The sequence below is a fragment of the Equus przewalskii genome, chromosome 14 (assembly GCF_037783145.1).
Source record: "Equus przewalskii isolate Varuska chromosome 14, EquPr2, whole genome shotgun sequence".
Lineage (NCBI taxonomy): Eukaryota > Metazoa > Chordata > Mammalia > Perissodactyla > Equidae > Equus > Equus przewalskii.
In genome coordinates, this window is record NC_091844.1 from 51,830,029 (window position 1) to 51,973,116 (window position 143,088).

At 44.1% G+C, this 143,088-nt stretch overlaps 5 protein-coding genes and 2 long non-coding RNA genes across 9 annotated transcripts; 4 read left to right on the forward strand and 3 right to left on the reverse strand.

The window, feature by feature from the left end:
- Positions 1–3,545: 3,545 nt before the first annotated feature.
- On the reverse strand, positions 3,546–13,697 carry CRIPT (CXXC repeat containing interactor of PDZ3 domain). The gene is made up of 5 exons (XM_070573982.1): positions 13,306–13,697; positions 11,227–11,292; positions 10,423–10,477; positions 6,627–6,730; positions 3,546–5,774 (listed from the first exon to the last, which is right to left on the reverse strand). Exons 1-5 carry the CDS (start codon positions 13,319–13,321, stop codon positions 5,710–5,712), a joined length of 306 nt encoding a protein of 101 aa, XP_070430083.1. The 5' UTR covers positions 13,322–13,697; the 3' UTR covers positions 3,546–5,709.
- PIGF (phosphatidylinositol glycan anchor biosynthesis class F) lies at positions 13,534–46,000 on the forward strand. Of its 2 annotated transcripts, none has more exons than XM_070573980.1 (6): positions 13,534–13,659; positions 15,388–15,636; positions 16,399–16,490; positions 17,557–17,673; positions 32,727–32,835; positions 45,691–46,000. In XM_070573980.1, exons 2-6 carry the CDS (start codon positions 15,409–15,411, stop codon positions 45,802–45,804), a joined length of 660 nt encoding a protein of 219 aa, XP_070430081.1. In that variant the 5' UTR covers positions 13,534–13,659; positions 15,388–15,408; the 3' UTR covers positions 45,805–46,000. The 2 variants fall into 2 exon arrangements, with proteins under 2 accessions (XP_070430081.1, XP_070430082.1); XM_070573981.1 differs by having other exon boundaries at positions 13,581–14,177.
- Positions 22,201–29,349, forward strand: LOC139075770 (uncharacterized). The gene is made up of 4 exons (XR_011526549.1): positions 22,201–22,369; positions 23,096–23,150; positions 26,898–27,019; positions 29,308–29,349. It is a non-coding gene; the product is annotated as an uncharacterized lncRNA (long non-coding RNA).
- On the reverse strand, positions 43,065–81,933 carry RHOQ (ras homolog family member Q). Of its 2 annotated transcripts, none has more exons than XM_008541481.2 (5): positions 81,364–81,933; positions 80,729–80,787; positions 50,162–50,326; positions 49,751–49,846; positions 43,065–46,361 (listed from the first exon to the last, which is right to left on the reverse strand). In XM_008541481.2, the coding sequence occupies exons 1-5, from the start codon at positions 81,503–81,505 to the stop codon at positions 46,206–46,208; spliced, it is 618 nt and encodes a 205-aa protein (XP_008539703.1). In that variant the 5' UTR covers positions 81,506–81,933; the 3' UTR covers positions 43,065–46,205. The 2 variants fall into 2 exon arrangements, with proteins under 2 accessions (XP_008539703.1, XP_070430079.1); XM_070573978.1 differs by lacking the exon at positions 43,065–46,361 and adding an exon at positions 46,576–46,723 and having other exon boundaries at positions 81,364–81,904.
- Positions 81,934–94,256: 12,323 nt separating this feature from the next.
- ATP6V1E2 (ATPase H+ transporting V1 subunit E2) lies at positions 94,257–100,574 on the forward strand. The gene is made up of 3 exons (XM_008541485.2): positions 94,257–94,406; positions 95,883–96,065; positions 99,608–100,574. The coding sequence occupies exon 3, from the start codon at positions 99,711–99,713 to the stop codon at positions 100,389–100,391; it is 681 nt and encodes a 226-aa protein (XP_008539707.1). The 5' UTR covers positions 94,257–94,406; positions 95,883–96,065; positions 99,608–99,710; the 3' UTR covers positions 100,392–100,574.
- Positions 100,575–107,446: 6,872 nt separating this feature from the next.
- LOC139075771 (uncharacterized) lies at positions 107,447–108,774 on the forward strand. Its single transcript, XR_011526550.1, has 3 exons — positions 107,447–107,510; positions 107,789–107,952; positions 108,551–108,774. It is a non-coding gene; the product is annotated as an uncharacterized lncRNA (long non-coding RNA).
- A 16,229-nt stretch (positions 108,775–125,003) lies between these two features.
- TMEM247 (transmembrane protein 247) lies at positions 125,004–129,862 on the reverse strand. Its single transcript, XM_070571906.1, has 3 exons — positions 129,539–129,862; positions 128,478–128,810; positions 125,004–125,414 (listed from the first exon to the last, which is right to left on the reverse strand). Exons 1-3 carry the CDS (start codon positions 129,653–129,655, stop codon positions 125,004–125,006), a joined length of 861 nt encoding a protein of 286 aa, XP_070428007.1. The 5' UTR covers positions 129,656–129,862.
- Positions 129,863–143,088: the final 13,226 nt, after the last annotated feature.

Sequence of the window (143,088 nt, forward strand, 5' to 3'; positions counted from 1 at the left end):
AAAGTATCTCCACTGCCCTTCTCTGTGGATATGTGGGGGGATTCTAGCAAACCCACTGAAACCGTCACCTTGCAGGGCTCCATGCTTTATGCACATACCTCTCTTCTAACCTCCCCACTTTTCTCACGTCCTGGGCTTTGTCTTCCACGCATTCGATGTCTTTTACAATACAGGCTTTAGACTCTTGCAAGATTGGCAAATACTCCTTAAGACAAGCACTGGATTTGGTGCTAGTTTACCCTTTGAATTTATACTTTCCCTTTGTTTCTGGTCTCTGAGGATCATCATTACTTTCTTGCGAGTTTAACTATATCCATATTTTAAAACTACATACATATATCAGTTTTGTATACTTACATGAGATGTACATATGTAAATAAATATTTTCTAGGATTTTTATTGTAGGCTAAGTTTCTCTGGCTATCTTGTTCATAATGTTGTTGGAAACTTAAGTCCATCTATTTGATCTTTAAGTTGCTAAAATTGCAAATCTTTTAGCATGACGGAAAATTAAAAACCAAGAAAGAACACTATCGCCATCTGGTGGAGAAACCTACATCTAAATGAGACCCACGGTGACTCACCTCCTTCCCCTTGCCCCCCATATTTAGTCAACAAGTCCTGTCAAGTCTTCTTTTATCAGATCTTTCAAATTTGTCCCTTCATTTCCATTCTTCTAGTACCATCTTAGTCTACTTCCTAGGTTTTTTTTGCCAGAATCTTTGCTTTTGAACCAGCCTCTCTTTAGTCAATATTCTTTTAGTTTTTGCCTTGTTCCTATTGTCACACCTTACTTTTACAGTTTACAGTAATTTGATGGGTTGTGTATCAGGTTCTTGTTTATCAGCAAAGATTTTGGAACCAATAACAGCAGTATGACTAGAGATGAGAAAGAAGAGTTCCAATAAATGTTAGCTGAATTGAAAGAAGTATTTAGTACTATTTGCTCATTTGCAAAATTTATCTGGGAGGCAGCAGATACACAGAAGTTTCCAAGCTTTTTTATTCTGTAATAACAGACTGATGGATGACATTTATATGTGTAATTCTTCTGTGGACTAACCTAGATTTTTTTTAAAACTTAGAATTATTTTTAATTACAAAATACATGACCAATATTTAAAAAATGCAGAGTTTTGCAAATGAGTAATTATACTGATGATGTTAGGAGCCAGAGTTTTCACTGTGGAAGATCCAAATATGGAATGGGGAGAGGCAAGGAAGAACCCTGCAGGGTCGGACTGTAATTGGAGATATCAATAAACTTGTGATTTCTAAGATATATGTTTCCTACCTCTTTCTGTTAAAGGGGCCTAGAGGCAATGACAACCCAGCAGCCCTGGATCTTAGTATCTAAACACTGCTCTCCACTAAAAGAAACTAGAGATCTTTGGAGAAATGGCTGATTCAAGGGCTGGGTGGGGAAAAAAAAGAAACCCACGAGATAAACCAGAAACATCTTGTGCTAGAAAGTAAGGAATTTCTTAAAGAATGGTAATAACACGTCAAAAAGACCCAAGAGCCAGCTTGAAAGGTCTCCCACTGGCCAAATATGGGACAATTTGACATCAAAACAAGTGAGAGTAAAAGACTGAATAAAATAGGAATCCATGAGTTCACACTAAGATAAGCTGAAAAAAGAGAAAGCTTTTCCTTAAGGTAGAATGCCAATTAATAAATGTAAAAGGAATGACAGAATTGGAAAACCACCATCTGGTAACCATCAAAGTAACAATTAATTCAGTCAAGAAACATCACTGGATGCTAAAGTGACTGTGTGAAAGTTTGCTGAGAAACAGTGTATTTATAGTCTCAAAGTATCTCCCTACAAAATGCTTAATAGAAAAAAACTGAAACCACAGTGGAGAAATCTAGCAGAACCACCTAAAACAAGCGATCAAAACTAACATCTTGTAATGGGACAACCGACATCGTATGACACACTGAAAAGGACACAGCATCTCTTCTACCTGCCAAAAATGCTTAAATTCAATCTAATCATGAAGAAACACCAGAAAAACTCAGATTAGGAGATATTCTATAAAATAACCAACCTATGTGTTTCATGACCTTGACATTTTTGAAAGACAGATTTAAGAATTGTTCTAGATTAAAGGAGACTAGACACATGACAACTAAATGCAACGGGTTATTCTGGATTGGATCCTAGACCAGTCTTTTTTTTTTTTTTTAAAACAAATGGCATTACTCGAAAAATTAGTGAAATATGTGAAAGGTTAGATAATAGTATCGTACTAACGTTAATTTTCTGGTTTTGATAATTACGCTGCAGTTACTTAAGAAAATACCTTTGTTTTGCGGAAATACACACAAGTATTTGGAGTAAAGAGGCATCATATCTCTAACTAACCCTCAAATGGTCAGAAAAAAAAGCATTTATTCTATACTGGTAAGTAGATAGAGAAACCTCTTACACAGATTAGAATGACAATTAATACAGAAAGAATGATCTAGTTAGAAACTTATAATTTTGCAAACATCAAAGCATGCTAAATCAAGGAGGGGCAGGTTTGATGAGGAATAGAATATCAACATAGTCTCAAAATTTCTCCTCACAAATTATCCACTAATCACAAAAGGAAAAACAGTAACTATACAGTGGAGAAATTGGACAAGATCTGACCCAAGCAATCAAAAGAACATCATCAATGAGAGGCAAAGGGACATTCTGTAAGTCTGGATTTGACACCAGGGCACACATCACTCATAGTATCTCAGCCCACAATGTATAACCCAAATCTAACCATAAGGAAACACTGGAAAAACCTAAACTGAGGAATATTCCTTAATTTAATTGCCCTATATTCTTTAAATATATCAATACTACAAAACACAAAGAAAGGCTGAAAAACTGTTCCAGATTAAAGTGTCATGCTAATGAAACATGTGAGCCTGGACTGGATCCTGTAGCTGAAAAAAACATTACCAATGGAGCAACAAATGAAATCGAAATAGGGACTATAAATTAGATGAAAGTATTGTACCAATGTTAAATTCCTGAATCTGATAACTCTATTTAGTATGCCTGAGCTTATGAAGTACATATATAGCATTAAAGGGTAAAGTGTATGTCTGCAACGTACTTGCAAATGGGACAAGGAAAAAATATATAACACGAGACAGAAAATGGTAAAGCAAATATGAGAAACATTTAAAAAGTCAAAGTGCAGAAAAATGTACGTATTTCTTCTGCTTAAAATTCTCAAAACAAATATATACACTTAAGTGAAAGTAACTATACATTTCTAGGATACTAAAATTATCAGTATTCCTGCTCCCCCAGATAAGGGAACTTGAAGCTAAAAAGTATTATGTGGCTGGCATAGGCTTTAAAGAGTTAAGTCTCTTTTCTCAACCCTCAGTTCCATTCCACAGAAAAAGACTACTAATAGCTTTCAGATGCTTTCTATATGTATATACATATATAATTCTTACTTCATTTTGATGGGTGCATATTCAAATGAATGCACTTAAGAAGCATTTTATTGGTATTTGTTTCTAACATACATATTTTATAAACACAGTTTGAGATTTAAAAAAGTTTATTTCATCACTTATACATTTAGTTTGATAAAAGCTGTTTGGCCTTAATTCTGTCATCTTTTGTTAGTTTGTTTTTATGCCTTCTTTTAAAAAATATGTTATGTTCATGTTTGTTTTGGGATTTTCTTTCTCATCTAATAACTTCCACTCAATTTATGGCAGTCATATCATTATTTCAACAATATGAAGATTTACAATAATTATATTCTGTTCTGAGGTGTAATACTAACAAAAATCTCCCCAGGAGAACTTGAGTCTGGCCACTGGATCACTTATGGAAGGAAGCTACTTAAGGCATGAACATGAAATATAAGCCAGGGAAGTCCAGGTCCCAGTTGATATCGAAGAAATGTACTCTTCCAAAGTTGACCAACCCAACTTTTACTGGTTCTGGGCCACTCTCTGACTGGGCCCTATTATAGGTCGTCCCCTGTGTTGATTTTAATTTAAAATCCCAAACTGATTAAAGCATGAGAAGATACTTCTTGCCCTTGGAGCTATTGTTGTTTATTATATTTTGTATTATCCTTGTGATCTTTCTGGATATGAATAACAATGTAACCTAGAAAAACACTATTTAAAAAACCTTATAAATGAAACTTGAAACTTTACTTTCATACTTTTAAAACAAATAAAAATCAATATCTATACTATGTATATCATCATGTTATCTACTCTATACGTTTTATTTGTTGTTAGTGCCGTCAAGTCATTTCCGACTCCTAGTGACCCTGTGTACAGGAGACCTGAACCCTGCCTGGTCTTTTTGTGCCATCCTCTCATCTTCCTGCGCTGTATCAGACAATGCTCCCCTGCTATTCATAGGGTTTTCATGGCCAATTTTTTTGGAAGAGGCTGGCCAGGTCCTTCTTCCTAGCCTTAGTCTGGAAGCTCTGTTGAAACCTGTCCACCATGGGTGACCCTGCTGGCATGTGAAATACCAGAAGCATAGCATTTAGCATCACAGCAACATGGAGCTACCACAGTATGGCAACCAACAGACGAGTGGTGTGGTTCCCTGACTAGGAAACAACCGGGGCCGCAGCAATGAGAGCACTGAATCTTAACCCCCAGACCACCAGGGCTGGCGCACATTTTATAGTGATATGTGTTTATACATACTGCACTTGGCAATAGGGAATACTTTTTTGGTCTCCCATAGTAGGATACAGGTTTCAAAAGCCCTGAACCTCTGAAGGCAGCACAAAGCACAAGGAGAATCTTTGAAACCTCAAGCAGTCTTTCAACAGTCTATATTACATTTATATATATATTTTAAAAAAAGTCAAAATGTTTGCTTTGTTCTATTTATTTCTTTTTTTTGGCAGGGGCAAGGGAAAAGGTAAAAAAAAAAGTTTGGTTTCTGCTTCAAAGAGCTTTCCCAAAGAGTGATGATTCATTTTCATTATACATCATCGTGGAGGAACAGTTCCCCTGGCTTTCATGACAGTTTGGACTCAAAGAAATGTGTGTAATATGTGTCTTTCTGAAATCCAGTGTATTCTTTTGGGCATATATGGGGTGTCCCTTGTGTTCTTGTCCTCATATGAAAGATACTGGCAATTTGGCTTCAAGAACAAATTTAAAAAAATCATAAATACAACTTGTGTTTGATTTGGGTCTGGGCTAATAACGAAGGAACAATTCAGTAACAATGGCCTCAGATATTTAAGTACTCAGTTAAACTGCAATTAATTAAGGGACTGCTGATTCTAAGAACTGTACAACCAACAAGGGAATGAAGGAAAAATTAAAAGTCTTGATGCCAAGATCAGAGTAAAATATCAATAATCTCCCTTTTGCAATATCTATAAAGTAGAAGAAGAGAATAATAAGAATCATATGAACAATAATAAATAAAAAGTGCATACAGTACTGGGAAAACATTTTTTTTGTTAAATTTGCCACTTATTCCAATTTGATAAGATGCTTGTAAGGAAAATAACAACTTATGGCAGAAAACTAATTATATTGTTGCTGTTCAGAACTTCTTGAGAGCAAAAGAATAATACCAATTAACTTCCGTGGTTTAAAGTTAATTGTCTTAAAACATGTTATTTTGTAACCTGAACAACTATGCTATGCCTTAAAAATTCAAAACAAAAAGTAAAATCATATAGAAAGGCAAAAACTTCATTAATACATCTAGACAGATGTTTGCTTATAGTTTTTGGTATCCAAAACTTTTTTTCCACACATCGCACAGATACCTAAAACAAAGAAACAAAAAAAAAAATGTGAGCAATCAAATCGTAATACCAACTAATAATACCAATCAAACATCTAATACCAATGGTTTGATTTACTTAAAGCACTCCTGAAGCTTAAAACATAATTTAACAGCATCAGAAAAGAGAAAAAGAAAACAAATATATAAACATATTTTTGTGTGTGAGGAAGATTCACCCTGAGCTAACAACTGTTGCCAATCCTCCTCTTCTTTCGCTTGAGGAAGATTAGCTCTGAGCTAACATCTGTGCCAGTCTTCCTCCACTTTGTATGTGGGATGCCTCCACAGCATGGCTGATGAGTGGAGTAGGTCTGCACTTGGGATCCAAACCTGTGAACCCTGGACCGTTGAAACGGAGCACATGGAACTTTACCCACTTGGCCACAGGGCCGGCCTCCAAAAACATATACTTTTTTTTTTTTTTTTTGAGGAAGATTAGCCCTCAGCTAACTACTGCCAGTCCTCCTCTTTTTTTTGCTGAGGAAGCCTGGATCTGAGCTAACATCTGTGCCCATCTTCCTCTAGTTTATACGTGGGACGCCGACCACAGCATGGCTGCCAAGCAGTGCCATGTCTGCACCCGGGATCCGAACCAGCGAACCCTGGGCCGCCGAGAAGCGGAACGTGCGAACTTAACCGCTGCGCTACCAGGCCGGCCCCAAAAACATATACTTTTAACTATGAACAAATTCTAAGTTTTATTTTGCCTTACAAAAAAGAACGTTTGACTAACAGGACTTATGAAAGGCTACTCCTTTTCTATGTTATCCAAATCAGTACCAAAAGAAGTAGGTTTGAAATAAATAGAAAAATGGTATTAAAGGAAACTTACCCTTTTTGTAGGCACAGCCCTGGCAGTAATGAGAACCCGGTTGGTGCACAGAACTTTTACAAATTCTGCAAGTGGAGAACTTATTCTTTCCATATGGATCAAATCTAGAGATTTTTTTAAAGGAAGAAAAATGTATAATACGATAGAAACATTCTTAAATAATCTTTTAAGGAACAATAATAATAATAATAATTTATAATTATTTTATATATAAAAATATATAAAATATATATATTTATTATTATTAAAATATATAATCTTAAATAATAAACTTAAGCAACAAATGGGATTAATCCACGCTCTCTGTTCCCACTATCAAACTCTACAATTGATAGGCAGGGCATTCGTCTAGCTGGCTACTCTCTTAACATGCCTGCACACCTCTGCCCCTTCCACGTAAGCTGTATGTTTATAAAGAGTCAGTTGTACTTAATCCCCAACCTGTTTATATCAGTTGTATTTGGCATCTATTTGTGTGATAAATTAAATATCAAGGAAAGTGAAGAAATGTGGGTGCAAAAAGAGTGATTGATTCTATTAAAAACTAAGTGAATGCTTTAGGATGACTAGATAAGTATGAATCATTAAAATTGCTATTGAAATAGGTATGGGTAAGACAATTGTTAAAAATGGGGGGAAAATCCTAAGTGGAAACACTTGGCCCTTTGCAGCATCAGTTCTTGTTCCACTTTAAAGATACCGGAAATGTATATTCTGGTTATGATTTATGTGAGAAAATGATAACTCTTATCAGTAGGCTCATACTCAAAAGCCCTGTCTCAATGCCGAATGACCGATAAATGCATGAGCAGTTATGTGCTTTAACTCAAAATAAGGTATGAGTATCTTTCAATGATTGCCTACTTTCACTGACATTTTCAAATAGCTGATCCAATCCCTTTGGATAAAAGGGCTTCTACTACAAAACAATGCCAGCTTACAGTAACTGGAGGGCAAAATAACTTTAGCGGAAATACTTCCCCCTAAATTGGCAAGAAGTTTTTGTCATGATACTCACGTACTGAATACCAACACTATCCTACACCTGATTTCTTCTCTTGGGGTACGACAGCTCATTTTCAAAAGTTAACTTTTCTAAACCCAAAAGAATGTCACTTTACTCCCCACAAAAGAAGACAGACACTACTCTTCCTTTTAATAAGCTAATTTGTTTGGACCTGTATGTCTGGAGATTACTTTTTCTTAAAACCATATTTTATTCTAAGATGCACATCTTAATATCTCTGAACTCTTACAATTAATTGGCAGAGCTTTTTCTTTCTTAAAGTAATAATGCATCTTATAAATTTTGGTCTCTTAGATTCAACGCAATACAGTAGTACATTTTCCAAAGTGAGATATTTAGACTACTCAAAAGTAATAGCTACTTATTAATGATACCTGAATAAGTTTGAGAGCATAAAGGAACTGGAAGTATCTAAAACTGTACAATCTGTAAAAATAACTACTTAGTCAATAATAACTGAATGGTCTTAGAAGACATCAATAAATCAGTCAACAATACACAGTGTGATGCTGCACTGAAGATTAAGTCTACTGTGCTGTTTTATGTAACTATTTAACAAGCACCTTTATGTGCCAGGCACTGTATGTAGTAAAAGCTTTATCATTATTATTACTATTTCCAATCCTTGGGGTGATGTCATGAAACAGGTATTTATTTATTCAGCAAATACATACTGAGTGCCCACTCTGTGCTGGTTACTGTTCTAAATACCAAAGGTGAACGGGACAGACAGAGCCTCTGCTCTCATCAAGCTGACATTCTAGCCTGAGGAAACTGAGAATAAGAGGAAACAAGTACGCTTTTCAGATAGTAGTATGTGTTGTAGCGAAACTTTAAACAGGATACTGTGGCAGACATGAGGGGAAGGAAGAAAGACATTAGTTTAGATGCTGGTTAGGGACCCTCGCTGAGCAGGTGACATTTCAGTTGAGATCCAAGTAAGAAGAAGGAGCCAGCTACGTAAGCTCTGAGGGATGAGCTCCAGGAGGAGGGAGCAGCAAGCACAGACCTCTTCCAGTGGGAGTGGGTTTGGCATATCTGATGCAGGAGTTGGTATAATAGGAAGTCAGAGAGGTGGGAGGGGCCAGATCACAGAGGACCCTGTAAGAACATGCTAAGGGGCTTAGATTTTATACTATGTAAAAAAGAAAACCAGCGGAGGCTTTTGAGTAAAGAAGTTACATGTCATTTAAAAGACCACTCTGCTTACTATGAGATTGAACTACAAGGAACTAAAGAGGAAGCAAGGAGAGACAAAGTTATGACAGTATCCAAGTAAGAAATAACAGTGGTTTGGAATAGGTAATAGCGGCGAGATGGACAGAAGCAGGTGGATTCAGGTTATATTTTGGTGTTAGAGCCAAAGAACTTGCCGATGGAACGGGAACTGAGGGAGAGGGAGGAAGCAGTGAGGGATTCTAGCTTTTGGGCTCACACAACTGGACTGGACAGTGGAGCAATGATGAGAAGACTGTGATTAGACGACTGCAAGAAAAGGAGGCTGCCTGTTCAACATCAGATCGGAAAAGTCAGGTAGGTAGCTGCACATACGTTCGGAGCTCAGAGAAGTCAGGACTGGAGATATACATTTGGGAGTCATTAACATACTGTTTGAATTTAAAGCCAGTGGACTAAAGTCACTGGAGGAGAGATTATAAATGTATAAAGAGCAAAAAAAATGTCTAGGATTGAGTCCAGAGGCACTTGATTGAGAAGCAACCACCAGTGAGAAAGGAGAGTGTGGTGTCCTAGAGCCAAGAGAATAAAAGGGTGTAAAAAGAGTCGTGTTAAAAGGTTAAGTAAGGTAAGAATAGAGAAGTGGCCATCAGTTTTAAAGGTCGCACGTGATCTTGACAAGAGCAGTTTCAGGGTGTGGTGGGGATAAAGGCCTGACAGGAGTGGCTGAAGGAAAGAATGGGACTTAAGGACAGTAAGAATGTATGTAGATAAGGCTTTTGAAAACTTTTGCTGTGAAGGGAAGCAAGGAAATGGGGTGGCAGCTGGAAGGGTCCATGGAATCTTTACAACAGGATATAATAAAGCATAGTGTCAAAAATTATTTTTAAGGTGGGAAACATTTTTTTTGTTATTTTTTTTTGCTGAGGAAGATTAGTCCTGAGCTAAGATCTGTTGCCAATCTTCATCTTTTTTTGCTTGAGGAAGATTAGCCCTGGGCTAACATCTGCGCCAGTCTTCCTCCACTTTATATGTGGGTCACTGGCACAAGACAGCCGATGAGTGGTATAGGTCCACGCCTGGGATCCGAACCCATGAACCCAGGCCGCAGAAGTGGAGCTCGTCAAATTCAACCACTATGCCACAGGGCCGGCCCCAGGAAACATTTTTACTCCCATTCTCACATGAAAAAGTAAAGTTCAGAAAAGCTAAGAAACGGGCTTAACTTGCTTAAGGTCACAGAGCTAGACAGTGACTGAGTCTAGATTCAAATTTAGGTCTGATTCCAGAGCTTATGATCTTTCCACATTTCTCTCTGCCTCTGATTTATAGGATAATTAAGAACTAGAAAAATATAAGTCATGTTTTCTGGTGAAATTATAAAAAGAATAACACTAATATCCTCATATATTAATACAGTAAAGAGGAACAGGGTGAAACCAGCAGGTTATGACAGATACCCTGGTTTTGCTAACTAGGAACTACCTAATTCGGTTTCATCACAGTAGAATGATGCATGGCAAATTCACGCCAGTACGCTTAATATTAAAGAGTGGAAATTTATGACTGCTCTATAGATGCTCCTTTACCTACCTTGCTTTTTTTGAGGTCAAAGCTTTATTTTCGTTCAGCTTTCTTCCACCACTTTCTATATCAAAATACAATGTATTTTAGTAGGCTATTTCCACACATTTCACACATAATATATGCATATAACATTTATCAATTAGTTAAAAATGTAATTTTTTGACCTCCTACCAATAGACCAGCCTATATCAAAATTATCAAAGATCCTATTTAGCAGCCAGGTTCTTAAAACATTACTTAAGAAGAAAAGAATTATTTATTAGGAAAACAATAAAAAAATTGGATAAAATGCAATCATGTTATTTCCCAGACTCAAAGTAGGACTTTAGGAATGGATCTACATTTAATCTATCTAATGAAAATCTGGAGGCCACTACTTTGGTGCCATACACCTTGAAAAAGTATTTTTTTTCCTTCCCTTTGAAAACATCTTCACTGTATTTAATGATTATGAAGGTGAAAACATTTAAACAATTTCTTCAAGAATATAAAAATCAGGTGAGAAGAGGGGGAATTAAATACCAACTCCAATTAAGCTGAATCAAATTAATTACTATGATATACTCATTGCTTGAAAATCATTTAATTACTTTGCTGTCTCCCATCTACCAAATTAGGAACCCCAACATGTAACTGAGAGAACTAAACAGAAGATACTAAATTGTTGGGGGAATCCAGTATTCTTTAATGCTTAATAGATGAAATAGTTTGTACATATAACAACGTTTCATTTTACAAATAACATAAAAGCTAAAACATTTTCCCAAGAAGTATTTGATTCAATTTCTGTGTTCCAAAAGGAAAAAATACCTGTGGTATTCCTTGCACCATCTTTCCAGGTATCTGGAGTGATAACAGTACCAAGTTTCTTTTCACCTGTTACAATAAGACAGTAAAAGCAAAGGGAATTAGTATTTACTGTCTAATAAATACACTACATTGTGCTTAAAATTCACAATGGTAGCAGCAATCACATTACAGTAGGAGCCTGTTAACGCTGGGGTCAGGGCCAGTGAACCGAGACTTAAGATTAACTGTGGGCAATGGATGACTGACTCAGGAAAATTTGTAGGATAACAGTATGGTTTATAATAGGCTTCCATGTACATGCATACTTTAAACAAATCTGATAAATCTATTCATTCCATAAATATTTACTAAGCATCTATGATCTATAAACCATTGTGCAAAGTACAGAGAAAAGTAAAGTGATAAATCAGACAAAGCTCTAGACTTCAAGGAGTTTACAGTACACTGATATCTCTAACAGTAGTCCTGAGGAGGGACGTGAACAAGATGAAACTGCACACAAACCTTCTGTATATCCACTTTTTTACAGACTCTGGTAAGAGTCTACAGCTTTCATCAGATTCTCAAAGGGCTCAGAGAACCAAAAAACGTTAAGAACCGTTCAACTAAAACATAAGCTAGAAAATAAACAGTATAATTGAGAGCTGAAATAAACTGAGAGCTAAAGAGCTAGGAGAAATTCCAGGGAGGAAGAAATAACCTTGGCTAGGGAAATCTAGGAAAGCTTTGTGGAAAAGGCAAAAGAGAGGGTTTGTGGCAAGGGGACTGTGAAGAAAGAGGAGGAAAGAGGATGAAGACAAACTAGATAAAGGACACAGGCTGGGGAAAGGCATGGGAAGCTCAGGGTACACACGGGCATGCAAGATAGTTTGGTTTGGCTGAAGTGCGAAGAGGGTAAGGGTTAGCGACAATCAAGTTGGAAAGATAAATTGAGGCCTTATTGTGGAGGGTCATCCTGAATGCCAGTCTCCAAATACAGAAACCCCAAATTATTCCCTGCACACTGAGAATTTATTAAAGTAATTCAACCACGGTCATTTTTTTACCTAATATAAGAACTGTTATTCAAACTCATGGGTGTCTGTGTTCAAAGTTTTATCTAGTAGGGGGATAGAAACAAAATGGATCATGTTAATTAGACAGTAATTGGATCATGTTAATTAGACAGTAATCAGCATAAGAGTTCTTGAAACCTTGTCACAGAAGAGCCAGATATGTCTAGTCTGAGGAAAAAGAGACATGGGGACGTGACAGCTATTTTTAAACATATAAACGGTTTGTGAGATCAAAAAAATCATCAGATATTTTTCTAGAAATCTCAAGGGTTGGCGCTAGAATCACTGAATGGCAATCATAGGGAAGAAAGACTTTTCTAAAAGATAGTTAAGTCTACACAGACTCCCTTGAAGGTGGTGACTCTCCTGCCCTCACCTCCATAAGGTTGGTATTCATGCAAAAGGCATTTAAGCAAATGGATGGAATATTGACTTAGAGCTGTTCGATAAAGTACAAGATGACCAGTTAAACTCAAATTTCAGATTGAAAAATGATTTTTTTTTTTTAAGTAATGAATATCCTAAAAGTCCTCTGGGACAAAGTACTTTCGGTAGTAAGGAGCGGCAAACAGCCAAGTCTCAAATACTGCATGGGACATCCTTACACTAAAAGTTATTCGTTGTTTACCTGAAATCCAAATTTAACTGGGCGCCCGGTATCTTTGTCTGCTAAACCTGGCTACTCTAGATGCTGTAGAAGTGACGGTTCAGACCCATTCCCACCTAAGGGTCTGTGAGGCAAGGGAGCCAGTCAGAAGCTGTTTGGGATGAGATCCGGGGTTGGGGGAAAGCAAGGGAAATAGACAAAGAGGTACAAACTGAGACCAACCTGAATGCAAAACATACACGACTATATGGTCGTTGGGGAGGGGTAAGGATGGTCAAAGGGCAGAGTAGGAAGACAGACAGGCTAGAATCAGAGCACTGAGGCCGCAGGCAAAACAAACAACGGGCAAAGTTCCCGGAGAACTCTAGTTAGGTTCGTCTAGCCTCCTTCTCCCGCAGAAGCAGCCTATTAACTCACATTTTTCGCACACCATCCTTCCGCGACGCTTCCCTTAGCCACAGAAGGAGCAGCAGCTAGAAAACATCAAGAGGACAGCCAGAGAAGGAACCCCCTTCCGGGTTACGAGAACCCACTTCCGGTCCCTCCGCCCTCCGCCCCGCCTATCCTACACCTGGAAAGCCGCGGGAGGAATAAACAGGAGCGGGAAGGCGGGGCTGCTTCCTTTGCCCGCCCCTCCACTTCTGCGATTGGCTGTGCGGCCTTGGGTCTCCGCCCCACAGGGCTGCGCCTGCGCGAGTCTCAGGGCGGAGAGTCGCACCTAATGGTGGGAGGTAGTATCCCCCGTTTCCCTTCCGCGGGCGGGAGAGTTAGGTAAGCTCGGGCGAACGCTCCCTGCTCGCGAGCCTCCCGGGGGTACGAGCAATCCCTGCCAACTGCCCTAGTAGCCGCGAGCCTCTGTGCCCTGGCCCGCCGGCGCCCCCGGCCGCCACTCTTCCGGCGTGTCCCAGCGGCTGCCCTGATGGACCGGCTCTCTTTGGGATCGGACTTTCTGTGTCTGTCCCTCCGTTTCTGCTGGGCTCCATGCCTGTGCTCTTTGATTATGCCTCTCAGCTCGTCCCCTGCTGTCCCCACGCCCGCAGGCTGAGGCTGGGGTAGAGAGTCTCGAGCGGCCCAGTTTGGGGTGGGGCTGCAGGTCCAGGTCCCGCCATTCCCGCGACGGCTCCTCTGGGAGCCGCTCAGAAGGGCCTCCTCTCCCGCGGAATGCCTGTGGACCCGGGCCGGGTCAGACCGCGGATGCCGAGGCCGGGGCCGTCTCGCCGGGCGTCCTCGCGGGCTCGCCAGGGCCTGACCTGCTGGTTGCTCAGGATTCAACAGACATTTAAGTTTGGGTACGCTCACTCTGCTAAGTCCAGATCCGCTGATGTCAATTGGGATTCTGAGGATGGCCCAGAAAAATGTCCAGAGGGGTGTCTGTTGAGACGATGTACTCTGGATCCCCCTCCCCACCCCTCAGTCAGCCAAGGATAGGACCTGTGAAGAACTTTGCCTTTCTCCCTTGCCATTCATTCTCTTCTCCACCCTTTGTGTTTATCTTTACGTCAAAGAGACTGGGTTTTGAAATGGCTTTGGCACTCGGGAGCTTGGAACGTTTTACTTGTTTCCTAACCTGTTAGCCTCTTAGCCTGTTTCCTTATCAGTAAAATATTTGCGTTTGAAGATTGTGGTGTGAATTAAACGAGAGCTGTTAGGATAAGGTCTGGGCTTGCCCTTTGGCGTTAGTGGGCGCCCCCTCTCTGTGTGTGTAAAATATATGCTTTTTTTTTTTCTGGAGTATTCACCAGAATGTGAACTATAACTTTAATAAGGTCCTTAACACTACTCAGTACTATGTATGAGCTCTCTGTTTGGTAATTTATAATTAAATATATATAGAAAATATGTGTTTTGTCTATAGAGAGAAAGTTTTCTTCATTCTTCCATTCGTGCTTTACTTTTGATTGGAATATAGCACTTGTAACAGACATTGCCATTTTGGTATTTTTCTGGCACTGGGAAGCCTTAGTTTAGCATAATGTTCTTTGAACTCTGTTGATTACACCACCCATCATTTGAGTATTCAAGTGTGCACTTGGTGTCGCTTGACATTTGCTAGATGTGAACTACTGTGATGTTGGACAGGGGTCCACAATGGTAAGAGATGCCAACAGTTTAGCCATTCATGGGGTTTTTAGAATGCAGAGGTTATATTTCCAGCTGGGGGAGATCATTAATCCAGGCAGTTTGTTTTCACCTCTGTGATTTTGGCCACAAAAAGGAAATTGAATTCCTTAATTGGTCGTAGCACATGACCCTGTTGCAGAAATGAGTCACAGGTATTTAAGAAATTAGTAAGTTTGTGTTTTTTAGGCTCCAAGAGCTATTTGTACCATATTAGTCTACATGCACATTTACACATATGCATCTTATTCTGAAACTAATACATTATTGCCCATAGAAAATTGACTTTGGTTCATGGCTTGTTTTTAGACGTTAGAGCATTTAGGATAATGGAAAAAGTCATTATTGCGTATCCTCTTTTCTTAATTTGTTTTTCATTAGATAGCCACTCAAGAAAACACCATGAAAGATACTGATATCAAGAGACTACTGTATACCCATTCTTTATGCATATTTTCAATTATCCTAAGCATCTTCATTCCATCATTCTTCTTGGAGAACTTCTCAATATTGGAAACACACTTGACATGGTTGTGCATCTGTTCTGTTTTTGTAACTGCCGTCAATCTAGTATTATATTTAGTAGTGAAACCAAATGCGTCCTCTAAAAGAAGTTCATTGTCATTCAAGGTAAGGCTTATTTCTTGATAATTGATTTTTAGATGGAGGTAGTGTTTCTTTTAATGGAAGAATATTAGTCAAGTAGTCGTTGGGTTATTTACAGTGAGTAAAGAGAACCTGTTTGTTTGTTTTTTTCTCCCAATCAATAGCCTTATATTTGCTGGAAGGCTGCCCACCACGTTCAATAGATCCTTGCCATGCATTAATTCTGGAATTAGGACGTCTTAAGTGGATGTTATAGTGTTGTGAACCCATATAGTCAAATTTTATATCTAACATACTACGACTTGGGGAATTATTTAGTAGTATACTTTTTTTGGTGCAGTTTTCCTAGAAATTTTGTCCTAAAATGAAAAAAATTATTGTAGTCATTATTTTCTGCAAATATTTCATGTATCACCACATAATAAGGACTGTGTTTGTGTGTTTTGTATCCTAGCACTCTGTTACTGGTAAATATTTTATAAATACTGATTAACAACGTAGCTCAATACATACCACACAACAGGGATGCTTTTTGACTCCAGTGTTGCTTGGGTGGGTGGATTATGGGAGTGATGCTTGCCTTGTAGGCCTTTTTACAGGGCTGTGTTGAGGGCTGTGTGTCTGACTGTGCACAGGACATGTGATCTGACTTCAGGATACCCAAATCCAGAGAACATGGGACTGTGTCACACATTGTGGGAATAAGTTGTGTTTGTAGGTAAAATGGAAGCATTTGCTGTTCTTTAGGCATTCTCTTGAGTCTTTAAATATTCATTTCTTTTTTAGGTAACCAGATTTGTGAAATGCTGTGTCTATTTTCTTATGTCTTGTTTCACCTTTCATGTAATTTTTGTTCTATATGGAGCACCACTAATAGAGTAAGTCTGAAATTTTTATCTTAAGGCAATTATATTTTAAAACACTCGTTTACTAAATGTGCTAATTCTGTGGGTGATTAGACAAAAAACCATGGTGTGTTTAATTAATGGGTCAAGTAAGGATACTGACACATTACCCTTCCTTAGCAGTGTTATTTTTTTAAAAAACAGTGGAATAATTAATCCATTAAATGCTCCTATTACCTAGCCTTCTGTTACCCAATCACATGCGGGGAGGAGGTAGATGAGCAACTGTACTATACCAGTAAATGTGAGGCCTTGGAACCTCTAAGGGAACTTATGTAGTGATATGTATTTAATTATAAGTAACATATCAGTTCTTAGTAAATATGATTCTGAAGTGCTTGAAAAGAGTTTGTTTTCTTAAGAAAAGTCTGTAGGCTCCTATATTTAATTACTCAATAAGCTAATATCTATAGTTTAAAGGTAAAATACAGTTTTATATGTATATATTTGTACATAGTTATATATATATATATATATATATAACACACTAATGTAACGGTTGTTCTTTTCTAGAGAGGGCAGGACAAGACCTTTGTAATGGGAAATGGTAGTTTCTGTTTAATTCATTTTAGAGTAGAATGAATCACTGGAGCAGTGGTCTTCCAAGTGTGGTTCTAAGACCAGCAGCATCAGCATTTTATCAAAATGCAAATTCTTCAGGCCTCACTCAGAAACTCTTGGGGTGGGACCCCACAATCTTCAGTTTATTCAGCTCTCCAAGTGATTCTGATATAAGCTAAAGTTGAACCACTGGTGTGTAAAGAAAGTTCCAGAGACTATTGTAGAAGAAGGTTAATTATCTAGAAATGGGGTTTCTTGCAATGGACAGTCTCAGTGTGCATCATAGGGTATTTAGCACTTCTGAAATCTATCATTAAAGCCAGATATTCGCTAGGTGGTTTTTTATAGCTTGCATTTCAGTAGTAAGATTATTTGTAGTCATCATTGTGGTAGGACTCAGGTTGCCTTTCAAAGTGAAGTATAAGAAAATATTTTTACATTTTTACTTTTTAAAAAATTAATAAGTTTTTTTTCCTAGGTTGGTGTTGGAAACATTTTTATTTGCAGTTACTTTGTCTACTTTTACTACTGTACCTTGTTTGTGTTTGTTGGGACCAAACATCAAAGCGTGGCTAAGAGTTTTCAGTAGAAATGGGTAAGTTTTAATTTTATATTCTAGTGATGTTTGAAATTTTAAAAACTTAATGAGGTATTTTTCTGTTCACACAGCTTGCTCATTGTTCCATGCGTGTTTCTCAGCCCTGTGTGGTTCTCGGAGGTGCCTTAAGTCCTCATTGCAATTGGGGTTTGGGGACAGGGACAATGGTGGTGTGTATCTGAGGGGGATTTAAGCGAGCAGGACTACAGGCACCTCCCTCTAGCAAGATCAGCTCTGCCTTTTGTTTGAAAAAAGGTTTCTGCTACCAAAAGAAAGCTTTGAAAACTACTCCTCGGGGTAATTTGTCACTGTGATAAAATTGCTCCCATACATCTTATAATGTAGAATTAGGGTCCACAATCTAAAAATGTTTAGTGTGACAACTATAATTTCTTGTTTAGCCTCTTTTGTGGTTAAAACAGCTGAATGCAGGCTTTACAGGATTTTATTTCCTTAGCAGTCATACGTATTTTCAGCTCAGCTAAGTTAAAATTTTAGCTTCTTGAAAGCTGTTGAAATGATTTGTGTCAGCAAACGTTGAGTCGTAACTAAGAAAACTAGAAGGTTATTTAGTGCTCATGATTTAGTACTATTTATCACCCAGCAGCAAAAACTTCTTGAGCATTACTCTATGCTCCGTGTTGTGCAAGATCTGTGTGGATTCTGAAGTGTTAGCCATGATTCTCTCCCTGAGGATTTTGCATGTTCAAGGGACAGGAATGAAATGAGTAAACAATATGAGACTAAAATTGTGTAAATCAAACAATAGGTGCTGTAGAACTCAGAAGGGTAGGAGACCACTGAAGCAATGGTGCTGGAGGGGGCATAATTTACAAAGGACTTGGATCAGGAGTATGAGATCTGTGAGACTAAGGGGAAAGGGAAAGACACCTTGTGCTGGGGGATGAATGAAAGCATAGAAGCTGAAATGAATGTGGTATTTTTGTTTGATCTGGAAGGGAACAGCCACAGTAGAGCAGAGGATGCATGCTGGGAGCTAGGCTCCATAAATTACTTTTTCTTTTTGAAAAGAGTACTGTTGGTTCCCCTTCAGAACCACCTTTGGATATTCATAAAGTCTCTAGAAAACAAAAGTATGATAATCATTGAAAGCTTTTTCCCACATTGTTACCGTGGTGTCCAAAATGGAATTATTTCTTTCAGCATTTTAGTTTGAAGAGTTTAAACAGTGAAAACTAGTTGATTTATCCAGCTTTGAATTCAGTTTCTGATAATAGCATTAATGGTATATTTGGGGGAGACACTGTCGTCTGATTCTACAGTTCTACTATTATATGGCATATTCATTCCTAAAAATCTCTGGAATATGCAAAATTGGGCAATAAAAACCATAGAGCCTATGGGAAAGATGGGATTGGGGCATAACACTCAAAAACTTCATCATTAGCACATAGAAAAGATAGGAACTCAATAAAAATGGTAGGACAGTTTTTATACATGTTAAATGGTTAAGGAATATATAAATATTGTAATACACATGGCACTTTTCCTTGGAAAAAACCTGAAATTTGCTTTTGGAAGCAGATGTGGGAAGGGTTACCTGTTGTGAGTTATTATGAAGTGGTAAAGGAGGGGTGTCTGAAATCTGATGGAAAGGTAAGGCCAAATGTGGAGGCTGTGGTTCATACACATGAGGGCAACTACGGCAGCTGGGAGATGGGTTTTTTAAATAGCATTGAGATATAATTCAAATACCGTACACTTCACATGTTTAAAGTGTACAATTCAGTGGTTTTTAGTATATTCACAGATATGTGCAACAATCACTACAGTCAGTGTTAGAACATTTTCATCACCTCAAAAAGGTATGGCCTCCTTCTCCTCCTTCCCCCAGCCCTAAGCAACTGCTAATCTACTCACTGTCTCTGTAGATTTGCCTGTTGTGGACGTTTCGTAAAAATGGAATCAGATAATAGGTGATCTTTTGTGATTGATTTCTTTCTCTTGGCATAATGTTTCCAAGGTTCATCCATGTTATGTGTATCGGTACTTCATTCCTTTTTATGGCTGAATAACATTTCATTATATGGTTGTATACCACATTTTGTTTATCCGTTTCTCAATTGATGGACTTCTGGGTGGTTTTCACTTTCTGCTGTTATGAATAAACTGCTATAAACATTTGTGTGCAGGTTTTTGTGTGGATATATGTTTTCATTTCTCTTGGTTATATGCCTAGGAGTGGAATTGCTGGGTTGTAATAACTCCATGTTTAATCTTTTGAGGAACTGCCAGACTATTTTCTAAAGTGGTTGTACCATTTTACATTCCCTCAGTAGTGTATGAGGGCTCCAGTTCCCCCACATCCTGGCCAACAGTTGTTATCTGAGTTTTTATCCTAGTGGGTGTGAAGTGTTATCTCATTGTGTTTTTTATTTGTGTTTTCCTGCCAACAAATGATGTCAAGCATCTTTTCATGTGCCTTTTGGCCATTGCATATCTTCCTTGGAGGAATATCTCTTCAGATTCTTGGTTCGTTTTTTAATTGGGTTGTCTTTTTATTATTAAGTTGTAAGAGTTCTTTATATGTACTTGACAGAAGTCCCTTACCAGATACATCATTTGCAAATATCTTTTCCTTCTTTGTGGGTTGTCCTTTCACTTTCTTGATAGTGCCCTTTGAAGCACAAAAGATTTTAATTTTGATAAAATCCAATTTATCTATTTTTTTGTTGTTGTTGCTTCTGCTTTTAGGGTCATGTCTAAGAATCAATTGCCAAATTCAAGGTCATGAAGATTTATTCCTATGTTTTCCTCGAAGAGTTTTATAATTTTAGCACTTACATTTGGGTCTTTATCTGTTTTGTGTTAGCTTTTGTCTATAGTGTGAGGTAAGGGTCCAACTTCACTGGATAGCATGTGGCTATCCAGTTGTCCCAGCACCGTTTGCTGAAAAGGTAATTTTTTTCCTTTGAGTGATCTTGGCACCCTTGTTGAAAATCAGTTGATCTTAAAGACGTGATTTTATTTTTGGACTCTCAATTCTTGTGCCGTTGACGTATATGTCCATCCTTATGCCAGTACCACACTGTCTTGATTAGCTGGTAGATGTTTAAGGGGTGTGCATGTTTTGTGCATTCCTTGCCTGGTAGGTGCAACTGGATGTATTTTTTGTGTGTTCACTTAATGTTTCTCACAGAAGAAATCATTCATATTGTTCCCTAAAATACAAATCAAATTGGAACAAATTTGAATATTCAAAACAAGCCTTATAGCAGAACTGTGTATATAAATTCCTAATATTTTAAAATTAAAAATAATAAAACTTTAAAACTTAAGGGAAACAGAGAAACTATTCCTAGTTTCTCTTAGTAACTTACATGAATTTAATATGTATGCATTTTTCTGGGCCTATGTTAACCCTGTTTCTAATTTAAGCCTGAACTATATCTGACAGTAATGCCTGTTAATTTCTGCTGGGTAAAAAAGAAAAATTTCATTTATTATAAAATTTGCCTTCTGAATCTTCTGAGATATGCAGAATAAATCTGTTGTCATCTTTTTTTCATACCTATCAGCATGTTATCCCTTCTCAGAAGGATCTATAACAAAAGTGAAACTAAAAATTATAGGAAGAAGAATACCAAATTCCAGCTAGCAGGCTGACGAAGATCCATTAGTTTGATAATACGTAGTGTAAAGGGTTTGGGTATCTAAGTGCTAATGGGAATGCAAACTGGTTGAAACTCTATGAAGGGCAGTTTGCTAGTTATAAAAATTACAAATAGTCATCTTTGATCCAATGATCCTGCTTCTGGGATTTTATCTAAAAGATATACTTGCACACCTATAAAATGTTGAATACATAAGATTACTTGTTGAAGCATTGAAAATAGGCTAAATGTCGTTTAATAAAGGATGGATTAAGTTAACTTAATCCGCACTATAGTATACTATGCAGCTGTTTAAAAAAAAAACCAACTCTTTGTTTACTGATACGTTATTAAATGGAAGAAAGAAAAGTGAAGAAATGTGTATAGATGCAACCGTTTCTGTAAAAAGTTGGCCGGGGAGACTAGATATACCTGTATATCTTTGGAAAGATACATAAGAAACTGATAAAATATTGGTTGTCTCTGGAGAGGGGATCTGAGAAGCTAGGAGACAAGGTAAGGAGACTTTCCACTGACTACCCTTTGGTGTCTTTTGAAATGCAGACCGAATTAATGTACTACCTAGTCAAAATGAAAATTATAATGAGTTGGATTTGGCCAATACTTAACTTACTTTCTGGCTTTTGAAAGTAAGGCCTGTGTTAAGAAGCTGTTAGATTTCTTTGGTCCTACCTAAAGTTCAGTAGACTGCAAAAATTATTCTAAAATTTCCAGCATACAACCAGAGAACAGTTCAGTTCCTAGAGGACTATGGCTAAAAATAGTCAATTTGTAATACAAAACATTTTATTTATACACACAGAGCACGGCATGAAATAGTAATAATGCAATAATATTTTAATAACTTTTAAAGCATTTTCCTATATGTTATAGCATTTAATTCTCACAGTAATCTGCTGCAATACTCCTATTTTCACCATTTTCAAGATGGAGATACTGGAAAGCTGACTGGTTAAGTGATTTGCCCTCTATACCCAGTAAGAGGTAGCGCTGGGACTTGAATCCAGGTCATCTGATGGTATAAAAGTTAGAAGACTCTAGTAATTGAGGATCAGAAAGTAAGTTATTGCCCTGTCTTCATTACTTAGTGGCCAAGTGATCTTAGACAAGCTATTTAACTTCACACATCCTCACATGTACAGTTGTCCCTTGGTATCCACAAGGGATTGGTTCTATGACCCCCTTTTCTCCCTAGATAGCAAAATCTGCTCAAGTCCCTTATATAAAATGGCATCGTATTTGCATATCACCTATGCACATTCCTCCCCATACTTTAAATCATCTCCAGATTACTTATAATACCTAATACAATGTAAATGCTTGTAAATAGTTGTTATACTGTATTGTTTAGGGAATCATGACAAGAAAAAAGTCTGTACGTGTTCAGTACAGATGCAACCACATAGGCCTTTTGATCTATTGTTGGTTGAATCCGGCGGTGCAGAACCCACAGATACAGAGTTTGCATGGTTATTGTCAGAACTGAGTAGGCTGATGAGTGAAATCAAATAGTAACTGCTCAAGAAACGTTTGTCAAATGGATTAGCAAATGTCAGGCAGCGTTTTCATATTTTATACTTCCAACCCTGACTGATGTTTGTCTTAGTACTTTTTCCTGGTTTCAGTAACAGACCAAGGAGTGTAGGGCATAGAGAGCCAAGGAGAAGGAGGACCAGTTTTTTCAGTTCATTTAGTGTAAAGTTAGCTTAAACTTTGTCATGAGAGGGGAACTTAAGTCTTCATATCTCCGCCATACATTAGTGATGTTTCGCTTTCTTCCCCAGCACTTTATCACACTTGAAGGATTTAGCATCTAAATCATGTCAAATTTTGAATGAGGTAAGAAATGATTAATTTGATAGATTAGCCTGTTTAATGTTAGGGTTGACCTTCTTAAATGTTCACTTTTATGGAATACTTGTTTAAAAACTCAAAGATCTGGTGGTTCTGCAGTGATAATATGAAATACGCACAAAAAAATAATTACTTGTATATTATTTCTGAAATTGTCCCAGTATACAGTTAGCATTATTTATATTGAGTCACAACTTTAATTTCATAGAATTCTATTATTATTATTTAAGGAGGTTGTACAAAACATGAATAATTTTAGGTTTTTTCCTATTCAATAATAATTTACAACAGAAATTGAAGTGCTTATGCTATGGTTCTAATCCACTAAAAGTGATTAAAATACCTTAAAAGTACTGATTGAAGATTTTAGAGCTTTAAATATTTTTATCATTCATCCTGTGTTTTAGTATATAAAGCACTGTAGAATTTTTTTGTTTTATTTATTTAAAGCTGGCCCTTTTAGTATTATGGAACTGTGACTAATTCAAATGTTTAGTGTGAATAAGCTAATTTTAAGTTGGGCTGACATCTTGCTCAGTGTTGAATCAATATAAATGTTTTATACTATAACAAAAATAAAGTGAAAAAATTATTATATCCTGATTTATAATGTATTTATTTGCATTTTTAATGTTGAGTAGATGATAATCAGATGAAGATTGAAAAACACAAAAGCTTTGATCTTGAGACTGTGTAGGAATAACAGCCAAGAGTAAAGGACCAATTCTGATGCTGAGATTTAATGTATACTTAAAAGACACTATTTAAACAAGAATTCTCCTCAAAGTAAATGTAAAGTTATTCCAGATAAAAAAGCAAAACAAAAGAATGCTATTTTGAAGAAAAACTTGAAGATAGAAAAGTCATTCAGTTTCTTGGAAAATTCTGCCATCTTCTTTTTGGTATACTTATTACTGAATATACTCAATTCGTACTAGTTTAATTCTATTTGTTGCCTTATAAGTATTATTATAATTATAATTATTGTGAAGTTTTTTTAATTTGTAGACTTTGTTATAAAGAAAAGTAATAATCTATATTTTTCACTCAAGTTTGCTTTGTGATTTTTATCAGTTCTTTTTTCTTTCTTTGGGCGGGGATGGGAGGAAGATTAGCCCTGAGCTAACTGCTGCCAATCCTCCTCTTTTTGCTGAGGAAGACTGGCCCAGAGCTAACATCCCTGCCCACCTTCCTCTACTTTATACGTGGGACGCCTACCACAGCATGGCGTGCCAAGTGGTGCCATGTCTGCACCCGGTATCCAAACCACGAACCCCGGGCTGCCAAAGCGGAACATGTGAACTTAACTGCTGCGCCATGGGGCCGGCCCGATTTATCCGTTCTTTTATGCCGTTATTTGAATGTTTAAGTCAGAACCTGATCACTTTTAATGAACTAAAAAATTGAATTTCTGAATAAGTTCCTGAATCTGTGGTTATCTTGGTAAAGACAGTCAGTAAGACCAGTTTGTGTAGACAAAGACAAAGGCTGCTTTTTCTCATCTTTGTACTGAAATGGATTTTATATTGAAAAAGACGCTGTGGACATAAAGAGGGAAAAGATAGTGAATAACCAAAACTTTATACATATGAAAAATAGGTAATTTAGCTTTAATGTGGGTGCAAAAATTTAGTGGCAAAGAAGCATTGATTTTAATATTCAGTGGGGAAGGGGGAAGTTTATATAAGAATTCTGTAAAATATCTTTAGCCACTAGGAGGAGTGATGTGGTGTCTTTTAGATGAAGAGATCAACGGCTAAAAAGATCAACTCCATTTTAACAAGCAGTGTTTTGATGACAGCCCATCTACCTCAGGTGCCTGATACAGGGTCTGACCCATAGTAGCCATTCAGAATGGCCTATTTCTCTCCATTAATATTTGATATAATGAATTTCAGTGGAGTCAAATAATATAGACATTTACTTTCGGCTCATTGTCATGAAGATTGATCTGTAATATTGCTTTAGTCACTTTTTAAGATTGTTCACAGAACAGTGAGCCACTTATTCTGTTCTCAGCCCTACTGCCTGTGTTTATACATTCCTTAACTATGAAAAATTAGCCAATAATCATAGAATTCAGATGACTTTATTATGAGAATAAACCAATGTCAGTGCTGCTATAAATTAATAGGGAGGAATTTATGTTTTATTTCCTTTCTATCTTAATTGTTTATTACAAAAGAATACATATTGTAAAAATTCAAATAATAGACAAGTATAGAAAAGTTAAAGATCCTAGTAATTCTATCAAAGAATCAGTCATTTCTAACAGATTTTATATATTTTATTTTGACTATGCATATAACATATATGTAATTTTAAAACAAAAATAGTTATACTAGTCACTGCCAGTAACTTGCTTGTTTTTCACTTATTAAGAATGTCTTAAGCAGGGCTGGCCAAGTGGTGTAGTGGTTAAGCTCACGTGCTCTGCTTCAGCAGCCTGGAGTCACCGGTTTGGATCCCAGGCACAGACCCATGCACCGCTCATCAAGCCATGCTGTGGCGCATGCCACATACAAAGTAGGGAAAGATTGCCACAGATGTTAGCTCAGCAACAGTCTTCCTCGAGCAAAAAGAGGAAGACTGGCAACAGATGTTAGCTCAGGGCCAATCTTCCTCACCAAAAAAAAATAAAAAAGAATGTCTTTCGGGGCTGGCCCTGTTGCCTAGTGGTTAAGTACTCCACTTCAGCAGCCTCGGTTTGGTTCCCTAGGCTTGGACCTGCATCACTTGGCACATGTGTTGTGGCTGTGGCCCACGTACAAAATAGAGGAAGATTGGAACAACAGAAGTTAGCTCAGGGCAAATCTTCCTCACCAAAAAAAAAAAAAAAAAAAAAGGAATGTCTTTGTATTTACCTCTTCTTGCATAGTATCCTTAGTATATCTTCATCTATAAGGAATAGAAAACTTCAGCTTATATTGGTTTGAACAATAAGGAAACATTCTTTCGCATAACAAAGGTTGTGTGGTTCTAGATATAGATGGTCAAAGTGTGGCTGTGCTTCTTCTTGATTCTCCTGGTTCTTATCCTTGGGCTGGTAGTGAGAAGGCAGCAGCTTTTCCTTGAGTCTTCTAAACTAATCATCGGGAAAGAGAATGGAATCGCCATGATTCAATTAGTCTAATCATCAGTGATGAGGTGAATGTGGGGCAATTAATCATCATTACAAGTATACCATGTACCATGATTTATTTAACTAATTTCCTATTGAAGGTTATTATCAAATTTTCATAATTATAAATAATGTTGTTATGAATGTCTTTGTACCATGTAAAATCTTGTATACTTGTGCAAGGGTTTCTGTAAACTAGATTCCTGGTGTAGAATTCCTCGCTCACAAGTTGATAGACATTGCCTAACTAAAGTTCTAGTTTGAAGAATATGTATACACCTACATACTTAGAGGTTCATTTCTATCTGTAACTCTATATCTATATCTGTGTCTATCTCCCAGCAGAGTGCTGGTTTCCCTGAAGCCCCATCAGGGCTGTTTAGTTGTTATCAATCTACCAGGGCTGCTGCCTGCTGGGCTCTGCCAACGAGGCTGACTGCCACAGTAGCTTCATCCAATTTCTGATGGGACACATAAGCCCTGGTCAAACATTTTTAAAAGTTTGATTTATGGAACCACCATTTATTAAATTTAAGCTGAATATCACTGATTAAATCGCAGAGAGAGCATTTCTGTTACCCTGCCTCCGTTCTCTCCTGCCTCATTTTCAGAAAACTGGATGGAAAATAATATACAGTCCTCAAAATGCAGCTTCAAGACAGGAAAAATTGGTGCCAGTTAAGATGGGAAGACAGCTTCAAAGATAATTCACTCTTTGTCTCTGAGCAAACAGGTAGTCTGGGCAGCCTGCCTACGTGAAGTGTGGGCAAGATGAAAAGAAACGGCATGGCAGTCCTAAAAACACACTGGGGGTGGGGGGTGGGCGGGAGGAGAAATGCAGAAGACAGCCTGGGAGGAAATACCACCCAAGGAACAAAAACAAACTCCACAGTTTACCACAGAAAAATGTTATTAAGGTTATGAATTTAATAAAGTAAGAGCTCAAAGATAAGGAAGCAAAATGAGGTGGAGAAGGAGATTGCAGAATTAATGAAATAAATTGAGACTCCAGACCACACCATTACAGATCATAAATTAGAAACATAGACAAGTTGGAAAATCAATTTCTAACCTGGAGGAAAGGTTTGAGCTAATCAAAATGAATTAGGGGTAGAGGAGGGATTGGGAAGTATCAAACAATTAGGGAAGAAATGATAAATATAGAGAACAAAGGAGATCAACTTAAGACTAGTTAGCACCCCTAAAATACAAAACAAAACTAATTCAGAGATGTGTTAGAAGACAGTTTCCCCAAATAAAGGAATTACTCAGTTTATATATTAAGGAGGTTCACTATATCAAGAAAATAATTGAATGAATTAGGGTTTCAGAACAGAATATAAATACTATAAAAAATAAGCAATAGAAGTTACACAGTAGGGAAAGGGAAGATGGAGAAAATGTAATTGTATCCCCAGCTACTCTGGCTGTCCCCAGGTCCTGAGCCTAATTGGTACAGCCTCTTCGGGGAACAGGGATTAATGGAGGTCTGTGTGCTGAACAGTGAGTACGCCTAGTCCTTTTCACCCGCCGGCCCAGAATACTGACAGCTAGGCTTATACCATTTAGGCAAAATATTGAAACCTAGGGAAAATGATACAAAAGAAAAACCTACAGATACAGACATTTGGGGGTTCTCCAAAAGGCAGGGTTCCTACCCAATCCCTGGTACCGTGAAGCCCACCAGTTGAATTGTGCTTCTGCACAGTGAACATCCAGTCAGCTGTTTAGTGTTTCAGTTTTTTAAAAAATAGCTTTATTGAGATAAACTTCATATCATAAAACTCACCCATTTAAAGTGTACAATTTAATGGTTTTTAGTAGGGACACAGTTTTGTAACCATCTCCACAATCTAGTTTTAGAACATTTCCTCACCCCCAAAAGAAACTATGCCTATTGGCATCATCCTCCATTCCCACCCTTCTCTCCTGCCCCCATCCTCCCATCCCAGGCAACTACTAAAATACTTTCTGTCTCTCTAGATTTGACTGTTCCGGATATTTCATATATAGTGTTTTAAGTAGAATGAGAAATAAACACTTAGACAGTTGAGAAACATCTCCAAAATGAAAACAACAAAAAAACTCAGTGGAAACAAAAGCAATATAAAAACCAGAAGATAACTTTAAAAAATGTCTACTTTTTACATCCATAAAACATGAACAGGAAGCTATCAAAAAGAATATTCACAGAACAAAAAAGCTCTTGGGAATTAAAAATATGATGAAAAAAAAATTCAACACAAGTAGAGACAAAGTTGAAAAGATCCCTTAGTCAAAAAGGCAAAGATATGGGGGCTGGCCCCGTGGCCGAGTGGTTAAGTTTGCGTGCTCTGCTGCAGGCAGCCCAGTGTTTCGTTAGTTTGAATCCTGGGCGCGGACATGGCACTGCTCATCAGACCACGCTGAGGCAGCGTCCCACATGCCACAACTAGAAGAACCCACAACGAAGAATACACAACTATGTACCGAGGGGCTTTGGGGAGAAAAAGGAAAAAATAAAATCTTTAAAAAAAAAAGAAAAAAAGAAAAAAGACAAAGATATGGAAAATGAGTTAAAAGGTAAGAAAATCAGAGACTAATTCATAATGATAGTATTCCAAGCCAAAGAGTAAGAAAAGTGGAAAATTCTTAAGGGATCTGGACAGAGAAAGTCTTTAAATAAAAGAAAATTTCAAGAACCAAAGACTTGAGATTCTAGATTAAGAGGCCCGTGTATCTCCAGCATGATGCATGAAAAGTCGTCCACTCCAGGGTGCGTTATTGTGACATTTTAGAGAGCCAGGAATAAAGAGGTGATTCTAAAGGCTCCCAGAGAGGGCGGGGGTGGGGTGGGGGTAGGGATGTGCTGCCTACAGAGCACTGGGGGCCAGAATGGCTCTAAACTTCTCAGCTGGGAGTCACAGAACAAAGGAGCAGTGCCTTCAAAATTCAGAGGCAAAATGATGTCCAACAATTATAGTAAAGTCATTTTCGGACTTTAAACATCGCTGAAATCTGTTTTCCATGTACCCTTTTCAGGATTCTGTTGCAGGAGGTGCTTTAAAAAAAAAGAAAAGAAAATAGAAGGAGGAAGTCTCGGAATGTAGGAAATGAGACCCCAAAGCAACGAGAGAGGCAGAGGGAGTTCCCGAGGCGATGGTGTAGGGAACTCGGTACAGCTGTGCCGTAGGCTTAGCGAGCGCCCAGCCCAGCCTGGAGCAGGTGAGGTGTCTCCAAGAAGAGAGAGAGCGCAGACAAGAGCTGATGTTTAGTTTCTTTGGAATACTTGAGGATGATTTAGTGACAGGTAGGTTCGCAAATGGGGGGTAAAAAAAGAGGAAGTTCTTAACATCCAAAGAAAATTAAAAATTTACTCGAAGAAGGGAAAGGTAATTGTGGTTTACTGTGTGGTTCAGCTGGGATGAATATTTTCATAATCATAATGTAGACACTGCTATTGATTCAGCTGAGAGGACATGTCACTGTGAAAGAGGATGATGAGTCAGAAATGTGTATGGAGATGGGAGCCTTGTGGCTAGAGCACCAAATCCTCCTCCATTGTAGAAAGCAGAAAGTAACTAAATCTTGAAAATTCTGTACATAATGTATGCTCTTTTAAATTAGCGGTATATAGAAGAAACAGTGAAGATTTGAAAGTGTCTGCCTCAGGAGCAGAAATCAGGAATGGGGAGGACTGCAGGGAGGAATTATTATTGTTGTGATCTTTGAGTTTAAAGATACTTATATGTGTTATTTTGATCAAATTTTAATTTTAAAGGGGCTAGAGAGTTTTTCTATTTTTTAAATTAGGTCTTGGTTCCATTTTCTCTACATTTATTATATGTAAGATCTAAACACTCTTGGATACATCAGAGGATACAAATAGAGGACCTCCTCTTGGATGTTAGCACTTTTTATTACAACAAATATGAGATGGCCACAAGTGTGCTGTAATGATAGAAAATATGAAGACATGGATCTTGCCCCTTAGCCTGAGGAACTTGGAGCTTAGAAGTTAGATAAGACATGTACATGAATCTCACTGAAACATAGCTCTGATCATAGCTGCCTTGATTTAAAACCTTCAGTGGCTCCTTTAGTCTGACTTTTAAGGCTGTTCTAAAATCCTAACCCTAAATCTACCACGATGAGATAACACTTGGTACCCACTACAGTGGCTATAATCAATAATAACAAGTGTTAGCAAGGATGTGGAAAAATGGAAACCACCAAACACTGCTGGGGGAATATAAAATGGCTTAGCTCTTTGACAAACTGTCTTGCAATTCCTCAAAAGGTTAAACATAGAGTTGCCATATGACCCAGCAATTCTATTCCTTAGTATACCCCCAAGAAAAATGGAAACATATCCACACAAAACTTGTTCATTAATGTTTATAGTAGCATTATGCACAATTGCCAGAAAGTCCAGACAACTCAAATGTCCATCAACTCATGCGTGGAAAAAATAAAATGTGGTATACCCATACAACAAAATATTATTTGGCAATAAAAAAGAATTTTTACATGGTACAAAATGGATGAATCTTGAAACATTATGCTAAGTGAAAGAAGCCAGTCACAAAAGACCACACAATATATGATTCCATTTATATGAAATGTTCAGAATAGGTAAACCCATAGAAACAAAAAGCAGATTAGTGGTTGCCTAGGGCTGGGCGGGGAGGGGAAATGGGGAGTGACTGCTAATGCGTAAAGGGTTTCATTTTGGGGTGATGGTTGCACAACTTTGTAAATATACTAAGAAACATTGAACTGTGCACTTTAAATGAGTGAATTGTATGGCTCGAAAAAGATTTTCTGGGGCAAGTTTTTACTATACTCAATAAAGTAATTTTTAGAAATCCTAACTCTGACCTACTTTTCTAGTTGTCCACTTGGCCTCAACCAGTTTTACTGATGTCCCTTTTACCTGCAGTCCAGCTCTTTTTCCAGTTCTTCACGACCAAATGCTACCCATTCTTCCAAATCCAGCTGAACTTCCTGCTCATCCATAAAATGGAAAAAGTAAACTCTTTCCAGCAGAAAGTAAACTCTGCTCTCGGCCTCTACCAGACTTGGTGTCTCTGGGCACATCACTTTCCGTATCGCAACATAGAGGAGTTGCATGTTGAGTGAAAGCTAGTCAACATTTGTCAGCCACATATAGTCAAAAATTACCCTGGAAAATCCTTTAAATTGCCCAACGGCACAGTTCTCTCTTTGCATTCAACTTGCCAGTTTTTTCCTAAGGTTGGAACGGAACACTGTTCTGTTAAATGCTGGTTGAAGACATTGACTTGCATTTATAGGTGTTATGTAAAATAAAAAAAGATAAAACCCAGCAAATAACAGAAATTTGGATATATGGTGATTGGCTCCAACCTTCTTCCAGCCTCCATTTTCAGTAGAAACAAGTCAAAGCTCTTACCTTGTGTGGGTGGTGGAGGGGGAATAATGAGAAGGTGATAGAGGGGTTGATTTATGACTGACTGGTCATCTGGGACTTCTTTAATTCAGTGTACATTTTGTGTGTAATAATTGGCCTACTTCTAATGAAAGAAATCTTCTAACAAAGCAAATGTTTTCCCCTTTTTCCACACCAGCTGGAAGGAACTGCTTTTCATAAAACTTCATAATAACTCAACCTTGTATTTTAAACAATTGAATATTTGGAGCCTCCCCTTACTGTGTTGTGGTGGGATTTTGCTCTACTGTAACCAAACTCACGTTCTACACGGCTAAGTGGTCACACTATGAGGGGCGGCCTGAAACCAAGATTTACTGAAAGAATGGCAGAATTAGGTCTTTACACTGTAAGATGTGCACTTAAATAAGAATGGTGGGCAAAATCACTGGATCTTTTGAAATACTTTGTTTTCAGTCTCTACTCCTTCCCCACCAAATAGAGTTGATTTGTTTTAGTGAAATGTGCCATACGAAGGACTAGTGGAGTAAATGATGCTCCCTCCGTACGATGGAATCTAGTATAACCGTTAAAGGAAAACACAGCAGCAAAACTGGGCTTATAACATGATGCATTAGAGTTTTGTTTTGAAGGATATATAAATATATGTGTGCATATATGCAAATATGCTTATAATATTCTAAACAAAATTGTATGTGTATTTGTGCATGCATAAAATATTTCTGCAAGGATATGTATTAAATTGGTAGTAGCACTTGCTTCTGGGGAAAGGGTGAGAGGAAGACTTAACTTTCATTGCATATGCTCTTTTGTATTGTTTGACTTTCACCATGTGTATATGTTACCTTTCCAACTGAAAATTGGAATTAATTGTTAATAGTTCATGATAAATTTTTATATGTCACTTTGAGATGCTAAATTTAAATGAACAGAACATAGATATATAGTGTTAATTTGTGCTACTGTTTTGTTTGATTCTCCAGCAGCTAAGATAGATACCAACAGTGATTTACGTATTTGTGTTTTACAGAGTTACGTCTGTTTGGGAGAACAGCCTCCAGATCACTACAATTTCTAGTTTCGTAGGAGCATGGCTTGGAGCCTTTCCTATTCCACTCGATTGGGAAAGACCGTGGCAGGTTGGTTTCAGCTATTTAAAGCAACAAAATAAATGTTTGTACAATGAGAGTAAAACTGGTGAAGTTAACTAGTATGTATATGTAAATTGTTTTGTTGTTCAGTTAACTAGGGAAGTTATCTAGGCCACTTCTTCTTGGGACCTGTCTCAGTGCCACAGGCATCCAGATCAGTCTGGTTCTATCTTCCATCACTACTTTTTCTACTTATATAAGCTTAGTTTGCGAATATGTATAGGGGTTTTTTAAAAATAGGCTAGAAGTTGCAGGAATTTCCTGTTTTCCATTTTGGTATTCATTGCCTTTGTGGTCTTAGATTCATGTTTTCTTAACTTGATTGACAGCCAAATTGAATGTTGATCTTGCAATATTTTTTAAAAGCATATAGCAAAGTAGGTTTTGAAATGGGGTATGTGATATTGAAGGAAGCTCATAAACTCAGGTTTTTCATTTCCTATCACAATAGGGCATAGCTAAGAAGTTAGGTAAAGCACTATGAGATAAGTGTTCTTTTTATCACCATTTTACAGGTAAGAAAACTGATACCTAGAGGGTATGTAATATTTCCAAAGTAACTGAGCTAGTAATGGATATATCTTTGTCTTAATTTTTAATGGCTTCATAGTATGCCACTCTATAGCTATTCCAAAGTTTATTTAACAAATTCACTATTGATATTTAGGTTATTGCCAATATTTTACTGTTAAAAACAGTGCTGTGATAAACATCTTAGAATCTATATCTTTCTGGATTTTCCCAATTATTTTCTTGAGGTCATTTCTCCCAAATGGAATTGTGGTATTAAAAATAAATATACTTTTCTTTTTCCAACATGAAGAGAATTTTTTTCTGATTACAAAGACAGTATACATTTATTTAGAAAATTTAAGCTACATTAATAATTATAAAGAAGGAAAAATTATCAAATATCCAACTACCCAGAGGCAACCTCCATTTGCATTTTGATGATAATTTTTGCAGTTCTCGCTCCATGTGTGTAACTATTCATAATAGATGTTATTTTTAATCTTTTTTCCCCTTCAACAGCATATTATGGAGCTCATTCCATGTCAGTGAGAATTTACTTATATGTATATTCCATTATTTGGGTAAATCATATGCCAATTTCTTATTAATGAACATTTAAATTGTTTACACTTTTAACTAATATTAATTTATTATTATTATCAATTATAGTGATTATCATACTTAAACATACATCTTTGCATATTTGTCCAGTTTGCTCTTTAGTGTAAATTCCTAGGTAATGAATGACTGGGTTAAATCTTTGATACATATCTCACTTTCCAAAGGCCCTTGAGGGATCCAGATTGTATGTCTTGCACTTAACTGCCTACTTTTAAGTCTGTTCTTTGTGCTTTCTGTTAGATGTTGTGTCTCCCAAACAGACGAGTTGCTCGTTTACTTTCACTAAGGATGGTGGGTTTGCCTTTTCCTATTGGTTCTTCATCTACTGTATGTTATAGATATCCCTGGGCCTGGGATGTGTGGTGTCACTGATACCCTTCCCGAGGTTTTAGTGCTAATAAAGGTTTTCTTTCTATTTCCTTGGCCATCTCAGTGATCATTGGGAGGTGGGGATTCATTTGTACTCAAGTTACCATCTTATGGAACTGAATTTCATGCAGTGGTGTCAGTGATATCTAAATTGGAGCACAACCAAAATCATTGAAACATATACATAGAAAATTGTGTTTTCCTCTGTAGTGGATTACTTTCAGATGTATGCAATTAAATCTAAATACAAAGTATTGATATGTAAAAGCACCATGAGCCATCAGCTTTAATGAGTTGGTAAGGTAATATGTAATTAACATGTCAGTTTGCATATAGATGGAATTTGATATCTTGTTAAAATCTTCTGTTTACAAGACCATGTGGAAGTAGAAACTGAATCATGGGGCGTAGATGTGCCTTTGTAAAATCTGGGATTAGTCTTTCATAGAAGGTGTGTATGTTAATTACTTACAATCCAGTTATCCATTTTGGATTGTTCTTTTCTACCTCTTGTTTACAGTAAGAGGTGAGCTGGATCTAAATTGATGGTATCAGACTTTTAAAATCAACATAAAGTTTCCATTTGAATTACTGACTTTTAAAAAATATTTTCTAGCTGGCTAATTTAAATATATAACAAGTGTCGGTCTTCATTAAGAGTGTTTCATTTGATTGGAATATTACTGGTTGTTTAATTATCTTTACTCTTGTGTTGTTTTTATACTGTCCCAAGGTAATGACCCACTTCTTCACTATAATCTTTTAAAATTATGATATATACTGTTGGTGGCATGATAGAATGATGTATAGTTAATCATCTTTTATTCACATAATAATAACCTGCCTCTCTCCCTTTTAGCAGTTTTTTTTAAATGCAGGTTTTTATTTATTTATTTTTTTATTTTGAGGAAGATTAGCCGTGAGCTAACTACTGCCAATCCTCCTCTTTTTGCTGAGGAAGACTAGCCCTGAGCTAACATCCATGCCCATCTTCCTCTACTTTATATGTGGGACACCTACCACAGCATGGCTTTTGCCAAGCGGTGCCACGTCCGCACCCGGGACCCAAACTGGCGAACCCCGGGCCACCGAGAAGCGAAACGTGCAAACTTAAACACTGCACCACCAGGCCGGCCCCCAGCTTTTAGCAGTTATTTACTGATAAACTAGAGAAATGATGAGGTTTCATTTTTTATTTCACTTTTTATTTTCAGCAAACAAGGTTTTTCGTTTTGTTCTGTTTTTTTTTTTATAAGTCTACACAGAATAAGTACTCAGTGTGGCTCATGATGCTGACAGAATCTGCCAGAAAAACAATAAATCAAATAAAGGAATATGGAGATTTTTCTAGAGCAAAATTTCATGAGAAGATACTACTGTATACACTTTATTATCTAAAATATAACATGTAGTAAGAAGAGATTTTAGTTCTTTGTTCCTTGTAGCCCGATACAGATTTGATAGGTTTGTGGTAAAACAAGTTTTTCTGGATCATGATCTGGTTTTATTTATATTCTAGTCAGAGAAACAAGAGTATCTGGCTAAGCAATTATACCTTCGTTAAAAATGCACACACACAAACAACCCCTCAAAAACTTTTACGTGTTTTAGTTCAATTTTCTCTACTTTGAACTCAAATCTGACTTTGTATAAAGTTCCAGAGGCCAAACATAAGATTATAATGATGTAAGTTCTGTATTGAGCAATTTCAAACATATTTATATTTTTTTAATTGTTTCATCACTAAATGACTGGAAAGGCCCATTGAAAATATGTAATCTCAACAGAAGAGTTTTTCACGTACTAATATGAATTTTAAATAATTTTAAGTAGTGACAAGTGCTGAAAGGTGTGCCGGGGCATCTTTACAGTTGGAGGAAGCCTTCCCACTGTAGGAGCAGCAAGAGGATTTGGCAGGGTGGCCACCTACTACATTGCTGGTCATCTTTGCTGTTGTTTAAGAAATGATTTGAAAGTCATCTTACTTCTCTTCCCTGCCTAATTATTTGCCTTTAAATATCAGCAAGAAAATAAATACTTGAATTGCCCATAACCCAGACAGCTTTCTTCACTCCCAGAGAAAGCCTACAGTCACTGACAAAATAAAGACTTTGGGGAAAAACTTTGTACATTATTATTTGATCCTTTATCTGCTGTAACTAAATAGCTAGTCAGTAAGTATTTGTTGAATTCTTACTGTGTACAAAGCATATAGTCTACGTAAGTGTAACAGATAATTAAATATTACACAGGACTGGAATTTAATGATTTGGTAACATTAATTTAGATTCAGATTGTGATTTAGATTCAGATTCAGATTTAATATGCTCTAATATTTTGTAGAATAGATAGTTATGAGCTTTTCATCTGGAAAATGTCTTAATTCTTTCCTTTATCAAAAATGGGCATTTCATGTTACAAAAAAAATTTCATGGGAGGTTAAGTAAATGTTGGTTATTCTCAGCAGAGGAAATCTGCCACGTTTCATTACTACGTAGACAGATAACACGATTATTAAGAGCTTTGGCATCAGATTACTGAGTTCAAATCCTGGCTCTGTCACTTGGTAGTGAGGATTAAATAATATAATTCTTCTAAAGTACTTAGTTCAGAACCCGTCACATAGTTACTGCTTAATTAACATTGTAGGCATTTGTGATCTATAATGACTATATTTTTAGCCTTACAAAAAAATGCAAATTCCATTATTTGAGTTCTCAGAGTGTTAGAGAGTGCGTTAATTGTCTCAGTTGGTTATTTTATTCATTCTGCCCAGCAGTGCTTCAGTTGGTCATGTGGGTTGTTAATTCATCTTTTTGTTTCTCTGGTATTTAGATATTTAGGGTAATTGGAGTTCACATAATTTTCAATCCTGTCTGACAGGCAATAGAAAGAAAACATAACATTTCTGATCTATGTATGTACCAGGCAGGGGGCTTGGCACTATCACAGAAGTAACTTAATCCTGACAATCATGGTGCAAAGTGTGTTTCATTCCCATTTCTACACAGAAGAAAGTCAGTGTGGGGAGAGGAGGACACATCTTGCTCAACATTACCTGGCTGATGAGAGGAGGACTTACTATCCAAACCAGAGCCCCAGGACACGATTCTCCTCATTGCTGGAGACTCTGAAACGTGGCTTTTCTTTTTCAAAAATGGCTGTAGCTTGGATCTCTTTGGGAAAGCTTGAGTAGTTAATTATATCGCATTTCTTTCCCACATAAGACTTTCACTTAAAAGACACTTCACTTAAATACACCACACTCTGCTGGTGTATTTTAGACCATAACATTTAATACCTTCGTAGGAGAGTGTTTGAAGCTAATATGCAAAGCTTTTGTGCCTAGAAAACCCACAAATGCCTTTAAATTCTGGACCTCAATGCTACTCTCCCAAAATGGAATGCAACCAAATAATGACATCTCTTCGGAGCATACTTACTTCTTACAAAGTTAAAAAGCAAAATTGATTGAGATTGTCTTTAAAACAATTTAAAATCTTTAAAAAATATTAGTGTTTATTCCCATCAGAGACCAGATAAATGAGGCATTGTTATATTTAAAAATCCTTTTTTGTTTTCTCTAGTTGTATCAGGTTAAAAATTTAATATTTGTGAAACATATATTGATTTTCTAAAGTCACAGATGGCACAGCTAATTCCTTCATAAATCAAAGCTAGAGATCATAAGGATTATAACTAAATGGATTACTGCAAATAGTGCTAGAGTGAGGGATAAAACTACAATTATGGATTTAATTATTGAAGAGTTTATGTTTTTAGGTTAACTGGTGTTTCTGTTACCACAGGTATTATACTGTTTTACATGGACCAAAATAAAATATTAATTTATATGATTTATATGGTTCAAGCATGGAAAAAAAACGATAATACTTAACTGACAGAAAATGGTTTTGATTTGAAAGGTGGGCTCACTCTAGGGTGATCGTGTTGCTAATGCTCAGCTAGCAGGACTTTCGTGTGGGAGAGAAAGTGCTGGCCAAGTTACCTCATTTGCATGATCTTGGCAAGGACCATTTAGTGTTTTGACAAGAAGTTCCAGACCAGGGACTACACACAAGAGCTGTTCCTAAATCTGTGCTCTCAGTCATAGCAGAGTGGTGGAATATACAGGGATCAGTGCAGATTTACAACCCGAGAAATGTATCCAGATGAGTGGATTCATCTGTCCCTGTATCAGACAATGGCATTTGCTGTAAGAACATCTGGAAAACACATCACTTACAACCAAATTCAGAGGAAAATATAAATGATCATTTAAAACCAGTAGAAGTGTCAGCAGGCTTTGAAAGATGAATTCTGTCAGTCATGCAAATTTGTGATAAGCACAATAAACAAAACAAACATATTAAAAAGTAGCTTGTGAGAAATTTAGAACTAGCTGCCTGGGTTTTATCTTCCCTTATTTATCTGAAAGAGCCAGTAATCCTAAATGGTTCTGAGTTGTTCTGAGAGTTTCTGGGTGTTCTGATCTGCAGATATGTCAGTGTCCCCATGGTATCTGGGACAGCATATACCTCTCCAAAATTATAACTAGATTCCAACACATTTTTTAAGAATTTATGTTATTAAAATGTTTCCAAAATTAAGTAATCTTAGTTTGCTCCTTAATTGCTTGGTTCATGTAGGAACTCAATGGATAGTTTTGAATGATTAGAATCATTCAAATGGAGACTAATTGTACAAATGTCTACCAGTGGTAGGTTTTAGCAATTTCTGTACTTATGCTTCTTAAAATTTATGAAAAACAACAGCTAAGAGCAGGAATCACCCTTCTATTTCTGAGATGAGGCTACATATGGTTAATATAATGCAGTCTGTTGTATAGCTCTTGAGCATTTTCTCTTGTGAGCTTTATACTCCCCAGACATTCATGCAAAGAATAGCATGTATTAAACATGATTATATTACAAGGGCAAGGGAATAGTGCCTATAGCTCAGTATAACATTGCTCATGAACTGTTTTATTTGTTCTTAACTGCTGGTTCTAATTATTACCTAGCAGGTAATACCTAGCAGTTATTACCTAGCTTATACTTATGTAAGTATTTGCTTACATAAGTGATCATGTAAGTTTAAGGTTTTTTTTTTTGAGGAAGATTAGCCCTGAGCTAACATCTGCCGCCAATCCTCCTCCTTTTGCTGAGGAAGGCTGGCCCTGAGCTAACATCCGTGCCCATCTTCCTCTACTTTATATGTGGGACGCCTACCACAGCATGGCTTGACAAGTGGTGCCATGTCTGCACCCGGGATCTGAACCGGTGAACCCTGGGCCGCCGAAGTGGAATGTGCGCACTTAACCGCTGCGCCACTGGGCCAGCCCCAAAGTTTAATTTTTAAGTTATATCATGTAATATACAAAATGATACTGATGGGTGGTACTATACAGCTTTTGTGACAGAATTTAAAATATTACTTCGTTTAGTACAGTAGCTCCATGTTTTAAGTACCAGAGGTACATTATCCCTGTTTTGCACATTGGGAAACTGAGGCTCAGATGTTAAGTGACCTGGCCAAGGTCATACGGCCAGTAAGTGACTGACCTGGCCCTGCAGCTCAGATTGTTCTCCCTCCACTGTCCCATGCTGCTTCTCAGAAAAGCAAAGTAAAGCTCCCAAGGAAAATATGATGTATTTTTTAAAGTCGCCTAATGTTTTTACATAATTTTAAGCTTTTTGTTGGATATTTTAAACTAATTTTCAAAAAAATCATCATCATTAATTATTTGGGAAAACCTGCAGCAGCTCATAAACTGCTACAGTCAGTAACATAACCAAACTAGCTGTTATAGGAGTATCAAAAACTTGCGGATATCGTTTTTTTTTTTAAAGATTGGCACATGGCCTAACATCTGTTGCCAATCTTCTTTTTCTTTTCTTTTTTTTTCTTCTTCTCCCCAAAGCCCCCCAGTACATAGTTGTATATTCTAGTTGTGAGTGCCTCTGGTTGTACTGTGTGGGATGCCACCTCATCATGGCCTGACCAGCGGTGCTGAGTCCACGCCCAGGATCCGAACCCGTGAAACCCTGGGCTGCCGAAGCAGAGCGCACCAACTTAACCACTTGGCCACGGGGCCAGGCCCTGCGGATGTCATTTTAATGACATTACAAGGTTACAAATCTATTTGCACTTAATATATATTAAAGGAACCTAAATAATATTGTACATATTATAATTAAGTAAAATGTATTTAAACTGTTTATTCTCAAATCACATAACAACAAACAAATGCCATCTACCTCATTGAAATTGATCCTTAAAACTCTGAAACCAAAATGTAAAGGGTCACTGTATGTCTTTGGCCGACTAGAGCTGTTAGTAAAAATACTTGTTAGGGTACAGTGATAAAGAGTACAGGGATTCTTAACCAGGACTCCATCGATGGACTTCAGAGCTCTGTGAACCCCTGAAATTATATGAAATATATATGGATCATGTTTGACAAGAAGGAAACATGAATTCTGTTGGATGTAGTTTTTTAAAAATATTTTTAAAGTTCTTAAAGAAAATTTGGGCAGGATTTTAATAGCAGCTTTAGATGTGGTGTATTTGGGGAATGATAATATTCTAGATTATAACAACTTCTATGTGCTTATTAGGAATATGAACTAAAAGATTATCATCAGTTATAGCTCACATGGATTGGTCACTTGTACTGCGTACCAGATACTATTATAGGTATGGTTATAAGTACATGGTACATTATATCACTTAATCATTACAGCATCCCCATGAGGTGAGTTTTATGATGATCCTCATTTTGCAGATGAGAAACCAGGGCACAGAAAGGTTAGGTGACTTGCCCAGAGTCATATATTAATAAATGGCAGAGCTAAGACTCAAATCCAGTCTAATACAAAAATCAGTGGTCTTAATCACTATTCTGTACTATTTAAAACATGCTTTGAAAAATATCAAACACTCCATACGTCTATGAGTGCATTTTCCTTTCCTAAAGTGTAAGCAGAGTTCTGTAGTAACGCCTGATCAGGAGAGAGCAGTATGGGCTTCAGGTGCAAATAAGCTTGAATAATTTTGAAATGTCTTTCAACCAGCAATAATACTGATTTTTTTAACAGAGAAAAAAGTACAGTTATGTCTATATTATTAAGGTTTTTATTTTTGAGGAAGATTAGCCCTGAGCTAACATCCATGCTCATCTCCCTCTACTTTCTATGCGGGATGCCTGCTACAGCATGGCTTGATAAGCAGTGCATAGGTCCGCACCCGGGATCCGAACCAGTGAACCCTGGGCCGCTGAAGCTGAACATGCAAAGTTAAACCACTACGCCACTGGGCCGGCCCCTGAAATGTTTTTATTTCTGAGAGAAAAATAACTTATTGCTGGTACCACATACCCAGACCCTATATTAGGCCTTCGTTAATGCTGATTATTTTACGAGAACACTGACCCTTTTTTTGGTTTAAGTGATGAAAAATACATTAAAAGGAGTCATTTGATTTAGAGAAAGAATAATAGTACTTTAAGCAAGATAGTTTCTTCACATTTAGCTACTCATTTTTTAAAATAGGTTTTTCCTTTTAACAGTAATCTTAATAATTTTACCCACCTGCACTGTATTCTTTATTTATACAACAGGGTTTTGTTTCTTCTGTTTAGTGATTTTTAAAAAATTTAAATTTATAAAAAGCTGGATAGAAAGATTGTCATTTTGGTGCAAATGCTTGTGAAGGACCTCCTGTACACGAATGTGTATTTTGAGTTTTCTATTTTCCTAAAACAAAATAAGATGATTATATATAGCCATCTCAGATTACCATAATTTGGAGAAATGTTTAGAGTGATGCAGTTGTTCAATAGATGATACCATGTGGGTTGTTTTTAATCCTATTTGTGGCATAAAGAATGTTAAATAGAAACATCTCTGTATGTGAGACAATAGTTTTGAATGGAAAACTGTAAAATCTAATTATGAAAATACATAATTAAGCTAGGATTGGTTGACAAGTCAGTATGAATTCTGTTGCCATAGTATAGTTTTAAATTTTTTTAAGCAATTATAAGGTTAGTAGGAAATTGCTTGAGGAAAGTTATTAGTGGGCACCCTCCCCCAGCTCCCTTCAGCTGCTCCTTTGCCGTTTCCTATCTGGGTCTACAAAAATGAGGAAAGTTGCCCTATATAAAGAAATTCTTTTAAAAAAAAATGACTGTGTTACATTTAAGGACAACTTATTTCAGGAAAGTCAAGCAGGAAACCCCGAGCCATCACTAGCAAACAGTCTTCAAAGCCAGTCCAACATTTTAATTTGCTGATGACATGGATTTCTTGAGACGCTGATAACAGCAAGTGTTCCAAGCCTTAACCCCTTGTTAGACAAAACTTGTGAATGAATATTTACTTCATTTTTGTTGGAGGTGAAGTATGGCAGCTATTTAAAGAATGTGTGTGTGAATGTGTATGTGTGTGTTTGGAAACAAAGAGCCAGACTGAAATTAGAAGTGCTTAAAATAGAATTTAGTAACCCAATTTGGGATTTGGCTGGGATTCCCGAGGGATTATTATTCTCCTACACTTTGACAATGTGCTCTTTAACAAAGTGCAGGTGCTCACAGGTGGCCAGTGATGAGTAGACTCAGCATGAGAAACAGAGGAAAGAGTATCACCCCGAATGTTCACATAGGTATTAAATAAAAACTACTACGGTAAGAAGTTCACTGCTTTACATAGATAGTAAACTATGCATATTATTTTATTTGTAACCCCACGTGTTAAAATGGGACACTGTTAAAGTAACAATCACTTAAAAAGCAACAACCAACAAACCAGTATTTAATTTGGTACTTAATAATTAAAAATAAAATGGAAGCAGTGCCTAAAGTAACTAAGCTAATTCACAATAAAAACCATTAATTCAGGCTCTCCTTATGGAAATATGGTAATTCAATATGGGCTAACCTAAAATGTACCTTTAGAGATAGAATAAGGGTATAAGTTAGCAAAGTATTGAATAAGATTTCAGGGAGCCCCTAAAATTATTTTTAAGAACTTTAGAACTGATTATATGCAAAAAAAAAAAAAAAAAAAAGAACTTTCTTTTAAGTTTATTCATACATGACCTTATTTGAAGCAATGTATTTGCATTCACTAGCAAAATTCACATCAGTAAGGTATTTTTGAAATATTTTATTTCCCAGATATTTCACTACTTTGAATTAGTCGTTCCAGTGATTAGTCTGAATTTCTACTGAAACCTAAGTCTTTAATGAAGACGTGCTTCTGAAAATAAGGCAATTTTTCTACAATCTGCTTATGAATAGAAAACAAATCTTTGGTTTTAGTTAAAGTGGCAGGAAGGATTTTGCAAAAAGAAATACTAAAAAACCAAAGCAATGAAAAGGCTCTTAATAAGCAATGGGAAACTCCAAACCCCATCAAGGTCAATAGAGTACCTAAGGCACCTCAGGTTCAGATGATACAATCATCTCTGCTTAGAGTTCTAATAATCTATATACAGGATTCTTACCATCTTAAGAATGTGAAGCCGAAAGATAATGTCCAACAATGATTACTGTGACCAAGAAAGAAAAGAATTGTAAGAATTGATAAATGGGAGAGAGATTGGAGATCATCTGTTCTACCTCCCATGTTTATGGATGAGGATCTGAGGCTCAATCAAGAAACAGGTGACACTAGAGTTTGTGTTTCCAGATTCCTAGGCCATTTCTCTTAGGGCAGGACAAAATCTAGATACTAACTTTCATTGGCTAGTAAACCAAGCATGAAGAGTTTCAGAGATGTGAATTTGAGAGAAAAAGAATCCCCATCAAATCCCCAAAGGCAAGTTGGAAATGTGTAATACTTTACTGTCTTAATTCCTTTATACCATGTGTTGGACAATTTAGCTAATATACTAACTGACTTATACAATTCCTTTCAATTCTATCTAAAAATAGCAGACCAAAATTAAATGAGAAAGTTACATAAGATTCCACTTGAGCACACATGAGGCCATGATTACTTCATGTGATCACCACTTCTTGGGAGAAGGAAGACATCCACTGTCCAGTTCAGAGAGGAAGCTCCTGACTAGTTATCCAGTAGACTCTCCACTCTTCAATGGGGAAGATGATGCTTACACTTTAAAAAATCTCTACAAAGCTCACATACAAGACAGTACATCCTAGATTTGTGACTGATATGAGCATTTAAGGCTGTCATTTTCAAGTATAAAAGTTTAGTGTTCCATTACCCAATCTGTGCAATAGACATAGGTATAAGCTCAAGTCATGGAAATTAACAGAAACTCACCAAAGACATAAAGAAATCATAATTTAGGCAACAGCAAGTTTAAATGTAGGAAAGGCTGGAAAAAAAATTATGGATTAGATTATGCTTCTCTGAACAGCATTAGTTTGTGCACAATGAAACTCTGTCTAACGCTATTGTTTGTTGCATGGCATTTGGAATAAGGCAGATCCACAGCAGACCAAACAAGGAAGCTTGAGTAGGTAATAGAACTAGTAATTAAGATGGTTCACCTCTAACATGGTTCTGTGGCCTGATCCCCCAGAGAAAGATTAGAAATGGCTCCAGTATACCAAATAAGCTTCACAGATGAACATGAAAATTTTTTTTAAAGCAAGGCCTTTCACCTAGGGACCAACATGCACTGCTTGTGGATGAAATTATATCAACATTATTTACTTCTGGCTTGATATAATATTGTGAAACGTAATATGGCTGGAGAAAATGGGTATTTGGAAGCCAGGATTTCGTTTAACTTACACCCTAGGTGTGTACTTAAGTTGTAGCTCTATAATTTCTGCTATGGTTCCAATATCTATATCTGAAAGGTGGCATCAGTTTTATTATGGAAGCAGTTGCTTTGTTATGAATTCCATAACATGCTTGAATTCTAGGTCTTTCTCTTTAACATAATTTAAAGTTTCTTATGGTTTGGTCAGCGTACACACTTCTCATTTCATTTGATATACAAGCCAATGTGGAAATTAAAAAACAAAATTACCAACTAGTTGAGAGAGCTAAACTGAGTCCAGGATTATGGCAAAGTCTGACCCAAAATTTTAATCAGTAACTTCAGCATGTATCTCATGCAGTTTGGGGAGCATCAAACTAAGTCTGCAGTCGCCAGAAGCCTTGTTACAGCTGAATGCACAGTAACTCAAACGTGTCCACTCTTAGTGTTCATGATAAACGCGGTTACGACCTTCGTACACTTTTGGCATTAAGAAAGCACATTAAGCTTTAATATAGAAATATTTAGGTTACACTTAACTTGTGCTCAAGTAATAATAAAATGTCTCTTCTTTTTTGATATCATACATTCTCTCCTCAGGTCTGGCCCATCTCCTGTACTCTTGGAGCGACCTTTGGCTATGTGGCTGGCCTTTTTATCTCACCACTCTGGATATACTGGAATAGAAAGCAACTTACATACAAGAACAATTAATTGGAGCAAAGGGAGAAGATACTTCTTTGTGCAGATTCCATAAAGACTGTGCAGAAATGTATACGGTCTAAGCCAGGCAGTTCCATTTACAGCACTGTTTTTTATGTAGTTACAACATGATGTGATTGTAGCTTTTTAAACTATGAAACCCCTGAGAGATTGTACCTTCTAGTTGAAATAAAGTATTTATATTAGATTGTGGCTTCAGATGCTTTTTGCTGCTTCTTGGACCTTTAAGAAACATTCTTAATGAACTTTATAGAATTCTGAGGACAGGGTTGGGTTTTTTTCCTTTCAAGTTTTAAACTGCTTCCTTATTTCTAAGAGGTCTGGGTATAGCTGTAGCATTTCATATGCTTTCTGACAGAAATGGACAGTTTCCTTGGCCACTGAAGATGTTTTCACGTAATCAAACAACAGTTTATACATCTCGATCCTATTCTTTTTTTTACTGTGTGTTTCTTTGGAGTTAAAATGGCTATGATAGCCTCATCAAAAACAGTCTTCAGTCCCTTCTGGGTTAAAGCTGAACATTCCACATAGCAGCACGCTCCTATCTGGGAGGGAGAAAAAAAAAGTCACAAATATATAAAATCTCTTTTATACAATTGGTATCACACAACCCAACTTTATAAGGAAAATTATAAGATATAGCTATGCAAAAAGAATGAAATCATCCATATTCATAATACCCAGAGATAGCTAACTTAAAATACTAGTGTATATCCTTCCAGACTTTTTCTATGAAAAACTCTTTCATTCATCAAATACTTACTGGGTACCTGCTATATGCCAAGCACTGTTTTAGGTGCTGGGGATAATGTCGATGAACTGAACAAAAGAGCCAAGTCTCTGCTGTGTGACGCTTACACTTGCTGAAGCTCTACTGGGGGAGAGAACACTGAGCAGATGGTGGTCCCTGCCATGAGAAAACGACAGCAGAGTGAGGGAGATGGGGCGTGCAGAGGACAGCGGTGGTGGTCAGGGAAGGCTGCTCAACGAGGTGAAGTTGAGCAGTGAGAGACACCTAGGGGCAGACAGAGCCACAGACGCAAAGACCCTGATGCAGCAGCATGTGTGGAGCGGTCAGGGCACGATAAAGAAGCCAGAGTGGCAGGAGAGAGCGAGCAAGGGGGAAAGGGCAAGAGACGAGGTCAGTGAGGTAGCCTCGAGGCCACTCTAAGGACTTTGGCTTCTACTCTGAGAGGGGACCTATTTGTTCATTCACTGAAAATTTACTGAGCACTCTTATTGCCAAATGCGAGAATACAGCAAGGAACAAAATTAAGTTCCTACCTTACTCTCCATAAAGCTTACATTTTAGAGGGAGAAGACCAAGAACTAATAAACACAGAGGTAGAATGTCAACAGGTAACATGTGGGAAGGGAGACAAGTAGGGAGTGGGGACAAGATCAGGCAAGGTCTCATTGAGAAAGTGATACTTGAGCAGACCTGAAAGGAGTAAAAGAACGAATCATGTCTACCTAGGGAAGAACATTCCAGGCAGAGGGGGCAGCAAAAGTACAAAGGCCCCAAGGTAGAGGACTTTGAGGAAACAGCAAGGAGGCTGCGTGCCTGGAGTACGATGAGTGGGGCGGAGAGGTAGCAGGGGCCTGTGGGCCACGGGAAAGACCGTGGCTTCTATTTACTCTGACTGAGCTGGGAGCCACTGGAGGATTCTGAGCAGAGCGGCGGCCTGATGGAGCTTATATTTTAAAAGACTCCCTCCGGCTGCTGTATTGAGAACAGATGAACATGAGACACAGACAGAAGCAGAAAGGCAAATTAGAAGCTGTTCCTGTAATCCAAGCCAGAGAGGGAGGGGGCCTGAGCCAGGCTGGCAGAGGAGGGGCTAGTGAGGAGTGGCTCGATTCTGGATATATTCTGAAGGTAGAACAATGCGTTTCTGCTGAAGGGTTGGCTGTATGGTATGAGAGAAAGAGCAAGATCAAGTGTGACTTAAAGGTTTTTGACTCGAGTAACTGGGAGGACAGGCTTGAAGTGTCAAATCAGGAATTCTGTTGTGGACATGTTAATTTTGAGATGCTTCGCCACCCAGATAGACTTGTTGCATGAACAGTTGGATGACCAAGTCTAGAGTTTATGAAAGAGGTCAAGCCTGGAGATAGAAATTTGGGAATCTTCAGTAGTAGATCGTTCAAACCATAAGACTGATAGAAGCTCACCTAAGCCTAGAGAGTTGTGTGTGGATATAGAGGAAAAGATGTCCAAGAAGCTGCGTGCTGATCCCTGGGCCCCCCAACATTCACAGACAGGGAGATGAGGAGATGGAGGAGAGGCCAACAAGAGGGGAGAAGACCTGAGAGAGGGCGTTCAGGGACGCCAAGTGAGAGTGTTTCAAGGAGCCAGCTGTGCCAGATGCTGCTGACAGGTCTAGAAATGGGATCATATTGTTTTGCAACCACTTTTTTCCCTTAAACTATATAATAAAGATGAACATCTCAATAGATAAATTAGTATAAAGTCTTAATAGATGCAGGGGCTTTCTTTGCCATTATAAACAATGTAGCAACTTTGTGGCCATCTCTTAAAGCACATCCCTAATAATTTTCTTAGGATGAATTCCTACATATGGAATTCCTTGAACAAAAGTGTGCATGACTTCAAGCCTTTTGCATATTATCAAGATTACTTTTACTCAATGAGTAACAGTATAACAGAGTGCCCATTCCCGTATACCCCTGGAACAGTGGCTACTATAATTAGTTTCTCATTTTTTGGCCAATCTTATGGAAGGAAATTGAACTTAGATTTGACGACTAAGGAGTCTGAATATATTTCCTATTTTCAAAGGCAATCTGCATTTTTTGGTGAATTTGCAATTGATGTTCTTAGCCCATTTTTCTCTTGGGGTTATATGTTTTTTTCTGATTAATTCCTATGCAAGGGATTCCTGTATACTAAGGATATTAACCCATTTTTCTGCCATACATGTCAAGTTTGTTATATGACTTTTAATTTTATTTCCGGCAGTTGATGTGGTGTTAAATTTTTATATAGTTAAATCATCAGTATTTTCACTTATGACTTATACCTTTATGACATTTAGAAATTCCTTCTCTCCCAAGATTACAAAATTTAATACATGGAATTTCTAAAGTGATTTGTTAGTGGTGCCATTTATCTTTTGCTATAGGAAAAAAACTGTGCTCTCAAAAGTTTTCTTGCTTTCTTCTGCCTCCTAATAGTACATTTAAAAAGACCTTATTGGGTTCTGTTTCCACAAAAGTCCTATTAAAGTCACAACATCTAAAAAATAGGAATCCAATAATATTAGAGCCAAATGGAGAAAAAAGTAAGCCTAGCTTTGGGGTGAGGGAGAATATAAGTTAAAAGGTATTATGTGCACCACAGTTATATATTTTTTAGAATGCTAACATTTTCTATCTTTCATAAAAAGATTGGAAGAATATTCAACACAGTTCTTTTCAAACTTAGCTGTAATTTTTTGTTTTTAAATTCATATTTAAACTGTTATCCTATGCCACTCCACTACCTACCCCATGAGTCTTAAGTGAAGACAGAGCGCCTGTTTTGACACAGGACAAATGGTTAAGTGATTGAGAAGGGCTTAAAGACCAGCACCTTCTTCTGATGCCTCTCATCAGCAGCATCCTGCTGGCAGTGCAGCAAGGTGTAAGAGCCTGGGCTCAGAGTCAGGCCTGACCGAAACCCAGCTCTGCCATTGACTACCTGCAGGACCTTACAAGTTACCTGACATCTCTAAGCCTCTGTTTTCTCTTCCGTAAAACAGGGGAACTAGTCAGACCACCTCAGTGAGTTGTGCAAGGATTAAATGCGATAATGCATGTACAGCACTCAGCACAGTGCCTGGCATACAGAAAAGGCATGACCAATGTTAGCTTCTGTTAGTACCTTGGCTACTTTTACATTTATTTTCAAATTCTGTAAGTGTTCCATTACCTCTTTTGCTAGTTTCTGTCCTTGTTCCACACATATAGGTTTTTCTTTCATATCATTCAGTCTTGCTAAAGTTTTGGGGTCGTCTCGGAGATCAATCTAATTAAGAAAGGTCAATAATGTCCCATAATATTATAAGTCTTTAAAGAGAAATCAGAGCATGTAGTCCCATTTAATCCCCACATATCAAAAAAAAAAGATTAAACAAAAGAACTTAACTTTTAAACCAACTAATATAATTGCTTTCTTTTGACACTACTTTTTCCAAAAAACGTGACAAAATTTATGTTAACTAACAACTGAGATGAAACACATATATCATTTGCTAAACCTTAGGACCATCTGTCTGAAAGGAACACCACACAAGATAAGCCAGAGATTATTCTTAAATGAGTAAAATCAAAGCAGACATACCTGAGTTCCTATTAGTAAAAAGGGTACATTTGGTGCGTATTCCTTAAGTTCTGGTACCCACTCCTCTTTCACATTTTGAAACGAGGCTGGATTTACCACAGAGAAGCATATAAGGAAGACGTCAGTCATTGGATAAGATAAAGGCCTCAGACGATCATAGTCTTCCTAAGGAAGAAACAAAAACTTCATTGTTTCTCTTTCCATTTCTATGGTTTACTAATAATATGTACATTAAATTACACGGTCAGAGAAGCAAAGTCAGGACTATTCGACAAATGGAATCTATGGCATTCTACATAAAACAAGATAATTCCATTTGTTTTTGTGTGTTCTTCCTTTTGAAGTTCTGTGCACCAGTGGGGTTAAAATATGAGACAATATCATTAACAACTACAATGCAACTTTGAGAAAATGCATTGTGATTATGAAAGCTGTCACTGGAAACATTTTTGCCTGAAACTTTGCACAGAGAATTGATTATAGCTAGTTGTTGTCTGAGTGTTATCATTTATAGTAACTAATATATACTGAGTGTTTCCTGTCTGTCAGTCACGTCCTGATCCATGTGTTCCCCCAGGTGTTACTTATTTAGTCCTCCTAACAATATATGACATAAGTAGCATTATCCCTGTCTTCCAATTGAATAAACTGAGGCACAGAAGTTGACTAACTTGTGTTAGGATGTGTAGCCAGTAAACAAAGGAGATGGGATTCAAACCCTGGCAGTTTTATTCCAGAAGCTACACCTTCACCACTATACATCTTCACTGAGACCTGAAACCTTTGCTTTCCCTGTTTATATGGTTTTCTTAATTAACGTGTGTCTGAAAATTTAAAGATAGAAACATATAGAGTAAATCCACAAAAATCTCCCTTTCCTCCCCAATTTCCATTCCCTTCCCAAAATGGAGATGTTTTCATATGTATCTTTCCAGTTCTTTTTCTATGCATGTACATACCTACAACCGTACACAGTCAAACACCTGTAAATAAAAGAGATTGTGCTCTCTTATGTACATAAAAGAGATCTTGGAGATCTTTCCAGACCAATACATAAGATTACCATATAATTTTAATCTGCTGCCTCATATTCCAGAGAAGGGCTGTGCTCTCTATGGATGGCTGTTGTAGCATCTCTCCCTATCACAAAAGGCAGTGAAGATCCTGTTCTGCTTAGATCATTTTCTATGACACAAAATTTCGCTTATTTACATTCTAGTGAGTGAACGGTGTCAGGATTCCATTTATGATGGGGCTTGCCTCTCATCTGGTTTCAAGGAAACTTTATTTTTGGCCTCGGCCACCACTCCTCTTAAATGACCCGTTTCCCTACCAGAACTGCATGAATGTAGAACTAAGGGAGTATTAAAAGCATCTTCCACTCGGAGTTTTAGCACTAGCATTTCTCTCATGGAAAAATTTTCTTTTCATGTCTTCTTCTGATATTTTTCTTAATATAATGTTCAATTCAAGCATATTAACGTCTCAAACTCGTGACTTTGGAGTTAACCCTTCTCTTTTTCCTCGATGCTTTCAAAGGGCAAATCTACAGGCTGGGGGGGGGGGGGGGGGTGGGGTGCCTGAAGGATTTCTCAGGTGTTGGCTATTACAGGACATTCCCAATCTTCTTTACCCTTTAATTTTAAATGTGGAGGCCCCTAAATGGTTTTGAATAAAGCAGTACTCTAGTGTTAAGAAATTATTAATGAAGAAATCAAGTAGACTGGGCATGAGACAAGTTGCACCCCAGCCAGTTACTATAAGAGGACTACTATCAAAAATATAACATGTTTTTAAAAATCAGTTTGAGCGTTAAATAGCACGCCTGGGTGCATTAAATATACTTCCTGTACTCTACTGCCTATTTCAAACTGCATGTCCATACAGGGAAAAAAGGGACAATATTAATCTTAGCATTCCACCCAGCAACTCCATGTTCCCGAGCCAAACGACACGTGCTACGGTCAGGGAAAGGGATGTCTTGTTAAAAACCTCTCTTCATCCATAGTTAGATGTCCAATTTTCACAGAATTAGAAATGAGGATACCGTCTCATAGGATTAAGAGGAATAAATGAAATAATGCAACTAAGACATCCAGCATAGTGCCAGGCACACAAAGGAACTCTTCCAACACTTGCACGCAAATTCCTCAACCCATGGGAAACTGATTTTCCCATCTCTTTGCAAAAACACAGGGTCCCATGAGCCCCACAGCAGTCCTGGCTTTGCATCTCTCTCCAATCACAGAGAAGAAACTCCTTCAGTGAAAAGTAAAATTTTCTACACTGGCATGAAAACACACAAATCAAACTGAGGTCTCTGGAGGACAGTATAATTTTCAGATTAATAAAAGAGAATGATAGATTATTACTGTACTAATTAGTCATTTGGGGACTCAAGAACCTTATGACTATTTAAAATGTAACCAGAAAAAAGATTTATATTGTTTTAAGAAAATCAAATTAGATTTTTTAATAAAAATTTTACTTTTCAAGCAAGTTTACCTCATCAGGGAAATAGAATGTGCACTCTTCTCTAGAATCATATTACGAGGAATAAAAAGTAAGGGAATGCAAACTTCTCTAGAAATGCTTAATAACATTAATCTAAATATTCTACAGAGCCTAAGTCTGTTGTACAGGTTCCTTTCATCACCATAGTGAATACGGACTTTCCTCAATGAACATATGGGCACAAAGGATGGAAATTAGACTAATCATTTCCAGATACTTGTTAAATTGCAGATTTTGTTGGCATAAGTAAAATGTGAAGGATTGGGGTTATGAAAAAACAAAACAAAGACAAGTATGTTCAGAATTCCTTGGAAAGAAACGTTACCTCTTAAGTCTGAACTATCTAAAATGAACGCCTTCTGCCTGTAATCTCCAGCTAAATAATTGGCAGTTATTATAAGAATGAGACCTTTCTGCCTCCATCCAGCCTAAGTAATTAGAAGTCTAATAATAGATCGCAAATTAAAAAAATAAATGATCTCCTATACGTACCATAGCCTGCATCATATAAAATTGTTTATATACACCGTGCAGAGTCTTGAGTGAACTCAATGTGAAATTTTAGATTTCGAGATAAATAAATTGAAACATGCAGAATCTTTCATCTTCAACTATATATTTTAAATTTGACAACACAAAGAAAGTTAAATGTGGAACAACTGCTGTTACTTTTATTTTTTTTCTGTTTTCTTTTTTCTTTTGAGGAAGCTTAGCCCTGAGCTAACTGCTGCCAATCCTCCTCTTTTTGCTGAGGAAGACTGGCCTGAGCTACCATCCGTGCCCATCTTCCTCTACTTTGTATGTGGGATGCCTACCACAGCATGGCTTGCCAAGCGGTGCCATGTCCGCACCCGGGATCTGAACCAGTGAACCCTGGGCCGCCGAAGTGGAACATGCACACTTAACCACTGTGCCACCAGGCCAGCCCCAACTGCTGTTACGTTTAAACGGCCACTTATCAAAGTCAGAAATTCTCAAAGCCAACTCTCTAGTGTCCTTCTAATTAACAAATAAATTTTATTTTAGTTCAAATATTTTAATACCTATTTTATTTAATACTATTTAATACCTATTTTCAATAGGTATTTACACATTTCACCCTGGTAACTGGAACGTTCTCAGGAGTAGAGAAAAATGTATTAAAGATAACTGACATTAAAAGCATGAAAAACAATGGTGAGTTAAGTCAATAGGATTGTTGGACTGCTTAGTAAAGTCTTTAGCTTCTTACCAACCAGCTAAGTACTAGGGGTATCAACAACTTCTTCTTCTTCTTCTTCTTTTTGCTGAGGAAGATTGGCCCTGAGCTAACATCTGTTGCCAATCTTCCTCTGTTTTGCATGTGGGTTGGCACCACAGTATGGCAACCCGTGAATAGTGTAGGTCCACACCCAGGAACCAAACCCAGGTCGCTGAAGCAGGGTGCACCGAACTTAACCACTAGGCCACGTGGCCAGCCCAAGGAGTATCAACTTTATAAAAGTGTGTTCCGGTAGCCTGGTGATTAGATTCTCCAGTCTTGTCAAGAGTCCTTGATCTGTGATGATGACAACCTTAACCCTTGAAAGATATCACACATTTATAACCTGACAAGAATCTGCAGACAGTAAGAGACCAAAGAAATGGGCTCTGAGAGGAAACAAAGGAACTTTAGGTGCAAGGGAGAGCTGCTGCAAATGAGGATCAACTGGGAGACCCCTGTTTACCACAGCTCAGCCAGAAGCGTCCAGGAGCATCCCGACCTACTTCTGCACTAAAATACATTTGTCCCCTTCATGGGGACCTGGGTGCTCCCTCCTACTTTGGTGAGTTCTGTTTAAAATACATGTTTTTAGGATGTGCATGCCTATTTTAAAAATATATCCAAAACATGTATTTTAAGCAAAACCACTCACATGGGACAGTATAGGCCTTGCCATGCTTTGTGAGCTGGGATGCTATCACACACTGGTCATTTAAAACCAGTCAGCAGGGAAGACGTTCTAAGGATACATACACATGAATACAAGAGATGTGTCCCCTCTGGAGCTCAGAGTTCAATTGGAAAGTAAGACATATATATGTCAAAAGATAGTCACATACGACAACAACAGGAGAAAGAAAAGTGTAAACTGGAGCAGGTGAATATATAAATGCTTAATCCAACAAACCTTACTAAGCACCCACTCTGCCCAGAACGGCACGAAGTGCAATAGCAGGATGACCTTCAGATCAAATCTGATTTGTAAAACATCTTACAAACATTTGCAAAGCTCACTCATAAGATATCTGTATGCTAAAAATAAGGCAACAAGCTCAAATGAGCAGCAGCACCCACAATGCGCCCGAGCACCTCACCAGGACTTTGCAGAACTGAAAGCCACACCTAGAAGAGAGGAAAGTGCAGTGCTGGTGTGCGAACACACGTCAGGTTAGCACCCAGGAGGACGAACCTGATGGACGGGGAGAGACACAAACATTGCCAACAGTCTCTGCTCTCAGGGAGCCCACGGTAAGGGAGACACGTGCATGCAAACACTGTAACGTAAGTCAGAACGTGGGAAATACCCAGAGTGGAAATTAGGGGATGCTAAGAAAAGACTTCTTAGAAGAGGTGGCATTTAGGCCTTACAGAATGGAGGGCACTGGCACACAGATGACCTAGTAGCAATGTGGCTTTGGTCAAGTCACTTATTTCTTAGAGGCTTAGTTTCTCTGTCTGTAAAATGGGAGAACGTCAGTGACAGATGCTTTGAAGACTATAAAGTGCCATAAGGATGTATTACACCACCAAAGAATCCAGGATGTTACTTTGATTTAGGAAATAGTTATTTATCAAAACCGACAAGAGTTTTCCTCTGCAACAACCTAGAAAGAGAAAAAGTGAGACTACAATTGACTAATTTTTTAACAGACAAGCCCCAGACTTGTAAAGTCCGAAACAGCTTCTGACCACTTTAAGAGACATATAAAATGTAAGACAAGTAAGAATGCCCCTGACAACGGGTGGCTTGTGGTCTAAGAAGGAGCAACTCTGTCACTTTCAGCGCGCACAGCAGTAATCTTCCCCAAAACATCTGTTTCTAGTAAGAAGCCCAAAATAGGTCCAGGCATCGTTCCTGAAACACGTGAACTCCCAAAGGGTGCCATGCTGCAGTCAAGAGGACACACAGGCTGCACAAGCTTCTGAAGACGATGAGCATTTTGTCATAAATCGAACTGGTAAACATTTCTACAGTAACTCTTGCTAAGAGGAGTCTATGAAACCTCATTTCCTTTGTGAAGTCCTTTTGTCACTTTTGAGTTCATTTTGCATTTAACTTTGTGACACGAAAATATCACTTTTCACCCTCTTAAAAATAACCGTTTCTCAAGGAAGCTGGATTGGGTTCCTTTTGGTTGCATTTTGGTAAGTTTGGTTCCAAATGCCTCGGTGAGGAGTTTATTGAATTTGCCCATCACCTCCCACTACTGTTGGACTAAAGAAAATTTGAGGAAGAGAAAGAATTTTTTAAAAGTGCTACAAATTCCTACAAGTTATTGTTTTTTCAGAAACTTTCCAAATAATTGGCTTTTTCTTTTCTTTTTTTTTTTATTTTCAGTTCGGTTGTGAAATGGTATTTACATATCCCTGGCCTGATTAGCTCGTTGCAAAAGATTTCTTGAAACTGAAGGTTTAGTTTTTAACTTTCAGCAACCGTCATCTGCATATATTCTGATATATAAGTCTGTCTCCCAATTAATTTAGCAATTATTGAGGTGCTGGTGAACCAGATCTTTGGCTTCTTTTCCATTACTCTCTTCCTTTTGGCTGCCTGACTGTTCACAACTCCTGCTTAGGTTAGTGGGAGAAAAAGGAGAGAAACTGTAAACATGGTGAGCAGAAAGCAACCAGCCAGAGAAGGGGCTCCGCTGTTATCTAACCATGTCGTTAAGACCCAGCACTTCCTCATCTCTAAAAGGAGAGGCGTGGACTAGATTGCCACATCATAGGATTAAAAATGCCCAAACTAACACTTTTTACCCTCGTGTGCCCTAGGAACAGATTTAATGTGGGAGGAGGTTTAAACTGCCGCATGAAAATCAGGTTTTAGGATTCTGTTTTATCTAAGCTGACCCCACAAGGCAGAGGATCAAGACTTAGCTAAATATGGCCCTGAGGCGAGCTTCCTTTCCCCATCTGCGAGGGGAGAATAAATATAGCATACACATGTTAAGATAGATGAGAGAGCTGGTCAAGTGTTCTGAGCTCTTCAACAGACGAGCCTGACTTTCCAAAAAAAGACAAACCACAACTTCAGAGCCGGTGCAATTTCTTTCGTGCATGGTGAGATGACTTCCCTCATTGTGAAGGATTTAGAGCTGAAACTCTACATTGTCTGGAGCTATAATGACAAGTCTCTTTCACTAAAACAGAGGTCAGCTGGGCTAAGGCATGCAGAAAGAAGGGAAATGTCAGGTCAGACTTCCTGCGGTATATCCCTTTTCTAACTTTCTTGGCACAATTTCATGTTGATGGACCATTCATTCATTCTTTCATTCCGACAAATGTCTGCCAGCTAGGAGCTGAGCACCGTGCACGCGCTAGTGAAAACAGACACGGACGCTGCCCTCGGGAGCTCACAGTTTAACAGCGCGGGGGGCACGTGACTCTCAACTAGGGCAGTTCTACTATGTCCAGGGACATTCTGGAAATGCGGGAGTCACACGAATGGGGGAACTCTCCTGGCATTTATGTGGGAGCCAGGGTGCTACACAACTTGTGTAATGAAAACCAGTCCCTGGTCCCACAGGCACTGGCGAATATGAACAACCCTTTCATAATTACCTGAATCTAGGACCTGACCCTGTTGTCTATGAAAGCACAAAGTATTTTTAATTTTTGCACAGTTTTAATGAATTTTCTAGGAAGATGACTTCAGTGCACACTGAAGCAGAAAGGTAGAACTTTATTTTGTTCAAAACATTACAGAAGTTGCTTACCACAGTAGACAATTGCCTGCCACTGGCAAAACTGCTGTTAGTCTCCAAATCACCAATAAACCACAACGACGTTAGTCAGTGTCTGTAGCTGTCGCGTTCACGGTAATTCTACATACAGGTGTAGGCACCTGACTACTTCATTATCATTTCTGGGGAACTCAGCCTGGCAACTTGGGAATTTAATACTGAAACAAATATTTTTATTATGAATTACTTTCCTTTTATATTACTTCAGATTACTGTTAGGATGTTACATTGATTTAAAGTTATGTGTATAGAGAGGTTATATTATCTATAGATTTCATTTGAGGATAAAGAGAAACATTTGTTATAACAAGGGGGGATGGGTCTGATATGGTAGAGGCACTGAGCCAGGCATGTAACAAACTGGAACAAAAATGACTATAAACGAGAAGTGGAACAGGTGCCATGAAGGAAAAGCGCCAGGTTCTAGGACAGAGAATAGCCAGGACGACCAGCTTCGGTCTGGGTGGTCAGAAAAGACCTCTCAGAGCGAGCGACATCTAAGCTGAGATCTGAGGGATGGGTTAGGAGCCTGATACAGGACAGGGTGTGCAAAAGCCCTGAGGCACCAAAGCCCCGAGAGACACTAAAGGGCCTGGGAAAAGCCAGAGTGACAAGAAGGGGTGGAGAGGTAGCCATCCCAGACCATCAGAGCCTACTACAATGGCAAGTCATTGAAAAGCTGAGAAAAGGAAGTCACATCACTTGCTTTTTTGAAAAGGCAACTCAGGAAGCTTTGTGGAGAATGAATTAGAGGCGGCAGGAGTGCAGGAGAGAGATTATCACAGTAATTCAGGTGAGAGGAGATGGTGGCCTGGACTAAGTGGTACCAGTTGACACCTAGAGAAATGGTGGATTCTAGATATATTCTGGACACAGATTCAGGCTTGAGTGACGGGCTGGATGTGGGGCGAAGGGTCAGGGAGGTCTGGAACAATCCAAGGTCCTACTTGTGCAGCTGGATGGATCACGTCTTTTACAGGGATGAGGAGGATGGAGGGTGGAGAAGCACATGGGGGTGAAACTCCAGAGGCCCATCTTGGACATGCCGAGCATGACAGGCGAGGACACAGCCGGAGATGTGGATCTGGAGGAGCTCCCTGACTGTGAGGTCCAGACCCCGTTCCAGGCGCCTCCTTCTAGCTGGATCAGAAGCATTTCAAATTTGACATTTCTAAACTAAACTCTTTTCTTCCCCCTCAAATCTGCAACTCCTCCTCTGTTTAACATCTCAGTAAAAGCATCACCACCCAATCAGGCCCAAGCCAGACCCCTGGAAGTCCTCTTCATCAACCCAAACACAGAGCAAAGCCCACACGCGCCCAGCCAGGCTCCCTGCCCTTTCCCTCCCAGACTTCTGTATCTGGTGGCTCCTGCTCATCTTTCAGGTTTAGGTCTAAAAATCTCTTCATCCAACAAATCTTCTCTGAGCCCCCAATTCAGATGAAGCGTCCTCTGCTCTGTGCTCACTGTGCTTCTCCCACCATCTCATTTCTCACAATGTAGTAGATTTGCCTCTTTTTCTATCCGTATCCTACACAGGACTCCCTGAGGGCAGGGGACAATCCTTCAAAGCCTGGCTCATAGCAGCTGCTCATTGAATTCTTGCTGCATGAATGAGGGAAGTGCGTGGCAAGGTGGAGTCGAGAAGGTGAACTGCCGCCAGATGCTGGGGGGCTGGCACTGGGCTGGCCTGCACCCCCTTCCCAGCTACAAAGCGGGAGCCAGTGGAGCAGGGGTCTGGATTCTCCAGGAACAGACTAATCACTCGGGTTGCTGCCACCACTTTCAGCCAAGAATCGAACTGCCTCCTCCGATGAGGGCAGTTTTCCTGTGGTGCACGGATGGGTCCAACCCACCTGCCTGAATAACGTGAGCTCTAAAGAGGACAGCCCTGGACACGGCAGTACTTTCGGCATTTGGTCCCTGCGCTGTTTTTCCACCGCAGCCTGTTTTTCACTGTCTTGATGTTTATTTCACCGAGGCACGGAGGGCCTTGTTGACTGTCTTCCCAGCATCCTTCTCCTACTTCCTCCTTTCCAAAACAGCTATCGTTCAGGACCCATCTCTCCTCCACCCAGACACATGCCCCTGGGGGCCCTGACCCCATACTTAGCTAAAAGAATTCCTGGTTGGATTAAGCCAATCATCGAGTTTCATTTCCCACCTCTTGGCCAAAGTCAGTGGTTCTTGGATGGACACGTGACCTCAGCCATCCAATCAGAAGGAAGCGTTCCCTAGGTTATCCAAGCCAGCTCCTCCCTCACCCCTTCTCCTCCTGCTGTTCCTCTTCTTCTGTCTCTCCTCCAGCCCCACCCCCACTCAGGATACAAGGATTTGCCACTCACTGGCCCCATCTCTGCAGCTCCTGGAGACAGTTCAGGGACCCTGCCTACATCAGCCAGGGCTGTGGTCCCCACACCACCCCAGAGTAGATGCTACCCCAGGACTAGCTACTTAGAGGGGGGCTTATCCAAGCACTTCCACGGGAGCAGCCCTCTCACCCTTTCCAACACCTGGGCTACAGAGGACCCCGGCACTGTGGACGCAGGTCACCCGGGCCTCCCATGGTGGGGGGCAGGGGACGGGGACAGCCAACACAGAACTGGGAGTCATGGAGGGGCCAAACCCAGAGGAAACAGCATTTTCCTCAGCTGTGGACTAACACTGACCCTTGTCTGCCTCTGAGGCCAGGGAAGAAGCTTACAAAGACTGAAGTCTCCCACTGACATACATCCTCACACCTGGCCTGTTAATATACTATGACAAGCAGCCAAGCAGCAAGAGAAGACCCTGGAACTACACGCTGCTTAAGCCTGAAATGCTCGTTTTTTCCACACCCACACGAACACGAAGCAGCCAAACTGCACGGAGGAGTTAAACCACGTCTAACAAACCCGCTAGGATTGGAGTATTTGAACCCCACTCCTTGGCCCAACCGTGCAACCTGCCACGTGAGGACCAAGAGGGCGTCAGGGCAGGCAGAGAAAATCGGGACGACCTAACGCAGCTCACAAATACGCTTCCACGGGACAGAGCCTGCAGAAAATACACACAGTTTCTGCGGGGTTGATGAAAAGGTTTTAGAACTAGACAGAGGTGGTGGTTGTGCGATATTGCGAATAGACTAAATGCCACTGAATTGTACACTTCAAAATGATTAATTTTATGTTGTGTGAATTTCACTTTAACTTAAGAAAAACATACAAGTCTGCAAGCGTGCAAAGCTGGAGCCTTGTGGGTACGCACACACGTACACGTACATACACACACATGTTCACAGAGATTTCTTTGAAATTCAGAGAGGGGCTGCATACGGCAGAAATACCCAGCACACACACTCCTTGGGACCTGCGTTAATCACCATGACACGCCTCCACACCGCTGAGCCCGAGATCTCCTCCTTCGTGCATGTTTTACAGCCCCGCTCTACCTGTTCTGCATTACCTCCTTTCCTCTCCTCCCCTCCAGCTCTGTACCACACGAGGCTCCCAGCAGAGCTCTTCCAGGCCTGTGATAAGTAACTACCTCACAGCACTCCAGTCGTATTTCACTTCACGGCCCCGAGAATGGCATTTTGTTCCCGCTTTCACACTAACCCCAACTATCCTACTCAACTTTCACCATCAGCCTATAAGACAGGGAAGTTCCCACTTCCCTGATGAGGAAACTGAGGCTCAAAGAAGCTCATCACTTGTGCAAAGTCACGGGAGAGTCAGGCAGAAGTGACGTGGGAATACAGTTCTCCTAACAACTAGTTTAGGACCCCCGTGGCCCCTTTGTTTAAACCAGGCAGTAGATCATAAGGTTTGGACACAGACCTTTTGAGTCTTTGAATCATAGGCTTATTAGCTGTGTGGCCTTGGGCCAGTCACTTATCTTTTCTGTTTCATTTATCTATAAAGTGGACTAAACTGTTGGGAAAATTAAATGAGCTAAGGTATGAAAAGCACTGAGCGTTCGTGGTGGCTGCTAGCTTTAACCACGCCCAGCAGCTCTCCTTCTCCATTCAGTTTCAGAGATTTGGGGCAGAGGAATAAACAGGTGGAAAATGAGGACTGAGGGTACAGTTGATTTTGTGAAAAACACACCGAGAAGTTTTGCTGGTTTAATGAGTGCAAGAGTTTACATGGTAGGCGAGGACTGAGTCAGGTGTTTGATTAAAAGACCTGAAAATAGCTAAACTAATATACCTCAAATATGTTTTTGTGAAACAATGGTTAATGACACTGAGAAGTGAACAGGAGTCAAGATGCACGTGGACTCTGCTGTGGCTGCCAGTGCTCGCTGGCTCGTGCTGCACACAGCCCCAGGCGGTTTTCAGTGGCTGGCTATCAAATGTTAATTGGACACACGTATGCACCAGCCTCTTTGTGCTCCAAGAAGCTCAGCCAATCCGGGAGCTGGGTTTCCCACCATCCAAGACCTGGCTAGGGAGACGTGGCATTTACTGAAGCAAATTGAGAGCCACTGAAACAAAATCAGAGAAGCAATGCCCCAGGCAGATGAGGAAACCAGCAACCACAACAGCACTTTACAGGAAAAACACTAGGTTTCAAGTGTCCGTTCTCTTTTGTGTATCCTCATAAAACCCCTGGAGGCAGCGAGGGGCCAGGCTCTGTCATCCTTCCCTCCAGGGCAGCAAGGGCAGCAGCTGGCCCAGGGCACTGGGTGAAGTGGTGGCGAAACTCCCACTGGAGCAACTGGGCCGGTCGGGGTGGGAGGAGGGGTGGTTTTCAAACTTGGAGGTGTGGGGCCCATGGTCTGGTCAAAGTGCACAGACACCTGCCGGTTCCTGCTCTTAGCCTGCCCTGTGTTACCCACTGAGGGGAGTCCTGTCAGAGCCTGCAGTCCACTGTGTCCACTCCTTTATGGAGTCTGCGTTACGTGCTACGTGGGAAATCAAACAGCATAGATCTCCCTCCAGAGAACCACTAGCTTAGTTAAGCAACCTAGTAAGACACCAGCAGCAGGGGGAAGTCACCAGAACAGTAATGAATTACAGATCTGGACCCAGAGGGCCTGGTCCGGTGTTGCCTCTCACAGGCTGTGCGTGTAACCTGTCTGAGTCATTTCAGTGTCTGAGTCTGATTTCTCATCCATTTAAAAAAGAAAAAAGGCAGGGGGAGGGGGTGGATAAAATCACCTACCTCATAAGGTCATTGTTATGATTAAATGGGATAAACAGGCCCAAAGAAGGCCTCAGATGTAGGCACGAGATTAATGACAAGAGACGTATATGCTAAGTGCCACAGGAATTCAGAGGGGAGAGAATATGTCCACTCTTGAGGACTAGAAAAGGCTGCAGGGAATAGCTTGTCCCACTGGTGCACCCCACCTCCCACCCGAGCCCATACACACATGCCATCTCCTCACCTAGGAATCCGGTCCAGACCCTCCCCCATCATCCTCAGAGCGGGAAGTGCCTCTTCCCACCTCCCAATGTCATTAATACCTGTAGGTATAGTTAATAAACGTAAAAGAACGATAGTAGGACACCCTCATAATCTGACATAAGGCTACACTTTTAGAATTAAATTAATGAAAATCAAACCATTATAGTTATTAGTCGTCTGCAGTGTGGGTCACAGACACTCAAATCTCATCAAGGCGACTAATACATAACTAAAGACAGCTGGAACCCAATAGAGTAAGTTTTGGTCAGTCTGGAAAGTCATGGTCTACACAGACTTCACAGAGTCTAGCAAAAAAGAAACTGCACAGTGAGAATATTAGTGTCCATCCAGCTCTGCCTGGCGGTAAGACGCTGGACCTGGTGGACACACAGATCCTGGTCACTAGAGAGCCATGCTCTCAGGGAGAAGGGACAGTTCATCATGTGGTTCCAGGACCTAAAAGAAACATAAATTTCCTCTAAGGCTTCTAAATCCTCTTGCTCCAAAGCCTCAATCCAAAGCAAGCCTCTTATGAATCATTTTCCAGGTACCTTGAGGCTAAGGAAAGATACACGGGATAACAGGCACTGGAAAGAACATCCAGCACGATAATTTTGCTTTCATATTTATGTTTTCTAAATATACAAAAATTGGGGAAGACTTCAGTTAAATCCCAGCCGGCTGAACCCATGCATTTATCTCTGATCTCACCAAAATCTCTAACATGTACAATAATTTAAAAAAAAAAAAAAAAGGCATAAAGCCACAAGGACAAAGCAAATACGCAAAGAGACAACAGCAACACAATTTTAGAAGCTGGAAGGCAAAAGAACCAGTAGGAACTGATCAGCAGGCCCAGGGAGCCAAATCCTGGCCCAGCAATGAGGGGAAAGCGAGGAAGCACCTTATTCTGCACAACAGAACCCTGGGGAGGTGTGGGAACTGGAGCAGTGCGTTCTCCAGGTGGGTTGAAGATGGAGCCACAAACAAGGGGGCGGATCGACAGTCTGCTCACGAAGCAGTTAAGTCTCAGATCCTGTTCTCTATCACGGTAAACACTCTCCCAAGTCTGACGAAAGGCAGAGGATATTTATTCCCTGGGAAGGGTAGAACAGAGGGATACCTGGATGAGAGGACACAGGCCCAGTTGAATATACCAGACACACCGGCCGGGATACACACGGAAAACTGAGATCCCTACTCTGCTTCCTCCACTCACCTCCCAGCACACTGGCAGCCCAGCGGAACCCCTCAGGCAGGAGAGTGGAAGGTGCTTTTCTGGGGAATATGACCAGCCCAAGAGGAAAGACCAAAATCTGACATTACTGACAAAATCTGACATTCCCAATGAAAAGGCCCAGACAGATCACCCTACAACAGTGGTTCTCAACTGGGGGCAGGAGCAGTAAGGGTGATGTTGCCCCAAGGAAACATTTGGCAATGTCTGGAGGTATTTCTGATTGCCATGGCTGGGGTACAGGTGCTACAGGCATCTAGTGGGAAGAGGCCAGGGATGCTGCTAAACATCCTACAACACACAGCACGGTCCATGCAACAAAGAATTATCCAGCCCAAAATATCAATGGTGCTGAGATTGAGGAACCCCAACCAACAGTCAAGGCCAGAGTCAGCAAGCCCTATGCATACACAGAACTTCCCACATGCTCCAGTGACACTCTCGTAAATATGAGCAGACACTTGAGGAACCACCATGAAAGACAGAGATCAAAACGAGCCACCATGCAGGGAGGCAAAAGCTTCAAAATACTATCATTAATTTCCTCAAGGAAATTAGACAAGAAATTCACTCAAAAAGCAAGCTAAACCAAACTCAGAAGATGCTAAAGAAGAAAAAGGAACATCCAGAGAACAGGAAGTCTCTTGAAAATTAAAAAAAGGACCGCATTTGAAAAAACAATAGAAGGGGTAGATGATAAAATTGAGAAACTCTCCCCAAAATAGGTCCAAAAGACAAAGTGAGGGGCTGGGCTGGTGGCATGGTGGTTGAGTTTGTGTGCTCTGCTTCAGTGGCCCGGAGTTCACGGGTTTGTATCCCAGGTGCAGACCTGCACACTGCTCGTCAGGCTGTGCTGTGGCAGCATCCCACATACAAAATAGAGGAAGACCGGCACAGACGTTGGCTCAGGGACTATCTTCCTCAAGCAAAAAAAGAGGAAGATTGGCAACCAATGTTAGCTCAGGGCCAATCTTCCTTGCCAAAGAAAACCAAAAAAAAACAAAAAACAAAAAAAAACAGAGAGCAGGCAAATATAAGAAAATTAGAAGACCATCCCAGGAATTCCAGCATCAAATGCTGTGGGTTCTAGTGTAACAGAAGAGATTAACTGGAAGTGAAGAAATCAAAGAAATAAACCGAGAAAATTTCTCAGAATTGAAGGACATGAGTTTCCAGATTGTAGGGCCCATGACAGCCAGCTAGCTACCCAAGCCCATGACTGTGAAATTTCAGGAGGATGAAATGGCAGATCCTAAAAGTTTCCCGACAGGAAAACCAGGTTCCTGACAATGAATCAAGGATCAAACTGGCATCCAACTTTTTAAGAGCATAAATTGAAGCTAGAAGACAATAGAGCAATGTCTTCAAAGTTCTGAAGAAAAAAGATGATTTCCAATCTATTTTCAAACTGTCGATCAGGTATAAAGGAAATAAACACATTTTCAAACACACCCAGGTGTCAAAAGTTTTGCCTATAATGCATCTTTCCTCAGGAAATTAATAAAATACATGCTCCACCAAAATGAGGGAATAAACCAAGAAGACATGACAAATGAAAACAGGGATCTAACATAAGAGAGAGAGAGAAAGGGAGTCCCAATAATGATGACAGGAAATCCTAGGATGACAGCTGTGCAGCAGGCTAAAGGCAACCAGCCCAGACTAGAGCAGGTTAGAAGGCTCGTGATGGATGCTTCCAAGAAGAAACTGACAGAATACCTGATATGCTGGATAGCATGAAAAGGAGAGTTGGGGTGAAATAGTGAGACATGCAGTGAAAACTAAGCAACGGGAGAAGCAACACAATTATTAGCTCCAGGGAAACAAAAAGTGGTACAAGGGAAAAGTAATTATAGTACACTATGTGGCTCAGCTGTGATAACACAGTAACAAAAATATAACCACTGATCAGTGATCAAATGGAAATTACAATATAGCTACTGAGAAAGGGTGGATGGGAAGTGGAAGGTATGTGTGAAAGAGAGCTAAAGCCTCATAATTCATGGTAGGAAGTCAATAGAGGATTTTTTTTTTTTTTTTTACCAAAATAAACCGCTAAGAATTGAAAGTGGTCACCTCAAGAGAGTAGGAAATGGCTTTTCTGGAAGGCAGATGGAGAGGGATCTTTTGTTTTTCCATAATAGGATCTTATAGACTTGTTGACTCTTTAAACCATCTGCATATATAACTTTAATAAAAATTTTAAAACACTTTTTTCAATTTGAGGAAAACAGAATAAAGGATAAAAAAGTAAATTTCTAAAAATATTCAATATCACCACCTAGAGCCAACCACTTCAACATTTTGACAATTTTGTTCCAATTTTTTCCTTGCATATTGTACATATACATATTCTTCAAAGTTGTAATCACTCTAGTATAGTTTTGAGTCTTGCTTTTTCACACTTAACACATTATTAGCCTTTTCACATATCTTTAAATATTTGTTGAAAGCAGTTTTTAATGGCTGTGATTATTCTAATACACATCATGCTAACATTTAACAAATCCCTTTTTACTATGCATTAATGTGTTTGTAATTTATCACTATTATAAATATTGCTGTGAAGAATATTGTTTTATGTAAATCTGTGTGTACTCTGAATTTCTCCTTGGTATAAATTCATAAAAATGCATCACTGATAATTTAAGGGTCTTTGCCAAATTAAACTGTGTGATATTGTGACCTCTAATAATAAATATCTATTTGGTCTTTGTCCAGTTGCTGGCACAGAGCTCCTAAAACCCTTGATATTTCTTAAGCGGCGAGAGCCATAAAGATGTCTTTTGTTATGTTAATGAGGTGACTTTTGGACCCCATCTAAAGATGAGGGCTGGTTGCCAGGAGACCCAACCATGTGATTAGAGAGTTGGAGCTTGCAGTCCCACCTCCTCCCCCCTTACCTCTGGGAAGGGAGAAGAGCTGGAAGTTGAACCAATTACCAATGACCAATGATTTAATCAATCATGACTAAGTAATGAGGCCTCTTGTAAAAGCCCAAAAGGACAGGATTTGGAGAGCTTCCAGGTGGGTGAACACGTGGAGATGTGGGGAGAGCAGCATGCCTGAAGAGGGCACGGAAGCTCCACGCCCCTTCCCACATACCTTGCTCTATGCAGCTCCACATTTGGCTGTTCCTGAGTTACAGCAGTGCCCCCTTATCTGCGGGGGGATATGTTCCAAGACCCTTAGTGGATGCCTGAGACCGAGGATAGTACCGGACCCTACATATACTATGTTTTTTCCTACACATACATACCTATGATAAAGTTACTTTATAAATTAGGCACAGTAAGAGATTAACAATAACTAATAATAAAATTGAACAATGATAATAATATACTGTAATAAAATTTACTGTAGCTCTTAGCAACCTCAGCATACGATTTTTTTTCTTTCCTTCTTGAGAACTTTCACGTTTTCCCTTAAGGGAAGCACTTTATGGCTTCTCTGTGGCATATCCAAACCGCCAGCATCACTACTCTTGTGCTTTGGGGCCACTATTAAGTAAAATAAGGGTTACCTGGACATACGCACTGTGATTCCACAACAGTCGACCTGCTAATCGAGATGGCTACCAAGCGACTAACGGGCAGGTAGCATATACAGCATGGACACGCTGGACAAAGGGATTATTCACATCCCAGGTGGGATGGAGGGGGGACGGCGAGAGATTTCATCATGCTACTCAGAACAGTGCATGATTTAAAATTTATGAATTGTTTACTTCTGGAATTTTCCATTTAATATTTTTGGACTATGGTTGACTGCAGGTAACTGAAACCATGGATAAGAGGGGTCTACTCTAGATCCTGTTACAAAAACTGGTGTTCTACTAAGTACTATGTTTCTCTGAATTTTGTGAGCTGCCCTAGCTAATTAATTGAACCCAAGGAGGGGGTCATGGAACCTCTGATTTATAGCCAGTTGGTCAGAAGTACAGGTAACAACCTGGGCTTGGACTGGCATCTGAAGGGAGGGGGAGGGTGGTGAGAAGTGGGGAGTCTTATAGGACTGAATCCTTAACCTGTGGAATCTGATGCTGTCTCTGGGTAGATAGTGTCAGAACTGAGCTGAATTCTCAGACACCCTGCTGGTGTCCAAGAATTGCTTGTTGTATGTGTGAGGACCACCCCCACCATACGTTGAAATTGACTCCAAAGGCTCAAGGAACCTCTATATGTCAGTTTCTACTCCCAACAACTCAGTTTTTCTCACGAAGAACATCCACTTCTTGACTCCTGAGTTAACAACTTTTTCCCATCCTGTCTAATTTGATAAGTGAAAAAAAAGTTTTTATTTGCCTATCTTTGCATATTGGACATTCATTTGCTATTTTCTTCTCTTCTTTTGCGAGCTGTTGGTTTGTGTCTCATGTCCATTTTTCCACTGAGACTATACGGTAAATTAATCCTTCGGCGACCTCATATATATCTGGATCTCTCACGAGTTACCACAGATCAGACCCGGGGACCTGATGGTCTGTGAGTGCCTTAGTAAGATCCAGTTCCTGATTCCTGATGGCCCCACCGAGACCTGGCTCTCTGTGAGGCTCCAGGCGAGCAGCCAGGCAGGTAGGTACTTCCACGACACTCCTCACACTTTACCATGTTTACCTTCTCACGGTACGTCCCATTTTCTACTTGCATTTTGGTCACCTGTACACATCTTCCCTTCCCACTGGACTCTGCATTCCTACCGGGGAAGAACCGTATCTGAAGGATGTTTCTGTTCCTCATCTCACCTGTGTTTACCAGGGACTCATACGTTTGATGAATAAAGATATAAGGGTGTGGATGGGGGTCGGGGAAACTATGAAGAGGCACAGAGAGAACTAGAACACTGGAAAGGTAGAGGGGAGACCACCCCACCCCTCACGGAGGCAGGGGTAAAGACAGCACCAGAAGTACATGGCCAGCAGAAAGAACTTGACTTTCTGCCTCACAACCTGGAAAGGACTTTCCAGAGCCTGGGGTAGAATGCCCATGTAATAAAGACTGACAAAAAGGAAGAAGAAGCAAAGACAAGGATTATTCAGCCATAAAAAGGAAAAAAGTATGATACTTTCTACAACATGGATGAACCTGGAAAATATTATGTTAAGTGAAAGAAACCAGACACAAAAGGCCACATATCACATGATTCCATTGATACGAAATGTCCAGAATAGGCAAATCCAGAGACAAAAAATAGATTAGTGGTTGCTAGGAGTTGGGGGAAAGGAAGAATGGAGAATGACTGCTAATGGGTACAGGGTTTCTTTTGGGGGTGATGAGAATGTTCTGGAATTACATGGTGGTGATGGGTCCATAACTTTGTGAATATATAAAATCCACTGAATGTGAATTATATCTCAATTTAGAAAAAGGAAAGAGAAGTACACTTATACATCAAGCAGTTTGGTCCACCAGGAATTTCTGAGTAACCCCTTTCATCCTAACACCGGCTTACCTAGACTCTGATGCTTCCCCACTGCCCTGTTAGGTCAGGATATTGCAGCTCCCCCCAAGGCAGGAGGCAGCAATGGGGTCTCCCCTCCTATCAAGGTAGAGCTGAGCAAGTCAGCCCATTCTCTGTGCCCTCTCTCCCCGTGCTTCAAACAGAGGGCCACAGGACACTCTGGAGGGATACTCGACATAAAACGCACTAAAGGATTCCTAAAGATCCAGACTTGCTGGAGAAGAGTACATATCCTGGCCAATATTTCATCCAAATAGACCAGGCAGCCTTTCTGCTAATGGGCTCCATGAGTTAAGAAATGAGTTCTGTTGTCTTTAAATGAGCAACGCATTAAAACAACCACCTATAACTTGATTTCAAAGACCTTCGATAATGTCCAGACAGATTGGAATCCCCTTTAAAATGAGCTGATAAGAAAGCCAATATGGAGGTGACGTAAAGTCAGAGGAAAAGTTCTTTCCATAGGAATCTTCCCAACAGATTTCCCCAAATCCAGTCCACATCTGGTTCCTGCTGGGCGCTCCCAAACCTTGTGCTAAGTGCCACATTCCAATCTGGGTGCCAAGTAAAGATTCACACATGAATAAAACCAAATGCTAGACTTTAGCCTGGAGACTATTGGCTCAGCTGAAACTCAAAGTAGGGGTTCAACCTTAAGAGGGCTGGAGTCACAGGGGACGGGGTCCCAGGACGCCTCAGCCTCAGAACGCCCTTCTCCCTTTCTGTGGGCTGGTGAAGACCTGAAGCTCCTCCTGCCAGACAAAGCCCCTGTCTGAAGACAGCAGGGGCTCGCCTCCCTCTTCCGTTCCACCTCACATCCAGCCCCTTCCTCGCCCCTCCAGAGCCAAGGAGCCACTAGAAACACCTTAAGGTAGTAACTGCGAGCCCTGAACCAGCTCGCCCGGAGGAAAGCCCTTCGAAAATTAAGCCGGGGTAAATGGAACTTTCATTCAACTGGACAATCAGAATCAAATGCTCTCTCTCAATGGCAACTCTTAGAGGGGGCATACTTTGAGCCAACTCATTTATAATCTCAACCATTATGCCAGTTGAAAGAGGATGGTTTTTCTACACTGGAACAAGTTTGGAAAAAAGGAAAAAAAGAAAGAAAGAAAAAGAGCAAGAGGAGGAAGGAAGGGAGGAAGAACGAATTTTAAAGCAGGGGGGACGGGGTGCAGGCGAAGGGAAGAATGGAGGAGGAAAACACTACCCAGAAAGCTGCAGGCAGCCAGAGAAGTAATTACTGCCGAGATGGGTGTCTGAGAACAGACCCTCCTCCACCCACTCCCGGTGACCTCCCGGGGAGTTTTAATACAAAAGGACGTCATGGCCCATCTGTTGCTCTGGAACTAAGTTAGCACAAACCAAACTGGCATCCTCCTCAAGGGCAGGCCTGTCACCACCCAGAGTGCTAACCTCAGCTACAGCGGACAGAGCAGAGCCTGGGCCCCAATTTATCTGGCTGCTTAATGGACAGGAGAGAAAATGGCTTGGCACTGAGGTCTCATCAAGAAATACCCATGGAGCCTACTGTGTGCACGACCCTGGGCCACACAGCATACCAGTGGGGCCAAGGTAAGCCTAGGAAGTTCTGCTTCCATTTTCTCCTGATAGTGTCCTGGCCCCATAGCAGCACCAGTGGCTGAATGGTTCAATTCATTCCAACAAATGTGGAGAATCCACACCACGGGTAAAGAACTAGAAAGGATGTGTGTCTGTGGGTCAGGGGTTAAAAAATGAATAAATTATGTTCCCCACACTCTGGGGAAGTGTGTAAGTGTGCGGGGTGAGAGGGTGTGTGTGTGTGTGTGTGTGTGTGTGTGTGTGTTGTGTTGGGGGAGGGGGAGGGAAGGTGGCTTGCTAAGAGGAGGCACATGAGTACACAAGTATTCATTAAGTCACTCAGTGGCTCTGACATTTCAGCCTGCGTCAGAACCATCTGGAAGGCTTGTCATACCAGAGACATCCCAGAGCTTCTGACTCAGGAGGTCTGTGGTGGACCCTAAGAATCTGGATTTCTAACCAGTTCCTGGAGATGCACGTCAGTTCGAGGAGCACATATGAGAACAGGGCAGTGATTCAAACCCTTGTTGAGCATCTAGTACATGTAAGAATCCAATTGGAGCTCCAATTCTCCACCACAATTTGACCTGGAGAACCCCTTTAGTCAGCTGAGCTCTTGGGGGCAGTTCCTCTCCTTGGAAGGACCGAACCCAGCCTCCTCTGTGTCACCAAAGAACAGCCACCGGCTCCCCTCCCATCGCTCCTTCTTGGCCCAACCTCTTCACTGAACTGTGAGCTCCTGGGGGCAGGGCCTGTGCCTGACCTGTCCTGTAAGCCCAGCCCCTGGCACAAGTCCCAGCCCAGATTTGGTGCTCGAGGAATGTTTGCTGACTGGCTGCATGAATGTTTCCACCTAGTCCTCACAGCCAGCCCAGGCAAGAGGATATGGGAGCCCATGCAGAGGTAGTGTCAATGGGCACAGCCCAGAGGCAAGCAAAATGAATAGCGGGTGGCAGAGGATGTCTTTGGTTGCATCCAGGGCACATACAAATGGAAGAGGGACAAACAGATTTGAAATGGCAGTTTTCACCTAAATAAAACTCTTGGGGAAAAGAAAGGCTTGGGGTAGCCTCTGGGGACGGAAAAGACACCTGTCATCTGCAGGCTGAAGCGCCCTGCCCAGCAGCCCCCAAACAGCAAGCTAATGTGAGTCAAGCCTGGCAGAACGGCAGGGAGAGCGCCGAGGCGCAGGGAAGGAATCCTCCTTCCCGACCGAGGACAGTCAGCTTCCATCAACACAGAGCAGTCCCTGTTCCTCCTTCCCCACAGGAGGCCACACCTGTACACGAAGGGCACTGAGCTGCTTCCACACCCTCACCAGCAAGGCGGCCTCCTGTGCCACCCAGGGGAAGGCCTCTTCTTAAGCAAGAGTGGAGGTTAATGAACAAATGGACAAAACTCCCTTAACTTCCCGGGGCGGGGGTGAGGAGGGGGGGGCTGGTTTTTAGGAGCCATTTGAGCAGCAGCCCCTACCATTCCATCTATAGACACCATTCCACCAAGTCTTCTCTCTAGAGAAGCGATGTGCTCGGAATGTCCTTTTTACATGAAATATTCAACAACGGAATAGATGCGATGTAAAGAAGACACTGCACACTGTCCAGCTGACTAGCATGAGTTATTCAACATAAAGAACCCGGACCTGCAGCTGGACAGCCTGCCCTGCAATCTTGGCGTGGCCTTTTCCCAGCTAGCTGTGTGGCCTGGAGCAACTCACTCACCCTCCCTGAACCTGCAAAATGAGACAAAACACCGCTTGCTTCCTTTACTTACGAGCAGGTGAGAGGCCTCAAGGAGGTACCAATCGCAACACGCTTTGCACTCTGTAAAAATGTCACTCAACGACGACTGTGTCATTATTAAACCCCCAATTCTACCCAGTGTCTGGGTAGCACTGGCAAGTCTGGGGCTCAGGAGAGAGGCGGCTGGTTCACTATTCCCACCAGTCACTTGAAAACAAACAGTGACAACAATAAAGGCCCCTTCCCCCACTTTCTGTTCTTTCTATTACAATCAACAAGCAACACAGCACCAGATTAATAACTCTCTAATTACTAAGTTGTCAGTCACGGGGTGAAAAACTCCATAATTTCGTTATCAACCCTACTCCACATACTGACACTGATAGCACGGATCTGCAGTCCACAAATAGACACATTTGGGACTCCCCCCATGCCTGTCCTCCCCCATCTGCTCCTCCCCACCCAGAATACAGGCTCTCTGGGCCTCTTGCCTGCGTGACCTCATTTAGTCCAACACTTCCCAAGCTTTTACTCCCTGGTACAGAGAAAAGAGTTTATGTGTTCAGCACACAGCAGGTGGGGTGGAGGAGTCCTGGGGTGACTGAGGTTAGACTGCTCCAACTGGAAGGGACAACCTGTGCTGGAGGCCGTCCACCCCAGGCTCCACCAGCCACTCGGAGGCTGAGGAAATCTGTTATGTGGGAGCTGGGAAGCTCTGATTTGATCCAATGACCCTACAAGGTACTATTATAATCCCCATTTTACAGATAAGGACACAGGTTTTGAGAGGTCAAGCCACTTGCTGGGAAGTGGAGCCTGGCAGTCCAATGTGGGGGCCCACAGTGGTACCTAGTCTGTTCTATTGCCTCCCATCTCTTCCTGTAAGTCTAGGTCTTCCAAAAGGCTCATCCCGGCCACCTCTTCTCCATGGGGACCGTGCAGCACTCAATTTCATATGAGGAACTTTCCCGGTTGCATAGGTGGACCTTTCTGTAATCTGATCCCCACTTCCTTCTCCCACAGGAGGTTGGAACAGAGAGGCACTGAATCAACAGCCACTGAAAGGAACTGGTGTGGAGCCCCCTAAAGTTGGCCTGGGCCATCACTCTCAGTTACCACTGACTGAGTGCCAGGCCATTTGGGACAACTACATACATCATCTCCAATCCTTACAGCAACCCTGCAAGGTGGACAGCATCTCCCCATTTCACAGGGAGGAAAGAAGCCAGCTGGCCCATGGTCTCACAGCTACAAAGAGGAGGAGCTGGGATTCCAGGTTAGTCCGGAGAACCCAGAACCTACACTTGCACAGCCAAGCTGCCTCCTCCTTAGGAGACCTGGGAGGGAAAGGTCTCAGGAAAGATGCACAGGCCTGAGCTTGAGAGACAGTATTGGGGTCCGCCCTCTGGGGACCACTAAGCCCCCAGGTTCTGGGTGGGGATAAATTGATGCTCGCCACATACCTGCACACCTGTCACTCCTTTGAACCTTGGAGACTCATATTGTATTAACGACGCTGTTTTCCAAGAAAGCAGTTGTGCCTGAAGCTATCATTTAACAACCATAACCTTAGTCTTTGGTTAACCTTTTAGCAGAAACAAGTTGACAGCCAAATGAGAATCAACTCAGTTTAAGAAATAGTCGTGTATGCCTACCACACACCAGGCACTGGGCTAAGAGCTGGAAACGTGGTGGAGAAAAAGACAGACACAGTCGTCTGTCCTCATGGAGCTTAGGGAGAGCGAGAGCTGGCCCAGGAGGTACCAGCAGGCCGTGGATCTGGGACGACTCTACTGGGGAGCCGGGAGTCCCGGGAACGCTCTGATGACCCGGCCACGGCCATCCTGCGGCCCCGTGCAGCCTCCCTGGCTGGGTTCCCCCTCGCTTCCTTGTGCAAAGCAGCTGCCTGCCAGAAACTAAAAGAGGAACAGCAAACTGCTGAGGGCAAGGAAAGCTGCTCCTTGGCCCAAGCATGCCAAATAAAGGCAAAACCAAGCCCCTCCAAGCGAAAGGAAAATCAGCTGAGGCTCAAGAATTTTAGTTGTTAGAGACAGGTGTGGTCTCCGGCTTTGTTTCTTTGTAACCGCTTCTCTCTCCCCCTCCTTCCTGTATTGCTATTCTGTATCTGAGGCTTCTTGGTAGTACCCACTGCTGCCAACACGTGTCATTGCTAGAAACTGATACCCCCGTGGAGGGCTGCTTTGTTTTGTTTTGTTTTAATACCATTAGGTCTCATCTCCTGAAACCCCAAATTCCACAAGAAAACCACAAACACCCAGTTCTCCAAGGCTCCTGACCCATGAGCTTTAAAGCAACGCTTCCCACCTTGTTCACACCCTGGCACACACAGAAATGACAACATATGCTCAGCCGCCCCTACCCCCAATCCCCACCCCCCCAGCTGAGAGCACACCTGTATCGCCCATTTCTGATACACCTGCCGGGAAGCTTTGGTTCCCAGAGTGTAAATGTCACCAAACCTCAAGAGAATCATAACGGAAGTGGAGAAACCAGCTGGATCAGAAGGCCAGGAAGGGAACGGGGCCTATCTGAGGCACAAACAGAAACCAATGAGAGCTGACGGGGACCGCCCCCACCCCGAGGTCCCTGCCTGCTGGACCACAGTCAGAGCTGACACATCCAAACCCACATTAGAGTGTCAAGGGGAGAACACAGGGCATTCAGTCACTGCAAAGGCTTTGGAGCCAACAAAGGCCATCCACCTTGCCAGCACAGAGGAGGAAACCAGTACTCCGTGTGATGCGGTGCAGGCTGAAGATATAAATAGCTTCTAAAAAGGTTAGCAAAATGCGCAGACGACAGTAACAGTAGGTTACTAAGGGAAACCAGGATGCTCAGTGCCAGCATCTCACCTGTTGCAGCTGATGTCTGGAAGGAACCCCGTGGCTCCTCCCAAACTCTGTTCCCTGGGCCCCTCAGGGATGCAAGGTGGGGCTGCAGGGACCTAGAGCCTGGGGGAAGTGAGTGGGCGCTTCCTAAGCTTTCCTGCTGTTCCCTGCAGGCCCCCTTCAAAGTAAGAAAACCTTCTTCCTAATCATACCGGTCTGATTTCTCTAAGTCCACTCATTCCCAGCTGCCTCATCTACGAAAAGCTGACCTGGGAAGGTCCTGTGAGGATGCCTGCCTGCAGGTAGGAGGAGCTTGATGAGTGGCAACATCCTGGCCTTTCCCCTTCCCCTTCTCATTGTACTGGGCCCTTGGGTGCTGCCCCAGGGAACGCAGAAGGCAGAGCATCCCCAGGCTGCCTCCCCTGGAGATTCCCTTCTGGAAGGGAAGTGCTCGCCTGGACACCCAGAGAGCCTGCAGGGAGGCCACACCTGCTGGGCTATGTCAAGTGAGAGACAGACTTCCCTTGTCACTGAAACCAACCCCAGGAGACACCTGAGTGAAGGATATTTATAGCTCTCATGTATGCATCCCTGAACTTGTGTGTGTTTAAGTTAACAGACACATCAACAGCATGCCCAAAAGCAGACGTATGCACTTCCACACACTGAGGCAGGGGCTAAATCTGGAACTCTAGGGAACCCAAATCACCCCCAAACCACACCCTCCTGAGCGTGGGCATTCCGGACCCTGGGATAAAGTGGCCGTCAGTCTTTCCCTCTTGAGAATATCAAGTTCTGCCTTCCTGCCAAGGATTAAGAGATCAGCCTGGAGCCCGCAGCTCGAGAGCAGCTTGTCAGCCAGCTCCCCGCTGGCTCATCTGCACAGTGAGCGAGAGCTCTTCCCACTTCCAAACAGTACGGAGGCAGGAGGGAAAATCTCGCCTCTCCAGTGCCTCCCTGAGCAGACAATGGGGCTGCTGCAGAGCCTGAGCTGAAGTCCTGAAAGGAGAAGAAAGGAGAAGCTCCACAGAGGCCCAGGCCGGAAGCCAGACCCCTCCACAAGGCCCCAGGGAGGATGACGGCGCCGCCCTCAGCCCTACTTCCACTCCGAAAGGCTTGGCAGTCAAAACGTCAGCAAATGCTGCTCCTGGGCCAACCAGGGGCTCGGCCAAGAAAGGGGGCTTCCGTCTGGCAGTAATGCTAGTGAGTGTATTAGGGATATTGAGGAATGTGGGAGGCAGAGCACATGATGGGGACTAACACTGCTCAACACACTCACATTCCTATATTCTTCCCCACCCACCCCACCAAGAGCAGCAGAGATCAAGGAGGAAGCAGCCTGCTCTGGAAGGCAAAGGTCATCTACTACAGTCATCTCTTGAGTTTCCTAATATGTAAACTGGGCAAATGTTGTCTATGGCTTTGAACTTGACTGGGGTCAAAGAGGAGACCAAGAGTAAGCACACAGACTAGAAGCTCCAACCTGAGGGAGGCGCTGTTGCTGGCGTTCAAATAGAGTGAGCGCCCAAGTGCATGAGCCAATGTTGTAGAGAGAAAGAGACTGCTTTCCAGTGCTGTGAGCCTCCGTCCTCCCCCGGCATCCTACCTCCCACGGTAGAATCACCTACCTACCCGACTTGTTTCTCAAATTCTACACTGAACTCTCAGTTTTTGTAAGAGTTTCTCTTACATCACTGGGGATGCAGGCTCTGATTAAGGCTGGAAACCACCTGACACAACAGGGCATTCAGAGCAGGGGACACTGGACTACGTCCATAGCTCCAGTGATGGGGACTGCAGGATTAAGAAGTGCAAAGCTGGCTCCACACCTCCACTGAAAAGGTTCTAGGATCTGGCATCCCAGTGGAATTTCTATCAACTCCAGGTATAATACACTGTCCTCTTCCACCTGCAACCCTTTCCCCCAACAAAGCTGCCCACAGGAGAGTACAATAATTTCTCATAACATTTATTATACATCTACTATGAATGAAGAACAGTGTCAGCTGCGTTTACATGCATTCAACAATTTAAGCCAGCCTACAAGACTGTGGTACAGATTCTAATTATCCATATTTTTACTAGATCACAAAGAAGGTACGTAACTTAGCTAGAATCACATGATAAGTACAACAAGGTGGAGAGCTGAGCCTAAGCCTGTTCGGCTCCAAAGCCCATGGGCTTTCCTCTGCTGCCCATCAGGCTCGAAAGTTTCTCTCTCTATATATATGCATGTGTGTGCACGTAAATATGTTTATTTATCATTAATTCTATTGTAAGATTAATGTGATACCGATTCATAGAGGCATGAGGTCTTAGTGACCAAGTACAACACAGGAATCTCCCACATAACACAACAGGAATCTGATTCAGACACTTCCACCTATCCCATCACAAGCTGTGGCAGATCCCCATGTTGAATTTATTCTTCTGTACCCCCAGATGCTTAGCACAGTGCTAGGTACACAGTGGGCACTTCTCATTTAATCTCATTGATGAATACATTGCTAAGACTGTTTATTAGTAATAAACTCTTAAATGCTGAAAGATGAAGTATCACTAACTTTGATCCAAAAAGAAAATCTTAAATACTGGGAGAAACACTAAAGGGGCCTAACACACATTTTGGCCAACAAAGTAGGTGTCCCACCATTGGGTAAAAATAGTAATATTTGAACCTTACTTATAGGTTGATCCCACTTGGTATACATCTTACAATCTCCACTGGAAGCCCTGACTTTGTGAGCAGGCCCAACTTTGGGTGATTCCTGGAGTATGGGTTCTGTCCTCTCTAGGGGTGGTATACAACCCCCCCACTCAAAGAATGGCTATGAAGACTGCAGGAACCATGTCTACAGACACACAAGCAATCCAACCAACCCAGGTGGCATCTCAGGAGCTCCCATGGCTTCCAGTGTATATAACCACCTCAAACTAGGGCAAACTCAGACCCATGTCCCAGCCTCAGCGACACCGCTCAGTAGCTGTGTGACCTTAGGTCAGCAACTTAGCTTCTGTGAGCCCCAGTTTCCTTATCTGCAAAGACAGAATATCACTTATCTCACAGGGTTGTTTTGTGGAGAAAATGTTATTTGCATGTGGCTGCCCCATGCCTGATCTGTAGGAGGAACTCAGAAAGCTGGGTTTGAATGTGCACAGAACAGCTCTGAGATATACATGTCCTGTTGAATAGGGCTCGTGGTCAAAACACGGTCATGGTGACATGCAAAAGAAAAGAAGGAAGGGCAGTAGTGAGAGAAGTTACAGTTGGAGACAATTGTTAAAAACCTCTCTCCTTTCAACCAATAAATCCAACCTGTTGTTTATCAACTGCACCGCTTCAAAGTTGGTCTTATTGGATTGAATGAGTTCTGCCTCTTGACTTTCCTACGTTCTGATAAAGACAGAAGGACTAACAACTACAAGGCAGGCCACCAAAAGGGCCCCGGAAAGCCAGGAACCAGTTGGATTGACTTGCGTCAGTTTGGTGAAAGAGGGCAGCCTCAGGCATCGCAGGGCCAACAGTTTCTCTATCCGCAGATGCTCCTCTAACTTAACAGTTGAGAAACCACAGGCCACATCAAGGCCCCCACCCCCAACAAGGCATTTTTCAGAACCTACCCTGGTACCACAATTCCAAAATCCAAATCTACAGGAGCTACAAAGCACAGTTCCCCTTTACTGAGCAGCGACCTCGGGTGTGCCAGACTCAGAGGGAGGCATCTGGCACATCATCTATGCACAGGGAATGCTCTGAATTTTTTAAACCACATTTTACAGATAAGGAAACTGTACTATTGGACATGCCCCAAAGATACTCTTAAGCCCCTCAGCTGCTCACATGTCCTCAAGGACTCAAGTCTGCATGACATGTGAAAACTTCTGCCCAAGTCTTCAGGTCTGATCACAGGGCTGGATTCTGCAAAACTTCATCACACACAATCATCTTAACCCCACAGCAAAAGTGGGTCTGGGAAGAGGGAGGAGCTGGGACAGAGACAGAGAAGAGACCTTAATCCTTTAGGAGCCACTTCCAATTTGCAAATAATGGCCAGAGGCTGGCTGCCTGGAGGAGCGTGCATCTTCTTTCTGCACAATAATCTCTCCCAAAGAAAACCCAGACAAAGTCACCTGGCCTTCCTAGAGGAGAAAAAGCTCTTCCTCCAAGATCACTCTGAACTCCTAACCCTTCCTCCCCCACCCCGCCCCAGGGAGTGGCTGGATGGTTGTTGTTTCTTTTCTTTTTTCCCTGTGGTCCTCTGGTAACACCACAAATTACGTTTTCAGGGACTCGAGTCCCAGAGTGCAATGATGTTGTAATAAACATAACCAGGACCAAATGCCTTCCCATCATATTAGATGATGCCATTTCCCACCAATCAGGCTCCTCCGGCAGGCAGACCACTCACCAATGAGGGACCAGACAGAGGCTGTGAGGGGAGACCTGGTCATCTGCAACTAAAAATAAGGGTGCTTCACGATTGGCCGCTGCCACTTTGCAACAGGAGTTGGGACCTGCACATCAGGCACCATGCAGAAGGCACACACAGGCAAAAACTTTCACAGCCCAGGGGTTCACATGGGGTGGGCTGGGCTGCGTTTGTTGTTGGGTTTTTTTTTTTTTTTTTAATCCTTTTCCTGATTTGCTGACTTGAAAAAAGAAATAAAGACTTGAGCCAGAGGGGCCTCTCGCAGACACACCCTCCCTCCTAGATGCCTCAGTTTCCAAAGGCCCGTTGCAGCCAGTTTCCAAAGGCCCCTTGCAGCCGCCCGGTATTGGCGAAAGGGAGAAGGGGTCGGCCAGGGGTCAAGACACTCACCTGTCCGGCCGTGTCATAGAGTCCCAGGAGGTACTGCTTGCCCCCTACGGTGACGCTGACTGCAAGGGCAGAAGTGGGGGCGGGGAGAGAAGCTCACAATTATCCAGGCTCTGAGGCAATTTCGCTCCCTACCAGGACCCTCCTGCCCCAACCCAGCCGGAGGCAGACAGGCGCTCCCCAGGACATGTCACCCCTTTTCCCTTGCGCCGAGCTCACCGTGAAGCGGCGTGAGGTCGGGGTGCGAGGTGGCCCCCAGTTGCCCACTCCCCTCTCCCGAGTCCCGTAGCCACGTTTCGCCCGGTCCCACTACATGCTTCCCCCGGGGACTTGGGGCAGTAGGGGAAGCGGCTGTGGGAAGGTCAAGGAGGTCGGCCCAGGGCGCCGAGGGGGTTGGGAAGTGCGGGGAGCCGGGACTGGGCGCAGGCGGGGAAGGGGGATAGGAAGAGGGGTCGGATCTGCAGGCGAAGGGGATGGCCAGAGGCAGAGCCTGGGGGTAGAACCGGCGCCTGGCGGAGGGTGCGGCCGGGGAGGGGTGGGGAGCGCGCTCCGGGAAGGCGGAGAGGGGGCTCCGCCAAAGTTGCTCTAAAGTTCCCGGCCCGGGGAGCGGCCCCTTAGTCAGCAGTTCCGAGGCTTACCTGCGTAGTGGTCGAAGACGGTGGGCACGTACTCCTCCGGGAAGGCGTCGTTGGCATAGCTCATGAGTAGGCACGTCTTGCCCACCGCCCCGTCGCCGACCACCACGCACTTGAGCATCAGCGCGCCGGGCCCGTGAGCCATGCTGCAGCCGGCCGGCCTCCGGGCATGGTCCCCCCGGAGCCCCCGCCCCGGCCCCGGGCTCAGCCCCAGCCCGCCTGGGGGGTCCGCCGCCGCCGCTCCGCGCAGCAGGGCCGGCCCCCCGGCCCCATGCAGCGGTGACCCCCGCCCGAGGGGAGGGGGCGGCAGGCCCGGGGCGCTGCCGCCGCCTCGGTCGCTGCCCGGATCCCCGCCCAGGCCCGGGTCGCCGCGCCCGCCCGCTGCCCCCGCCGCTCTGCGCCCGCGCCCTCTCCCCGGCCCAGCCTCCCCAGGAGGATCCGCTGGATCATAAGACCGTCCGGCCCCGGGGGAGACGGCAACTTTGGGGAGGGCAGCAGAGGGGAGGGGCCAGGCGGCTCTCCCCGCCCCGCGCCCGCCGGGGCCCCCTCCCGGCTCCGCTCCGGAGGAGGGCAGGCCCAGGCGCCTCCCCCGAGCCGGCCGCCCGCCCCGCGCCCCCGCCCGCCCGCCCGCCCGCCGGCTCCTGCGCCCGGCTCCCCGCCCGCGGCCGCCGCTCGGCCCGGCCGGCTCGCCCTGGCTCGACTCCCCGCGAGGGCAGGGGAGGGGGCGAGGAGGAGGAGCCGAGGAGGAGGGGGGAGGAGGAAGAGGAGGCTGGGGGAGGGGGCCGCCAGGGAAGCGGTCGGGAGGAGCCGAGGGCTCCTCGCGAAAGTACCCGCAGCGGCCGGAAGCGTCCAAAGGCCCCGATGCTGTGAGAAGACGAGGAGGCCTCTTGGGGAACCACGACGACTCCAACGATGACGCAATAGTCATGCAAAATTATACATATGTATTTAAACTCCACCCGGAAGGCAGGATCCATCCTATCGGCCTTTAAGTGCACAACAGAACTAGAAATCGGAAAGGAAAAAAGGCCAAGGGTTAAAAAAGAAAAATTTTTTAAGGCGCGCGGGGTGATGGGGGAGGGATGGTGGTGGTCCCTGAGCTGGAAAGTGGGGACTTCTGCCGTATTACTTGGTCCCCCCTCCCACCACCACCAACCAATGCCGTGCACAGCACGAGCTTGAATCATTTACTATGAACTGGTGACTAAGGGAGTTACAACATCTCGAACCACTGAAGCACCCCCCAACCAAGCAGAAACGAGAGACTCTGCCGGCTCTGGTGCAGCCAGTGTACCTGTGCTCCCCCTGGAGGCGACATTCTCCGAGACCCCCTTGTAGTCCTGTGTGCCCCTCGAAGATGTTAGGTTGTGATCTCTGAGGAGTGGTACATTCTCCCTCTAGGACTTGGCCTGTGATCCAGGTGGCAACCCCTGCCCCCTGCCCGGGCAAAGCTTGAAACAGCGTCTGGCCAAGTCGCGTTCACTGGCCAACAGTGCTGTTTTGAACATTAGGCACTGGGGCAGAGGGGCAGGAGAGAATGGGTACACTCCACGCTGACACCTCAAGCCTCCCCCCAACCTCCGCTTTGCTGCCATGAGATAAAGCGCTTCCTGTCATCGATTCTCAGGATTAGAAAATGCTGTGTTGAGAAGCAGCGCAGAGGTCAACTGGACCATCGCCTTAGATCCCCCTTACGTTGTAAGTAAGCAAACAGACACAGCGAGGTGAAGTGGTTATCAGGCATTCAAGGCCTTGAAGTGCGCTTTGGGAAATGCTCAGTGTTGTGTCCCCATGCCTCACTTCCCAGGCTTCAACTCTCAAACCCGAAATCAATTTCCATTGTCTTGGGAAGACTTCCCGGATTATCGGAAGTTCTTTGTGGCGTCGCCCGGAACATCTCACCAGACCGCTCCATTTGGGTCTGAGTGTGGGTGTTTGCATTGCCCGCTGCTTTAGATTATGCAGTGAAGCTGGAAGATACTTTGTATGTACTGAATGACAGGTTTAAGAAGGCAATACAGTGCCTTGAAGTCAGATCTTGGTTCAAGGCCAGTCTCTGCCCCTTTCTCTTAGAGAGGAAGAAAGGAAGACTGCCTCCTTTGTCTACTGGACCATTTCTTCAGGTAGCATTTGCTGGGACTAATATTCTGAAAGGAGAGTCTATCAGAAGAGGCTAAGGAGCTCCCGGAATGCACTCAGCTAGGAGAGGGCATTACCTTGAGCCCGCCACTTCTCTTCTCTGGCCCCCAGCTTTCTCCTCTGTGAACTGAGCTCATTGGTAAGGGTGAGATGAGGTCTCAGCCTTGAAGACTCTAGGGCCTTTTGGAATATGTCCTGAGAGATCCTGGTAAAAGCTTTGGGACGAGGGGAGAGGCAGTTGCTGGAGACATGGGCAAGGCCTTTAGGAAGGATGATGAGGTCTGTCCCAGGCCTGGAGGATGGAGGATTCTCTGAGGCTTCCCCTCTTCAGGACTCAGCTCTCCCAGTTCTTACACTACTTCTCAGAGGGGCAGACATTTACTTGGGACCCAGGCAGCTGGAGGATCAGCTCCAGAACCCTGAAAAATGACAAAGACCCCAAGTTCTGGGTACTCTGGGAGAAGCTCTGGGAATGTCAGAGCAGTCCAAGTGGGGAACTGACGTTGGATGAATCATGCAGTAGTGACTTCATTGATGATGGTGACCTCATCCCTTTGGCCCATAGAGAAGCCGAAATGGACTGCCAGGATTACTTAGAGCTCTGGGCTGATTCCACCAGCGTGCATGTGGAATGGGAGGGGGCAATTATCCTGGGTGGCCCAGGTCAGCCCATGCTCACTTTCCTATGGGCAAAGAAGATAATGCCTCAACTGGTAAAAAACAAAGCAAAAAAACCCCCAGAGTTCTCAAATTTCAGAGATTTGAGGTACAGGAAGTAACTTTGTTTCTAAGCATCCTATAAGCTCTGTGCTTGCTTTTCTCCTTTTGTGTCAACTGCAAATGTCAAAACACACACAGGTCTGTGTCAGAACAGAGAAATCTCTACTTAGCCTTCTCCTCTTTTTCCTCTCCTTCCTACTCTTCATTGATTCATCCAGTATTTCATTTAAGAAGCACTATTGATGTCTACCAGATGCCAGCCTTTATTCCTGCGTAGGGCGCAAAGAGTTGGAAAGCCGCAGCCGCTGGAGGGGGAGGTGGAAAGGAACTGGTGAGCAAACAGGTAATTACTACATAATGTGATCAGTGCTGTGGTAGAGGATAAAGAACAGGCTTCTGGAAGTGTAGAGGAGGCTGTCAGTACCTACTCTGGGTGTGCTGAGGAAGGACTTGTAGAAGGATGTCATCGGCCTGGGGCTTAAGAGGCTGAAGGAATAAGATAAGAATGCCTGAGAAAGAGCCCCACACCAGGGCAAAAGGACAGCACACAAATCCTTGGGAAGGGCGAGCCATTTGGGTGGACATAGTGCGGGATTAGTGGTGCGAGGGAACTGATTTGTATTTAATTGGGAACTGTGTAATGCAGCCAGGTGGTGGGCCTCTGAAAGCCTTGTTAAGAAGCGTGCAGGACCCCTCCCAGGCTGGGCAGTCTGTGCACTGTACAAAGTTGAAGGGAGAAATCTTGGGCTCATGTGATACCCACAAAGTCATGACCCTGGCTCAAGGCAGTGTTCATTGGAAGAAGGGGCACTTTTTTCTTATTACAGATGTGACTTCTTTTTGTCAAACCTGTGCCCATAGGGCTGCATCCACTCAGAGAGGGGGCCCTTTTTCTACTTCGCAAAAGACAACGGCAATATCTAGGTAAACAGAGGCTCTGGAAGTGAGGATGTGATGAAGGGAGGACATAAGACTTGCAGAGCAGCTGCTGTGTATTGTGGAATATACCGTGCTCAGGCCCTGTCCTGGGTGCTTGACGCTCATATTTTGTAGGCCGTCTTATTTCACCCCAAGAACAACCATCCAAGATAAAATTTGTAGAGAATATCTATTGGTTTGTCTAAGCAGAGCAGTACCATTTGCTTCTGCTAGATGTTCTTTCTAACTTAATCTCTGTGGTCATGTGGTTTAGATGGAAGCTGCCATCTTCTTACTCAGCCTGCCCCTGACTCCTGTTGATTAGCCCTGGGTGGGCATCTGATCCAAGATGGGACAGTCAGAGCCCTTCCTGAAAGCTTTGAATTTGGGGTTCAAAACAGGATTCTCCCCTCTTTTACTAACTGACCTGGAAGATGTGAGGCTGGAAGCTGTTGGCCATTCATGTTTCATGTTTCTGCCATTGATGAAATAGCCAATCCAAGAAAATGAAGCTAAAATGCAGAGTGAAGCAAAAATGGAGTGATAAACCCCCCAACCCACCTTCCCCCAAAAGGCAGAGATAACACAGGCTATTTGCGAGTTCTTGCTTGTCGCTAGCCCTGAGACCCTGTTGTGCTACTGTTTTTCAGTTGGTCACTTGTGTTAATAAGTCCCCCCTCCTTTTTGCATAGCGGGTTTTGGTTAGTTTTCTGTCACTGGTAACCAAAGGAATCCTAACTATTGCAGTATTCTCACTAAAGTTGAGATAGGTGATATGCAGAGAGATTAAGAAATTTGCCCTATTTTGGGCAGGTAAGTGGCAGAGCCAGGTCTCAGAATGATCTGTCTTCAAAGCTTACGGTATTTCCCGTGTTCCACATAGAGGAGGCACCAGAAGTTTTTCAGTAGGAAAGTGACAAGTTTGGGGCTGTCGTTTGAGATCACTCCGGGAGCAGTGCAGAAGATGGATTTGGAGGGGATGACAGTGAAGGCAGAGAGAGTGAAGAGGCAGGAGGTCATGAAGGTCTGAAGCAAGCGTGATGGTGAACACAAAGAGGAGGCTGGGTGTTAGGGATGTTTCGACGACAGACTCCACAGGACTTGGTCGCACAGCCTGGGGAAGATCTGCGGTGACCCTGAGGATTCTACGTTATGATTCACAGACCTTCTCCCTCTTTTTTCCCTCTTAATCTCTTCTATTTTTATCCTCCCTACTTTTTCTTTGGACTTCTTCCTCACTTTTTAAATCTTTCCCATCTCCTGTTGGTTCCTAACCATGCAACCAACTGTCTAAATCAAGCTGAGAGTAGAACTCCAGAAGGACAGTACGGTTCTAAAATCTATTTATTTTTATGTCATTTTGTTTGTGTCTTCCCACATCTACCCTAGAAATGTAGAAATGGATTCCAATAGATCACTTGTTGTCATGGCTAGGAGGCTTTGGGTTGCAAGTAATAGAAAAGTCAACCCGAACTGTCTTCAGCAGCAAAGGAAGTATATGGGCTTCTTTAATGGAAACATCCAGAAGTAGATCAAGCTTCAGGCATGGCTTGATCAAAACTCTGGCTGTATTTTTTCTGCACTTCTCTTGGTTTTTCTCTTCTCTCTGGGTCAACTTCTTACTTAGGTTGCCTTCTCTCCTGAAAGAAAATGGTTTTACCAGGTCTAGGCATCACCACCCATACACCACACTGCCCAAGAGGAGAGGGAGTTTCTCTTGACCCACTCATTGAACAAAAATCTTGGACTTCCTCTGATCAGATCAATTTTGTTTATCCCTGAACCAATCATGGTGGCCAGCAGAATGCCAAATGATTGTGGCCTTAGGCCTGGGCTATTCCCCGTCTCTGAAACCATCACTGTGACTAGGAGTTGGGACTATCCAGATTGGGCCAATCAGGGCACACTCCAAGACCAGAATTTTACTCCTACTCAGATTCTATGGTTCCTACACAGTGGCTGATAGGTCTCGGGGGAGTGTACGCTGGGGAGGCAACCAGCAATATCCATTACATTTAGGTTGTTGCTCACCAGTCAAAGTTCCTAGGCCGCCCCACTTCAGGAGAGAAGCAAATTTCAAGGGAAGAGGGAGGTGAGAAGGATCCAGGTCAAATCCATGATTTGTTCCAAGTTTCCGTCAGTTGGTTTGTCAATACATGAATCCACGCTCACTCTGAATCCCTAATTCCTGGCCTGTAGTAGGCACCCTTCTCCCCCACCTAACCACGTGCTTAGAATTACAGGTAAGGAGGTAAAATGGTTATCATCCTTTCACCTGGTCCGCCCTGCTCTTCTGTTTTGCTTCTTTCCTCCACACATGCAGGACCTTCAGACCACAGCCTCTTCACTCCCCAGAGCTCTCCTCCTTCCCAGACTCCACCTGGCCCACCCTCATAGCATCATGCCATATGCCATACTGATTCCTCTTTCCCTTCCCACCAGTGAAACCTTCCCTCTGCATCCTTTTCTCCTAAGGCTCCGATGTAATGTACATTGCACAATTTTTTTTGGCTAAGGTATTAACGGCTTAAAAACTGCAGCAATTTCTTAAAGGTCAATGATCCTTAATGATCAGAATGATAAATAAATCCAATAAGATTGATTCACTTGGTTTTCATTTCTGGTTATGGTTCTAGAATGCATCTAAATCCCTTTTTCCAGTTCATTACATTCCAGAAAGTCAGAAGTATGCCCGAGCCTTTGAGAATTTTGGCTCAAGCACCTTTAATAATGTTTTCCCATCTACATTTCTAACTGTTTTCAACTGCCACCTGAGGTCAGGAGATCAATCATCATACTGAAGGCATTGCCACCCATTGCTGAACTATAGAAAAAGACACTTCCTTAGAGGTTGCTGGTATGAAATACTCATGTGATCTGGGAGTGGCTCCCTCCCATAAGCTCTGAAGAAGGCTGGATCATAGATCCCTCTTCCAGAAATGAAATTAGTGATTTTACTCCGAGCTTCAGTACTAAGAGTGCCAGAAAACCATCCAAGATTCACTCATGGTTGTTCCTGCATAGTGGATGTTTTGGCCACTGAGCATCACAACCACGTTTTGAATTTGAGGAATCTTCCACTTTGTGAGTCTTGCTGGGAAGAAAAGGTCATCCCTTACAGAAGCTGAAAATTGCAGACTTAACATAATGGCAGGGAAGAGGGGAATGGAAAATAGAAAAAAGAACCAAATTAAACTTCTAGAGTTGAAGAATACGATGCCTGAAATGAGAAACTCCCTGGCTGGGCTTAACAGCAGATTGGACATTGTAGAAGAAAATGTCTGAGACATTGAAGATATAGCAACAAAAACTGCTCAAACTAAAGCACAGAGAGAAAAAGACTAATGAAATAACACAAAAGAAGAAACACAGTAAGTGTATCCTAAACTGTGCCTTCCTGAGACCCTCAGTTAAAGGTGGGAACTTTCAGCAGATGCCATAGGGCTAAACTTCACAAGCCCATTGCAATAATGTGGCCAAACAGATTGTAAAAATACTGAAATAATTTCATATTGGCTGGTAAATGCTCCCTGCCCTGAACCTCCCTGGGTGACCCCGTCATCCCAGGCCTTTCCTTGGCTCCATCTGACCTCCTATTCAAGATCTAAAGGGTTGATGCCTGGCAGAGCTAGGGGCCTTCAGGACCCTGTTCCAACTGAGGCAGGACTGCTCTGATTGGTTAGCCATTCATTATGCTGAGTGTCATCCCTGATTGGGGGTTGTGTTAGGATCTCGGGACCCTGCCTGCACCTTCAAGTCACCTCTCTGAGTAGAACAGATTCAACCAGAGGAGCCTTGGCAAATTCATTTAATAACTTACATTTTTAAAGTTTTTATTGAGCTCTGTGTTCCAGGAATGTAGGCAGGACAGGAGGAGGTGTCCCTCTGAGGCAGCACATTCCTCTCTCTTTCCACGGATAGAGGGTTGCAAATCCCTAAATTTGTGACAGCCTGTAGGGGAAATAATTTCCTCACCACTCATCCACTCATGCATAGGTCCAACAAATTATTATTATTAAGCAACTGCTTTGTACTGGACTCTGTGGGAAGTGTTAAGATGAGTGCACAGGGAGAGTCAGAAATAGTACTTTCCCCAATGAGGTCATCATGGAAGTCCCTAGCATGATGAGGGACAGAGTTGGATTGATACATTCTCTTCCTTGCAAACAGAACCTTCCCCGTGTCAGGGATTGAGCTATGTCTCTCAGCAGAAGTGAGGTCAGCCAGGACCTATCACAGTGAGAGTTAAGTCAATATTAAAGCAGCATTTGGCATCTGAATGCATCCCCTGAGCTGAGAACTGTGTGTTCCCGAGCAAGCAGAGCATCTGTGCTCTCTTGGGGCTGTCCCTGCCCACGGCTCACAGGCTGGAGGCTTGGCCGGCCAGCTCTTTCTGAAGAGCTTGTGTCCTGGGGCTCCTCACTGACCTCATACCCACCCTCAGTCCCGCTGGAGGCTTCCTGGGGTTCTGACCTCTATCCTGGGTCTGTCTCCACATGGGCAGCTCCAGAAGTGTGGTTCTAGGAAGGGCAGGATGAGAGGCAGTGTGTTTTGTGCACGACAACGTCTGACATTCACCTAGCACTTTACAAAGCTTGTTCACTCTTTGGCTTTCAAAGCTCCACTGAGAGGGCTGCGGAACTCCTCATTAACATCCCTGTTTTACAGATGAGGCTTTGTGTCTTTATCCTGATGGAATTCAGGCAGATTTTGAGCCTTATGCAGATTGCCCAGCCTGTGATTGACATCAGGACTGAAACCTGAACCTCTGATGCCAAGTGCAACGCTTTTCTCAGCACACCAAGCTGCTGCCCAAGGAGACATCCGAGGCCAAGAGAGAGACTTCCTATTTCAGGGACAGCCTGGTTCCTACCCTCAGGGGCCCCCTGGCATGAAGGGGGAAAAGTGAGTCCTGCCTCGGCGGAATACTTACCTTCCCATGACATCCCGTTACAACCCAGCACATGGGGCACAGTCAATGAATATTAGCCATATAAACTGCTTATACATCATGTAGCCAGAATCTCAGACCACTCCCATCCACCCCCATCCCTACCTTAGAAGAGGTCTATTTTTCAGGTGAATACTTTGATAAGTGGATTGAGTGAGATCTTCCAAGGGTCTGCTTGAGTAACAATAGTTGTTTGCTTACTTGCTTTCTGAGGAAGGTGGATTCAGTTAATTTGCGGGCAGTGCTTCTCAGATGTTTCTCACCGCAAATCACAGTTACAAACACATTTTTCCTTGTGAATCAGAATGTATGCATATGTACGTACATACATGTTATATGTATTATACATATATATACATGTGTACATGTATATATAACAAAGAAGAGTTTGACAACACAATACTCAACCTTACTACCCGTAATGAACTCTGCATTTTCTATTCCATTTGGTTTCATGACTCACTCTTTGAAAAACCCCACTGTAGGATTCTGTTTGCTGGGTGGCTACCTGGCTTGCAGTTGGAGGTGAGTGCTCAGGACCACAGAGGGATAAAGAACACCTACAATTCAACAACAATAAAGAAGGAACAACCTGATTAAAACAGGAGCAAAGGACCTGAATAGGCATTTCTCTAAAGAAGATATGCAAATGGCCAATAGGCACATGAAAAAGATGCTTAACATCACTAATTGTAAGGGAAATGCAAATCAAAACCACAATGAGATCCCACTTCATGCCCATTAGGATGGCTATTATCAGAAAAACCCAGAAAATAACAAGAATTGATGATGATGTGGAGAAATTGGAGCTGTTGTACACTGCTAGTGAAATTGCAAAATGGTGTAGGCGCTGTGGAAAATGGTATGGCAGTTCCTCAAAAATTTATTGCCATATGATCTAGCAATTCCACTTCTAGGTATACACCCACAAGAAATGAAAGCAGGTACTCCAACAGATATTTGTACCCCTGCTTTCATAGCAGCATTATTTGCAATAGCCAAAGATGGAAACAACCCAAATGTCCATCAATAAATGAACAAAATATGATATATACATTCAACAAAATGTTATTCAGCCTTATAAAGGAAGGAAATTCTGACACATGCTACAACATGGATGAATCTTTTTTTTTTTTTTTGGTGCTTTTTCTCCCCAAATCCTCCCAGTACATAGTTGTATATTTTAGTTGTGGGTCCTTCTAGTTGTGGCATGTGGGATGCCGCCTCAGTGTGGCCTGATGAGTGGTGCCATGTCCGCGCCCAGGATCCAAACTAGCGAAACCCTGGGCCGCCAAAGCTGAGTGAACTTAACCACTTGGCCACGGGGCTGGCCCCTGGATGAATCTTGAAGACATCATGCTAAGTGAAATCAGCCAGTCACAAAGGACAAATATTGAATGAGTCCACTTCTCTGAGATTCTTAGAATAGTCCAACTCATAGAGACACAAAGTAGAACAGTGGTTGCCAGGGGCTGGGGGGAGGGGGAATGGGGAGTTAGTGTTTAATGGGTACAGATTTCAGTTGGGGAAGATGAAAAAGTTCTAGAGATGGATGTTGGTGATGGTTGCACAACAGTGTAAATGTACTTAATGCCACTGAACATTACTTAGTGGTTAAAATTTATGTTATGTATATTTTACCACAATAAAACTAGCAAAGAAAAATAATAGATGGATTTTACTTTTAAAATGGGTTTTCCAGCTTCTCTAAAATATGGAATTTTATGACCCCAAGTCCACATTTCCTATGGCGGCAGAGGCCTGGGCCTTGGACAAGGACAGAGCCAAAGGGCTTTTCTTTTTGGGGAAACCACCACTGAAAATCTTTTAGCATGCAACTTTGAAGGAAATTGCTCTTGAGAAGAACCTGATCGCTTTCAAGTGACTTTCCTGCAGATGTTTGAGAAGAATTTAAGATGTGAATTCTTAATGTAAATTATTTGGGGAGAAACGTTTCTTACTCTGCCTGGTTCTCTCTTTTACATGACCTGCCTGGCCCCTGTAGCATTCACTTTCTCCTGCTCTGTCCCAAGCCTGCTTTGCCACTCGGGGTGGAGTTCTTGGAATAAAACTGTATGTGGCCCCTTACTCATCAGCACTGAAACAGAGAGAAAGCTTTATGAGCACTTCTGATTTTCTCTTTGGGTGTCTCCTTTCACTTCCAGACCAAATGAACCCTCTGGCTCTTGCTTCTCTCTCACTAGCTTGCTCTGCAGGGAGCAGGGTGCGTAGTGTGCCTGCTTTGCCACATCCTCTCCGTGGGCTGAGCTGCTGGGCCTTGTGATCGGAGCTGCAGCAGGTGCTGCCAGGGTCAGACCCTGAGTCATCAAACCTGCTGCCTCTTGTGCCACATCTCCTTCCATCCCAAAGCCTCCGTTCTTCTGTTCTTGTCCAGGCCCTCAGCCATGCACAGTCTCGACCTGGCATTTGGCTTATAGCCAGACTCTCTTGCCTCTGCCATCACCAGGGTAATCTTCCTAATCCCAGGTTTGGCCAAGTTACAACCCTGCTCAGACGCCTTTGATGGGTGTCCTTTGCCTGTTGCCCCAATCTCAGTCTGACATTTTCAACCTTCCCCAGTTCAACTCCAACCATCTTTCTAGACAGTGCTCATGCCCACTGCCACTGCAGGCCTGTCTGCTGCTGCCAGCCCAGTCACCTCCCTGCACCCAGACCTCCTGCACATGCCCACCACTATGCCTTGCCCACAGCATTCCCCCATCTGGACTGTTTCACTTCCTGTCTGCTTATCGAAATGGTCCACCCTTCAGTGCCCATCTTTCCTCCTCCCTCCCAGAGTGACCCCTTGCCCACAGGACACTTCTCCAGTGAAGCCTGCAGCCGCTCAGCTGGTGGCCTTTCCTGGTTCTTACCCCATCCCATTTGGGGTTCCAGGTACCTTTCCACATTTCTGAACCAAGGTCCTCTCTGGAAACACTAAGGCGTTGCTTAGCGAGTCTGGTGTCCATAAAGACGTGATCGATTCTTGTCTGTTTGGATAAATTCTCCTTAATGAATACTACCAACTTGCTACCTTTTCCAAGTGACCTGTCTCCAAGTGAAGACAGCTGTTGTCACTGATGGTATGTCTCAAACGCCCCACTACACGGTTTACCTGTCTGCAGGACAATACATTATAAGAGTTCACGACAAGTCTGGAAGGGGCTGAGGGATTGGATCCCTTCATTTACGTAGCTTCCTTGAAACTGCTGCTTCCTAACACACCACACTCGAGTGTGATTACCTGCTCACCGGTTCCTCTCCCCCATTGCATCGCGGGTTTGGGCGGCGGGGCTGGTGTCTGCCTCATTCCTGCTCTATCTCCAGTGCATATACAGTGCCTGGCACATGGTAGGTGTTCAACAAATACTTGTTGAAAGATGAAAAAGGGGATGCCCCCTTCCCGCATTTCAGTATTTGAAATCCCCCAAAGGAGTCATTATTATTCTAAATTTCCTCACCCACTTCCTGGGCCCTGCCAGTTCCCCCATGCTCCAAGCTCTGGAAAACCCCTTCCCTTCCTCGTTCTGCAATCTGTAAGAGTCTGGAGGCCCAGGTTTGGGGTTGCTTCTCTTTTAGCTACCAGTAGGGAGCCCACACCCAGACACGTCTGCCCTCAGACTTGCTCACAAATCCTAGCTGGAGTGAAAAACAGTTGCTTCAGGGTCTGGTCCAGGCTCCAGTCTGACAGACACATTTTGCCCATCAAGCACTCCTGCACCACCCCACGCCCCTTGCCCCCACCGTGGCACTGTGGATCCTGCACTTCCCTGGGGTTCACACAGGCTCACAGAGGCGAGGGCCCCAGAAGAGAGATGTTGAAGCTCACACTTCGTCTAAGGACCCTCCCATGCCGACAAATACAAAGTCATCAGTGTTGAAACATCTGTGTCCCCAAGGTCATCAGGAGGGGCTTCTGGGGTGCTGGTAATGTTCTCTGCTTGACTTGGGTGGTGGTTACACGTTATTTGCCTCATAATAATTCATTAAGCCACACATTTCCATTCTATACACTTTTCTGAGTTGTATTTCACAATAAAAAAGACAAGAAAAGAGAGCCCTCTCCCCCTCCCCCAAGCCCTTAATCCAGTCAGTCCGTGTTTAACCAATGTCTGTCTGCGTCCAGCCTCTGCTAGAGAGGGAGATTCTTGTCCTCAAGGAATTTCCTGGAGAAAGCAAAGTAACTGGAGCAACAAAAGACACCGACTCCAGCTCTAAATTATATCTGGAAAATAGGCCACGCTGTCATGATTTTGAAGAGGAGTCCAGAGGTCAAGGAGGTGGTAGGACTCAAACGGAGCCTGAAAATATGGGCAGGGTAAGTGCGGAGAAGCAGAGGAGGGCATTTTAGCCGAGAGAACAGTATGAGCAGAAACTGTTAGGTGGGCTGAGCCTGATGTGTTTTGGGGGCAATGAAGAGACCCTGGCACTGCATAGTTTATGGCAGTAAGACTGGCTTGGAAAACCCCAGATGCTGCCCCCAGCCCCAAACGTGGGCAAGGTGGACGCCACTTATAGCACAAGCCTGCCTCATCGGAATGGAGGGGTCTGCACCCTTGTGCAAGAGCAGATGTGTGCGTTTCACATTTCTAGGTTGATTTTGTTGTTTTGCTCAAGCCACAGGCCCATGTGGGCTCATAATCCCCATTCCAGACAGACTGGAAGTTACATCTGCGAGACACATTACACAGGCACCCGCATTCCTGCAGAGACACTTGCTCAATCCCTGACTTCTAACCCTGCCCCGCCCTGCAGCTGCCTTCCAGTCCCTGCACCGAGAAGCTGTTTAGGCGTGGGTGCGCATGGAGGGGGCACGAGAACCCAGGACTGGAGATTCAGGGACAGTGAAGTGTGACCGGCTGTGAGATGACTCCACCCCTCTTCCTCAAGGGCCTTAGAATTTGAGGATGTCACCCACGGTCACAAAGGATGTGGCTGGCCATCCGAGACTGTGTAAAGGTGCCCTGAAGGGCCAGGAGGTGCCGCAATTCCAGGCAGGTCACTAAGTTTAACACAAGGAGGCAAGATTGGGATGCATTTCCACTTACTTTAGGGAGCGGAAATCAAATCAGTTCTAAATACTCTGTACACACAGAGAGTGACTATGATGAGGAATGAGGCCTATAGCAGGAGAGAGCTGCTAATAATCATAACAGTAGTAGTAATGATGATAGTGATAAGTACGAAGCATGAAGATGAGCTGTGTGCCTAGCTTATGCTAAACATTTACTACTTTCACTTAATCCTCACAATAATCCTATAACGTGGATGCTATTATTATTTCCATTATACAGTGAAGAAACTGAGGCCTCGAGGGGCGAGCTGCTTTCCCAAAGTCATACAAATGATAAAAGCAGAAGTAGGATCTGAATTCCAGCAGTCTGCCTCCAGAGCCCATAGCCCTGTCTGGGCCTGGAGAGGATGTCCTCCCTCACCGACCAGAGCACACCAGCCCCTGTGGTCATTGTGACCCTTTTCTTAAAGACCATCTGGCAAATTTTGCTTGCTCTGGTTTCTCATTAAACAATATTTGGGCTTGGCTTCTCATACGACTCACATACAGGGAAAGAAGGCCATGATCTGCCAAGCTGACAGCTGTATTTTTCATTCGTAAATTAATAAACTGGCTGCCTGGGTTCACACATGTATCCACTTCTGATGACTTGGTTAAGGTGCGCCCACCCTGGAGCTAAAGCCCACCATGTGCCAACTTAATTGAGATTCCGAGCATGCAAGGGTAGCCCCCGGCCACGGCCTGTGTGCCAAGGAAATCCCTCTTGGCCTCCTCCCACAGACTTGGCCAGCCTTCCCCAGTGACAGCCTGGCTCTTTGGATTCAAGCTGCCTGGTCAGACTGCAAGGGTCGTCTGCGGAGAGAAGGAAGCAGCAGTGCCAGGTTCCAGCGTGCGTTCCAAGTTCCACATTCCGTGTGCAGACACCCGGCGCCAGAGCAAAGGCCAGCCCTTGGCAGGGGACTGGTAAGAGTTCATCTGGTACATTTTTCCCTCTACACACAGAACCTGGGGCTTCCTGGATTTCCCAGTCTCTCTGCTTTCATTCACAGTGGCTCCTGAAGCTGGCGACCAGCTGGGTTACCTAGGGAACATTTTTTCCTTAATCATTTAATTGACTCGTCTTATTTAGGAGCAGAGAATGTTTTGCTCTATATACAAAAGTGCAGTTTTAAAAACATTACATCCTAAAATAATGGGGAATAGGTGGGCTAAATAATTTTCTTTTTAATTTCCAATGACAGTTTGTAAGGTTGAAGCCAAAGACTTGGTCTTTGTCACAAACACGGGGCTGTTTTTCCACCAAGCCTGGTGAGCGGTACATCTTTCTAGACAGCATTCTATCTTTTTTTTTTTTAATTATGGTAAAAAAAAATATAACATGAAATCTACCCTCTTAACAAATTTTTTGATTGTACAGGACAGTATTGTTAACTATATGCACATTGTTCCACCGCCGATTTCTAGAACTTTTTCATCTTGCATGACAGAAACTCTAAACCCATTGTATAGCAACTCCCCATTTCCCCCTTTCCTTAGCCCCTGGCAGCCACCATTCTACTTTCTGCTGCAATGAATTTTAGACAGCTCATTTAAGTGTAATCACGCAGTATTTGTCCTGTGACTGATTTTTTTCATTTAGCATACTGTCCTCTAGGTTCATCCATGATGAAGCATGGGACGGGATTTCCTTGTCATATTTAAGGCAGAATAATATTCCCTTGTATGTATATACAAAATTTTCTTTATCCACTCAACAATCAATGGACACGGGTTGTTTTTGCCTCTTGGCTATAGTGAATAATGATGCAGTGAACATGGGAGAGAAAATATCTCTTTGAGATCCTTTTTTCAATTCTTTTAGATAAATACCCAGAGGTGGGATTGCTGGGTAATGTGGTAGTTCTAGTTTTGATTTTTTGAAGAATCTCCATACTGTTTTCCGTAGCTGCTACACCATTCTACAGTCTCACAGTGTACAAGGTTCCAAGTTCTCCACATCCTCACTGACATTTGTTATTTTTTGCTTCTTTTTTTCTTTTTTTGGATAATGGCCATCCCAACAGGTGTAAGGTGATATCTCATTATGATTTTGATTTGCAGTTCCCTGCGGCTTAGTGATGTTGAGCATTTTTTCATCTGTATGTCTTTTCATTTGTATGTCATTTTTTCATTTGTATGTCTTCTTTAGAGAAACGTCTATTTAAATCCTTTGTTCATTTTTAATTGTTTTTTCTTTTTCTTTTCTTTTTCTTTTTTTTTACTGTTGAGTTGTGGGAGTTCCTTACGTATTTTGGATATTAACCCCTTATCAGGTATATGATTTGCAAATATTCTCTCCCATTCCGTAGGCTGTCTTATCACTGTACTGATTGTTTCCTTTGCTGTGCAGATTTTGAGTTTGATATAGTCCCATTTGTCTATTTCGCTTGTGTTGCTTGTGCTTTTTCCTGCCGAGAAATCATTGCCAAGACCAATACCATGAAGCCTTTCTCCTACATGTTTTTCTAGGAGTTTTATAGTTTTAGGTCTTAAGTTTAAGTCTAATCCATTTTGAGTTGATTTCTGTGTATGGTCTAAGATAAGGGTCCAATTTCATCCTTTTGCATGTGGATATTCAGTTTTCCCAACACCATTTGTTGAAGAGACTATCTTTTCCCCATTGTGTAGTGTTGGCACCCTTGTTGAAGATCATGTTATTGTGTATGTGTGGATTTATTTCTAGGCTCTCTATTCTGTTCCATTAGTCTATATGCCTCTCCTTATGCCAGTACCATACTGTTTTGATTACTGTAGCTTTGTAATATGTTTTGAAGCCAGGAGTATGAGGCCTCTAGCTTTCTTCTCTTTCAAGATTGTTTTGGCTATTCCAGCCCTTTTGTGGTTCCCTATGAATTTTTGCATTTTTTTTTCTATTTCTTAAAAAAATACCTTTGGGACTTTTATAGGGAGAGCGTTGAATTTTAGATCTTTAGGATCTTTGTCTTCCAATTCATGATCATGGGATATTTTCCCATTTATTTGTGTCTTTAATTTCTTTCAGCAGTGCTTTATAGTTTTTAATATACAAGTATTTAGCTTCCTTGGTCAAGTTTATTCCTAGTATTTTGTTCTTTCTGATGATATTGTAAATGGGATTGTTTTCTTAATTTGCTTTTCCTATTGTTCATTGTTAGTGTATAGAAGAGCAACTGATTTTTAGATACTTGATTTTGTATCCTGCAACTTTGCTGAATTCGTTTATCTAAGTTTTTTGTGGAATTGTTAGGGTTTTCTAGATATAAAATTATGTCATCTTGGAATAAAGATAATTTTACTTCTTTCTTTCCAATTTGATTGCCTTTTCTTTCTTCCTTTTTTTTTTTACTAATTGCCATAGCTAGGACTTCCAATATTATGTTGACTAAAAGTGGCAGGAGTGGGCGTCCTTGCCTTGTTCCTGATCTTAGAGGAAAAGCTTTCAGTTTTTCACTGCTGAGTATGATGTCAGCTGTGGGCTTTTCATATATGGCCTCTCTCTTCACCTTTTGGGACTCCCATAATGCAGATGTTGATCCACTTGATGGTATCCCATATGTCCCTTAGGTTTTCTTCACTCTTTTTCTTATTTGCTTTTCTGACTGGATAATTTCAAATGACCTGTCACTGAGTTTGCTGATTCTTTTTTCTCCATAATCACATCTGCTTTGGAACCCCCTCTAGAGAATTTTTCATTTCAGTGATTATATTCTTTAGCTCCAAAATTTCTGTTTGCTTCTTTTTAATATTTCATATCTCTTTGTTGCTAGTCTTATTTTGTTCATGTATTATTTTCTTGAGCTTGTGAGGCATTGCAGGGAGCCCTTTTAAGATATGGATTCCAAGACCATACTGGCAGAGATTCTAACTCAATAGTCTGGAGTGGGGCCTGGGAAGTTATATTTCTGAAAGTTTCCCCAGATGGTTCAGATATGCATCTAGGTTTGGAAACCACTTCCAGTGAAGAGACTACCTTCAACCCCTCCTACCTCCCAGTTCTTTCCAAGATGCCACTATCTGCCTACCAGTATTCTGCCTGTTTGTATCACCTGAGGTCTCTTGAAATCTCTCTGCCTCCAGGTAGTCTTCCTGGATTGAATCCTGTCTGATCACGAGTTTCTTATGACTCTCCCCAGCCCTCTTCAACCCAAAATGTGCCTCCGTTTTTCATTTCTTTGTTAATTTGGCATTTCCATTTCATCAGCTTGCTATCTGAGTATTAAGCCATCACCAACTAGAAAACTTCTTGACTAGGTCTGTCCTAATTGTCTCAATATTATTTGGTGACAAAAAGGTGATGAGTGTAGTAGAGGTGGAACTCCAGGAACCTGGGCTCAAGTCTCTGTTCTTCCAGGGTATGACCTTGGACAGGTTGCTTTCCCGCTCTGGGCCTCCGTTTCTTCATCTGTGAAATGAACAGTGGATAGATGGTCTCCATGAGCCTTCCCTTTGGCTCTGACTCTCTCTTTCCTCCCCTTATCACTCCACAGCTAAGGAAGTGGAGCTCTGGAGACACTCCTGAAACTCTGCCCTAAATCAAGGGAACCAGAGGGTCCACCAGTTCTCGCTCCAACTCCCTTTCCAGAAGCAGCCATGGCCCTGAGTGATGTCGATGTGCAGAAGCAGATTAAGCACATGATGGCTTTCATTGAGCAGGAAGCCAATGAGAAGGCAGAAGAAATAGATGCCAAGGCAGAGGAAGAGTTCAACATTGAGAAAGGACGCCTCGTGCAAACCCAACGACTGAAGATTATGGAGTATTATGAGAAGAAGGAGAAGCAGATAGAGCAGCAGAAGAAAATCCAGATGTCTACCATAAAGAATCAGGCAAGGCTGAAAGTCCTGAGGGCTCGAGATGACCTCATCTCAGAGTTGCTGAATGAGGCGAAGCTGAGACTCAGCAGGGTTGTAGCAGACCCAGAAATCTATCAGGGGCTGCTCGATCAGCTAGTGCTCCAGGGACTGCTCCGGCTGCTGGAGCCCGTGGTGATTGTACGCTGCAGGCCACAGGACCTCCTCCTGGTGGAGGCTGCGGTGCAAAAAGCCATCCCTGATTACATATCAGTCTCCCAAAAACGTGTGGAAGTCCGAGTTGATCAAGAGGTGCACCTGGCCATGATGGCAGCTGGAGGTGTGGAGGTCTACAGTGGCAATCAGAGAATAAAGGTTTCCAATACCCTGGAAAGTCGGCTGGACCTCTTAGCCCAGCAAAAGATGCCGGAAATACGAAAGGCCTTGTTTGGAGCCAACGCCAACAGGAAGTTTTTTATCTAACCCTCTGGGAAGTGCAGCTCTTGTTGAACTGCTTAAGCCATAAAAGCATAAGTTATTAGGGCAAAGGAAACTAGTAATGTTTCCTCCTCTTTGTTGCTCTGATATTAGTCTATCTACTTTCATTAAATACCCTTTGAACAGCTAAAGTCACTTTGGAATAAAGCCTAACTTAATGCTCAGAAATCCAATTCCAGTTCATCCATATATACCCCAGCTTCTGGTCAGCTTTGCAGCCTGGGAGGAAAGATGTCTGCTCTTTAACTCGTCCTCCGGGTGAGATGTGAATGGTATCCTTGGCCTCTGGGTCTGAGTGCTCAAATTTCTTTAATATGTATGTGAAGTATGTTTTCCTTCTTTTGTTTCAGCTTCCTGTTACTTATGTCATTTAATGAGGTTTAGAGATCTTCCTCATGTGTATAGGGCCAACTTCATGGGCATATGACTGGAGCAGTCACACAGGGCTTCACCTTCAGAGGAACCCAGTGCTTAGGATCTAATGCTCTGTAGCCACGGCCCCATAATTCTTAATTTCGTCTTTGGATGTATTTCGTAAGTGAAGCCCAATAGGACTTTGGAGCGTGCACCAGGAGCTTGAGCCTTGGCTCATGCATGGTACCAACTCCCAAAGCCTACCCACCTCCTTGCAGTGGGTTCCTGGTCACCCACTTCCCAGCTCCCTGGTGCCCAAAGACTCAGCCTTCCCCTCCCTCACCCTGTGAACATTGCTGCCCTCTGGCCCTGGGAAAGCCTGGTGTGCATGCAGGGAGAGGCAGGGTCGGGTGTGCCTGCTCTGCACTCTCAGGGCTGGGCATAATGGTGACCATCTCTGCCCCAGGCTGGCAGCTTCATGGCATATTCAGCAGATGACTCTCTCACCCACCAGGTATTGAGCACATCCCAGTGTGGAGGTTTAAAGACCCTGGGGATCACCTGTCTGCTGTGAGTTGGATCGTGCAGGCTACTAAAATGGGAGAGGCCTGGCTTGACTTCCTTGACCCCAGCCAGGGCTTAACACATTGATCTGGGGGCTGGTGGGAAGGAGGACCCAGCAGTTATCATGCTTGCTGGGACTGAGTCTCAGGGCGAGAACTTCAGGAACTCATGAGGGTCTGCACTTGTTCTGTAAAGTGTCCCGGTCCCTGACAGAGTTGTCCATCTGACAGCTCAGTGCCTGGGCGGACTTGGGTTCCTCACTTCCGGCCAGCTTGATACATTTTTCTAGGAAAAGCAAGAAATACAGATTGTGTAATTTCAGTGATTCTCCATATGGGCATTACACAATATAAAGATAAGTGATAAAATTCATGCTAATGACTTAAATTTTACTTAGACATTAAATAGGAAATAAACACCGTGACAAGTAAAAAGAGAGACTGTAGAAGAAAGGAAAAACCTTTATAGTTTAGTACCTTTAATTGTACTTTTTGAACAAAAGATGCCACATTTTCATTTTTCATTGGGCCCTGTAAATTACGTAGCCGGTTCTGCATATGTATGGTGATTTAAGGTCTAATCTATGCCTGAATGTCATTTATGTATTAAAATAAAAGGTTTTTGAAGAAAAGAAACCACAAGCAACTCTGCCAAAAGCAAAGGCCTGACCTGCGTGGTCCAGACTGTGTAAGGAACAGAAATCCTGTGAAGCTCAGCTACAAAGTAGAGGATAGGTTATTAGTAAACAGAGATGTCTCCCAGAAGCAGGGACAGGAATCTTTCATGCTCCCAGGAGAGGGCTGGACTTGGGGATCAGAAAGCCATCTGAAATCCTCTACCTGGCCACCTTATTTTCTTTCTTTAAGGAGTGACTTTCTCTACTGTCCAGTTTGAATGGTGGCATATGCATGCCCCACAAAGTTTACACTCCAAAGTTTACGTGTTGCAGTTCCAGAAACAAACTTGCTTCTCTTCGAACCAATTCCACTTTCCTGAGAGGGAATCTATTTGGCCCAGCTCAGCTCAGATGTCCACCTATGGTCCAGTTGGCATCTGGGGCAGTTCTCAGAGAAACGAGGTTCTTTGTCAGCTAGACAGACTCCCCAACAGGGCGTCTTTTATGTGGGCCCTTTTGAGTTGCAAATTCAGTCATTCAGTGAACATTTTCTGAATGCCAGCAATGAGCTAGGCCCTGTGCTAGGTGCTGGGCTGCAAAGAATACAGCCGGGTCCTGTCCTTTCACTAGGCATAGACACATATGCAGATGACGATCATGGTAATGACACAACGTGGGTGTACAGCCTAGTGTTGTACACAGGGTACTGTGGAAATACAGTAACAGGAAGAGAAGGTCACAGTGGGCTTCTGGAATGTTGGAAGTTGAGCTGGGGAAAGCACTCCAGGCAAAGTGGAGGATGTATATGCAAAGGCCCTGAGGTGTGAAAAGCAAGTTGTGTTAGACTATGTGTAGTTCAGTGTGACAGAGTGTGAGGGTCGAGGGGGAAGTGACTACGGATCATGCTGGAAAGATGTACAGGGCCTGATTACGTGCTGTGTGCCCTGCTTAGGAGTTAGACTAGTTCTGGTGGGTGGGTGATGAGGAGTCATTGAAGGACTTTAAATAAAAATGAAACTATGAGAGCGGGGCTTTTATAGGATTATTCTAGTGTCAGTGTATGTGGAAGACACATTGAAGGGAGGGAGGGACTGGAGGCAGGAGCCCTGTCAAGGTTAGGGGTGGGGTGCTATTTATCAGCCTAAGTGAGACATGATAAATAATCTACCCTGCTCTTTTGTGAGGTAGGTCAAATTCACTGATACAGGGGCTGGAAGACATTAGAATCAGGGACCCATGTCCTAGCCACTCTCGCCTCCCCCCACCCCCAATAAATCCTTTCACTTGACCAGGGTTTGAGGCTTTCCGTAAGTTTCACATCATCTTACACTTTTTCTTGGGGTCTCCCTACCCTCAGAGCCTTCCCCTTCTCTCCAAGCCATGATTCCAGGCCCAGCAAAGCACCCCCTTCCCAGCTGACAGAGCCGCCAGCCACAGCCCCATCTGGGAACTTGGGCACCACTTCCTGCTGTAACCTGGGAGTGTATGAACCCCTTCGGCCACCCCAGCCCTGCCAGCTGAGCCAGCCTCAATCCATTACTGGGGCCCCGACATTAATTCATCTCCAAAAAAATGGACAGACATGTGGGTGTTAGGAAAGGTTTTATGGGAAGTTGAGGACAGCTTGACATAGTGCCTGTGGGACAAAATTTCCCCTAAGTCCCATTTCAACATCTCTCTGTTTTCCCAGACTTTTCCTTCTTCCCAATCTTTTCCTCCTCGGCCTCTCAACCGGTGAGTTCCAGTCTCCTCCCTTATCATGTCCCCTCAGCAAAACAAAAACCGGTGGCTAACCAAGCCCTCCCTCCCACCGTCCCTGGCTGCAAGGACCACCGCTGCCAGTGAGGACTTCTCAGGCATTGCCTTTATTACTCTCAGCTGCTTTTTCTACTTGGCTCACACAGCTCCTTATGGGCAGGGCCTATGACTTTATTCTTCTCTGCATTCTCTGCTGCCTTGTTATTTTAGTGCTGACACTGGGTCTGCACGTAGTAGGTTCTGAACAAGCATTTATGGCTCTGCTTTCTGGAAGGGGGCCTCCAGGATCTCTCTCCTCTTCTGCCCACAGAATGTGCCATAGGAAAGGGCAGGTATGTGACACGGGAGTCAGGGGAAGGGTGCCTGCACCGGATTCCAGGGGTGGAGCTGGACAAGGAAATCCTTCTCTCTGCTCCTGGGGAAGGCTGTGGATGGCCGGAGCCTCTGCCTCTCTTCGGTCCAGGGCTTGGTCACCTCCTGAGCAAGCCAGGGGGTTTATTGCATCCCTTCCCACTTGGGGAAACAAGTGGGAGGCGCTTTGCTTTGGACCTGAATGCAAAGGCAGGGGCTGGCTCCTCCTTAGGGGTGAGGCAAACCTTAGCCCTCCAGTTTCTGTAGCACCAAGGCTAGCCTTGACCTGTGGGGCAGGGTGTTTGTCGCCATTCTGACAACTGCACTCCTGGAGGGGTCTTTGCTATAGAAATGCTTGCACTGGGCACTTTCTGTTAGTTGCCCGGTACAAACTTATATGCATTCTTTATTAGCGTTAACCGCCTTACCCTGGAGCAGGCGTGTTCCTCCATAAGCTCCTCAGTCCCCCGAGCCAAAAGGAGCAAACTGTTACAACCGCAGGCAGGCGCAACCCCTCCCCACCCCTCTCCTCATTAACACTTCCTCTCGAGGTGTGAGGGAAGCTGTTTGTGGCTGATGCAGACAGAGGCTGTGCTCAGGGCGAAGCTTCTGCAGTAGGCTCACTCCCTGCTGGGGGAGGGCTGGGGAATCTGAACACCCACACAGCCGCCTGCCCCTCACTGAGCTGCCGTCCCACGAATCCTATTGGCAGGGATAACTTGGTGGAGAGAGAATGTAGAGTTAGTTTTGATCCTGAACTGCCTGGAGAGCCAGAAATGGAGGGGATGATTTGAGCATGTGCTGGAAACTCATAGAAGGCAGGGAGAACAGAACAGCAGAAGAGAAAATGCTGCAGGGCTTCCTCTCTGGCCCTGGAGTCCCAGGACCCCCACAAGTGGGTCAGCAGATCTACTCTGGGTGAACCATAACCCCCCGCACCTCTGAGGAAGAAGAGCAGGCCCAGGGAAATTGCTCAAGTCTTCGCCCCTTCCTATGCTCTCCTCTGCATCCAACTCATTACCTCATCTCTGAAATCACGCTTATGACTGACAGTGCTGGGAAGGGATCCAGTCTCTCCTCCCACCCCCACCTTCCTAAACTTTGTTCTCAAGCATGATAAACCCTCACTCTCTCATAGTACCCCAAAGCTTTCTCGCACAATCTCACAGCTCACCCTGTGGTTTTTTCCTGCAAAACAGCACCCGTTTCACTAGGAGGCAGGCCACTCCACTTCTCTCTGCAGACTCAGCAAAAGGGATCCCTCGCTCGCAGAGACAGTCCTGGCAGACCCTGGCTCAGCTGGACCACACCCTCCCCCCTACCCTTGGAGTGACGGACTTGAGGACATTCTTTTGTCGCTGGGAGATGAGCCCCAAGGGGTGAGGTTTGATTCATTATGGCGGCTACCGAGCCTGGGTGGATTCATGTCCTGGAGGTTACAGAAAGTTTAGAACTGGAAGGGATCTTGAGGACCAAATGTTTATTTGAATCTGAAGCTCAGAGGAAGCGAGGAAGGAGTCCAGGGTCATAATCAGCTTATGAGACTCCTGTGACTACAAACAAAAAACCTGAAAAGACCAGGTTGTTGTCATTCATTTTATGAAAAACTTACTGTATAGAAGAACTCTAGAACTTTGGCTCCTAGCAGGACAAATGTGTTAGCCAATGTGTGACCTTGGCTGAATCCTTCATTTCTCTTTCCCAGGGCATTCTGGCCTCAGGGCTCAGTCACAACGAAGGCCCACAGAGAAGGGGTGCTGGTGGGTGACTGCAAGATCGATGTGACTTGAGGGCGACCAAGGAAAGACTGGGGCCCTGTGTGAGGTCAGGGCACTGGGGGTGCATTGGGGAGCAGAGTGGGTGGGAATGTGACCCATCATGCAGTACCCAGCCCAGAGCTGGCACAGAGCAGGTGCCAGTGAACCTCCCTGAAAACAGGACAAAAGGAGGAAGGATGGGAGGCAGAGAGGGAGGGACGAAGTGGAAGCAAGACGTGCTAGGGCTCAGTTGAAGGAAGTGGAACAATGGGGAGTGTTTGGAGTCTTGTGTTTCCTCACTTTGGAATTTGAGCCCTGGGTTTTCCCTCAGTTAAATCCCAGTCAGCAGACTTCTTATTCATTCATTTATCTCACAGATATTTATTGGATGGTTACCAAATGTCAGGCACTCTGCCAGGCACTGCATCCCCTGCAGTAAACAAGACAGTTCAGGCCCTGCTTTCACAAGGGGACATTCTAATGTGGATGGTGGGGCCACAAGTGGGAGGGATCAGGGCTTCGAGGGGACCACAAACAAGCAGACAACTGGTGACTTCGGGTTGACCTCAGCCCTATGGAGAAGTCAAGGTTTATGGGCAGCAGGGCTTCCTGTGACCCCTGCTCAAGTAGGCCAGTGCACCTGAAGGATGAGAAGGAGCCTGCCATCCCAACAGCAGAGGGGGAGGAGGGGCGTGGGCAGAAAGGAGGTGCCCGCTGAGCAGAGGTAACCACAGGTGTAAGGCACCAGGCAGAAACAGCTCTGCGGGTTTCGGAGCAGAGAGGAGGCCAATGGGCTTCACTAAGGAGCGAAGGGGAGGCAGAGGGGCAGGGCCAAGCCATACAGGGTCTTATGGTGGCGTTTAGGGAGTTTGGGTTTATTCTAAGTACAATGGGAAACTACTAAGGGCTTGCATGTGTGGAAGGGATGTGACCTCACTTCACTGTGTGCCATCTTCTCTGCTAGGTCCTTAATAAGGCACTTGCCCTCCCCCTTCTTTGCTGAAAGAAACCGCACTGACGCTACAGAAACAGGAAAACCAGGACCCAGTCATCAGCCAGCTCAGACCAATGGACAGGTCTCTTTATAGGCAACACTTTTTTTTTTTTCAGAAAAACCCCCTATAAATAGCATTCAGGGCCAATGACATCCTCTTTCCTTATCATTAACTTCACCTTTGTCTTCAGTAGCAGAAACAGCTAACATTCAGGAATTCCCTGGTTTCCACTCCAAAGTGGGAACAAACACTTAAATGCACCATTAAGAGAAATATCCTACCCAAGCAGTCCCACCTCCATTCTCCTTATTAGGGGCCCTCCCCATCCATTGGGATTGGTAAACTGAGGCTTAGCTCCCCCTCTTAACCTTTTGTGCCATTACCATACCTGTGGAATCTTTCGGCTCTCTGTTAACTCTTTATAGCATGCCCATCTTCCTGGACCACTTAAGCCCTGCCTCTTCCTGACTCCATCAGCTTCTGTAACCTTTCCCCACTGGGCTCTGGAATCCTTGGACTTGGACACACCCCTGGACCCTCAGCCCATTGGTTTGTTTCCCTGGAGAGGGAGCTGCCCCCTTGCCTGTGACATCACAGGTTTTTCCTACCTTGGGTCACGGAGGTCATTTGATTCCCAAGGTGAGTGAAATTGGGAATAGGGTACAAGTAAGCAGGGATGGCACTGGCCCCATAAGAACAGAAGGACCTGGTAAGCAAGGATGGCAGTGGTATATCTTGAATGCATCAAGGTAGCCTGGCTCTGTGGAATCATGGCCTGGCTTTTGACTCATTCTTTTGGGCTTCGAATTAGGTTAACCCCTATTCTCTCTGGCTGTTGTGTGACCCTGGCAAGTCACATCTCTGTCTGTTAAGTTAGGGACCAGGGCCTGATGACCAAATTCTCTGGGTTCCCCAGTCCCCCAGCTCCCCACTGCTGGCTTCACCCACTGTTGCTGACCCTTGACCTCTTCTGATCTCTCTTTCCAGGGCTTTTTCTCGGGTGCCTGCCTGGTTTGCAACCTGCCTTTGACACGTGTTGGCCTGCGGGGTCCCAGCCCCTCCTGTGAGGGGTGAGGGAAGGGTTGTACCCTAAGGATGTGGAGAAGGATAAGCTGCAAATCTACCGGCCTCTCTCTCTATCGAAGGGCAAGGCATGTTCCCAGGGATCCTGCTTCTGGTGACAATGGTGGCTGAGGGGAGGAAGGGGCTGTGGAGGGGCTGGAGGGTGGTGGGTCTTAGGTGTTTGCTCTTTGAAAACAAAGCATAACTAGGGCATGCCTCCTGCCTCTAGGCTTTTCCCATTGGAGAGAATCCCCACTTGGATCTCAGAGTTTGGGGTCTTAATAACAGTAGTTTGTATTCTCCAGGCAGCGCCATGCAGCCCTTCACATGAGTGAATCAGTGTGGTATATAGGCCTGAGCCCTGGGCTGGGAGATTGCAGGCCTGGGTTCTAGTCTCACGGTTGCTAGTTTACTCCAACTAACCACCTTCTCTATGCCCTAACTTTCCTATTGGTAAAATGGGAGAGAAACACTTTGGAGTGTTTGGGCAATGAAATGAGATAAAAGAGAAAGGCAGAAGAGATTCCCATGTGTTCCACGCTAATTTTGGTAACTGAACTTTAACTCAGTAAAAATATTTTTATTATTACGTAAGAAATGGAAAAACATTATAGAAGTTCAAAAAAGTTTTTTAAAATCACACATAATTTTACCATCCTGATGCAGTTATTTTCTCTTTCCTTTCAGATTTCACAGTGATATCCTCAAATAATTTTGCATAATATGAGTACTATTTTGTACTTTAATTTTTCACATAAATGTGTCGCTTGGTATCTGTAACCTTCATTTTCAATGCCTGCAAATTATGGGATCTAACATGTTTTTATGCTTTATTTAACTATTCAAACAGTACTTGACATTTGAGCTACTTTCAAGTTTTCATTATAATAAATAATGTTACAATTAGCAAATTTTTTTTAGTGGAATCAATCTGTGTATAACGTTTTGTCCACTTGTTAAATGAATACACACATTGTAGAAAAATTTAAAGATCCAGAATAGTAAGTAGAATACAGAAAATTTAAATCACTAGTAATTGTACCACTGAGAGATACCATAGTGACAATGTGGGATCTGTCCTTCCATTCTTTTCCTATGCATATATGTAGGGGCACACGTGTGCATACACCTTACTGTCTGATGGGGCAGTGTTGCATCCTGATTTCTTACTAGCTACTATTGTGGCAGGCACTTAAGAACATGGGAGTTAAGAGGCTGGACCCTAGATTCAGATGCTGAGTTCAAATTCTGCCTCTGCCAGTTCCTCAGTTAAGCCCTTTCGATAAACTCTATGCCTCAACTTTCACACTTTATTAGCTAGTCAATCTTTGGCAACTTCCTTCTCCAGGCTACAGCGCTGGGAAGAAGGATAATAACCGTAACTGTCTCTTAAAGTGTAAGAATCAATCCATATAAATCATTTAGTAGAGCATCTGACAGATAGTAAGTGCCCAGCAAATTCTCCCTATGGTCATATTTTCATGCATTTTCCATGTCATGAAAAATTCTTGGAAATCACCATTTGTAATGATTGAATAGTATTATATTGTCCTTTTATACCCTAATCTATTCAATTTCATCATATACATTTTTAATTTCAATAACAAGGCAGTGAATTTTGTGTACCTAAACCTTTGCCCTAGTTTGGATTATTTCCATAGCGAGCATCCTAGAACCGGAATTGACAGGTTAAAGAGAATGATGATTTTTAAAAGACTATTTAATACATATGCCAAATTGCTTTGGCAGAAACGATTTTAAAGAACCGGGGCTTAAGCATGGTTTCCAAACTGCAGCAACAAGAAGTACAATCTTGGATTTTTTTTTTCTCTCCTTCCTCCTTTCTTTTTTTTCCAGCCTTTAAATTGTAGCGTTTGGAACCATAACCTTCAGGGTCCTAGACTTTTGAGACGGTCCCTTGGTGTGAAAGGGGCCAGCGCACCGGAGAGGGAGGAGGGAGAGAGAACTGGTTTGAATGTCACACGCTCCGACTGTCTTAGTACTCGTTCCACAGTTGACAGATGCAGCATCGGTCACGTGACCCGAGCATGACCTCATAGCTCCTGGCTCCCCCTGCTCGGGCTCCCTCGGCGCCCGGAGCGGACCGGCGGCGGCGGCGGCGGCGGCAGGAGGGGGAGGACGTTTTCTTCACCCCTACTTGACAAGTTACCCAAAGGAGACCTGGGGATTTGGGAATTCTCTGCCTTCCCTGGGTAAAGAAGGGGGGCGCTAGGAAGCCCAGGCTTCCGTAATCGCTGGCCAGCGAGCAAATGTACCCGTCCGATTAGCAAGTATATGCTGAAAGGAACTGGGTGCCCAGTTCTGGCTGCAGGCCAGGCTCGGTGCCAGGCGCTGCATGCATTTCATCTCGCTTAATTCGTATCATCCACATCTTACTGGTGAGGAAAGAGGCTTGGATGAGAAAACTTAGGACCTAGCTGGAGAGTGAGGACTAGCCCAAAGCAACAGAAGACTGGAGGAACCAGTGGGTGCCACGCGTGCAAAAGGGGTGTCAGAGAGCGGCCAGCCAGGCTGGGGGCGAGTAGGTGGGGGCTCTGCCTGCCGAGAGCTTCCGGAAGAAAGGGAAGGTTGAGGCAGCGTGGGGAACGCTGGCCAGAACTCGCACTGACCTGACGGGACATCTGCAGTGGAGAGAATAGGATTTTAGAGGAATGCTTAAAATAAACCAAGGAAACAAAAAAGACTGGAGGAAAGTGTTGATACGATGAAGGGGGAGCTCCTTGGCCCATTTCCCGCCAACCCAGCACCAGAGAGTCCCTCCCCCACTTTGAGGGTGCCGTCAGGTCCCCCAAGATTTAGGAGAATATTCCAAGCTGTCCGATTTTGCTTTCAATCTAAGCACACTGCCCAGGCGGACAAGAGCCAGCCTCAGTGACGCTGGTGCTCTGAACATTTTTCTTGCAACATCCTAGAAGAATTTTGAAAATCTATGTACCCCCTTGCACATTTTTAGGAGCAAACATTCAAATGTTTTTCATGGTATAAGTTTCTACTAGGGTGTGCTTTCTGGTGTATGCAAATATTGACATTTAAAAATAAAACTGTTTTAGTACTCTGAAAAGTGTTTCTAAATGAAATACTATGGTGGCTGGTATCCATCATCCTTTTAAAAAATATATGAAATTCTTCCTTAACAGTGGGAAAATATTCCTGTTTCTTTTTTCTCCTCGAATTTACATATTTCCATTCTACTTCTCCTACAGAATTTTATCCTAATACGTTTTTATGATTGAATGTCCTTTGCGTATCACCCTATCACACTGCTCTCCAACAAAGCTATGTATATAAAATGAATTTATTTTTTAAATTCCCTATGACCATAGACTCTAAATGTTAAAGAATATTTTGTCTGGATTTGTACCATGAGGACTAGTACACAATTAATCAAAACAAATGCTATTAGAAATTTTAATAGATACTAAGGGAGCGTAAAAAATAAAGCTTAATTGGAAATGCATCTCTTAATGAGATGAAGCTTTTTTTCCCATCCTCATTAGCTGATATATCCATGGATGAATAATACTCATTGCTAGAAAGGATCAGGGTTCAGCATTAATTGTATTTCTGTTGTTTTTTTTTAATAGATGCAAGAGCTGAGCTCAGAAACATTTTCACATACATAAATACAAAGAAATGTAAGGAGTTTTGTGGGGCTGGCCCTGTGGCCGAGTGGTTAAGTTCGCACGCTCTGCTTTGGCAGCCCAGGGTTTCACCGGTTCGGATCCTGGGTGCAGACCTAGCACTGCTCACCAAGCCATGCTGAGGCGGCGTCCCACATAGTAGAACTAGAAGGACCTACAGCTGGAATACACAACTATGTACTGGGGGCTTTTGGGGAGAAGAAGGAAAAAAAAGATCGGCAACAGATGTTAACTCAGGCGCCAATCTTTAAAAAAAAAGAAAAGAGTTACAGCAATGTCACTGAATTTTATAAACTCCTTTTGAGTTATATGCCAAAGATCATATGGGTAGATCATTAAAAATCTGTCAGCTGACAGCTAGAATAGATTCTCCTTCATTTTGAATGAAAGCAGAGACTTGGAAGCCAGTTGATTTGTCCAGTCATTAGTTACTCCTTTTCTCAACATGGATACTAGGATTTAGATTCTCCCTTTGTTGCATCACGTATTAAGTGAAAGCACCGTGGAAAGATTGGGCTGGATAAGACATGCGCCTTTCTTTTGGGAGAAAGAATGATGATGATGGTGATGATGGGAGAAGGATGGTGGTGAAAGAGGAGGGAGGAAGGAGATGGAGCGGCGTCCCTGGTCCAAGTGCTCAGACAGGACACCTGGAGAAGGAGGCGCTTGTGCAAGTGGAGGACTTGTGGTGCGAGGCTTTTAAAATGACCAACCCCAAAATACATACCCCCCAGAGAACCTTCGTGTATCCCTAAGAGTGCCTGTACCTTAGTTCGTACAGGCCCGTCGCCGCAGCACTGAGCAAAGGAAGGGAAGGTGCTGGGGAGAGGGGCTCCTGCAGGCTCTGAAGGCCTGCTTTAGGAGGGAAGGTGCTCGGGCAGAGGAGACCTCCCTGAGGGGTGGCCACCTCTCTGTAGGGCCTTTCTGTGGAGGGAGTAGAAGCAACAGTGATTTGAACCCCGGGCACAACTGGCTGCTATCGGTTTCCAGATCCAGACTCTTCTCTCAGAGCCTTCCTTCTCCTTTTGCTTCAGCCTACTTTGAGCTCTTGAAAGAATTTCCTTCTCATTCTTTCACGTGAGCTTCTGCAGGGCAGGGTGAGGTCCCTGCAGATCAGTCAGAGTGGAAAGGAGCATAGTGGGGCCAACGAAGGCTGGAGAAAGCTAGAGTCCCCATCAGACCCTGACAGAGTGCTGGCTTCTTCGCTGGCTTGCCTCTCCTCTCCATTCCAGGGCGTGCTCATTCAGAGGGCCTTGGCTGGCCTCTGTGGCACCTTTGTGTCATTAGGAAAAGGCCCCTTCTGGGCAGACACAGCACCATGAACCCGTGATGGGGGGAGCACAAGACATGTTTTTACTAAGAAAAAGTCTCCCCCTCTGGACTCATGCAGCCCAGTGCCAAGGGGCAAGGGGCACGGCTTGGCCAGAGGAAGGTGGGCTGCATTTGAGCTCCCCTTGTCCCCTCAGCTGGGCACCTTTTGGCATCGCACAACTGCACAACCATGTGGGGTATGCTGCTTGTCCCAGCTGCTCTGCCTTTGAGTACACAGTCTCCCCTATCTGGAGGGCTGTCCTTCTAGCTAGATTAGCCCAGTTCAGATGCCACCCGCTCCTCCAAGAACCAGGCTCCTTCTGTCCACAATCCCCTCCCCTTCCCCGGCTTCCTGCAGTATTTTCAGTTTATAGACATTAATTACACTGGGAATGATGAGGGTGGGGTGGGGTGGGGGAAATGTTACACTAGAGCAGTAGTTTTCAACCGGGGGCAATTTTGACCCCCAGGGGATGTTTGGCAGTGTCTGGATACATTTTTCATTGCCATAACTGGGGCAGGGGGCCTGTTACTGTCATCTAGTGGGTAGAGGCCAGTGATGCTACTAAGTATCCTATAATGCACACGATAGCATCCCCCCACCCCCAAGCAAAAAATTATCTGGTCCCAAATGTCAACAGTGTCAAGGAGAAACTCTGGACAAGATGATCTCTAGTCTTGAAAATACTTTATGTCACAGCCTAAATTACATTGTGGGTTTTTTTAATGTTGTGTTTTAATGACTTCAGTTTCAGTGTTCTTTTCTCAACCAGATGGTGACTTCTTGGAGGACAAAGACCATGTGTCTTACAGGTCTCTACCTCAAGGGCATGAGCACAGGATCCCCCAGGGTTTTTGGCCATGAGATAGAGAAGGACGAACAAATGCTCTCTGGCCTGGCCCAGCCCTGCTCTCAGATGTTTTTCATGAACTTCTGCTAGAATTGCCTTGCCAATTTGGCTCTATTACATTATATCTTTTTTAAAAACCCCAAAAAACAAGAGAGCCAGACAGACACAGAATTCCTTGGTATGGCTCACAGAACCACGCATCTCCAGCCCGCACCTCAATATATGCCTAAGCCGTGGGCTCAGCTGAGAAGATGTTCAGAGAAATCATCAAACTTTAAGGCTGTGGGCAGGCATGTGGCAGCTTTCTCTCTAGCCTGGAGCAAGGAATCTATGAACTGTGTTTCCCAAATCCGTAAATGCAGCCTGGGAAAACCCCACACCAGGATTCATCAGGAAGAAAAGCTCTGATCGATTTCTCTCTTAAATGGAGCATCTCCCAGCAGGTCAGATCTTTCTATTAGCAAGAGGACAAGTAGAGGTCCACAAACCATGTGTTTAAATATCTTACAACTGTGAAGGAAGCTAACAAATTGATAAATGTTCTAGCCTCCTATCTTAAAAAAGATATCTTCGTAATGACCTGGAAGGTCAAGTTCGAATTGAGAATTCTCATACTCCTCAGATGACCACGCAGGAATATGGTGGTTGTGGGGAGAGCGGGCCACAGGCCTCCCCCGACTCTGTATTCATGGCCTATGGCCTGCCCCCATTCTCTGCTCACCCCCACCTCTGCCTCACCTTTTGAGGGGCCTGATATGGGCATTCCAGTCTACATATCCAAGTTCCAATCACACCTCTTATATGCTCACCACCAATTCAGTCTACCCTAAGGAGGATGGACCTGTGGAAGAGGCCAGCAGGCTCTGGAAACATGTTTGGGACCTTTTGGGCAAGGAGTTCCCGGGTCCTGTATACCCAGGGTATGGTCTAGGAAGCACAGTGGACATGTCCACTTGGCCCCACAGACACCTTACGCCATGGAGAGGGATGAGGTGGATGAGAACCAGCGTGGAGCCCTCTTAAAGTGCCAGCCCAGAGCAAGGTCCCTCTTGTTGGGTCTAAGAGCAGGACTGCCTCACAGGTAGCAGCAGCTACATGATGTGCCCTAGGCCTTCTGGAGGCCGAGCCTCACCCTTGCCCCGCCACCCACAGACTGGGCAAGAACCTCAAGAGCCTTTCTTTGGTAACAGCTTTACTGAGACATAATTCATATACCATACAGTTCAGTCATTTAAAGTGTACAATTCAATGGCTTTTAGTATATTCAGAGTTGGGCAGCCACCACTACAATCAATTATAGAATATTTCATCACCCCAAAAGAAACCCTGCAACCCTTAGCTGTCACCCCCCAATCCCTCTACTCCCCAAGACCTAGGCAACCACGAATCTACTTTGTGTCTCTATAGATTTGCCTATTCTGGACATTTCATGTAAACAGAATCATACAGTATGTGGTCCTTTGTGATGGGCCTCTTTCACTTAGTATGTTTTCAAGATTCATTCATGTTGTAGCATGTATCAGTGCTCCATTCCTTTTTCTTGCCAAATGATATTCCAGGGTATGGATATTCCACTTTTGTTATCTACCCGTCAGTTGATGGATGTTTGGGTTGCTCCCAGACCTTTCGTGGATCCTCTTGTGAGCACAGAGCTCTGTCTATTGGCAGTGTACAGCATATGCTTGTCTGTGGAGTTTCCCCTGGGCATCCCCTCTCAGCTAGGCCCTGCTGCCATTTCCCTTGGCACTGTCATCAACGTCTCAGCCCCTCACAATGCCAGAACAGGGCTGTTTTCCCTCAAGAAGGGGGGAAATGGCTCCCTTTCCTGCTGAGGGGCACACGTGAGAACGCCACTTCTCCCCATGTCTCCCAGACTCCCTTGTTTAGGTTCGTTCCCACATCTTTCTCGATAGGACAGGCTGGGAACAGATGCCAGGATATCTCCTCCATTAGCTATTGCTGAGCCCAGGTTCCAACTCATTTAAGCCTCTTTTCTTTAGCCAAATAGGAAAGCCCTTGCATGATTCAGAACCCTTGGTTCCAAGTGACAGAAACCCAATTCAAATCAGAGTTAATAGCAACTGAAAAGCTTATGGATGTCTCTTATTCCAGGTGGATCCAGGGGCTCAAATCATGCCAACAAGGGAAGTCACTTTCTCGCTCCTTCTCCCTCTCTCCCTCTCTCTCCCTATGTGTGTCTTCTTGGCTCTGCTTTTCCCTTTATTGGCTTTATTCTCAGGCAGGCTTTCCCTGAGTGGAACAAGATGGCCACCAGTAGCTCTGAACGTCTATGCTACCTGCACAGTACCCAGTGGAAAGAGAGTTTATCTTTCCCAGGAGTTCTAACAAAAGCCCTGGGTTTGAGACTCATTGGTCAGGTTTGGATCATGTGTCCACACATGAACTAATCATTTTGACCAGGACTTGAAATGCCCTGGTTGGCCAGGTCTGGGTCTTGGGCCCACCCTTGACTAGAAGTCAGCCCAATTGAACCTCATGGACTAATATTAAGGAACACAGAATTCCTCAAAAGAAAATAAAAGGGAAACAAATGCTGGACACACACAGCAGATGTCACTGGAACCATCCTATGAAGCGGCCTCTCTGGGGTCTGACCTACCAGTTTGTCATACAAGTTCAGATATGCCTGACCCCTGCTAGTGGACTTTCCTAGGCTGAAGCTGAGATCCCCGCTACATGTGATAAATTAAGTCCTGATGAGATTCTAGAAATTGATATCCAAGATGTTATCCTTCTTAATGAGCATTTGTAATTGAACATGAGCAAAGCTTTAGCTGAAGAGATTTTGCCCCAATGGTGGAAGTATAGGCTTTATGGCAGGATAGTGGAGAAAACAGTTTTAATTCTACAGGACTTTTGGAGACGCAGAGGCACAGTAAGTAGGTATCCATCCAGCCCACCATGTTTAGGATCTAAATGTCCTTGATATAATTTCATAGTAGTTCATGCCAGTGGGAAGCAGAGTCAGGTGGGGGAGGTATCAGAGGGACCAGGGAGTCACAGTCAAGGCGGCTGGGTGGAGAGGGGAGAGCTGGTTGTAGGCAGCAGCACAACTTAGCTCTTCTCTGAGATCCTCCCTCACTCTTTCCCCCTCTTTCTGTATTCCTTCGTTGCCATAACAACTAATGATGCTCCCTCCTCCTCTTCCCCTCTCTGCCTGGCTCTGGTCCCCAGGCCCCAGCACTCTGTCTCACCAACTTTACAGGGCTGTTGCCAGCCTCTCTGCACATCACTCAGCCTGGGCACCCTGCTTCACCCTCCACCCCAACACTCTCTCCCGCCTCATTTCCCAGCTTCCAGACCCCTGCCTTGCCCCCTCTTTAATCCTGATCCAGGCCAAATTCCCATTTTCCATCAAGAAGTTGTATGAAAATTACATTTCTGCCCCTCTAACCTGATTTAAAATGCATTAAGAGATCTGTCTCTTGAAACACCTCAAGGTGAGGCAATTTGTGAAGAGAAGGAGCATCCCTGATTGCCGCTTCTGTGCTTGAACACTGCGCTAGAATGAATCACATTCTATTTTTGTACAAGGAGTGTTTTCTGTTTGAAGAGATCCCCCAGCATGTCTCTGAGTGAAACAGAGATTCTATCACAAGGAAATCACATCTCAAGTTCCAACACTGTGAGCCGGTGTGAGACTGGATTCCTGGCTGCTCTTGAACCACTGGACACAGGGCCTGCATCCTCACTGGTGAAGGCGAGAGGGAAGTGAGGCGGGGTTGCCGCGTTATGCTGGCTCCTCCTTTCCTGTTAGCTATACCTGGCCAGCTTCCCGCTTTTACCTGTGCCTGCTGGGTCCTCCTGGCATCCCAGTTTTTGACTCTTGCCTTTGCTGATCTGTTTTGGGAATCAGGATTGCTCTGCAGTGTGTGGTTTGCTTACGAGAGTCATCTGGAGCTTCACTGAACTTAGCCTGACAGCTGAGAGCAAGTGAGCTTTCTATACTTTGCTGTGCTTCCGGAGTCTTCCAATCAAAGCTCACTGTTTTCTAGGAACCCACTCAGGCCAGCTCTGATACCAGGAGGGCTCTGTGTATGGGAGGATACAGAAATTGCCCAGAAGTGAAAGTCATTGAGCATGAACTGTAAGATTTCTCTCTGGGTCTGACCACCTCCCTCTTCTTTCATACCCGTGCCATAGCATCTCGTCTTCAGAAAGAGAGTCAGGCATGGCTGATTCAGGAGGGAAGACCCTCAGGCCCGATCCAGACCCCCTCACCACACTTGAGAGACCCAGGAGAGGATGATGGGTGGGGTCCAGAGGAAGCTATCCAGGGCTTTGAGTATGGATCTGCCACTTGCCAGTCAAGAAAACGGGAGGCATGTGGAATGGGAGGGCCAGTGAGTGAGGGGACATCCTTATCAAATCCAAAGACATTTCCTCCACAGCCCTCGGTGGGAGGAAATGAGAGAATGGTAGAATAAAAGGATAAGTTTTTAAGCCGAATACCTTTGAAGTTGCTACCCCTACGTGCACACATATAGAGACACACAGTGGGACGGCACGATACCATTTGATATACATAACAGTACTCTTCTCACACGTTGTCAAAGCAGCTCTGAATCTTCATCTACAAACCCAAATAGACAAGGCATATATTTCTCTGTTTTCTTTAAATCATTGTTCAGCTGTTTGCCACACTTGGTCTCTGCCACCTTCCAGCTGAGTAAGCTCAAGCACTCTTAAGCCTCTCTGAGTCTGTTTTCTCATCTGCAAAGTGAGGATGTTAATAGCGCTTGCTCAGGGGGTGGCCGCGGGATGACATGAGATGACAGAAAGTGCATTGGACAAGGGCAGAACAGACCGCAGAAATTGGGTAATATGCGCTGCCTTCTCTCCTCTGCAGGAAGCCTTCACAAATACGTCAGCTCACAGAGCCATTCCTAGGTTGCTGAGTGCATCCTTTTGTTCGGTGGATTGTTTGTTCATTGGCTCCTCAAGCACTGATTGGGCCCCTGGCAGTGGGGTGGTCCCTGCAGCCACACCATTAGCTGCTCTAGCATCTCCTAGGGAGGCAGAGCTGGGTGCTGGGAGAAGAGCTGCCTTGTGGTCGGGAGCGTCTGGCACCAGCCCTTTCTGGGGTGGAGGGCAGCTCCGGAGACACCCCACCCCCACCCCCACCTCCTCGACCAAGTGTTGCCTTGCTCAGCATTTTCCCCACAGCTTCCTGGTGGCTGTCTTCCAGGCCCAGCTTTCTGCCCCAGGACCTTACAAAGGCTCCTTTGAGGAAAAGTTTGAGGCAAAGCGACTGTGTCATTTGCTACAAGTGAGGCTCACGGGGGTAAAAAGTGTAGCTTTATTCTCCTATTTTGGTATTTTCTAGCCCAGAGAAAAATGATCAGCTGAATGGGGCTACGGGCGGAAGCCAGGAGGGAGGGGAAATGCCCAAGAGCTGGAGAACTTGAGGCTCCTGTTAGCCCTGCAACTAGCAGCTGCAGGCCTGGGGCGTGACCTGCATGCCTAGAGGTGCCTCCTGCCTCCAGAGCTGGTGGGTGTACCAGGGGCCCCACTCTGCCCAGGAGGGGGCCTTTCCTCCCCCAGAGCACCAGGCTCAGCATGCTCCAGCCCTGGGCCTGGGCCAGTGGTCCCCACCCCCTTTCAAAACGTTCAGCCCCTCCTCCCCTTGCCCCAGGCTGATGAGGTGGCCAAGGACCCGTCTCTCTCAGGGTGGGATTTGAGAGGCACCACAAAAGCCCCTTACCCCAGAGGGTCTCCTTTATCCACCTCACGGACTACCATCAGGGCAGCGGCACCGGCCGCCATGCTCAGGGGGAGCCCCGCACTCAGGCAAGCCCCTCATTTGATTTCAGGCTCTGCTGTCACTGCCTTGAAGTTTCTTAATAGTTTTTGAACAAGGGGCCCTGCACTGTCATCTGCGCTGGGCCCCACAGCTTCCGGAGCTGATCTCTCCACTTCTCTGGGTTCTCGAAATCAGGGCGGCAGTCACTATGTATTCCCTGCTCATCTCTTCCCACACTGCTTGTTTGCATAGCTCCACATTTACCATGAACTTGCATCGTATACTCACGGTCACTAGAGCCCTGTGAGGTGGCTGAGGAGAAGGACTTTGTGGGGATCTGTCCCACGACCCCAGACCCTTTGATGCCACCCCTTTGTTCTCCTTGAGAAGCAGAAGTGCCTGCCTCCTGACACCATGTGTAGTCCCCTCCTGCTTTACGTAGGGAATTTGCGAGTCCGAAGCTGATCCTCCTCTTTGCTCTTACGAGCCAAGCCCTCCGAGGGTGCTTAATGAACACTGACTAATGAACCTGCAGCTGCTGCTCCTTTGGCTAATTAAATCTAAATAAGTCACAGACTTTAAATTATGAAACAAGGCTCGGCCAAAACAGCTTAAAAATATGGGAGCCCTGGCTTTTCTGCTGTGCCCTGTGGAAAAATCCCATCTTTTAATCATGCTTAACCTTCCTGTAGGAACAGTGGCAACCTTTAAATAATGAATGAATGCATATTAGCAAGATTTTCCCAAAGCTACACACATTGGAGCCAGATCAAAAAAGGGACAGAGGCAGAGACAGGCCTGGGGGCATTCTGGAACTGTCTGGTGAATTCCAGGGGTACCAGGAGAAATCGCTTTGTTCGTCAGAAGCCTAGAACAAGGACAGGTGACAGAGGACAGAGAGGATGGGCAGATGCACTGTTACCAGCTATGCTACAGGTCAGCGGAGGTTGCCACAGCACAGCTGGGGCTGAGCGCCCGCTTATCCTCTCTCTTCTTCCCATCCTGCCTCTGCATCTCTGCTGGAAGACCCTCCAGGCCAACAGCAGTGTCTTCACAACAGAGAATAGGTTGAATTGAGTCACATCGCATAGAGCAGCGCTTCTCAGACGTGCACGAGTCTCTGGGGATATTGTCAAAATGCAGCTGTACAGTGGGCCTGGGGAGGGCTCCGGGATGCTGCATTTCTGAGATGCCTCCAGGCAGTGCTGATGCTGGGGGGTCCTCAGATCACATGTTGAGCAGCGAGGATTTAGGTTTTGTAATGTGGCTGCACATTACAATCCACTGGGGCACTTTTAAGGTTACCCAAACCCCTGGACACCATCTCAGATAAATTAAGTCAGAATGTCTGAAATCACACCGTAAGCTTTGGTCCTTTTTGTGTGTTTGTTACTGAGTTAGAGTCTAGATAATTTACAGGCCACCCAAATGCAGCCTAGGAAGCTTAATCAACTTGCTTGCAGTCACCTGCTAAAGTGGGATTAGAAACAGACACAGCAGGGAAGTGTCCTTTGAAAGCGAGCCTGCCCTCTTCCCTCCTGCAGATTTCAGCGTCTCCAGGACCCCAGTCTTGTCCTTGGGCTCCGGTTGCAATCTATGTGATTCCATTTGGGCAGCAGGGAAGACTCTTCCATCTTTCCCTCCCTAGGCCTGCCCGAAACGTTACTATTAGTGTTTGCTTGTTTGGGCTAACGCTGAGTGTAATGTGTAGGTTCTGTTACACACCCAGTCTTTAGCAGCCAGTGTGAGTGTGCTGGCAGGGGAGATGCCAGGGGCACTAGGCTCTGTTCTGCAGGATCAGGGACTCCAGAGGCAAACTGGCCTCCTCTTGCAGCTTTGCTGAGGGCACTCAGCACAGAGGGGCATGTCCTTCTAAGTCTCCAGGCAAGGCTGCTGCCCTGGTTGTGTAAGGTCATGGTGCCTCAGGCAGAGGTCAACAGGATGAAGGCAGAGATGCTCCAGTCGTGTGCCCAGAGAAAACCATGACCTTCCTGCAGTGGTATGTGAATGGGGCCTTAGAGAGAAGTGCAGCAGCAGTGGGCCAGGCCCAGATTCCCTACAGCTGTGTTCTGCCCAATTGTATGCACCCCCACAATGACTCTCGCCCAGCACTGGGGCAGGGAGTGGAAGCCCGGCTGAAGAGGGCAGGGTGTGGTAGACAAACGGTTATTTGCTTATCCAGTATCTATCCCTCCCTCCCCTGATACTATCAGAATCCTAATTTTGTTCAAGGCTGTAACAGTGTCTAGGCAAAAACTTAGCACCTCAGACTCCCTGAAGCTAGGAGCAGCACATGACCAGTCTGACCAATGAGATATAAGCAGAAGTCTCTAGGTGGGTCCTTTTGGAAAGCTTTAAACGGTGGCCCCTTTTCTCCCTTTTCTGACCTGGAGTTGTGGACCTGATATCTGGAGCTGCAGCAGCTATCTTGAGATCACGAGGCTGACAGCCATAGGGTGAGGAGGATAAAAGCCATGTGGTAAGGATGTTGGAGTAAAAGGAAGCCTAGGTCCTGTCGACTTTCTAGGGCAGTTTCACCAGCCATCGGACTGCCATACCTGGGGCTTGTTAGTATGTGAGAAACAGAAACCTCTATTTGGTTAAGCCACTGTGTCTGGGTTTCTTTTACAGCTGAACACAATCCTCACACTCAGGACCTTAGAAACCACAGGACCATTTCCTGGATTGGAAATGGGAAGAGAAGGTCAAAGCAAGAACACGGTCACCAGAAGAGAGGAGAAAGGAGGGTTTTCCCCCACTTTGCAGAGGAGAGGTACCATCTCACCCTATAATCTTCAGGGAGTGATTGAGAAATTAAGTTCATATTCCTCAGACCAACATTCAAGATTATAAAATTTGGCCCCAAATCAATTTTCCAGGCCTGTTTCTGTTCACTGGAGAAGGATGAGACTTCTCTTTCTCCTGACACAGATTATACACTCCCACCCCGATCTTAATTCGTGTAAGTCCTCCCTCCTCCTTTCCACCTGTCCCAGGCTACGGGCCCTTGCGGGCTACTCTTTCCAGAAGCCTTCCTATCACCCTGGGCTCCAGGGACCTCTCCCTCTTTGATCTCCTTCTTCGCTGAAGTCTGTGTACTGACAGCTTCTTTACATTTTCATGTGTGTTCACCTCCTCTCCCTTGCAAGGCTGGGAGATCCTCCAAGGCACAATCTTGGGGGCATGGTAGTGTAGAAAGAGCATGTGCTTTGGAGTCAGACTTGAGGTCTAAGATGATCCTGGGTAAGTTACTTAACCTCTCTGAGCCCATCTCACAGATGGGGATGCTATACATTTCTACCTCCCAGGCTTTTGCTGAAGATAACCTCCATAAAGCATTGAGCCAAGTGCCTGGCACATTGGAGGTGCTCAAGAAGTGCTTGTATGTGGGCTTGTTGGCTGCTTGGTAACCCCTCAGCTGTGCCTTTTTTCTGTCCTTTGATCACTCTCCACTTCTGTCTCTCTCTTCTGATTTTCTGCTCTGCATTTGAATCGGGAGACTTGTACCAAGTTTGGGGAGTGACCACGAGCTGTTCTCATTTTCCCAGAGGGCAGACCTTAGGTTTCAGCCGTCAATCACAGTAGCAGGGCCAGAGGGGAGATTTCATGCCCATTGCTAAGGATGTGAGACGAGATGCTAACAACTGCCCAAGGGAGTTAACCAAATCTTTCTCTGAAGATTTGTAAGGAAAATGGATGGATTTAAGTCCAGTTTTACCTGGCAACAGGGGGATGGACTAAATGGCCCTATAATACTTTGTACTTTTTACAAACTCCCAATTCTGTTTGCTATAATAAGTTAAACATCTGGGCCTTAATCGACTCGATATCCTGATTTCCTCCTTTTGCCTCAATCCCACCCCAGACCCCCAGCTCAAATAAGATGATTGAAAAGTGACCCATAGCAAAAAATCCTGCCACTGAAAGTTTAATGAGAAATGACGGTTTTATTACTTCCAAGTAAATACCTGTCACATGCAGCGACACATGGGGGTAGATGCCTTGAATTCGGTGGGAAATGAGAAGTCACTGTGGACTTACCTGGCATGATCATGTGCACTGACATCAAATCCCCGAGACGTCTTCTTGTTTTCATATCTTGTCACTGAGCAGCATTTAGAGAACCCAATGAGACAGAAACTTATTCTTTTGTCCCATAAGGCAGAGCCCTATGCTGGGGAGGGGGAGAGGTCAATAAAGGCTTGATTGATTACCCAGCTGTGTCCAGCCTCATTACGTTTGCTACATTAGCCCTAAAGGCTCCTATGCCATTGGCCCGCCATTATTCCTGGGTGGGGCCGGTGGGGTCAGAGCAGTTGACAACTGCCAGCGGTGTGTGTGTTAGAGAAGGGATGGGGAGCTGGCTGTGGGGGAGTGGAACTCCTTTTCCTTGTTAAATACACACTGGCAGCTTCATTTTGTGCCTCCTGCGAGCCCCTAGTCCTTTGGTTATTGTTCAAAGTCTAGTCCCTTTGGTTGTGGCTGCCTGTTTATCTATGGGACTGTGTACATCTCCGTAGTAGACAACTGTTTATTTGCTGTGTGTGTGTGTTTGGGATTTGAGGGTTGAGCTGTGTGGCCTGTTTTTTCCCCCTCCACCCTTTCCACTAGTGCAGCATTGCTGACTTGCTCTGGGCCCAATCAGGAGTTTAATTCCTCCTTCCCAATGCCCCTAGGAGTATGCCCAGATTTTGCCACCCTGCCTCACCCAGGCATGCGCTGTTCAGCGGTAGGGATACCCTTTGCCTGTCAGATTCTGATAGGCCTGTCCTGGGCTTCCTGAAGCTCAGCGTCTCCCTTTTTGAATTGTATGTTGCCTGAGGGCAGGTGCCAAGCCTGCATGACTGTACAGTCCTGCTCAGGTCCAGAGCTAACCAGACCCTTGCCAATGCCCTGGGGATGCTATCCTGACACGTTGGCAGAGCTGGAAAGAGGCTGGGGAGTCTTGGATTCGGTATTAGTTTCCCGTTGCTGCTGCAACAAATTACGGTAAACTTGGTGGCTTGAAGCAACTCAAATTTATTCTCTTCCAGTTCTGGAGGTCAAAAGTCTCAAATATGTTGGCAGGGCTGCATTCTTTCTAGAGGCCTATTCCAGCTTCTAGAGGCTGCCTGCATTCCTCGGGTTGTAGCCCCGCATCACTCCAACCTCTGCATCCATGGTCACATCTCCTTCTCTGATTCTGACCCTCCTGCCTCTCTCTTATAAGGACCCTTGTGATTACATTGGGCCCAGCTGGGTAATCCAGTCTCCTCTCCCCATTTCAGGGTCCTTAATTTAATTACATCTTAAAGTCTCTTTTGCCATGTAAGGTAATGTATTCACAGGGTCTGGGGATTGGGACATGGATATCTTTCGGGGGGCCTATCCCCACGCCTCCCACTGTTCCCTGCCTCAGAGAAGATCTATGAAAGTGAGTACACGTGGTAGATCCCAAGCCAGCCTAGTCATGGTGTGATTTCAGTGCTTCTAGAAAGGCTTCCTAAACCCCTTCTCCTACAGATACCTCCCTAACCTGCTAACTTCTGATCCTCTCAGGGGAGAAAGTATCTTCATCCACAGTGAGAATGCAGCTCCGTACAAGGTTTCTTCACAATAAGGTGTAAATGGTTGACAGCAGAACCTTTCCTAAGAGCAGGTTCTGATGAGCGGGAGGCACATGTGAGGGAAGGAGGTGCCAGGAGAGAGTAGGCAGGGAGTCTGGGGCTGACTTGGATCATGTCCCAATAACTCTCCTGCACAGAGATTCCCAGTGACGGAGAGAGCAAAGGCACTTGGAAGTATGACCATAAAGTTTTAATCAAACAGAGCAAAATGGCTGCGATGCAGAACAGGTAGTGCTTAGAGAAGAGGAAGAAGGTCATCTCCTTGGCGACATAGATGACGTGTATAAAGATGAAGCAGTACAGGAACATGGCAAACTGGTTCTGGGGGAGCAGGAGGTCCTGGAGGCGACCTGAGAACTTTGGGAGAAAGAGGAGAGAGGAGCTGGCAAAACCAGGGCTCAGGCGCCAGACAGACCTGTAGTCAATCCTGCACTTCTCCTTTCCTGAATGTGGCCTTGGGCAGGTTGTCTTCCTCATCCAAGGAAAGGATAATCGTGCCCACCTCACCAGATTATGAGGAAGAGTGAAACAAGAACTGAGAAATTTCTAGCAAGGTCACTGGCTCATAGAGGGAACTCCTGATACCTCTTGAGTCTCCTCGTAGCTCTCCTGACGCAGGCCAGCACCTTCCTTCCTCTGTCGTTCCATACCACCTCTGACTCATACAAGTGGGCAGTTTCCCTTTGACTCTGAGATCCCCAGATCTGGATGCCGGGTTTCGGGAGTGTTCTCTGGATGGTTTTCCCTGACACTCAACCTTGTTTTCTGGACAGTGGCACAATGAGAGGGTGTCCCTTGGGCACAAATGACTGTTTCTGACTCTCTTGTGCTGGCATATGTCACACAGGTCAGTCTGTGGTCCTTCAGCCCAGAGTTTGGTCTCTCCTGGGGACAGGTAGGGAGAGATGGGTTATGAGGCCCCCTAACCCCTCAGAACCTTGGGCGTGGGGGAAAGCAGCCTGAGTTGTCTGCCTGATTCCGCCTGTGTGTCGCTCATTTCCGGAATCTGTATAATTGAGGGCCAACAGACCCCCATTAACTGTAGAAAGCATCAATGTATAAGGAAGGCAAAAACTGATATAATTGTTTTGATCTATAGTTAAGAAGGCATCACCCAGGGTTTGTTCTCTAAAATATCTTTGAAAATCATGCCACCTTTTTTGTAAGCAGACAGATGGCAGGGACTGTGATGCCCTAAACCAGCTAGAAACCCACTCAGAGGTATTTTTCAATACAATGACATCTATCTACCCACCCATTTGCCCAGAAAAAGAGACAGTGGAGAGGGAGCTTAAAAACCAAGTCAGTCCTCCACCTTTCGGCAAATGCACAAAAAGTAAAACAGTTTTGTAAACTACTACCGAAGACGAGGATTTTGGACACATCGTTGCTGAAACAACTACATAAATTGTGGGGGCAACTAAATTAAAACTGAGTGGGGCCACCTCTAATATGAATAGCAAGGAAGGTGGAAGACCAGAGGAAGAAACCCAGCATTCTGGCAGGAGGGGAGAGCTGGGCAGACCTGGTGGTTCTCTGCAGACCCGCTATGGCTCTTTCTGGCACTTTTTTTGCAGTCTGCATGGGTTTTCAGTCTGAAATGCTGATGGGTGGTAATTATGTTTCTGATAACCAAACGTGCATTTGTGAAACCTTTTAGATTTTTCAAAACACTTTCAATGGTCTATCTTTTGAGCAGAAGACAGAGAGTAGATAGGGCTATACACCAAGGGTTCCCAGTTCATCCAGCATGGAGTAAGATTTCCAAACTAAAAAAGGGAAGACAAATATGGTTAGCAGGCAACATAGACCAAAGGCATTGTACCATACCACATCTGCTTTAAATAGTTTCAGGCTCCAACTTGTGACAAATTTTATCCCAGGATACTGAGACTAAAACCACAAGTTTGGAAATGGAATTTATTTATGAGAAGTCAAAAATATCAGGACATGCGCCAGAATCTTAGAGACAGGCAAATATTTTCTAGATTTTTAAAAAGAGAGGAAAAAAGATGGATCCTGGAAATCCCAGTTCAGTAAGCTTGACTTGGTTCAGCAAAATCATTTAGTGTATAATTAAGCAGGTATTTTGTGAGCAAGAAAATAAAATGATAATTATTAAGAAGTCATCATGTTTTCATTGAGAACAAATTGGCAAAACCAACCCCATTTTCTTGAAAAAAAAAATTGACCAGTCAGCTGGGGAAATGCTATGGATAGTATAACATCTTAATTCTGGGAAAGCATTTGACAGTGTGTCTGAGGATGGCGTTTTGGACAAGGTAGGGAAATGAGAGCTGGATAAAATATAACTCAAGGGTGCTGATGAATGGAACATTGCTAACCTGCAGGGAGATCTTTCAGTGTATTTACTTTAGGTCATATCCTCCTCAATAATTATAGCAATGACTTGGATAAAGACAGAAGGCAAGTTTCTCAGAATTGAGGATGACTCAGAGCTGGGAAGCATAGCTAATACATTACATCCAATAAAACTGAGAAGTGATAAATGTGAGTTGTTGCATTTGGGTCAAGAAGTGAATTGCATGAGTACATAAAAATGGTAATAGCTAACATTTATTGAGTGCTTACCTAATGTGCCAGGCTCACTGCTAAGTGCCTTACATGCATTCTCTCATTTACTCCCCACAACGAGCCTATGAGGTACTTACTACCTTATAGATGAGCAAACTGAGGCTCCGGGAGGATTAGTAACTTCCCAAACGTCATCAAATTTATACACGGTAGATTTTAACCCAGGACTGTCTGATTTTAAAGCCCAGACAACACTGCTTTACACAATAATATCTTTCACTATTTACTGCTTAGGATGGTCCACTCACAGTGCTAAACATCTCACATCCCCTTTAATCACAGCAGCCTTTCTTATCGCCATCTAGTACAGATTAGGGGAGAGTGGTCCATTTCTTGTGAAAAGATTTCTCCGTTTAAGTTGACTACAGGGCAGTGTGATCCAACAGAGCAAATGCAGCCTTGATCAGGGGAGGGGATGGTTTCACCCAAACCCACTGGCCAGACTGCAGGGGGGGTTCTGGGTCTAGCCCCGGGCACCACAGTTTAAGAGAATCAGAGAGGAACGGAGAGTGGCCAAAATCCAGTCAAAGGGGAAATGTTGACGACTTTTGCCTGAGAAGCAGAGCCATGGGCAGGCGGGTGGAAAATATGGTCCCAGTGCCCCTCCTGGGGTCAGCTCTCCTTCGAGAGTTGGAGCTCAGTTTAACTCGGAAGCTCTAAAGCAGTGAGCAGCCCATCCCCGGACCCAGGACAAGATGCCTTGGCGAAGAAGGTAAGGTGGGCCCTTCTTCGCTCAGGGGCGGGACCCCTTACTCCCAGCGTCCTCAGCCCTCTGGGCCTGGGGGCCTCTCTCTGCCAGCGCCGCCTCCCTTCCCTGTCACCTACCAGGCGGGGCGTCGCCTGCTGCTGCAGCTGCTCCATCACCTCCTCGTGCTGCCGCTGCCGCTCGTTCTCCTCGTGCAGGTACTTGAGCCGCGTGAGCTCGAACTCCATGCGCGCCTTCTCCAGCTCCATCTCAGCGTTGTTGCGCTCGGGCCCCGGGATCCCCGGGGCGCGGGGCAGCTCTGCGAGTTCGGGGCCATCGCCCGCCTGGCCTTTGGTGGTGGGGCCGGCCTTGGGCGACAGCGACTTAGGGGGCCCTGGGCAGCCGCCGTCCTCACAAGCTTCCTTCTCCTCTAGGTAGTCGTAGGAGGAGTCTGGCTTCGGGGACTCTGCCTCCTGGGGCAGGGAAGCCGGAGTCGGAATCGTGAGGAGTCAGTGTGTGGCTGCCCCCACCCTCACCTCCACCGCACTCCGGCAGCCCCGACCACAGTGGACTGGGGTGTTTGAAAGAGTGTTGTGAATTGTAAAGCTGTAGACTGAGTTCTTACTGGAAATGCACTTAACTCGAGTTATCAGGACCTGAGAGTTAAGAAGGAGAGAGCAAACTGACACCAAGGAATGGCCCTTGAAGTTGCAAGTGGAGGCCCTGGGGAGTCGAGGTGGAAATCCGTCTTCTTGGTGATTTTCAAATCACCACTGGAGCTAATTCTCCCCCACCCCTACCTAACTTTAAGGCCAGTTAGATACCCAGTCCTCTTGGGCCTACAGAGGGAGGAAGAGACCCAGGGTCTGCGTTAAGAGAACCTAAATATATGGGGATGAACAGTAGGGCTATGGGAGGAGTGGGGTCCCATCCTCAGAGGTCCCATCCACAAAGGGCCCCACATAGAGAGGGAGATGGGAGAGATCAAGGCTAGCTTCGAGTGACTTCATGATCTTGTGGAGGGCTACCTGGTCCCTGGTTGCAGCTGGGTGCCAGTTGTAGGGATGGGGTGCATGTCACCTGCTCTTCTTAGCAGCTCTCTGGAAGCTCAAAGCCCTCAGCTCCTATCACATGTCCCCAGAGTACTCTTCCTCCCCCTGCAGGGACAGGCTGGGGCTGTGAGATGAGGCATCCCCCTTACCAAAGAAGGTCTTGACTTCCCTTCAGACATGGGGTCATCAGGCGCCATCTTGGGGAAGGTTGGGCAGTTTTCTCCTGCCCCCCGGGCTTCCATCATCTCCCTGTCCTCTGTGGCCATCCAGAAAACCACGATGCTGCCAAATGGGGCCAAAGGACATCTTTTGAGGCACTAACATTTGGCCTCACCAGATTCCACAGCCCAGCTGCCATCACAATCCCCTGTCCTCATAATAACCCACATTCTACCAGTTGCTAGGGCCCCTTTGGCAGAGGGTGTGACATCTCTGAGGTGCCATTATTAAGAACTGCAGGATGGGCCTTTGCCACCCCTAGAGACTGCTTTGAAAACTAGAATTCCACCACTTGAAATCCAGAATCCCATCATTGGAAATCCACTCCCTTGGGTTCCTCTTTTAAATGCAGACTGTACTGGGTGAGTCACCATTAGCTGCACAAACCCTGCTGGGGGCTGAGTTGTGTCGCCCCTGAGATTCAGATGTTGAAGTCCTAACCCCCAGTACCTTAAGAATGTGAACTTATTTAGAGATAGGGTCTTTACAGAGGTGATTAAGTTAAAATGAGGTCATTAGGGTGGGTCCTAATCCAATAGGAGTGATGTTGTATAAGAAGAGGAAATTTGGACCCAGACACGCACAGAAGGAGGATGGTGTGAAGATAAGGGAGAAGATGGCCCTCCATAAACCAAGGACAGAGCCCTTGCATTGGTGTTCTCCAGAGAAAACAGAACCAATAGGATATATAAAATCATATATTTAATAAATCATATAAAATATTAATATCAGTTATAAAATATTAATATTTTAATATAATATAATTTTTATATAATACAAAATGTATGATTTAATATTAATATTAATAATAAAATATATAATAAATCATATCTTATGATTTACTATAAGGAATTGGTTCATGCAGTTACGGAGACTGAGAGGTGGCTCATCTGCTCTCTGTGTTTGGGAGACCCAGGAAGGCTGGCACAGAGCCTTCCCTCACAGCCTTCAGAAGGAACCAACCCTGCTGACGCCTTGATCTTGGACGTGTAGGCTCCAGAACTGAGAGAAGATAAACTTCTGTTGTGTAAGCTGCCCAGTCTGTGGTACTTGGTTACGGCAGCCCTAGCAAACGCGTACAACCCCCGTTATTTATAGAATGACTTGAGGGGGACCAGCAAGAGGATTGGGGGTGCTGGGGTATAGACTTTGCCGTGTTCAGTTTTGTGAAAATGACAACAAATATTTTTGGTCGTTGGAGGCAGGGTCGCATTATGGAAGGAGAAAGGGCTGCATTTGTATTCTAGCTTTTTCACTCTCTCTAGCTGTGTGGCCAAGGGAAAGTGATTTTAACTCGTTTTGTAAATGAGCATAAGGATTTAGCCACTTCCCTGCGTTGCAGCACTAATGTGAAAATAAGACGGTGTATTTGCCAACTACCTGCCTATACAGGGGCTACGTAAATGATAACCATTATCATCATCATTATGAAGAGTGGGTTTGTCACTGGAGAGAAGAAAGTGTTCAAGATCTACTTTCTTGCGACTCTTTCACTGGACCATGGGAACTGTCTCACAGCTATTGCGTGAGATATTGATCCAGCTTCAAGCACTGTGAGTAGGATTGCCAGATAAATATATGATGCCTAGTTAAATTTGAATTTTAGAGAAATAAGTTTTACTATAAATATGTTCTAAAAATTGCATGGGACACACTTAGATTAAAAAAATTAGTCCTTGTTTATTTGAAATTCGAATTTAACTGAGGATCCTGTATTTTTATTTGTTAAATCTGATCTGCCCAAAGAAACAATTATGTATGACCAAATAATGAACTGCTATTAAAAATCACCAAGTATTGAAACGTATAATAAGTACTATGGGTAGTTGTATCAGCTGTATATCAAACAAGATTTCAGTGGTGTAAAACAGTAAACATTTAGCTCGGACATCTAAGAGTTGGCTGATCTAGACTGGGCTTGACTGAGGTGTTTGGCGGAGGCAGCTTTGTCCCACGTGTCCCTCATCCTCTTCTTGGGAACAGTGGGCTAGCCTGGGCATGCTCTTTTCATGGCAATGGAAGAAGCACAAGAAGCCTCGGAACTGGCACACCATCACTTTCATCTTGTACTGTTGGCTTTCGCCAATAATATAAGGTGGTCTTATGGCCAAATCTAAAGCCAAAGGATGGGGAAATGTCCTCTGCCCCTTTAGTGGGAAGACTGCAAAGACATAGGGGAAAAGGTATGCATACAGGCAGGATGAAGAGTTGGGGCCCATAAGGCACTCTATCATCGTAGTCAAGAAGGTTGGTGCTGATGTGGTTGGAGTAGCTGGGGAAGGTTGGTGGAAGAGGTGACATGGAGGGTGGGTGGGATTTGGGCAAGAGGGATGGATCAGCATGAACAACATCTCTGCTGATAACTATTATCCATCTGCCTCTCCTTCTCTGCTTTCCACCTCCTCTACCCTGCCCTGTCCCTAGGAGGCTGACCTCCATGAAACTGCATTAATTCATTAAGCAAAGCAGTATATTCCAAAGCAAAGTGGAGTCTAGGGCTCTCATTTCCCCTGTCCCAAGGTGAGATCCTCACATGCTTGTCCTTTAGTGGACTCTGCAGGAAGCTAGGGAGATAGGTCCCACGAGCCGTGGCCTGGTTTGGCACTCCTGGCATCCTCCTCCACTGAGCCTGGGGAAATGGAGGTTCTAGTAAAGGCGCATGGGGGAGCAAGGGAGACAGGATCACATGGGAGCCCAAGAGGGACTTGGATGACTGGGCCTCACGAGGACTGTGCTTCCTTCAGTAGCCAGCGCTGGTGCACCTTCACAGCCTTTGTCATTGTTATAATTCAGTGGGTCCTGGAGTTTCTGCTTCCGTGTCTGCTCACTTCTCTCACCAACATCCTTCTCCACTTTTGTTTTTCCTCCCTCATAGCTTCAGTGTATGCAAGGTTTCTGCTTCCTCCCAATTTCAGCTTACTCATAACTTTGGTTTCTAATGGCCCTTATGGCCCTGACCACCTGGCCCCTCTCCATGCATTCTGTTTTATGTTCGTCCTGACTCTCTTAGTCTCTTATAATTTCCTAGTAGACTTTTCCAAGGGCAAGAGTTGGAATCACGTAGTTTGTCTCCATATGGTCAGAGCTTTTATTTTTAGCCACTGGGCAGCCTATGGATTGGGAAGGTGCTCAGCCCAGTTCGGGTGGCAGTGGAGAAGTGGAAGGAGGGGGAAGGCAGTGTGCAGAGCACAGCAGCCTCGGGTCATCTGTAAGCAGGAGCTGTGTGTTGGGGGTCAGTTTCCCTTAGAAGGGGCATGCGGTGTGGCAGGCACCATGTTGAATATTGATGGGCACAATCATAGAGCAACATATCAATTGTAGGTTTGGCAAATAACCAGAGGAGAGACTTGTGCATTAGTACAGCACTCAGAAGCTTTCATGTACATTATCTCATTTGATTCTCAGAATGCCCTTGTGAGGCAATTTAAAGCAGGTACAGTTATTGCTGCCTGACAAGCAAAAAACCTGAGTCATGTAGAGGGATGAAGTGATGGGTGTCTGAGTGTAAAGACATTAGTGGTGGAGCTAGGACTGGAATGCAGGTTTCCCATCTCCTTCCTTGCTGTTTTTATAAGGATGGTCTTTGGGGCTCCAACTCTAAGAGGTGAGATGATTTTCTACCTCATAAATAAAAAGAAGTCGGTATGTACATAGATGTTTATTATAACATTATTTATAATAGCAAAAGACTGGAAAAAAGCTAAATTTCCACCAGAAGGGGTCTGGTTAAATAACTAGTGCTATACCCATATCAAGAATACTATGAAGATTTTACAAAGAATAAGATTCAAGGAAAAAACCAAATAAGGTGGATGCATCAGTGCAAATATGGAATGTTCTCCAAGATATATTATTCAGTGGAAAAGCAAAAACAGTGCTTCCATATGTATTCAAATATGAAAATATATTATACTGGTATATGCTTAGAATATGCCTGGAAAGACACATAAGAAACTGGTTCAAGATGGCTGTCTCTGAGGTGGGAGAACTGAGGGACTGGGGGTTTGGGGTGGGAGGGAGACTTATTTTTAACTGTATGTCATTTTGTACTCTTTGTCTTTTTAAAATAATGTGCATATATTCCATTTTCAATTAAAAATTTAAAAAGGTGTCTGGAAGAGAGAGCTCTGCTCAGCATAGATTAAGGAAGTTTAGGATGTATAACTTGTTCTAGTTGATGACAGACAGGCAGGGATCATGGAGCCACTGGTCCAAGCCACTGGGGCCATATCCAACCTGCATGTCTGGGGTAGTCTTTACTTCAACCAAGGGCAGATAGGTTACTGTAAAATTATCCTCTTCTCTTCCTGGCTGCCTCAGCTATGGACTGTCGTGGCTTTGAGACACTTCAGCTTGGGTACACTGGAGCATTTAGAGGATTATAATAGCAACAGTAACAATAGGTTACATTTATTGGGCACTAACCATGTACCAGGCACTGGGAATTTTTCGTGGATTATTTTACATAATTTTTCAGGGCAACTGTATGAGTTAGGTATTATTATTATTCCTATCTTTATAGAAGTGTTAGCTGAGTTTCAGAGAGGCTAAGTCACCTGCCCACAGTGTCACAGTTAGGAACAGATGAAGCCTGGACTTACACACCAAAGTCCCTGTATTAAATCCCTTCCTGCTTGAAATACTTGACACGGTTTCTGTTTTCCTCACTAAACCCTGGCTGATACAGGGGGTATTCAAGAGAAGGAGTCACTCAAGATGCTCAGAGGACTTGGGGAAATCTCAGGAGGGAGCAAGGAGCTGCTTGAGGAGGCCCCCTCCAGGGATTATGCAGGGATGTGTGTGAAGGCACTTGTATGACCATTCCATCAGCTGGGGTCTAATCAGGAGACAGAAACCACTCAGTAATTCCAACAGGGAAAGTAAACTATAAAGAATTCTCAACTAGTGATGGGAGATTGACTACTTGGGGGTAAAGAGAGCTCTAAATAATACAGGAAGGAATAAATTTGGGAGAGGTGGGGCCTCTGAGGCTGAGATTCAGATCTTATTGGAGGGGGTGTGGCTGGAGCCACTGGACAGTGTAAAAGTTCACTGAGGTCAAGGTCAAGCAGGTCAAGGCTGGCAAGCAGGAAACTGCCTATGAGGGTGTCAACAAAACTCAGGGAGAAGTTGTCTAGGAGTTGGTATTGAACATGCCAGGAAGTCACTGGAGAGAACCTCAACCGGCAAATTTGTTGGGAAGTTGCTGGTAAGGTGCTCCTGAGCCTCTCAGGAGGTGAGTGCCATTGGGTGTGACGGCCAAGCACTGCAGCATTGAGGGAAAAAAGGCAGCATGCCAGAATGAGGAAGAGAAGCTCCTTCCTCCTGTGATGGCTCTCCAGCGCCCTCTACTGACAAAGCTTAACACCATGCGCTGGCAAGAGACTTTCATAGGGTTCAGCTCCAGTATCGACAGCAGGGCAATGGTGGGTCTGCAGCTGAGAAGCAAGAAATTCATAACTGGCTCAGCATGTGCATGCCTGGAATTCAGTTCCCTTTCAAAACGCCTACCTCATTGCCCTGGGGGAAGGTCCTGCCTTTTGAGAAGTTCACCCGAAATGATATCTCACAAGCCCCTTCCATGTTCATGAGGCTGTGCTAGGCACAGAGGGGAATACTGAGGATCGCCATATGTACTTCTGACCTCCGCGGACTATGTAATCTAGCTAGAGAGAGAAGGAATGCTACTGGATGTTCTCCAATTACACCCTAGCCTGCCTGCCTTCCTCACTTTTGGCTAGCAGTTTTCTCAGCCTACAAAACCTCTCTCTCTTTTATCTTCACCTGTGAAAGTCCCCCTAGCTTTCAGTGCCCATCCCAGCTACTCTTACCTGTGATGCTGTGTGCTTGATGTCTCTAGCTGCTTTGTGTTAAAAAGATCGGGCGCTCGTTTCATCTCTCCCCGTAAATTAGAGCCTGGGGGAGGGTAGGTCATACTGCCTTGCTCATAGCAGGTGACAGTAAAGTTTAGCCAATGGCCCTGGCCAGGCTGTGGCTCCCTTCTGGCTGGTGAGTATGCCATGTGCAGGCAGACCGGAGGGTCAAGGAACCATGTCTTCTCTTTTTCGTCTTTACAACTAGAAGGCTGTCTTCTGAACCAGCTTCTTTTTTTGATCTTTCCACTTTGATGTGGGTGAATTAACAGTAGATGGATTCCCACAAAGTTGGATGTAAATCTAAGTCTTATAAATTTAGGGGCCAGCCCGGTGGTGCAGCAGTTAAGTGCACACGTTCTGCTTCTCAGAGGGCCAGGGTTCGCCCATTCGGATCCTGGGTTCGGACATGGCACCCCTTGGCACGCCATGCTGTGGTAGGCGTCCCACATAGAAAGTAGAGGGAGATGGGCACGGATGTTAGCTCAGGGCCAGTCTTCCTCAGCAAAAAAAGAGGACTGGCAGTAGTTAGCTCGGGGCTAACCTTCCTCAAAAAAAAAAAAGAGTCTTATAAATTTAATTCTGTGTTAAATGCTTGGGAAGTAGAGTGATAGGTGTGGGAACTTTGCTATGTAAAGGAATTTTGTGCATGATTTCACAAAGCTGCTTTCCCTTGATCTGTAATTTATGTCAGTTAAATGGCCATTCATATGCTGGGCTTGTTAAAGCAAAGCCCACCTGCGGTGAGCTCAGAGAAGCCTGCATACAGGTGCTCTAATGCTCTAACCAGGTTGGAGCTCCTGATGGGAGGAATATTCCAATGAAGAGCCTGCCGTCAGGCTGAAATTCTGGACTTTGTCATTCAGAGCTGGAGGGGGCTGTGGAGACTTCCAGCCTGGGCCACAGTGGCTCTTGGTAACAACTTCTCATTGGTTCATTTTGGTCAGAGGAGGGGCCCAGTGGAGTGCAGCAGAAAATGTTCTGCACCAGGGCTAGGAGTCCTGGGGTCCTGGTCCAAGCTCCGCCATTAGCTAAGCCAGCCAAGACCTTGGCAAGTCATTGGAACCCTCCAGGATACAGCTTCTGTATGTGAAAACTGGGGCAGTCAAGCCTCCCCTGCTTCATGCAGACCTGTTGCCATGGTTTCCACCTTACAACAGGTGGGCTTGGAGTCCAGGGGTACATCTGCTGTTAGAGCTGCCCCAAATGGCCTTTTAGAATATGCTGAATGAGGTCTTGGAAGGTCTCCCCTATGACATTGTTGAAGTCACTTTCAAAAAAGCCTCCTTGAATGTTTCATCTGACACTCTTCTTTCATTTCATGTAAGTTACAAAATAAACTTAATTCCCATAAAGAACTTTTCTCTCCTCCTCTCAGTGCTGTTCCAGCCTCCCCAGCTACAATAGGAAGGGCACGCAACTCTGTGAAGCGAGTATTGGCCAATACTGCCCCCTTGTGGTCAAGCTTGTCCTTACTGGAGGCTTTCAGCCCAAGAGTTTTTCGAGATTCCTGCTCCTGGGCATTTGCAGAATTATCAGAAGGTTATCTCAGAAAAGCTGAACCCACAAGACCCTTGGGAGGGGTTCCAGCTGCAGAGAATGCCTGGTGACAACCCAAATCCGCAAAAGTGGCCTTGTGGAGGTCTGCGTTCCAGGGAGGAGGTTAAGGTGAGGAGGAATATGTCATCAACAGAAATTCATGGGAGCTGAGCTCAGGCAGAACCACAGGAATAAGCCCAACAATGGAAAGAGCCATGGGGGGCATTCACATTTGGGACATCTAGTGGGACATCACAGTTGGCAGCCATCCCAGCAGGCAGGTGGGGAGCAGCCCCCGGAGGCTCCCTCCAGCAGGCAGGAGGCGTTGGAGATCTGTGACAGCAGACAACTGGGTTTGTCGTGGGGCTTGGGGTAGGAACTCCAATCCTTGAAGGGGTGTGGGCCTACAGAGCTGGGAGTTCCAAAGTGGAATGACAGGCAGAAAACTAAGACAGGAGGAGGGGAGGGTCTGGTAGGAATAAAATTCGGGGCTTAGGAAATAAGGTGAAAGGACAAGAGGAAGCATTTGGGTCTTGGAAGTGGGGTAGCAGGTGGGCTCAGTTACCAGAATTGGGGGCTAGGTTGCAGCGGGCCTGGCTCTGATTCTGACATGTTCCTATAAATGCTCTGTAATCCCACAGGTGACTAGAGGCATCTGGCTAGATCGAAGTCTCCAGAGGGGAGCCAAGCCCACGGGAAAGGATTAAGTGCCTCTGGCTGTACTTGAGGGGCTGTCATTTCAGACCTGTGTTTAGATTTTTACAAGATTCCATGTAAGACCTGAGCTTGGCAAATTCTGAAAGAGCTCAGCTTGTGTTTCTTCTCTGCTGGACCCTGTCTGGCTCTATCCCCTCGGACAGCTTGGGCTGCTCCTCCCCCGAGCTCACCCACCTGCTCCGAGCCTTGGAGGAATGTCCCTGCCAAGAAACGGAGCTGCCGCTGGAGCTGCTGTCCTGAGAGGGGTCCGTCCACTGAGTCACTCCACGTTGTGGGGGCTGATGGTGGCTCGACGAGTCACTCTTCCCAGGCATATTTGCCTGGGACGAGTATGAAGGCCTCTCCTCCCAAATGATGGAATTTTAAGCGCAGAAGCAGAATAATGGGAGAGATGGCTGGGAGTTTGGAAAAGCTTCCCACAACCCCTCATTGCGCCCCAGGCGAGGAACACCCCATCAGCTTAAAATCCAAGTGCTTGAGGTGAGACCATCCTTAAAAACCCACATGTGGGCCATGGCTATGCTGTCCATCCGCCTTTGCTGGTTAAGAGGCTGCTTTCATCATGCGCAGGATCAAAACTGGTTCACTCTGGCAGGGACTGGGCCAGCACCCACGTCTTGCCTGCAGTTCAGAGGCAGTTTTGACGTGGTTTTGCTTTCAGGTGTCACCTTAGAGCAGAGTTTCTCAGAAAGCCAGTTCTAAGGGAGGCACCTGAAGAGCAAGTTTCCATGACTCCGTAAGTCTGGGCAGCAGTGCACCGCATGCCTCCTGCTAGAAAGCCCCATTCACACCAGCACGTGAAAGGCCTGGAAAGTCTAGCCCCGAGGAGCCCGCGTACTGCCGCTCAGTGCCATTCCCCAGGTTTATTTGATCTAGACTCATCTTCCCCTGTGTGCTCTGTGGTTCCCTCCCTGAGAATTAGTTTCCTGCTGAACTCACAGGGAACAATGACACGGGGTCATTGTTAGAGGGTGGATGGGAGTGAAGCTTTGACCTGTGGAACCTGCCGGAAAGCCTGGTCCCCACAGCTTCGAGGAGCTTCTATGGCAACCCCAAACCATTTCCGTGATCTCCCTTCGCTGCCTTAGGTCACACCCTCAACATTGGACTGGAGGAAGGGCTGCCAGATTTAGCAGCTAAAAATACAGGAGGAAAGGCTAAATTTGAGTTCGTATAAACACCAAATAATGTTGTATAAGTATGTCCCATCCAGTGTGTGACAACCCTACTTGGAAGATGCCTGAGAGGTGTGGGGTGCCTCTGAGAGCTGGTGAACACAGAGCTCCATGGAAGAACCACAGGAGGACCTTGGCACGGTGCCCTGACACCGCCACAGCCAGTCCTTTATGAGGGCCTGGATGTGAGGCCTTGGGCTAGGGCTCCATATGCATTGCCTCATTTAATCCCCCTCAGAAGGGATTGTTATTATCACCCCTATTTATGCATGAAGAAACTGAGACTCAGAGAGGTTAAGTGGTTTGCCCACACCACACAGCTGTTAGGTAGCAAAGTTGAGATCCAGGTTTCTTTCATTCCAAAGTCTGGTGTTTTACTTCCTCTTAGGCACAACCCTTACTGTCCCACAGCAGTGAACAGAGCCGAGGGCCCTACAGCCCCCCCAAGTCATCTTCTCAAAGATCCCATAACCTTTCCCCTCTGCCTCGCCTCTCGGCACCCTCCAAGGTTCCCAGTGACCAGGGTTCTGCTAACAGGCTTGCTGACCACTGACCACTCGGAGAGTGAAGGACAGGTGGAAGTTTTCAATCCAGCAAGACTTAACTGAACCTTCTCTGCCCTCCTTTTGCTGCTCACCCTGAGTCAAATGTCACCTTCTCTGTTCTCTGTGGACCATTTCCCCTTTCTGCCACAAGCGGACTTCCTCTTTGGGGGCCTTGTGGCATGTGGTACATTCACACAATTCACCCCACGTGGCATTAGTCATGCTGAAATGTTACTGTTGGCTCATGTCTTTCTGGACCCCCGGACTCGGCTTCATTTTTTTTAACTGAATTTTTTTAGAGCAGTTTTAGGTTCATAGAAAAAGACTTTGGGTTTTTTTAAGCATGTGGGTGTCTGCTTCATCTCTACCCCAGCACCTTGCCTGGCATCTGGCACACAGTAGGTGCTCAACTACACGCTTGTTGAGCCACGAGTGAAGCAATGCACACAGGAAATGATCAAAAAACAACAACAAAGAAATATATCGCTAAGTGCATCTTTGCCGGAGAAAATGAAATCGATTCCCGGTTCTTGGCAGTCGAGAGTAGTGTTTTTGTGGCCCTTCCCTGCATGATTTTCTAGTTTGTTCTGGAAGCCTGGACCCAAGGAGAAGCTTCTCCCTGGCAGCAGTACCGCCTTCTTCCAGAAGATGGCGGGCGAGGCCTGCAGCACAGCGTCGCGGGGCAGCCCGCTGGGCCCGTCGGCGCAGGTGAGCCCTTTTCATAAAGGACGCGGGAAACTGGGGCCTGTTTACCAGCGCTATAAATGCACGTGGAAGAGAAGAACTGGCCTTCGAGGTACAGCTGCTAGCTGATCTCTTGTGAAAAGGAGCCTTTTGGAAAGGGCGCTTAAAGGGAAAACGTGGCCACAGGTCCTGAAGGGGCTGCTTCTCATGGACCCCCTTTGAGTAGTGTCTCTTGAATAGCCGTGGAAAATGAACTTAATATAAAGCAGACACAGCCCTCAAGCGCTCCCTGAGTCGAGACAGCATCCCTTCTGCCTCTTGAAGCTCGTTGGCTTTGGAAATCACCCGCGGCTCTGTGGCCACCTCCGCTGTTGGCTGAAGCTTGCCTCGCGGCACGTCCCTCTTTGCGCAGGTCTGCACGCTCCGCAGAGGTAACTGAGGACTTTCCGAGTCCAGCTGACTGGAAAGAGGCGATGGCCTAACAAAACGGCCTGGGGAATTTCCAGCACGATGGGAATTTGCCAAATAGCTCTTCTGTAGGGCTGACGAGGCCTACTAATGTTTGCTCCTCAAAGTCAGCCATAATTACGAAGGTAAGACCAGCCGGCCCCTGCCCCTGCCCCTGCGGGTGTAGGTGTGCCAGTGGGAAGAGGGGAAACATCTCCCTAATCTTGCCTAAAACAGATTTGAAGCCTGCAGCCGCCCGCCTCCCATTTTCCTTCTGACCTAAATCCTCCCCCGAAGCTAAGCCGGGCTCCAGGCCAGGGTGTCAGCTGTGCACAAAGGCGCCCTGTTTTGAAGGCCTGGCTGCTGTGTTTTCCTACCCGGTCTGACAAACGGTGTCGAACTCCCCAAGTCAATGTGATAACACAGAAATATGCAAAGATGGCCGTTGCCTCCCAGGAAACCAGAACACTGCCCCCTCGCGTTTCCACCACGTGGCAACGGGGTTCTTTATATGAAGCTGTCCACTCCGCCGCCCCAGGTCTGGCTGGTCACGTGGGGGGCGCTGTGCTGGATGCTTCCTCAAGCTGAGCTTGCCCTATTTTTTCTGGCTGACTGGGGAGCCGATCGTTACTCACTGATTCTCCTCAGGGTCTTTGGAGCGTGAGCGAGTGACGGTCCCCCCACCTCTTCCTCCAGCTTCCAGCACCCCGGATCCTCTGCCTCTGGCATTGCAGGGGTCGTGGGCGGGGACTGGGCTGGGCTAGAGACCAGGACTGGTTCTGCTGAAACTCCCCATTGCTGTGCGAACTGGGGGAGACAGAGCTGCCTGCGCTTCAGGCATAGTTTCTGCTCCTGCAAAATGGGGGTAAAAACATATGCCCTACTTTGCCGGTTGTTTGGAGGCCACATTCATACAGATGTGCAGGTGACAGATGGGTTGTGCATTCAAGATAGACAGGGCTCTCTGTGGGCCTGGAACGTGGAGGAAGGAAGAGGGAAGGTTGAAAGGACCAGAGGGGTTTAGACATGTGCACATTATGGGGGGGGGGGGGCGGCGGTGCGAGGTGGGGAAATGGTGGGAAGAACGTCACAATGCCAGGAACCCATGGGGCATTTCCTAGGAACAGTGGGTACATCATTCTGGTTTAATCAAAAGCTGTGTGTGTGTCTGTGTGTACGTACATGCAAGTGTGCCTGTAATGGGGAGATGAGACTCGAAACTTGGTATGGGGTCCACTTATGGAGTACCTTGAAGTTCTGGCTCACCACTTTGGGGAACATTACAAGCTTATGAGCAAAGATCCACGCAAAGTAGTGGAGGAAGATTAATGTGGCCATTTGTGTATGAGAGAGGGTTAGAGAGACCAAGGGGAGGGGGCCCAGTTAGCAGACCATTGTAAATTCTGGGCCAGAGAGGATGGTATGGGAGACCAAGAGGGCACCCAGGGGACAGATTTAAAAGCTATTATTCAGAAAGAATCAACAGGACTTGACTGAGTTCAGGCTCAGACTAGGAGGATGGTGGCCTGTGGAAGAAATAGGTAAGGCCATAGAGAAAAGCCTAGTGTGGGGAGAAAGCTCAGCTTTAAGGGAATTCCACCTGCTGTGACTGGGTTCATTTGGCCAAATGGAAGCAGTAACAGGTGAAGGAGAGCAGATGCGCACACTCGCTAGGACTTCTCTACCAGGCTCTCCTCAGCACCCTGGTCTCCTTGACCTTTCAGAATGTGCTCTGCACCCTGACCTGCGTCTTGACTCAGCTTCTAGCTACCAATCAGGGTGAGAAACTGAGCCTGCTGGCCTGGCTGTCTGCTGACATCTGACCTTTGCCTAAGTAGAAAGAGCCCTGGCTCTGGCTGGTCTTCACTTCACCAGGGGTGGTCTGTCTCTCCCTGCAAAGCCGGGACTTAGCTATTTTTGCTGGATAGGTGGAAAGCTTAGCCATATTTGACAGGCTCTGTTTGGGGAGTAGAGACCAGGATTTCTGCCTCAGGATGGGGAGAGAAACAACAAAGATGGTAGATCATTTTCTGGGAAAAGCAAAAGGCAGCAGGAGGCATTTCATTCCTCCGACTCAGGCCCTTTCAGACGGCTGCTCGTATGATGGATGGAGACGTTTATTTGCTGCCGTTTTCTTGGAATCACTAATCTCTAGTAAATGCTCAGCCCCCTGCTGGAGAACACTGCTAGCATTGTGAGGTGTGCATTTTAATTCTAAGGGAGTCGCAGATGCAGGCGAGACGTTGATTAAATAAAGAACTGGCAGCAGAAGAAAGGTGTAAGTGCCCACAAGAAGGAGTTGCGTGGGGGAGGGAGGGCCCAGCCCTGTGGCTAACCAGTCCCCTCCTCCCTCCATACCGTGGTTTTCTCACCTTAAAATGAGGGTAGGGGCTGGAGGACCTCCAAGCTCCTTTTGTAGCCTGACATTTTCCGATTTATTTTGTGTCACGGTCCCAGCCTGGACCTGGGTTCTGTGGGCAGTGGTGGAGAAAAATGCACA

Bases quoted from the DNA above. Each gene is read 5' to 3' on its own strand.
- CRIPT (XM_070573982.1), bottom strand. The intron at 6,731-10,422 runs GTAGGTAAAGGA...AAAAATCTCTAG, and splicing joins TTGACCTCAAAAAAAGCAAG to ATTTGATCCATATGGAAAGA. The intron at 5,775-6,626 runs GTAAGTTTCCTT...TCTTTGTTTTAG, and splicing joins GGGCTGTGCCTACAAAAAGG to GTATCTGTGCGATGTGTGGA.
- PIGF (XM_070573980.1), top strand. From the start codon at position 15,409: ATGAAAGATACTGATATCAAGAGACTACTGTATACCCATTCTTTATGC. The intron at 15,637-16,398 runs GTAAGGCTTATT...TTTCTTTTTTAG, and splicing joins GAAGTTCATTGTCATTCAAG to GTAACCAGATTTGTGAAATG. The intron at 17,674-32,726 runs GTAAGTTTTAAT...TGTGTTTTACAG, and splicing joins AGAGTTTTCAGTAGAAATGG to AGTTACGTCTGTTTGGGAGA.
- RHOQ (XM_008541481.2), bottom strand. From the start codon at position 81,505: ATGGCTCACGGGCCCGGCGCGCTGATGCTCAAGTGCGTGGTGGTCGGC. The intron at 49,847-50,161 runs GTATGTCTGCTT...TTTCTTAATTAG, and splicing joins TTTTACTAATAGGAACTCAG to ATTGATCTCCGAGACGACCC. The intron at 46,362-49,750 runs GTAATGGAACAC...TCTCCCTCCCAG, and splicing joins GACAGAAACTAGCAAAAGAG to ATAGGAGCGTGCTGCTATGT.
- ATP6V1E2 (XM_008541485.2), top strand. From the start codon at position 99,711: ATGGCCCTGAGTGATGTCGATGTGCAGAAGCAGATTAAGCACATGATG.
- TMEM247 (XM_070571906.1), bottom strand. From the start codon at position 129,655: ATGGCCACAGAGGACAGGGAGATGATGGAAGCCCGGGGGGCAGGAGAA. The intron at 128,811-129,538 runs GTAAGGGGGATG...TCCCTGCCCCAG, and splicing joins GGAAGTCAAGACCTTCTTTG to GAGGCAGAGTCCCCGAAGCC. The intron at 125,415-128,477 runs GTAGGTGACAGG...TTTCTCCCAAAG, and splicing joins AGCAGGCGACGCCCCGCCTG to TTCTCAGGTCGCCTCCAGGA.